Source organism: Hypanus sabinus, chromosome 20 (assembly GCF_030144855.1).
Source record: "Hypanus sabinus isolate sHypSab1 chromosome 20, sHypSab1.hap1, whole genome shotgun sequence".
Lineage (NCBI taxonomy): Eukaryota > Metazoa > Chordata > Chondrichthyes > Myliobatiformes > Dasyatidae > Hypanus > Hypanus sabinus.
In genome coordinates, this window is record NC_082725.1 from 49,595,853 (window position 1) to 49,740,031 (window position 144,179).

The 144,179-nt window shown below is 42.7% G+C and overlaps 1 protein-coding gene across 5 annotated transcripts; it reads right to left on the minus strand.

The window, feature by feature from the left end:
* Nucleotides 1–16,746: 16,746 nt before the first annotated feature.
* On the minus strand, nt 16,747–108,862 carry LOC132378514 (uncharacterized). Of its 5 annotated transcripts, XR_009507082.1 has the most exons (6): nt 83,005–83,112; nt 81,452–81,514; nt 71,927–72,035; nt 55,480–55,570; nt 21,208–21,276; nt 16,747–20,692 (listed from the first exon to the last, which is right to left on the minus strand). XR_009507082.1 is itself a non-coding variant. In XM_059945471.1 (5 exons), the coding sequence occupies exon 5, from the start codon at nt 52,264–52,266 to the stop codon at nt 51,292–51,294; it is 975 nt and encodes a 324-aa protein (XP_059801454.1). In that variant the 5' UTR covers nt 52,267–53,514; nt 55,480–55,570; nt 71,927–72,035; nt 81,452–81,514; nt 83,005–83,112; the 3' UTR covers nt 50,710–51,291. The 5 variants fall into 5 exon arrangements, 2 of the variants coding, with proteins under 2 accessions (XP_059801454.1, XP_059801455.1); XR_009507081.1 differs by having other exon boundaries at nt 16,747–21,276; XM_059945471.1 differs by lacking the exons at nt 16,747–20,692; nt 21,208–21,276 and adding an exon at nt 50,710–53,514.
* Nucleotides 108,863–144,179: the final 35,317 nt, after the last annotated feature.

Genomic DNA, 144,179 nt, shown 5'->3' on the forward strand with positions numbered 1-144,179 from the left:
TTCTCCAAAATCCCAAGACAGCATCAAATGATTAGAAGATTATGGGCTCTGGCATGATGCAACAAGTGTGAATTGTTTAAACCAAGCATCACTTAATGTGGTCACACCACTGACACACAAGTATTACACAGTGTGCTGAGAAAATTCAAGCAGTGGTGAATACCCCAAGGCCAAAGGATGTATCACAGTTGTGGTCCTGTTTAGGATTTGTCAATGACTATAACAGGTTCCTGCCAAACCTGGCTAATGTGCTCCACCCTTTGAACTCATTACTACAGACCAGGAAGAAATGGCCATGGATAAAGTGGTGCGAGGTGACTTTCCAAAAGGCAAAGAAAATGGTGACAGCACACACTGTACTCACACATTGTGATCCACATCATCCAGTGAAGCTTGCCTGTGATGTCTCACATTATGGTCCAGGTGCAGTCATGTCATGTTATAAGCAATAGAAGTGAACTCCCCATAGCTTTTGCATCACGTTCCCTTACCACTACAGAGAATTGACAGAGGGGCCTCAGCTCTGCTTTGAGGTGTAAAACCTTTCAAGCAGTACTTGCCTGGGAGAGGATTTACCCTCATAACTGATCATCAAACACTAGTGTCATTTTCAATCCACAGAAGCATGTCCTACTATCAACAGCAGCACAGATGCAGACATAGGCTCTGTTCCTTGGAGACACAATTACAAGATCGAATTCAAGAGGACAACTAATCATGGAAATGCTGATGGATTGTCCTGTTTACCCTTGGAAAATGAAATAACTGAAAAAATTACAAAAGAGGACATTTCATGGTAGTAGTGGATGCAGCTACAAAGTGGCCAGAAGTTTTCCCAATGGCCTCCACTACAGCCTCACATTTGTTGATATGTTGAGAAGCTTCTTCTCAAAGACTGTTGTTCTCGAACATTTGGTCAATGACAATGGACCACAGTTTGTTGTGGAACAGTTTCAGTCATTCCTGAAAATGAATGGAATACGACATACAGTAGTACATCTGCATTGTACCGCCCAGCTATAAATGGCTTAGCAGAAAGGTTTGTGTAAAATCTAAAGAATGCACCATGAGTTATGTCAGCAGAACTCACTCCACTGTCACTGAATCAGAAGCTCACCAATTTCCTCCTTGTAAATTGCAATGCAGCACCCACCACAACCAACAACTCACCTGCAATGCTGTTCCTGGGTCATCCCTGTGTACACTCTTGGACCTGCTCAAGCCCAATCTCAGAAGGAGCATGCTGGACAATTAGTTGAGACAAATAGAGGGCTCCTCAAAGAAGGAGGTTTGATATTTCACTCTTGGACAAGTAATCCTAGTGAGGGTCCACATCAAAAATGGGTGTTGGAAAGATTAAGGACAGAACTGGACCTTGCACCTACACAGTGGAGATTGCATGTGATGTCATCTGGAGATGAATTTATCATTGGAGGAGAGCAGAGTCAATTATTAAAGAAGAAAGGTGTCTAAAGATGTCAGAACCACTTTCTGCAGTTTCAAGAGCCAACTCCTGCAGCCTCTGAGGAAGAAGCCCCAGAACCTGAGATTGTTTCATAGCCACAAGTCTCTCCTGCCAAACAGAGTGACATTCCACCCCCCCCCCCCCACCTGCCGGGAGTAAGAAATCATCCACAGTGATTAAATCTGCAGGCCTGACTGGGATAATTTCATATATATACTCTGTGGTGGTTGTCCATCGTGTCCAACGATGACAGGAAACCTGTGTGGGAGAGTTTTTAAAGTGAAAAAGCCATTGCACTGGGGCAGTTCCACTCCCTCGACTCAGAAGTCCAGATCCAGTCGGACAAACAAGTGTCACAAAGTGGATGAGTAGGATATTTTCTCTGCCTTGCTCTCCACAGAACATTGTAGTACCATCTTCCTAACCATTGGATCTCACTGTAGATCTCATCTGCCCTGTCTGCCGGAGCTCACTTCACAAGCTGGGACAGCATGTCCTTCCTCACTGGGGTATAAGGCCACCGTCCACCGTCACCTAATTTAGCATGTGACACCGGGGTGTGGCTGCTGTCACACGCAAACAGCTACTTGGAGCCGCAGGTGAGAGCTGAGTATCCGGTGGGGCCCAAAGATGAGTTAACTGCCCCGGAATGGACACGACAAGCCCCTTCACCAGAAGTACTACCCCTTTCTGGACATCCCATACACCCCATATAAGTTTATATATGTATTTATAAGTTGAGATGCATTCTATATTGATTTGAAGTTCATAGCTAAGCAAGGAGAAGTGTTGTGTATTTGATATGTGGGTAATACTGTGTATTGTTTCATTAAGCTTTCTTTGTTGTTTTCATAATTCATTACGGGTTACATGTAAAGGTACGTAAACGGTACACCACCATGTCATATGGACGAACCTAATTAAAGTAAAAACGAAGTAAACACATCTTCCCAGGCTCCTGTGTTTTTCTTTTGATTAGTTTTAGGAGTTACAGAACATAACTGTGTGAATAACCACGGATTTCAATTGAGCAAAAGAATGACTACAGAGGGAATGCATTAGACTATTGCTGTTAAGATCAGTCATGAAACTTTAAGCATTAGATTAATGCCATTAGTGTAAATGAGAAAGGAATTGCCCACAGGGACCATTTGCTGAAATGTTGACTTCTACAGCCCCATCTCTTTAGCACGGAATTGATGACGACATTAATTCTCCAACTACCAGTTTTGAACTTGCTTCCAGAATCTGTTTACACATTTTTTGCTCCAATTTAATCAGAACCATAGCAGCTGTTTTACAACACTCTACAACTGTGTGATTTACAAACAGCCCAGGAATTCCTCAGATGGTGGCAATCCTGTCACGGCTGATGAGAGTTCTGATCTGCATAATGTTGCAGAGACATTATGGAGAGGTGACAGATGACATGATACTGGCATCTGGCCAGGACAGAGACATAAGAATGGTTCTGCTGTGGGAACTGCCCCAAACAGATGGCAGAGAGCATGGCGGCACATAAAAGAGGAATAGGAAGGAAGCTGTTTTTCTTCATTGGAGATAATGCAAGTACAATTTGGGTGGAAGAACAGGAGAGTGGCTTTTTACATGGAAGGTATGAATCTTGGTAGAATAAAAATAATCTTAAAGAACAAATAAAACAGCCACTGAAATTAGCACTGCGGATTAGCAAGGCAACAGAAAAACAAATCAGCATAGAAAGAACATAAGAAGGTAAGAAATAGGAGCAGGAGTAGGCCATCTGGCCTGTTGAGCCTGCTCTACCATTCAATAAGATCATGGCTGATCTGACCATGTACTCATCTTCACCTACCTGCCTTTTCCCCATAACCCTTAGTTCCCCTACTATGCAAAAATCTATCCAACCTTGTCTTAAATATATTTACTGAGGTAGTCTTCACTGCTTCATCGGGCAGAGAATTCCACAGGTTCACCACTCTTTGGGAAAAGCAGTTCAGACAGACAGACAGACAGATAGACAGACATACTTTATTGATCCCAAGGGAAATTGGGTTTCATTACAGCCGCACCAAGAATAGTGAAGAAATATAGCAATATAAAGCCATAAATAATTAAATAACAATAAGTTAATCATGCCAAGTGGAAATAAGTCCAGGACCAGCCTATTGGCTCAGGGTGTCTGACACTCCAAGGGAGGAGTTGTAAAGTTTGATGGCCACAGGCAGGAATAACTTCCTATGACGCTCAGTGTTGCATCTCGGTGGAATGAGTCTCTGCTGAATATACTCCTGTGCCCAACCAGTACATTATGGAGTGGATGGGAGTCATTGTCCAAGATGGCATGCAACTTGGTCAGCATCCTCTTTTCAGACACCACCGTCAGAGAGTGCAGTTCCACCCCCACAACATCACTGGCCTTACGAATGAGTTTGTTGATTCTGTTGGTGTCTGCTACCCTCAGCCTGCTGCTCCAGCACACAACAGCAAACATGATAGCACTGGCCACCACAGACTCGTAGAACATCCTCAGCATCGTCCGCCAGATGTTAAAGGACCTCAGTCTCCTCAGGACATAGAGATGGCTCTGCCCCTTCTTGTAGACAGCCTCAGTGTTCTTTGACCAGTCCAGTTTATTGTCAATTTGTATCCCCAGGTATTTGTAATCCTCCACCATGTCCACACTGACCCCTTGGATGGAAACAGGGGTCACCAGTGCCTTAGCCCTCCTCAGGTCCACCACCAGCTCCTTAGTCTTTTTCACATTAAGCTGCAGATGAGTCTGCTCACACCATGTGACAAAGTCTCCCACCGTAGCCCTGTACTCAGCCTCATCTCCCTTGCTTGAGTTCCTTCTCATCTCTGTCCTAGATTTACTCCCCCGAATCTTGAGGCTATTTTCCCTAGTTCTAGTCTCTCCTACCAGTGGAAACAACTTTCCTGCCTCTATCTTATCTACCCCTTTCATCATTTTACATGTTTCTATAAGATCTCCTCTCTTTCTTCTGAATTCCAGCAAGTACAGTCTTTGGCAACTCAATCTCTCCTCACAGACTAACTCCTTCATCTCTGGAATCAACCTGCTGAATCTCCTCTGCACCCCCTCCAAACCCAAAATATCCTTCCTCAAGCAAGGAGACAAGAATTGCATGCAGTACTCCAGGTGGGGCCTCACCAGTACCCTGTACAGTTGCAGAATAACCTCCCTGCTCTTAAATTCAATCCCTCTAGCAATGAAGGCCAACATTCCATTTGCCTTCTTGATAGCCTGCTGCACCTGCAAACCAACCTACTGTGCTTCATGCATGAGCTCTCCCAAGACTTTCTGCACAGTAGAATGCTGCAATCTTTTACCATTTAAATAATAATAGGATCTTCCATTTTCCTTCCAAAGTGGATGACCTCGCAGTTACCAACATTGTACTCCATCTGCCAGACCCTTGCCCACTCACTTAATCTATCTGTATCCCTCTGCAGACTCTCCACATTCTCTGCACAATTTGCTTTTCCACTCAACTTAGTGTCATCAGCAAACTTCGATACACTACACTCAGTTCCCTCTTCCAGATTGCTAATGTATATCATGAACAGTTGTGGGCCCAACACAGACCCCTGCGGCACACCACTCACCACTGATTGCCAACCAGAGAAACACCCATGTATCCCAACTCTCTGCTTTCTATTAGTTAACCAACCCTCTATCCATGCTAATATATCATCCTGTACTCCACTTGCTGATTGGCTCCTTCTTACTGACATTCTTTCTTCTGATCCCTCATCCCCATCTCATTGAGCTTGTCCTTCAGATGATAGCCACAGGACAAATTCAATGAGGTGCAAATGAGGGAGCAGATGCCTCAACAGAAGCAGGAGATGAATTGTGAGCACCGCTCTGACACAGTGTCCTGAGGGAAGCCATGGATGTAAACTACATGTTGGAGAAGCAGGTGTGTTGCCTTAGTGGCCGACGGAAGCTTGGGGAAGCCAATGAAGTGGGCTGCCTTGGAGAACTGATCCACTACCGTCATGATCACCATGAAGGAGGAAAACCTGTGATGTAGGACCACGGATGTCAAGGGCCTGATAGAGGCCACAGGAGCCCAGGAGTCTGCTAGTTGGAGGAATTGGATGGGCCACATTGAAGGCAGGCTGCAAGGAACTGATGTAGATCTGCAATCATGGTAGGCCACCAGCACCGGAGTTGCAGAAAATACAGAGACTGACGTGAGCCTGAAGGTCCGGAGTGGACTCACTGGAGTACATCAAAGTGCCCAGCTGCTGGCATGTACACGAGGTTGTCAGGTATGTCAGCTGGAGCAGGCTCGTGTTGTAGGGCCTGGCGGATCTGGTTCTGAAGGTGAGGAGCTGAGAGGATGGAATGATAGGCTGAGGGCTGTTCTTCATTTCAACTGGGTTGTGACAGGGTGTCTTTCTTAGTGTTCTTGGAGCGGGTTGGTAGGAGATGGTGAAAATGAATTGCTTGAACAAGAGGGCCCAGTGAACCAGAAGTGGGTTGAGATGGCAGGTATTTTGTTTAGATTTGAGGGACTGGTGGTCTGTTCAAATCAGGAAGGGCTTGGTGTTTCCCTTCAGGCAATGCCTCCATTTCTGCAAGGCCCATTTAATTCCAAGTAACTCCCTGTCTTCCAGTCCTTAACAACGCTGTGCAGAGTTGAACTTGTGGAAGAGGAAGGGTGTGTCTTTCTATCTGCTCCCTGCTGGGTGAGGATGGCCCCAGTCAGATGTGTCCACCTCTACCACCAAAGGTCTGGAGGGTTTAGATGGCGTGGAATGGGAACAATGGTGAAGCATCTCTTGATCTCTTTGAAAGTGTGATCCGCGGCAGCAAACTAGGTTATTACCAAGCTCGGCAACTTGATGAGGGAGGTTAGAGGTGCAGTGGTTTGGCTGTAGTTTCTGAATTTGGCAGTATATGTTGGAGAAGCTCAGGAAGCTCTATAGCTGTTTGATTGTGTGGGGTTGGGGCCACTGAATGATGGTGTGCACTTTATCTGGGTCCATGTTTATTGGGGTGAAGGGACCTAATGCAGAAAGGAAATGGCTGGGATGTGGAACTGGCGTCGTTCAAACTTGCAGTAAATTTGATTATTAAGCAGATGTGGAAGGACTAAATGGACGGAACAGAGGTAGTCATGGGGGTCCTTTGAGAAGATGAGGATGTTGTTAAAGTAGATGGTCACACACTGTAGATCAGAGAATCTCAGTGAAAGCTTGGAAAATGGCTGGAATGTTGAAAAAGTCCAAAAAGCATCAGTAAGTATTCATACAGGCTAGTGGGTGTTATGAAGGCCACCTTACACTGGTGGATGTTTGCTCTCTGTAGATCCAGTTTGGTGAAGGTCTCGGCCCCATGGAGCATTCTGAAAGCATTATCCACCAAAGGTAGAGGGTAATGGTTCTTACCGGTGATTCTGTTGAGTCCACAGTAGTCAATGCAGGGATGAATGCCCCCAATCTTTCTTTTTTGGCAAAGAAGAATCCTGCACTGGCTGGGGACTGGTTTGGGAGAAAGAAGTTGTGCTGTAACACTTCAGTGATGTAGTCATTCATGCTTGGGTGCTAGAAGGAGAGAGGGAAAACAGACAGTTGCTGCCCAGGAGGATGTCGATCATGCAGTGGTGTGGCCTGTGCAGTGGCAGAGTGATGGCTTCACTTTTACTGAATGCGACAGCTAAGTCATGATATTCCTGTAGGAGTTAGGTGAGGTTGAGGGTGGCCTCCTTGGATATATGGGTGAAGGCAGCTGAGGTTGCAGGTAGTGTTACATCAGGTGGTTCCCAACTCAGCCTAAGTTCTGGCTGAGCCAGAAATGGAAGTGGGGGTCTGGCTGATGATCTGGAGGGCCATTCCATACTTGTCATTATGGAGAACCAGAGTGATGAGGCTTTCATCAGCTCCTGGGCAGACAGTTCTTCTTTCAAGTACTTTGAGAGGCTGTGTCAGTAACGGGCTGGCAGCACATCTGCACTCCGCTGAGGGAACTCTGGATTCCGTAGTGTAATTCTGCGCAGAGTGTGAGCCTTGGCGCAGGCGAAGTATCAACTCCGCAGCCTTCCTTCCATTTCCTGCATGGTCAAAAACCTGACACATCTCAATGGTGAAATCCCCATATTTGTTGCAAATGGAGGTTTATCAACCCACGTCAGACCTCACCCAGTCAAGAGAGAGAGATGCGGAAGGCAGACTTGGCTTGGTCTGTAGAATACCGAGATGGCTGGAGCTCAAAGTGAAAGATGCACTGGGCTAGGGTATTGCAGCATTGGATTAGAGATCGATTGAAGCATTCTGGAATGAGAATCCAGGGCTCCAATGGAAGTTTCCTGATCAGTCAAAGTATCAGTCAAGGATATGGCAAGAAGGCAGGTGTATGGGGTTCAGTGGGAACCGGGATCAGCCATGATGGAATGACAGAGCAGACTAGAAGGGCTGAATGGCCTGGTTTGTTCTTATGGTCTAAGATGGAATGATGTGGAGTTGCTGCATTGAGGCATAGCGTTAGATGTGAGTGGCGAACAGACGGTTTCCTGCTGCATCTGGAACACAGGCTCATGTTGACAGCCAGCTTCCTTTAGGGAAGCATCCTCTGCTGGGTCAACGGATGGTTCATTTATCCTGTTAGGAAATGTAGAGAAGGCTTGAACAAAACCAGACGATTTAGCTGTAAATGATAACTTTAATAATAGACCACAAAATAACAAGCCATGAGAGACAACGAAACAAGAGACAACAGAAACAAAACACAAGAGGCAACAAGATAAGCTTCAGAGAGGGAGAATGAATGCTGGAAGCATCTGGTTGAGGCTCCCTGGTTCAATGAGTGAGCAAGGACTGTGGATGAGAACTGGGGTTAAATAGGCTGCAGGTGAGGAGTCTGTTATGACTGGCAGGTGAATCCTCTTAGCTGAGTGGAAAATGGGAGGTGTCAGTGGGAGCCGGCCTGACAGAGAAGGTCTAAGAAGGGTGGAATGTTTGATTATACTGGCTGCTTTACAGAGGCAATTGGGAATATAGACAGCCTGCAGTGGGGAATCTGATTCTTGTGATGTTGTCAGTTCCTCCAGTTGACTCTGTCTTTTTGTGTGTTTCCCACTAGCTGTCAGTCTGTGGTTTTGTATTGTCATGTGCTCCTGTCCACGTTCCTGCTCTACTCCGGCCCTGTATCGCTGAGTACTCTGCCTCTCACCTGTTTCTCATTATTACCTGTGTTGCTGCCACCTGTGTCATTGTGCTCCACCTATTATCTGCCTCTCTGTTTATTGCTCAGTTTATTTCAGTCCTGTGTTTTCACTTGTCTATTGCCAGATTATGCCAATGAATTTTCCCGAGCTTTTCCAGCATTTGTATCTGTACTCTGTCTGAATATTGACTCTGCCTGTTTCCCGATTCTGGTGTTTGGATTTCTCTGGATGTTTTGATGTCTGCCTGAACTTTGATGCCAACTTTGTTTTTCACCTCAGGATTTAGTACTCAAATGTGTGCACAATACTGGGTCTGCGATTGGATCCCTGCCCCAGAGTCCTGACAGTACAATCTGTCCAGAATGGATCCAGCAGACCCTTGTTATCTGAGAACTGCCCTGGAACAACAGAGAGTGATGCTGGGGAGACACCAGAACCAGCTGGACTCTATGTTTGGGGCAGTGGAATTGCTTTCTTCCAATGTAGCCTATCTCGTGGCCCAGACTCAGTCACTCTAGCTGTCCCAGAGTGCCTATCAACATTCTGTGACTGCATCTTCCACCCCACCCTCCACATTCTCGCTCACTCCTCCTGTCCAAGAGCCCTGTCTGCTCCTCCAGAAAAGTACTCAGGTAAGCCCGGTACCTGCCTCTATTTTCTTTCCCAATGCACCCTCGTTTTTGAATTGCAACCAACAACATTTCCGTCTGGTCGAGCCAAGGTGGCCTACGTCATCACCCAACTGTCCGGTCGGGGGAGAGAATGGGGAACAGCCATCTGGAGGTAGGCTCCGCTTTCTACTGCAGTTTTTAGTTATTTTCTGAGGAGATGAGAAAAGTTTTTGATCACTCCAAAAACAAGAGAGAGGCTGCCCGTAAAATGCTGCAGATGCACCAGGGGTGCAGATCTGTGTCAGATTACACCAGAGAGTTCCGGACCCTAGTCATCTCCAGCGGCTGGAACTCGGAGGCACAATACACCACCTTCCTGAACGGCCTTTCTGAAGACATCAAAGATGAGCTGGTCACCATTGATGTTCACCTTCAGCAGTGCCGCAGAAGAGGGGTTCCTGAGAGCCTCTGGGGGCAGTGGGTGAGTTCCAAGCTCCTCGTCAGTCTACATTGCCCTGCTGTTTGCCCCCATCTACAATTCCCATTCCAGAGCCTGAAGCTATGAAGGTTGACTGTACCCGCCTGACGCCAACTAAAAGACAAAGGAGGATCAGCACCCGCTCCGTCTGTACTGTGGCCAAGCAGACCACTTCATCACCACCTGCACAGTTAAAGCCAAGTGCTCACCAGTAGGACAAGGAGTATTGGTGAGTGTGACCCCTGTCTGGCCTCCTTGATGCCACTCACTTTCACACCTGCTTCTCTGGAGCGGGGTGTCCAACGGCGAGCGGTCTCCATCTTGGTTGATTCTGGTGCGGAGGGGTGTTTTATCAGTTCTGGCTTGGTTGCCCAGCGGGGGTTATCCACATCTGCTCTCCTCTCCATTGGTGGCCAACGCCTTGAACAGTCAGAGACTGGCTAATATCACCCATGTCAAGGCCCCGGTGAGTCTCAGTCTAACCGGCAACCACCATGAACAGTTAACCCTTTATGACCCATTCTCCTGGGCCATCTCTGGTTAGTCAGACACAACCCCCACATTGACTGGCTCAGATGCAAGATTGTAAGCTGGAGCCCATTCTGTCACTCCCACTGCCTGTATTCCCTGTCCACACCTGAAACAGAAACCATGACTAAATCCATTCAAGTGTCCCAGGCTGCAGGCATCATCCAGTTGGCTTCCTCCCCCGCTGGTGATATTTCTTTTCTTTGTTGAAAAGAAGGACGGCTCCTTGCATCCGTGCATTGATTACCGGGGACTGAATGAAGTCACTGTTAAGAACCGTTACTCTCTTCCACCCATGACCTCGGCATTTGAACTACTACAAGGAGCCTCAGTTTTCACCAAGCTTGACCTCCATAATGCCGACCATCTTGTCCACATCCGCGAAGGGGACGAGTGGAAGACGGCCTTCAACACCACCTCAGACCATTACGAGTATCTGGTCATGCCATTCGGTCTCACCAATGCCCCCACCGTCTTCCAAGCCCCGGGAAATGGCGTTCTCAGAGACATGCTGAACTATTTTTTTTGTGTATCTCGACGACATTTTGAATTTTTTCTAAGTCCCTTGCCCAACACACAGGTCGCGTCTGCAGATTTCGCCAGTGCCTTTTGGAGAGCCAGCTCTTTGTGAAGGCTGAGAAATGTGCGTTTCATTGCAATGCAGTCTCCTTCCTGGGGTTTGTAATTTCAGGCGGTTCCATTCAGATGGACCAACAGAAGGTAGAATGGCCCCAACCTTTGACTCGTCGGGAGTTGCAACGCTTCTTGGGCTTCGCTAACGTCTATCGCCGCTTCATTGGAAATTACAGTCACTGGCTGCACCACTCACTGCACTTAACTCATCGGCTGTCAGATTCTCCGGGACCCCTGCTGCTGAAAAAGCATTCTCTGATCTGAGGCAATGTTTCACCACTGCCCCCATCCTGATTCAATCCACACCGACTGGCAGTTCATTGTGGAGGTGGATGCGTCTGACGTTGGTTTAGGAGCTGTTCTCTCTCAGCGCTCGGCCAGGGGTAAGTAGATACACCCCTGTGCCACCTTCTCTCACCGCCTCACTCCCATGGAGCGGAATTGCAATATTGGAAACCGGGAGCTGATGGCTGTGAAGCTAGCTCTGGAGGAGTGGAGGCATTGGCAGAGGGAGCAAAGGTGCCACTGTTAGTCTGGACTGATCACAAGGGTCTGGAATATATCCGTATGGCCAAGTGTCTCAACTCCTGTCAGGCTCACTGGTCCCTGTTTTCCTCAAGATTCAATTTTACTCTTCCCTCCCACCCCAGTTCCAAGAATGGAAAACCTGATGTCCTCTCCCGAAGATTTCCTTCCTCTCAAACCCCTGAGGTCCCCAATGTCATCCTCCCTGCTCACTGTCTCGTGGGTGCAGCACAATGGGGCATTGAAACCTCAATAGAGTGAGGCAGCCCATAGTCAATACCCCACTAACCATGTTTATGTTCCCAGCTCTGTCCACTCACAGGTATTGCAGTGGGGTCATTCTTCCCGGTTATCCTGTCACCATGGAACCAAGTGTACTCAGGCCTTCATCAGTCAGTGGTTCTGGTGGCCCTCCATGGGAGATGACATCCAAAACTTTGTCTCGGCCTGCTCGGTCTGTGCTCAAGGCAAGAACTTTAAGCAGTCACCTGCTGGTCTGTTACAACCCCTGTCTATCCCCAAGAAACCCTGGTCCCACATTGCCCTGGATTTTGTCACCGGTCTTTCCCATCAGATTGTAACACCACCATTCTCACAGTAGCTGGTCATCTCTCCAAGTCTGTACACTTCATTCCTTTTCCTAAATTCTCTTCTGCCAAACAAAAAGTCAAATTACTAGTACTGCATCTTTTTTAAATTACATGGTTTACCTATAGATGTTGTGTCAAACAGGGGCTCTCAATTCACATCCAACTTCTGGAGGGCATTCTGTAATCTCCTGGGTGCCTCCATGAGTCTGTCTTCAGGATTCCACCCACAGACCAATGGCCAGACTGAGCGGGCCAACCAACAGCTAGAGACAGTATTGCGGTGTCTGGTCTCCCAGAACCCCTGCATGTGGAGTCAGCAGCTACCCTGGGCTGAGTATGCCATAGACTCTCATCCATCTTCATCCACCGGTCTGTGCCCCTTCGAGTGCCGCCTTGGCTACCAACCTCCACTGTTTCCTGCCCAGGAGGAGGAGGCTGGCGTTCCATCTGCTGAGGGATTCATCCGCCATTGTCAGCGGACGCGGAGACGTACTCGCTCTGCCCTTCTCTGTGCCTCTGCTAGAATCAAGCATCAAGCTGACCGCCATCACTCCAAGGCCCCACGTTACCGCCAGGGACAGTGTGTGTGGCTTTCAACCCAAGATCAAGGTGGATTCCTGCAAGCTCGCCCCTTGCTTCATCGGCCCTTTTCCCATTGCTGAAGTCATTAGCCCTGCTGCTGTCTGTCTCAAGCTCCCCTCACCTCTCCGCCATATTCATCCCACCTTCCATCTGTCCGGCGTCAAGCCTTTTATTAGCCACCACCTGTGTCCTGTCCCCAATCCCCCACGGCTCATTGATGGGTCAGAGGCCTTCACGGTGCGTCGACTGCCGGATGTTCATCGCTGTGGCTTCCAGTACCTTGTGGACTGGGAGGGCTATGTCCTGAGGAGAGGTGCTGGGTCTCCACCCATAATATTCTGGACCCGTTTCTCATCAGGGACTTCCATCATCAGCATCCACCTCTACCTGCCGTATTGCCAGGAGGCGTCCGTGGGGGAGGGATACTGTCAATGCTTCCAGTTGAACTTTGTCTTTTTGTATGTTTCCCCTTAGCTGTCAGTATGTGGTTTTGTATTGCCATGTGCTCCTGTCCCTGCTCCTGCTCTTCTCTGGCCCCCGTATCACTGAGTACTCCGCCTCTCATCTGTTTCTCATTATTACCTGTGTTGCTGCCACTTCTGTCTCATTATGCTCCACCTATCATCTGCCTCTCTGTTTATTACTCAATCCTGTGTTTTCACCTGTTTGTTGCCAGATTGTGCCAGTGAATTTTCCTGATCCTTTCCAGCATTCGTATCTGTACTCTGTCTGAATATCAACTCTGCCTGTTTCCTGATTCTGGTTTTTGGATTTCTCTGAATGTTTTCATCTCTGCCTGAACTTTGACACTGACTTTGTTTGCACCTCGGGGTTTGTTACTCAATTAATATCATTATGTGCAGCGTATTGAGTCTGTGATTGGATCCCTGCTCCAGTGTGCACAGTGCTGGGTCTGTGATTGGACCCCTGCTCCAGTGTGCACAGTGCTGGGTCTGTGAATGGATCCCTGCTCCAGTGTGCACAGTACTGGGTCTGTGATTGGATCCCTGCTCCAGTGTGCACAGTACTGGGTCTGTGATTGGATCCCTGCTCCAGTGTTTTGACAATTGTGCTGAACTGTTTCTACAACTATCTGTAGTTTTTTTGTGAGTGGTCATGTGCAGAGCAGCTGATATACCAGATGGAATGCTTTCTATGTTGACTGGGACGTGCCCATTTCTTCAGCCTTCTGAGAAATTAGAGGCATTGGTGAGCTTCCTTGACTGTGACCTCAACATGGTTGAACCTGGACAGGCTTTTGGTAATGCTCACAGCTCGGAATTTGAAATTCTCAACCCTCTCATCCTCAGCACTATTGATGTGGACAGGCCATATGCATAGGCCTCCTTTCTGAAGTCAATGACCAGCTTTTGGTTATCTTGACATTGAGAGAAATGTTGTCATGACACCATGTGACTAAGTTCTCTTATTTCATTCCTGTAATTCAACTCATCATTATTTGTGATGCGACCCATTACAAAGGTGTCACCGGCAGACGTGTAGATGGAATGAAAGCAGAATCTGACCACACAGTTATGAATGGACAGGGTGTGGACTAGGGAGGCTGAGGATGCACTAATACTTACAATAATTGTGGTGGAGGTGTTGCTGCCTGTTCTTATTAACTGCAGTCTATTGGGCAGAAAGTCAAAGATCCAGTTGCAGAGGCAGACATTAACTCCTAGGGTCTGATGATGTGTTTGCTTGGAATAATAGTATTGAAGGCAGAATTGTAGTTGATACACAATATTCTAATGTAGGTGCCTTTGCTATAGTAAAGGCTGTATGGTAGATGCTCTAGAGATGAGCGTAGGGCCAGGGAGAAGGTGTACAAATACAAATACAAATACTTTATTGTCACCAAACAATTGATACTAGAGCGTACAGTCATCACAGTGATATTTGATTCTGCGCTTTGCACTCCCTGAATTACAAATTGAAGTAAATATAATAAAAATTTAAATTATAAATTCATAATTAGAAAATAGGAAAGGGAAAGTAAGGTAATGCAAGTCAGGTCTGGATATTTGGAAGATACAGCCCAGATCTGCGTCAGGATCCGTTCAGCAGTCTTATCACTGTTGGAAAGAAGCTGTTCCCAAATCTGGCTGTATGAATCTTCATGCTCCTGAACCTTCTCCCGGAGGGAAGTGGGACAAAAAAGTGTGTTGGCTGGGTGGGACTTATCCTTGATTATCCTGGCAGCACTGCTCCGACAGCGTGCGGTGTAAAGTGAGTCCAAGGATGGAAGCTTGGTTTGTGTGATGTGTTGGGCTAGGTTCATGATCTTCTGCAGCATCTTCCGGTCTTGGACAGGACAACTTCCATACCAGGTTGTGATGCACCCTAGAAGAATGCTTTCTACGGTGCACCTATAAAAATTAGTGAGGGTTTTAGGGGACAGGCCAAATTTCTTCAGCTTTCTCAGGAAGTAAAGGCACTGGTGGGCTTTCTTGGCAGTGGACTCTGCTTGGTTAGACCAAGTCAGGTCATTTGTGATATTCACCCCGAGAAACTTAAAGCTTTTGACCTGTTCCACCTGCGCACCACCGATGTAGATGGGGTTGTGTGGTCCACTACTCCTTCTGAAGTCAACAACTAATTCCTTCGTCATGCTGACATTGAGAAATAGGTTATTGTCTTCGCACCATGCCACCAGGTTCTTAATTTCCTCTCTGTACTCAGACTCATCATCACCCAAGATGTGGCCTACAATTGTGGTGTCATCAGCAAACTTATATATTGAGTCCGATGGAAACTTGGCTACACAATCATGGGTGTACAGTGAGTACAGCAGGGGGCTGAGTACGCAGCCTTGTGGGGCACTGGTGCTCAGAGTGATTGCAGAGGAGAGCTTGTCCCCTATTTTTACAGCCTGGGTCCTGTCTGTGAGGAAGTTGAAGATCCAACTGCAGATCTGAGTGCTAAGACCCAGGTTCCGGAGCTTAGAAATCAGTTTATTTGGAATGATGGTATTAAAGGCAGAGCTGTAGTCGATGAAAAGGAGCCTTACATATGTGTCTTTATTCTCCAGGTGTTCTAAGGAGGAATGTAGTGCCAGACAGATGGCATCTGCCATTGACCTGTTGCTCCGGTAGGCGAATTGCAAAGCGCCGAGGTTGACTGGTAGGTTATGGTTGATGTGTGCCATAGCCAAATGCTCGAAGCACTTCATAACAATTGGTGTTAGAGCCACAGGTCGGTAGTCATTCAGGCATGCCACCTTGCTTTTCTTCGGCACCGGGATTATCGTTGCCTTCTTAAAACACAAGGGATCTTAGACTGAAGCTGGGAGCAGTTGAAGATGTCTGCAAACACACCAGCTAGCTCGCTTGCACAGTCCCAGAGAACCCGTCCCGGGACACCATCTGGGCCCATTGGATTTATCTTCAAGTGTCTACTGTAGACTGGTTTTGGTGGTAGGAAAATTGAATTGGGTCAGTGTTGTCTGGACAATTGGAGTTGATTTGATCCTGACCAGCCTCTCTAAACACTTCATGATGTTGGATGTTAGAGCCACTGGGTGGTCGTCATTAAGGCATGTTTTCTTGTTTATCTTGGGTATTGTAATGATAGTGGTTTTCTTAAAGCAGGGGAGAACAACAGACTGAAGCAGGGAGGGATCATAAATTTTCACAAGCACAATGATCACATCAAGATTGAAATAACTACATGGCAATGGTGAAGTTGCTGTGTGTTTTTTTAGAGCTCACCCTGATGTTAGAGGAAAAAGCATATGTCTCAATGACTATGACAGACATGGTGGTAAAGACTGGTCATGTTGTTTCCATCACGTGTGCTGGTATGCTATGTAAACATTCCAGGGAGATGAAGTAAATCTACTTTGCAATCTGTCAGGAAATGGGTTTAGCCTCAGAAGTGGTTCTGTCAGTGACTTTGTCACATGGATTTTTCTTACAGAGGTTGTTGGCAGTTTGATTGAATGCTGAAGACCATTCATAACATTTATGCTAGGCCTTGGGCTGGCAAATGTGATTGCACTGGTGGTTATTGTTGCTCCATTTCCACACAAGCTCTTACTCATCTACTTTATCCAGGACTTAACCATAAGACCATGAGACACAGGAATAGGATTAGGCCATTTGGTCATGACATATTTATTATCCCTCTCAACCTCATTCTGCCCCCTTCCCCTCATTCTGCCCCCTCCCCATTGCCTTTGACACCCTTACCAATCATGAACCTATCAGTCTCCAGCTTAAATATACCCATTGACTTAGCCTCCATAGCAAACTAAGGGCAATTAAATCCACATATTCACCACTGTCTGGCTAAGGAATTTCCTCTTCATCCCTGTTCTATAGGGAACACCCCTGTCTTATGTGGCTGTGCCCTCTGGAATGGGACCCTCCCACAACTGGAAACATCCTCTCAATGCCCACTCTATCTAGGCTATTCAATGTTTGATAGGTTTCAATGAGATTAACCCTCATTCTTCTAAAGCTCAGTAATTGTAGGCCCAGAACCATCAAACTCTGCTCATACATTATCCCTTTTATTCCTGGGATTGTTCTTGTGAACTTCCTCTGAACTCTTTCCACTGCCATCACTTCCTTTCTTAGATAATGTGTGATGAGAGTCCTTGACGATGATGCTTTGGACCCAGATGCTGGAGTATCTGAGGCTAGGATCGAGAAAAGGAATAAAGCTGGATGGAGAACTAAGCACAAAACAAAACGCTAGGCAATGTCCCTGGTTGGGTTTACGATTGAGCCCTGAAGCTCTGTTCAGGTGCTCTTTAAATACTCAATTCTTGACACCCAAAACATGATGGCTTATTAGCTGAATGGTCCTGAACCCTTAAAAGGGCCACACCAGCTATCCATTCTCTGGAGAGTTAAATCTCGTAACAGGACCCCCTCCCCTATGGCCAACTCCTGAGAGCCCTGTCTGTTCAGAGAGATGGTGATGTTAGTCATGGATGAGAACTGGATCCAAAATGTCTCTTTCAGGTGCCCTGCATCTTCCCTTTGTCCAAATCCCTCCCAGTCCATGAGATATTGCTGAATACCCTGAACGGTTTGTGAGTCTGAAAGTCTTCTCACCATGAAGACCTGCTCCCCATCGATTAAACCTGGATGGTGGTGGGGCTAAGAGGCTGATGCGGACTGGTTTTACTTTACACAGGTAGGTGAGATTGATTTTTAAGGTCTTGGGGGCTGCAAGGTGTGAGCTACCAGATTTACTTCCCCCAGGACTCTGAAAGGTCCAGTGAACTTTATAGACTTCACCTGGAGAGACAAATCATGAGTGGACAACCATTCCTGTTGCCCAGGCTGCGAAGCAGGTCCTTGCCTCCTCCTTCAATTCCTTTGGTCTCCGCTGTCTGGGATAGTCCAGCAAAATCTCCTTTGCCCTAGTCCATTTCTACTTGCAGCATTGGGTGAGATCTTCGGCCACAGGAACTCCAACCTTGATCTCCTTTTCAGGAAAGAGTGACAGTGGATATCCAAACTGGCACTTGAATGGTGACATCCCTTGCACCGATCGCTGTAAGCTGTTGTGGGTGACCTCTGTCCACATCAAGTGGTCACACCACTCCTCAGGTCTTTTTGAGGCCAGGCATCTTAGGGTGCATTCCAAATCTTGGTTGGTCTGCTCCGCCCAGCTGTTGGGCTGTGGGAGAAACCCTGGGGAAAGACTTGCTGTTGCCCCAATCAAATTACAGAAAACCCTCTAGAAAAGTGATGAGAATTCTGACGTACTAGACAATGTCCATCAGAAATCCATAGATCTTGAAGATCTGGTCCAGGACAATTTCAGCTGTCTCTGCCAGAGATGGTAGCTTATCAAAAGCAATAAACTTGCAGGCATTTGTAAACCAATCAACAATGACCACGATGACAGTCTTCTCCTTGGATGATGGAAGAAATGTGACAAAGTCCATGGAGATGTGTGCCCAAGGTCTGTTCAGAATGGGTAGTGGGTAGAGGAGCTCTTGAGGTCAGGTACAAGGCTTCTTGTTCTGGATGGACATCTTGCATGCCTGCACGTACTGCCAAACCTCTTTCATCATTCCAGGCTACCAATATCTTTTCTTGATAAACTTGAAGATCCTGGCAATCAACGAATATCCCCATTGGAGCACCTGAGACCGGATGGGACTAGGGACGAAAAGCTGACACGGAGGACCTTTCTTAGGAATCTCCCCTTACACTTGGGCCTTGCGATCTAGAGCATCGATTCCCCAATGAATTCCCCACCTTGGCTCAGAGCAAAATGGTGCCAGGCTGCTTCTCTCATTCAGATTTATCAAGACATCTGGTTTCTGGTTTTTTGACCCTGGTCGATAGTTTAGGATGAAATCAAAGCAGCTGAAAAGCAAAGTCCACCTGGCCTACCATGAGTTCAGTCTATTGTCCTCCTGAATATAAGCCAGGTTTTTGTGGCCTAAGAAAAGGGTTTTTAGCCCCCTCTAGCCAGAGCTGTCATTCCTCCAAAGCTAACTTAACCACAAGAAGCTCCTGATTTCCCCATGTCAGTTTCTCTGTGCTGGGGATAACCACCTGACGAATGCACGTGGGTGCAGTTTACCATCCAAAGGTGAATATTGAGACAACAATACACCCACTCCAATGCCCACCTACATGAAGAAGGGAAGGCCAGAGTTAGAAGAAATTGAATTGGAAACTGAGGTGCAACACTTTGGTAGTCCAGACAAAAGGGCCTGTAAATTTCTTAGTTATTGTAAATTATTGGAAAGATATTTTCAGTATTATTTCAAGAGTTTTAAATATTAATTGTCAACCGCATCCTCTTACTGCAATTTTCGGTTTACCAATGACGGATAATAACCGTTTATCCGCTTCATCTCAACGAATGATTGCATTTGTTACATTAATGGCTAGAAGATCTATTTTATTGAATTGGAAAGAAATTAATCCTCCAACTGTATTTCAGTGGTTTTCTCAAACTATTTCTTGTTTGAGTTTAGAAAAAATTAGAAGTGTGGTTTTTGATCCTTCAGTTAAATTTGAAGGAACTTGGAGACCTTTTATTCAACATTTTCACATGAGTTGAACTGTCTTTTCCTAAACCTTACTTATATTATCCTTAATTAATTGGATGGAGATTCGGAGTTATTGGCACTACTGTATATGTACTTAATATTATTCAATGGCCCATGTTGGTTAGTGTTTTTTTTTGGTTTTTTTTCTCTCTTTTTTTTGGGGTTTTTCTTTTTTTTTCTCTTTTTACTTCTTTGTTCATTAATGTTCTGAGTTTGAGAGGTTATATATTTTTATTATTATATATCTGAATGTCTATTTAAACTATTAATTATGTACTCTCAAACATTTTGTATTCATGTTTCATTTATGTTTGTTTAAAACTAATAAAAAGATTTTAAAATAATTCTTAGTTAGCACTGTCAGCAGAGCTGTCACCAAGCTGAAGTTCCTAATGAACTTCCAGTGAAAATTTGAAAACCCCAGGAATCACTGGATTTTTGAAACTGGATGGTTATGGCCAGTCTCTGACTGCCTGAGTCTTCTTTGGGTCCATCTTGAGGTTGCCATTGGAGATGATGAAACTCAAAAATGAAATGGTTGTCATATGAAATTCAGACTTCTCCAGCTTAACGTAAAGTCCATGGTCCAGAAGCCTCTTTAAAATGTCAGTGACATGCTCTTCAATAGACTTCAAAAAGATTAGGATATCATCCAAGCAGATGAACAGGTACTAATGGAGAGCATTCCAGAGCACATCATTTATAAAAGCATGAAAGACTGCTGGAACATTCAAAAGACCAAAGGGCATAACCAGGTACTCATAGTGCCCTGTCGGTGTATTGACTGTGGTCTTCCACTCATCGCTTTCCTTTATACGGGTCAGATTGTATGTACTCTGCATGTCTAGTTTTGTGAACACTCTTGCCCCTTGGAGCATCTCAAAGGTACATTTATGGAGTAGAAGGGTATAACAATACTTGGCCATTAACACCCTATAATCAATGTATGGCCACAGGCTTCCATTTTTCTTTTGTATGAAGAAGCTGGCACCAGCCGGTGATGTGCAATGTTGAATGAAGCCCATGACAAGAGCCTCCTTTATACACTCCTCAATTGCGCTTCTTTCTGGGCCTAAGAGTACGTAAAATAAATATTTAGATTAAATTACATTTCAATCTCACTGAAAGATAATCTTGGACAATTGGGCAATGAAGGACAACAGATCATATACAAGTTGTCAGGAAATACTACCCCATGGAACTCACTGTAGTTTGCCATTTGCTTTAAATGACTGATGTCAAGCTCCAATTTGTTTCAGGGAAATGGGCAAATGTCTGAAATTAGTAGAAGTAGAAGGATTAACGGTGATTAATGGTGTATCTCCTAGGACTGTTTGCCAGACTCTCCTGGGATCTATTCACATATGTTTATGGGTTGGTGGGTATATTCCATGCGATTTCCCCACAGAGATAGATTATCCAAGATTTCTTCCTTTCTCATTTGCTTCTCTCAAGGGATTGGAAGCCTTGGTGGGATCGTGGAAATGAGTAATGACACTGTACATACAAACACAGAATGGAACTGACTTGAATGAACATTTGGATATTTTTATCCTTTTGCATTTATCTTTTTGCTTCTAGTCATACCTCCTACGTACTCGGAGTCAGAGAGTTTGGGTGCAAGTTGACAACCAATCCTGAGGAGCTTCAAAGTTTCTGCAAGAGAAGTATTATAATGTTAATTAGTTAAAGCAGTGTAGTTTAACTCCACAGAGGAGAGCAAACTTAATGCTATTAATCTAGCCAGAATGTCTGTATGGAACTTTCTTTAAGATCACTTAACCAATTCCTTGTGATTCCGGCTTAAGTGCATTACCAAAATCCACCTTTATTCTCTTAATCCCCAATAATGCACTAATGATGATGTTTTTTCCAGATGGAAGATGATCATGTTTGGGTCTCACAGATATGCATTATAAAGGATTAATCTTTGTGTTTGTTATATGTCTCACCACCACTGTGGCCTTGAACATAGCAGAGCTTCGATATCTACTATGGAAATACAACCATGAGAATGCAGTACTACTGTGAGACCAGCCATGGGAATGTGAAACTTCGTTGAACACTAGGGTGGGACTCGTGAAGAATGGTGGTAAGTGATGACTGGTTCTGATTCAGTGGTTTGAGATGGTGCTATATATTGGGTCACTTATTGCAGCATTTCGTATCAGTAGAGAGAGTACAAAAGTAGAGGAGTCAGGGCTTGTTTGAGGACTCACCGATGGGCTAGTCAGGAACAGTGCCACATATCCAGTGGGAGGTGTGCTACAGAGAGAGGGGCCCACGCACACCTAATAAGTATTTTAATGCTTGCTCTGCTCTGTCCTAATGAACATAGTTTTGTAGGTCTAAGTAGGTAATCAGAGTTTGTGTGTTTTGGCTTATCCTAGAGACATCAGAAAACCTTTTAATGTACCAAAACAAAGTGTCAGCTTTCCAGTTCTTGCATGACCAGCAAGAGGATTTCTATCTATTCTTGTGCATCCCACTTTTCCCACCTGCCATATGTTAAGTATTCTCCTCCATATTAAGGTGAAATTCCTTCTCACCAAACCTTCAGATGACACATGAACAAAGGTGAGCGATCTTGACAATCCTTGCGGAGTTAATTATTTCCTAGTCTATTCATTAATGTCCCATTGAATATTCCAGTTAATTTCCAATATTATCTATAGCAGAATCTGGGATCTAAGTAATTTCCTGTGATCTAACGTTGAGGTGGGATGTAAAAATCTAGCCCTGTAGATCTCAAGCAGATCTTTGCTCATTAACGATCCCTTGATATAATGCAACCTGAATGATCTAGGTGTCATTTACTAATTCTACCATCAGTAGGATTTCAACTAATCTGCGATATTACTGAAATTGCATATTCTTAAGTGCCTGGCCTCTACTGCAATGGGCTGGATCATCCAACCCAGCCCAGACTTTCTGCCTCCATTTCAGTCACTCCTCGGTCTGTGATCTGTTCTTCAGCCCTTCTCCCAAATGCAAGCTGCAGACATACCTGCTTCTGTTGCAGATCTCTCAGATCCAAACTAATCCCCTTTCTGGAGCAAAGCAATGAACCGCAGAGATCCAAGGGATGGGTGTTTAAAAATAAAAATAACAATTACTGTTGTAAAAGACTCCTTGGGGAAGATTTAATGGCATAGTTTTAAATATATATGTAACAAATACAAGTGGTTATATGGGATAAAATGCTTTTATCCTCAGAAAGACATGTCTACTGACCTACAAATTACTGCAATTAATAAAAGTCAGTACTACTCTATTGGAAATTTTATCTGCCATATTGCAGCTGCATTTGTGCCCCACAATCTGCTGGTCCTGAGCCAAGTGGCATGTCTTAGTCTCATCGTTAGTTCTGTTAGAGAGGAGGAACCTCAACCCCAAACACCATTTATCACCTATCCATGGGCGTAATGGCTCCAGCTGAGGCTGCTGTCTACCAATGTATCCATAAAGAAAAGCAAGTAAGGATTTAATTGCAAGATAGATGAAAGTTATGAAACTTGGATTAACTATAACGAGGAAAAAAATACTTTCGGAACAACTTATCTCATGAGATTAAGCTAAAGAGGGAAAGACACGATAGGTTAAATGATGCAGTGTCTGAGGAAAAAGAGGATTCGGTGATCTGAATATTCTGTTCTTATTCCACACCCGCTTCGCTGTAAGTAATTAACAGATTTTGTATGTAGTCATGTACCAATTAAAACAGGGATTGTGACCGTGCATACTGATTTGACGTCAGCACTTTAACAGTCACAGCTGTCAGAGCTGTGTGTTTTATCAGTGCAATACTGTAAGTAAAAATCTCTTCTTTTCACAAAGCTATAAATGCTTGCACTTGGAATGGTGTGGGGTATTGGTTCAGATATCACTTTTCCATGGGGCCAGTGTATCTCAGTTTGATGGATTGGATAATGAAGGCTGTAATTTCCATGTAAGAACTATATGCATCATGTGATCTGACATTGGATATATCAAGGACAGCTTTACTGGGCACAGCTAACCATCAATAAAAGACGTTGGACACATTAAACTGAAGATGCTAGAGTCCTGAGTAACAAGCAAGATGCTGGAGGGACTTATGCAGCATCTGCAGAGTGAAATGAACAGTTTTGATGTGGGTCAAGACTCTTCATCTGAACTGAAAGACAGAGAGAGTATAGCCAGTAAAAAAAAGGTGGAGGGATGGGAAGGAGCAAACAATAAGTGGATCCAGATGAGGAGGCTGATAGGCAGAAGGAGGAAGGGAGAGTGGAGACCATGACAGAAGCTGGAAGGTAACAGGAGCTGAAGGATGTTCATCCAGAAGCTCGACCCTGTTAGTTCACTTTCTGAAGGAGCAATATAACAAAGGGACAATGGGTGTGGTATTGGTAATCAGTTTGGGATATTGCTGCTGCAGAATCAATAAGGCAGGGACGAAGCTTGAGAGAAAAGTGAGCAGATTCTTTGCATAGACTGGTTAATGATGCTAGCTGGTGGACTTAACAGACAGCAATGGAGCAGGAACAGGGTAAGTTTCAATGTTCTGCTGTTAAGGGTCTAAGACACTGTTAAGAGTCTTTTCTGTAATAGTGTGCTGTCTCTTCACATTTGGGCTACCAAGATGCAACACCTCATATTTGACCGGGTTAAGCTCCACCTGCCGTTTTTTCACCCATATCTGTTACTGATCTACATCCTGTTGTATTCTTTGCCAGTCTTGTATGCATCCACAACACCACCAATCTTCATATCATCTGCAAACTTACTTACCCACCCTTCTATAATACATTTTCATCCAGGTCATTGATATACATCAAAAACTGCTGATGTCCCAGTACATATCCTGCAGAACCCTAATAATGAAAAAATCTTCAGCTGGAACATGATCTTTCAACCACTGTCTTCTATAGACCAGCCAGTTCGATATGCAAATGCCCAATTCACCAAGGATCCATGCATTTTAATCTTATGGATGAGCCTCTTATGAAGAACCTTGTCAAACACCTTACTAAAATCCATGTAGTCAACACCCACAGCTTGACCTTCACCCTCATGTGTGTGGCCTCCGACAGTCACGGTCGACCGTGGGTACTGCGCCTCTGGTAGTCATTGATTTGCCGAGCAGCGTCGACTGTGGCTGTGGAGGCTGATCCTGGAACAGCAGGCTCTGCCACAGTTGCTGCATGTGTAGGGTGTTGTGGAATTGTTGTCCGCTGTCCGCTGTGCTCTCCGTTTAGCTCTCCGCTCCTCAAACTGACTCAGGATCACTCTTTCACCTTGCTCTAGGTGTTGCTGAAGAGTATCTCGCCATTTGTTGCGGTATCCTCCCAGAATTCTGTTTTGATTTTTAAGGCTTTCATGCTGTGCTTGCAGAGGTCCTTGAAGCAAAGCTGGGGTCTACCTCTTGCCTGTTGCTGGTTCTCTGTAGAAGATGTCTACCATCCTTCAGTCAACAGACGTGGCCCAGCCAGCGCAGTCTTAAAGGTGAACTTTGTGGGAAGCCCAGTGCGGGAGAGGACCTCAGAGTTTGGGAATTTGTCTCTCCAGGAGGTGCCGAGGATGTGGGGAAGCCTGCGTTAGGTGAAAACTATTGAGTTTCCTCTCCTGCTTGGAGTAGATGGTCCAGGTCTTGCTACCCTACAGGAGGGTGCTGCTAACACATACATTGTTAACACAGCAGTCTTGGTTTTTGTAGCGAGTTTCGGATTCACCCAGACCCATGAGGAGAGTCGAGCAAGGATTGATGCTGCTTTGCCGAAACACTGATTGATTTCAGCATCGACGGAGAGAGTGTTGCTAATGGTCAACCCGAAGTATATGAACTCGTGGACCACTTCTAGATCGTAAATGACTGGTGTCTCCACTACATTCTGGACAAGGACATTTGTTTTCTTTAGACTGATGGTAAGCCCGAAGTCCTCATGGACCCTCGTAACCTCATCAAAATATTCCATCAGGTTAGTAAGGCACGACTTGCCCTGCACAATGCCATGCTGGCTCTCCCTAATTAGGATAATTATTTCCTCTATCTGGAGACATGAAATTTGGAGGAGTTGACCGATATAAGGAAGAACCAGTCTGTGAAATCTGCCATTTGATAAAAGGAGAATTAAAGGTTTAGACACAAACCAAAGCCCACAAAGAGCAGTTTTAATTAAATAAACAAAACAGGCTGTATTTTTGGTTTTTAATCCCACCACTACCTCCTACTCATTCTCCCTCTGTCACCCTCCCCTCGATTGAAGCCCCCACCTATTATGCACACTTTTTCTTTGAAATCGGAAATAAATAGTTCTCTTAGCAGAATCAACATATGAAAAAATTCCATGACACCACTTGAAGGAAAACAGGGTGTTTTTAGAATGTCCTGGCCAACATTCCTCCTTAAACCTACGTAACCAAGAACAGATTAACTGATGAATCATCTCCTTCTTTTGATTACATTTTGCCAATGTGTTTTATAATAATTCATGGCATACAAAGCATGCAGAGATGTTTCTAAGGAAATAAGTGCAATAGGATGCAAAAGCAAAACTTCTTTTTTGTTTCTAGAATAGTTAAGACTTGTATGGACAATGGGATTAATGAAGCAATTTTTTTCAGTTACCATCGGCAATGATAAAGGTTCGTCTGGATTTCTATTTAGTTTAAATGTTCAGTAATTGCAGGAAATGTAGGGGTATTTGTCTGGCCCTGCAATCACTTTGCTCAGTGTGATACAATGAAATGGTGACTTTTAGCCAATGCAGAATCAAAGCTCTTAATCCAATCCTGCAGCAAATATGAGTGAACATAGTTTTTGACTGGATATTCATTTTTTTGCACAATGATGTATGCTGGCACGTAAAGAATGTTTTAGATAAGTATTTGTAATGCTACTGTGACACTGTAATTTCCTTTGGGATCAATAAAATATCTATCTATCTAATTATGTTTTATACGTGATTGTTCTCTGAGCTGGAATAGATACAAGTCAGGAAGGAGGAAAGCAATGGAGGGATTTGACAGCAAAGGTACTTGAGAAGAGAGGAAGCACAAGAGACCAGGATTGGAGGAGCACTGTGATCTAGAGAGCTGAAAGGCAACAAATTTCAGTTACTGAAAGTCTGAAATAAAAATTGAAATTAGTGGAAATACTCAACAGGTCAGGCAGCATCAGTGGAAAGAGAAAATGAGATAATGTTCCAAGTCAAAGAGCAGGACTGACAAGAAGTAAAAAAAATCCCACAAAAGTTGTCTGCCATGCTGAGTATTTCCAGCATTTTCTGTTTTGACTTTCAGAGAAATGAAGGCGTGGTGAAGTCCTTTTAGGTGGTGAGACAACATGTGTACAGTATTTGAAGGCAATGTTCAGAATTTTAAAATTGTCATGTTGAAGGAACTGAAAACCAGAGTTGGTCTGCATGTACAAGGGTAATAAGTGAAATGGAAATGGCATAGAATTCAAACAATTGAGAGAGGGCACAATTATGAACAGTACATCTGATTTTTAAAATTCAGTCTTGCAAATCCTGATTGCCCAGCCTCTCAACAGACTGACAAATAGTTACGCAAGACAGTTTGTCTAAGGCTGTGTTAATATTTGCCACACTGCCTTAAATCATCTCATCACCTTCAAAGCACCCGGAGCTCTCTTTTTAAGTTCCAGCAACTGCTGGAGGCTAAGCTGCAAAGTAGCATGAATTGCACTACAACAGGGAGTAAGGTCCTCATTAAAGCCTATTTCTTTGGCCCAGTACTAGTCTTCTATTATTTGGCTCAGTGCCAGTAGTTGCCTGCTAACCTGTTTGTGTGGCATCTTGGGATATTTAAAGATGCAGCATAAATGAAATTGTTTGTTGCTATTAACATTACAGAGTGAAATCTTTATACGACATAGAGAGGCTCCATCTCACAAGTAACTTTGGCAGGAGATGTTTTTCAAACATTCTTTCCTGGTCGGATGGCAGTGTTGGAAAATGAACAAATGCAATTGTTCCATCTTTATCGAGGCAGTGTCTAAAATATTGCTAATTTGCCATTGTCCAATCTCTGCGATTGATCAGCTACCACGCCCACCACACCTTCATCAAATCCTTTCTCCTCTCAAACCACCTTGAATCTTCTGTCTTTTAGGAATGTGTATCTGGTCCATTGCATGTATCGGTTTCCCATTTTGTGGCCTTCGGGAGGCTGAGCTTACTGAGAAAAGCTGGCTGTTGGATTTACTCATAAGATCACTCCTTAAAGGACTTTGAAGCACAAAGGAGTGATGTACATCCCTAGTGCGAAAACATTCCAAAGACATTTAATTATGCTGAACATCATTTCTCCTTTCACTGTCGAAGATTATTTTGTTCAAGGAGTGAAAGCCTGTAATGTCACCAGTGGAAACTGGCTGGAAGCTACTGAGCTCAACAGTTGGACGGAGCTGAATTATCACCAGCAGGGCGATTGAGTCATTAATTCCAAATGCTTCAACAACCTTGTCACTTCAGCCTTGTATGTTAATTTGGCTCCCTCACTCAATTGAACTCAGGGACTCCTCCATGGCAATACTGTACTCCCCATTATATCACTGTCAATTCTCACCGTTCCAACAAAGCTTCTGGAAAACTCTGAGAAGGAAACCAAATCAAAGAGGAATGTTGAACTGAAGAGCATCACTTGGTACCAGTTTGTTAATGAGACTCTTGTATTAAATTTTTAAAAACTCCTGTGTTAACAAAAAAAAAGAGAAATCTAATTTTAATTGGTTAAAAATTTAACAATCAGGCTGCAGCGAATGTTCAGATATTTACAATGCTTTAAAATGTGGTTCTGGTTTTAAAAGGAACTGCAAAGTACTTTCATTGGTTTAATTGTATGGAACATCTGATTGAAACGGTGCCACTAATATTAACATTATAAGCATGCTTTAAATCAGAAATGAGGCATTTGAAAGCTTGCATAACAAACAGAGGCTGGGATTTCTCAAAATGCTGTACACGTTGGGTGTAAAATCTAAATACCCTATAATGTCAATAATTGATGCTCTTGAGAAGTGGTAATTAAATTAGTTAATTATGCTGGTGAAATTACATGTAATTATGTGACTGCAGGGTATGCTTAGTAAATTACTCCCTCCAATACTCAGTGCATGTTTCTTTGCCAATTTTGCTACTTGATGAATAGGTGGCTTTTGGAACATCTTAATTAAATTAATGTTTGCATCTTCAATTTAGCTCTTGGTTGTAAGAAATTACTTCCGCGCAGCCCTTCTAAAATAAATCTTTTTGGGATGTAGTACCTAAACTAACAGATGATGAAACACTGACAAATGAAGTTGTGCTCATTGCTTCAAAATGAGTCAGTGAATGCTTTGAGGTCTTTTTCCCCCCCAAAGTGCAAGAATGTAGAGGAAGGGTCGTGGTGAAGACAACTGCAATCTTAAAAGCATAAGAACATAAGATATAGAAGCAGAAATAGATCATTTTGCCCATCAAGTCTGCTCTTCTATTTCATCATGGCCAATCCATTTCCCCTCTCAGCTCCAATCTCCTGCCTCCTCCCTGTATCCCTTCATGCTCTGACTAATCAAGAACTTATCAACCTCTGCTTTAAATATACCCAATAACTTGGCCTCCACAGCTGCCTGGGGGGTGCATTCCACTAATTCACCACTCTACTCCTCACCTCCATTCTAAAAGGATGCCCCTCTATTATGAGGCTGTGGTATCTGGTCTTAGATTCCCCTTCTGCAGGAAACATCCTCTCTATCTTCTGGTGAAGTATAAACCACTCACCTAATATAATCACCTCATAACAATGGCATGAAAAAAAATTAAATATATTCCCACTTGTAGCTTTTGACTGTAGCCAAGAAAGTACATATACTGTAATAAACGTTTCCCTGTTAAAATGCACGTCACCAGTTTATATCTGCAGTCACCATTTCCATGCAGTATACACCTTTCTGCTGGTGGTGAGGTGGGATAAATTATGTCTGCTCTGGAGGTTAGACTTCTTCAGGCTTGCTGCCAATGCTTTTCAGGGATTGGCCAGAGAGAGGTGGGCAATGTGCCAATGTTTGCTTCTCTGGCACAGATCTGTATCTGGGGAACGAGCTGAGAGCTGGTACAACTCGCCAAATGAGAGCAGGTGAGTTGGACTGTCACTGCAGTTTAATATTATGCAGCTGAACCCACTGCTTTTACTCTCCACATGTCAGCAATACTTTTGATTTACATCTTGTTACTCAATAAAGATAATTAAAACCGTAAGTAGAAGTTTACCTCTCATCAGAACTTCGAAGCATTATCTTCATGAAAGCTATAAACAACTGTCTTTAGTTTTCAAATGGTAGAACCTTTGGTATGTTGCTGTGAAAAGATTTTGAAATATAATCCAAACAGAAGTTTGGTTCTAAAAATAAGAAACATTTTTTTAATTTGGGATTTTGGTTTGATTCAAATGAAGGAATAAGAGGAAAGATTTAGCAGGAAGTGATGGCTGGTAGTCGATATGATGATAAAATCGTAGAGTTATATCACATGGAAGCAGGCCTTTCAGCCCATCTCATCTATGCTGATCTAGTCCTATCTGCCTATTTGGCCCATATTCCTCTAAACCCTTCCTATCTGTACCCATCCAAAACCCTTTTAAACATTGTAGTTTTATTCCTCCCCATCTACCACTTCCCCTGGCAGCTTGATTTAGATACCCTCGCCATTTGTATGAGAAACTTTTCCCTCATAGCCCCTTTAAACCTTTCCCCCACCCACCTATGCCCTCTAATTTTAGACTTCTCTACCCTGAGAAAAAGAATGTGAATAGATACCCTTTATGATTTTCTAAGTTTCTATAAGGCCACTCCTCAGTCACTTTCATTCCAGAGAAAGCAGTCCAAGCTTATTCAATCTCTTTTTATAGCTTAATCCCCCTAGTCCTGGCAGCAGACTTGTGAATCTTGTCTGCACCCTCTCTGGCTCAATCACATCTTGGAAAAGCAACAAAAGGGAAAGAAACTAGAGAAGCAGATGAAAAGGAGGCAACACTATAAATTTGTATATATAGTATGTAGCGTCTTGTAACTTTCCAGGACACATAAGAACTTTTAAAGGATAATTATGTAAACATGAGGAAATCTGCAGATGCTGGAAGTTCAAACAACACACACAAGATGCTGGTGGAATGCAACAGGCCAGGCAGCAACTATAGGAGGAAGTACCATCGATGTTTCAGCCTTCATCAGGACGAAGTGTCTCGGCCCGAAACGTCAATTGTACTTCCTCCTATAGATGCTGAATAGCCTGCTGCATTCCACCAGCATTTTGTGTGTGTTGCTTAAGGGATAATTAAGTACTTTTATTTATATTTTTTAAATTATCTGCATAAATAGAAACTTCAGTCTGAAAGATCATTCAGTTTGTGTTGGAAGAAAATAAATATTACTCAAAGATGATAAAGATCTGCTTCATACTTTAATGCCTCTAAGAAGATAATTTGGTGAGGAACGTTTTTAGAGTCGAAGAGTCATAGAGAAATACTGTACAGAAACAGGCCGTTCACCCCAACCAGTTCCTGTTGAGCCATTTAAACTGACTGCTCCTATCGACCCTTAGAGTCATAGAAAAGTACAACACAAAAACTTTTATTATGCCTTTGCTTAGATAGAGATTTTGCTTGTGGCAGGCAGCAATCTAATCAACATTCTGTACAAGTTAGCATCCTCGGTGTGTTGTGAAAATATATGCAGTAAAGGGAATTCAAAACATAATTTGCTCTATTTTCCATCCTTGTGATTGACTTTGGAAAAAAATCAACTTTCGAGCTAAACATGCCAAAAAGTACTGGATGTGTGGGAACGGATAACGACTGTGGCTGGTGTCCTCGTTAAGGCATCAGTGATCTCCACATGGATGGCAAACACCATTGGAGGGGTGAAGAGCAGGGGCTATTCAACCAGCGCACAATGCCAAGTCTTTCCATGTTTGCAATCTCAGCCTTCGCAGTTGCCAGTATTTCTAGGTCCAGTCTAAGCACACGGACATGGACTGGTGGGTCAGCTGTGGAAATGTGGAGCTACACCTGTGTTTTGTGACTGTTGTGGGCTTGGTGAGGTCTGGGAATTCACCCAGCAGGTGAGAAATCTCACATTCGGTTTTACATATGCTTGACAGAGTCATTGTGGGGAATTTACTGGGGGAGCAGGGTAATGAGCCAAAGTCCTCGACATCCACAAGTCAGCAGTTCTTAAGATCAACAAATAGTCCTTGGGCACACAGTAGATCTGCACGGAAGAGAGGTCTAGCCACTTTAGCCAGGACGAAATCCCATGCGTAACGTCACCCACTGAAGAAGAGTGTCACCCATCCTGTCCCATAGGTCTGGATCCTGCTGGAGGTTCCATTGCTCTTTGCCTTCTCATCAATAATTGATGCTGGCAGCACACTCACTTGAGCACCAGTGTCACACAGGAAGCACTGCCCTCAAAAGGTGTCCGTACTGAACAGTAGATGACCCTGGCAGCTGGAACCCATGGTGTTCACAGACCTCTGATGTTTCGATGTGTTGGCACTGTTGAAGCTGCAAAGTGGTTGGCACTTCCTAGCATTCGTACCAAAGTAAGCGTAGTGAAAATTCAGGCCTGGCATTATCTGTTTTGCAGCTGCAGGTGTCCTAATATTGGGTCCTTGTTGACCAGGCTTATTGAGTTAGAGAATGGAGTAGGAATGGTGTACTGCCGCCTGAGTGAGCAAAGACTATCAGCCATTTTAGCATGCTCCCTATAGTCCTTCACAGATGCGTTTGTGAGGGCTATGTGAACTTGATTATTAATTTGCTGCGAGAAGAGTTCTTTAAAGATAAAACAAGGATGGTGGTTTCCCAGAAGAGAGGGCATGTGGTCCATTAGCTCTGAAGGCTTGGCATCGCCGAGGGTGGGCAAGGAGAGCAACTGCTTGGCGCCCTTAGACTCTGTTAGCCCAAAAGTCTCTAAATGGTGATCTTTCAGTGATCAGCATTTATCATGTTCTGGCGGGTGTTCTAATGGACTCTCCGCTTTTGCAGCCATGGAATTACTAAGCGATACTACCACATAAAAAAATTTGGAGTCATCGGTGACGATTTCTTACAGTGCAAATTGGGCCCCAGTTGTACAAACCAGGCAACAGCATTTTGCTCCCAAAACGCCAGCTGTTCCAAAGCAACTGTGTTGGCCAACATGTTCACTAACTCTGGAATCATCCTGGAGCATCAGGGTCACCAATGTAGGTTTTTGCAAATAAAACAATGTGAAGCATTTTATGTTTCAGAAAAAAAAACATAACACATTTTATTGAACTCCAAAGCCTGAGCATCAGCACAGTAAAACCCTTTACCTAGTTATGTCATCACATCAGACCCACCTCTTAAAGTGAACCTCAACTCAATATCAGTGGTTGTGAATTATCTACATAACCATCAATTCCATTACCCTACAAGAGCCAAGACATATACTCTGGTGGGGAAGGGAATTTCATTACAAAGGGGAATAAACCTTTCCTCAAATTGGACAGTGACAATTTCAAGTTCTTCTCATTAAAAATGTGCTGGAGATTTGATAATTTTAAAAGTAAGATGAACAGATATGTGTTAGGTGACAATTTTAGGGAACAGAGAGAGAGAGAGAAAGTTGGTTAATGGTGTTCAGATAGCAGTAATCAGGTTGATTGATGAACTATGTTTGCAAAGATGAATAGCTCATTTCACTTTCTAAATTCTAATCTGGTATCCATTTAATTTATCACTTCTAATTTTACCTAGCCTATCACCAAAGGCAGACTATACCATGACATTCTGCGAACAAAATCCTCTTCCCAAACAGAGTACACATTGGGCAGGTAAGAATCTATGACACGGTTGCACTGCTGGTAATTCCCTAGTATTCACAGTGACACACAATAAAGACCTTGCATTTTAACTGATAACCTGGTATAAACATCACCTAGTCTACAGGAGTCCAATGGGTTTATTAATACCTGCATACGGTAGTATACATCTGTTATTCATGTTGCACTATGTGACGACCGGTGGCTCAGTAAACACAGTCTGTACACATGTGCATTTACACACACACACACACACACACACACACTGCCTTGCCATTCTGCTGTCAATGTGCTAAGTGTACGCACTTCAATGTTTTCCCTCTGCCCCTCCCAATATATTCTACTAATGAGGCCTAAAGAGTTGGCTTTATGGTGCCTTTCCTGCCATACACTTAAGAATATTCCATTTATTTAGTAATGGGGATATATATATGTATATACTGTTTGTGTGCTGTACTTAAGGTAAGTATTTTTGTATTATGATTGTAACCACATTGTGGGGTGCATCGTATTCTAATAGCGGGTTTAGACTTGGCTTAACTTTGTGGTATGTCCTAGTGCCTAATAAACAGGGCTCATCACTCTCTGCAACAGAGAGAGATTGAGCTGCCAGGAGTTCTCACTGGACAAATAGTATGGAGCTATTTATTGTGTTTTCTGGTAGATAGCTTTTTGTAACTATTTGCAGATTTCTTTTCACTTTTTCTGCTAACTGTAAGTTTGATTTTTGATGCATTTAATAAACACCCTTGACTATACTACTAAATGACTTCAGACATTATTTTCTTCCTCATAACACACGAACTGAAAATAATAATTGTTTTTCATTCAGTATGTTGTAAAAATTTAAATAATGTGTATAAAATTTCACATCGTTGACAGCACATTTGTCCAGTGACTTCACACACCACATAGTGATGCAGCTAATAGACCCATGGACTTGCAGGGCCCCTTACCCAGGTTCAGTCCCGACCTCAGGGGCAATCTGCATGGAGTTTGCGTCTTCTCACTGTGACAGCGTGAGTATCGTCTGAATGATCTGGTTTCCTGCCACATCCCAAAGGTAGGTAGAAAAATTGCCCCCAGAGTGTATCAGAGTGGTAGAATCTGGGAGCAGTTGATAGGAATTTGGAAATAATAAAAGGTTAAGAGTAATGAAGGGTTATTATGAATAGGTGGTTGATGTTTGACATGAAATTAGTGGGTCAAAGGGTCAATTTCCATCCTCTGTGATTCAATGACTCCCTGCCCATGACACTCACTTCTTTTAACTTGCACTAATATGCAGAAATGCCAAAAGCATGAAATAGCATTCAAAGAATGTTCTGCATTCTAATTCCAAACACCAACATTTTCAATTAGGCATACTCTGGGAATTTTGAGAATTTCTGATATCATATCTAGTGCTTTAAAATGATTTGTTAAATTAAATTGCCCCAGGATTGCAGCCAGCTGACATACCTGGTGTTAAATTCTTGGGATATAAGCCATAAAACCTAAGCACTCTGGAGCAGGATTAGGTCAATCGGTCCATCAAGTCTCCTCTGCCATTTGATCACGGCACTTCCACTTGCTCTCTCAACTCCATTCTCCCTATAACCTTTTACCCCTGACTTATCAAGAATCTATCAACCTCCACGTTAAATACACTCAATGATCTGGCCTCCACAGCCACCTGTGGTAAAAATTCAACAGATTCATCATCTCCTGGCTAAAGAAATTCCTTCTAATTTCAGCTCTAAATGGAAGTTCCTCTATTCTGAGGTTGTGCTTTCTAGTCCTAGACTCTGCCACTATCGGAAATACCCTCTTCACATCCACTCTATCTAGGTCTTTCAAAATTCAATAGGTTTCAATGAGATCCCCCATCATTTTTTAAATTCCAGTAAGTACCTCAGATTTTTAAATTTTCTCCGGTTTAGAAAATAGCTTATGCTTTTATTGCTTCTACCAAAGTGCATGACTATATACTTCCCGACACTGCATTCCATCTGCCCATTCTCCTAATTTGTCAAAGTCCTTCTGCAGCATCCCGGCTTCCTCAACACTACCTGTCCCTCTGCCTATCTTCATATTGTCTTCAAACTTGTCCCCAAAGCCATCAGTTCCATCATCCAAATCATTGACATAAATCATAAAAAGAATCGGTGCCAGCACCGACCCCTGTGGAACACAACTAATTGCCAGCAGCCACTCAGAAAAGGCTCGCTTTTTGCCTTCTGTCCATCAGCTAATGTTCTATCCATGTTAGTATCTTTTCTGTAGTATCCTGCTACCTTGAAAATGCAAGTGCAAAACATCCACAGATTCTCCTTTCTCCATCCTTCCTGTTATCTCCTCAAAAAATTCCAACAGATTTGTCAGGCAAAATTTTCCCATGTTGACATTGGCCTCATATGCCTCCAAGCACCCCGTAACCTCATCCTTAACGATTGATTCCAATACCATCCCAACCACTAGGGTCAGGATAACTGGCTTATAATTCCCTTTCTTCTACCTTTCTCCTTTCTTGAAGAGTGGAGTGACATTTGCAATTTTCCAGTCCTCCATGGCAGAATCTGGTGATTCTTGAAAGAGCATTATGAATCCCCCACAATCTCTTCAGCTCCTTCTTTCGGAACCATCTGGTCCATGTGATTTATCTACTTTCAGCCTTTCCATGTTCCCTAGTAATAGCAACTGCACTTGATTCTGCCTATCACACTCTCGAACTTCAGACATACTGCTTGTGTCTTCCACAGTGATGTACAATACTTATTCAGTTCATCTGCCATTTCCTTGTTCCCCCATTATGACCTCTCCATCATCATTTTCCAGCGGGTCCAATATCTACTCTCACCACCTCTCTTTTACTCTTTATGTATCTGAAAAAACTTTCAGTATCCTCTTTGATATTATCAGCTATGTTATGTTCCTATTTCATCTTTATGCTCCTTATGGCTTTTTTAATTGTCTTCTGTTGGTATTTAGAAGTTTCATAACCCACAATCTTCCCACTAATTTTTGCTTTATTATTCACCCTCTCTTTGGCTTTTATGCTGGCTTTGATTTCACTTGTCAGCCACCGTTATATCACCTTGCTTTTAGAATACTTCTTCTTTGGAACGTATCTATCCGATGCCTTCTGGATTGCTCCGAGAAACTCCAGTCATTGCTGCTCTGCTGTCCTCCCTGCTAGTGGCCAGCTGCTCTCTCATATATGTGGTGATTCATGTAAACTCTGTACATGAGTACTGTGTATGTTGCTTTTGCAGATGTTTCCAAATCCCATCTCACTCTGTCTGGAATATTAGGATCTGTGTGGACTACTGCTACGTCGACTCAGGCCTAGGGGGCCAGCGTCAGGCACAATGACGGACTCTCCACTCCTCCCTCTCCCTCATCAGTGTGTTCAGTTCATCTACATTAGCCGCGCCGCTATCTTCTAGGAGCATGTTGACCGTAGTCTTGGGAGGGCGCCCAGGGTTCATCCTCCCATGCTTGGGCTCCCATGTGATGACTAGGCTGGCAGGTAGCTCAGGGTGGTGTAGACAGTGCCCCGCTAGTTGCAGTCTTCTCGCCTCAATTTTAGTAGTGAGCATTATTAGGTCGTCATAGAGCTCGACGTTCGTCATGTGATTTGTGTGGAGGCTTACTTGAAGAAATTGAACTGTTAAATACTAGTCTCACTTTTGTCTATCATTGTCTTAGGCCTTGAGGTGATCTGTCTCCTCAGAATTGCATTGTGAAAGAACATTATATATAAAAATGTTTGGTTAGGCATCTAATGGTACAGCGTCTAACACTCTCTCACCAGCATATCCTTTTTGCCAGAATGGTCAACATGGACACAGTGGGGCAAATAGCTTGTTTCCATGCTATATGACTCTAATGGAGAAAGTTAAAAGGGACATCAAACAGTCCTGCCGATAATTAGAAAGGCCCTTTGAGAAGGGAGATCTCCCCTTCTCGCCCCCTGCTCTCGGAGGATGGTCCCCACATTCAGGTGGCTCTCTTCCTCTCCCTCGATGCTGTCAGAGGATTTGGGTCTGGGGCAAGGTCTAATTGGTTTGTGGATTGGAGTCTGTAGTTCACATTATGATTTGTTTCTGTTTTCTAGTCACCTCTGCTGTTTTTTTGAGTGATTTTGCATTGGGGTGTCTTACAAATAATGAACACTGAACTGAACTGAATGTGCTTGACCTCATTGTGTTTTGCACTCATTTTTTTGATCCTATTTGCATGATCTGTTGGGGGTTTTTTTGCATGTTGGGTGGAGGTGTGGTTTTGATGTTTTTCTTTGAATGTGTTCCATGGTTTGCTTTCGTGGCTTGTCTGCGGTAATGACTAATCTCACGGATGTATACTGCATGCATATTTTGATAATACATGTACTTTGAATCTTTAAATCTTTGAATAAGGTCCTGAAGGGAAAAGTCAGGGAATTCTTTTAATGAAGATGGTCATTATGACATGAAATGTTTCAATAGAAACAAAGTTTATAACAATTAAAAGAGAAAGTACAATTAGAGTCATTGACAACATATCTCTGAAACAGCCTAACTCATCCATGTTGATCAAGATGTCCATCTAAGCCTGTCCCATTTACTCACATTTGTCAGATATCCCTCTAATTGTTTCCAATCCATTTACCTGTCTAAATCCCTTTTAAATATCATTATTGTAGCTGCCTCAACCATTTCCTCTGGCAGTTCATTCCATATACACATCTCCCTCATGTCATACCCTTAGGTCCTTGTTAAAACTTCCCCCTCTCACCTTAAACCTATGCCCTCTTATTCCATCACTTTTTTGCTGGGAAAAACACGGTATGTATTCACTCTCTCTATGCTTCCCATAATTTTATTCAGCCCCAGATGGTCTCCCCTCTGCATCCAATGCTGCACCTACCCAGCCCTACCTCTCACTATAACAATGTGTGTGTGCATTAACTTTTGTAAAAATATTAGTTGAACATCTGAACAACTCCAAGTGATGCTTTAACTCTTCGTGAGCTTGCAACAGGTGAGGTGTCTGTACAGGTGTGTTATCTGTTTGCTAATGGCACCTGGATTTTTACATTGTAGGTTTGTTAAATGTTTGCTAATGGCGCCTGGATTTTTACATTGTAGGTTTGTTAAATGTTTGCTAATGGCACCTGGATTTTTACATTGTAGGTTTGTTAAATGTTTGCTAATGGCGCCTGGATTTTTACATTGTAGGTTTGTTAAATGTTTGCTAATAGCGACTGGAGTCTTTCTCTCCTCAGGCACTAGTGGCATGAGAACAAAAGACTAAAGAATTTATTTGCCTTTGCATGCCTCTCAATGCTTGTGGATGGAATCTCTATTATTAAGGCACCTTTCGCTTGGTTCTTGGGACTTCACCTTCATCCTAGGCCCTGAATGATCGCGATTCCTTGGTCTTGGGACCAAGAACCAAGGTCCTTCTAGGACCTAATCTAGGTCCTTCATCCTAGGACCTAGACCAAGGAATCGTGATCATTCAGGGCCTAGGATGAACCCAGGGTGATTTCGCGAAACAGAATTTGGAGTTCTCCTGACAGCAGTGACAATCAAGTTCCCAACGTCAGCAACAAACAAGTGGAGACTAAGAATCATGAGCCTATGAACTAAGGAGAAGGTTGATTATAGCTGGAGATTAAGCAGAGAGGAGATCAGAAGGAGGATATGGAAGATAAGGGAATGGAAGAAGGCCGAGGTGTCAGAAAACAACTGGGACCATTTCAGAGAAGATCTTGGGGAGGAGGTGGTGGGATAATTGGCTGACACGATGCTCACAAAAGATTGTGAGACAGAGGGTGGCTGAACAAGCGTCGATGAAAACTATCTCCGGAGAATGGATTCCAGTCATGTGATGGTGCATTGAGAAATCTTGCAGTGATCTCTGAGAAAGTGAAAAGAATGTTAACAGGAACTCACCTTACAAAAGAATGACCTATTTGGGAAGATGTGTCAGAATCCCTGGGTGTAACACATTGGAGCAGTATTAGGCTGTTTGCCCATCGCGTCTGCTCTACCATTCCAGCACAGCTATTTATTATCCTTCTAAACCACATTCTCTTGCCTTCTCCCTGTAACTTCTAATACCCTGACCTATCAAGAACCTATTGACCTCCGATTTAAGTATACACAATGACTTGGCCTCCACAGCTATCTGTAACAATGTATTCCACAGATTCACTACCCTCTGGCTAAAGATATTTCTCCTCATTTCTTTTGTAAATAGGCATCCTTCTATTCTAAGAGCCCTCTGGTCCTAGACTAGACTAGACTAGATTAGAGGAAACATTCACTCCATAACCACTCTGCTGTATCTAGGAATTTTAATATTTGATATGTTACAATAAGATCCCCCCTCCCCTTCTTCTAAACTCCAGCAAGTACAGGCCCGGCTTATCAAACACTCCTTATACATTAACCCTTACATTCCTAGAATTATTCTCATGAATCTCCTCTGGACCCTCCCCAACATCAGCACGTCTTTTTTTTTGATAAGGCACCCAACCGTGCTCACAATACTCCAAGTGTGGTCTGATCAATACCTTATAAATCCTCAGCATCACGTCTTGTTTTTATATTCTATTCCTCACAAAATGAATGCTAACATTACGTTTGCCTTCCTTACCACCGACTTAGACTGCAAGTTAACCTTTAGGGAATCCTGAAAGAGGACTCCTAAATTGCTTTGCATCTCTGATTTTTGAATTTTCTCCCCATTTAGAATATCGCCTACACCTTTATTCATTCTACCAAAATGCATCATCATACACCTCCTTACACTGTTTTCCATCTGCCCCTTCTTCGCCCATTCTCCTAATCTGTCTAAGTCCTTCTGCAGACTTCTTGCTACCTCAGAACTACCTGCTCCTCCATCTATCTTCATAGCATCCACAAACTTGGCCACAAAACCAACAATTCCGTCATCCAAATCATTGTCATTTAACATGAAAAGAAACTGTCCCAACATTGATCCCTGTGGAACACCTCTTGTCACTGGCAGCCAACCAGAAAAGGCCCCGCACTTATTCTCACACTTTGTCTCCTGCCAGTCTGTCAATCTTCTATCCATGCTAATGTTTTTCCAGTTGTATATCATGGGTTCTTGATAATAATTATTTTATTTGGAGACACAGTGAAGACAGGCACTTTTGTTCTTCTGCAGTGACCTATTAACCTACTAGCCAGTCTGTCATTGGACTGTAGGAGAAATCCATAGCCCCAGAAGGAAAGCCAAGTGCACATGGGAATAGCATACAGACTTTCTTACAGAGGATACTAGAATTGAATTCTGAACTCCCATGCTCCAAGTTGGAATAGCGTCACAAAAACCTGCACACTACCATGGCACCTTGTCAAAGGACTTCCGAAAATCTAAGTAAACAAACTGACTCTCCTTTGAATACCCTGCCTGTTATTTCCCCTAAGAATTCCAATGGATTTGTCAGGTAAGATTTCCCCAAACGAAACCATGCTGACTTTGTCCAATTTTATTATGTACCTCCAAGTAATGGACTCCCCAACCATTGAAGTCAAGCTAACGAGACTATAATTTCATTTCTTCTTAGAGAATGGAGTGACATTTAAAATTTCTCAGTTGTCTGGAACCATTCTAGAATCAGGTGATTCTGGAAAGATTACTATGAATATTTCTACAATATTGTCAGCTACCTCTTTCAGAATCCTGGGGTGCAGTCCATCTGGTCCAGGTTATGTATCTACCTTCACACCTTTCAGCTTCCCAAGCACCTTTTCATTAATAATAGCAACTACACTCACTTCTGCCCCTGACACTCTCAGATTTCTGGGATACTGTTGGTGTCTTCCACAATAAAGACTGATACAAAATACTTATGAAGTTCATTCAATATCTCTTTGTCTCCATTACTAACTCTCCAGTGTCATTTTCCAATTGTCCAATATATACCTTCACCGTTCTTTTACTCCTAACATATCTGAAAAAAACTTTTTGTATCCTCTTTTATATTATTGGATAGCTTATCTTCATAGTTCATCTTTCCTCTCCCTATTTCTTTTTAGTTGCCTGCTTCTGGTCCTTAAAACAGACAGACAGACATACTTTATTGATCCCGAGGGAAATTGGGTTTCATTATAGCCACACCAACCAAGAATAGTGAAGAAATATAGCAATATAAGACTGTAAATAATTAAATAATAATAAGTTAATCATGCCAAGTGGAAATAAGTCCAGGACCAGCCTATTGGCTCAGGGTGTCCGACACTCCTAGGGAGGAGCCGTAAAGTTTGATGGCCACAGGTAGGAATGACTTCCTATGACGCTCAGTGTTATATCTCGGTGGAAAGGTCTCGGTGGAAACCTTCCCAATCCTCAAACTTCCCACTAACTTTTGCTACATTATATGCCCTCTCTTTTGTTTATGCTGCCTTTGACGTTGTTGTGAGTCACGATTGCCCCATCCTCCCTTTAGAATAATTCTTTTTAGGGATGTATCTGTCCTGTTGCTCCCAGAAATCTAGCCTCTGCTATTCTGCCATCATACCTGCTAATATCCTCTTCCAATCAACTTTGGCCAGCTCCTCTCTCAGGCCTCTGTATCTCCCTTTACTCCACACTAATACTGATACATCTGACTTTAGTTTCTCCCTCTAAACTGGTAGAGTGAATTCCATCATATTCCAATCACAACTTCCTAAGGGTTCCTTTACCATAAGCTCCCTAATCAAATCTCATTCATTACCTGTTCCAGAATTGCCTTTTCACTAGTGGGCTCAAGTGGAGGCTGCTCTAACTAACTAGCTTGTAGACATTATACAAATGCCCTCTCTTGGGATCTAGTACCAAGCTGATTTTCCCAAACTACCTGCTTATTGAAATTCTCAATGACTATCATTGCATTGCCCTTTTTGACATGCCTTTTCTATCTCCCATTGTGATTTGTGCCCCACATCCTGACTCCTGTTCGGAGGCTGGTATGTACCTCTCCTCAGTCTTTATATTCCTTCAGTTTCTTAACTCTACCCACAAGGATTCTATGTCTTCTGATCCTACATTACCTCTTTCTAATGATTTGATTTTATTTGTTACCAACAGACTCACCCACCCCCTCTGCCTACCTACCCATCCTTTCAATACAATGTGTATTCTTGGATGTTAAGCTCATAACTATGATATTCTTTTAGCCATGAATCAATGATCCCCATATCATACCAGCCAATCTCTAACCATGCTACAAGATCATCTATCTTACTCCACATTCTGTGTGCATTCAGGTATAACATCTTCAGTCCTATATTCATCACTGTTTTTGCATTACCCCCCCCCCCAATGTAACACTTCAATCCAATGCAATAACTGTAATTTTGCCCCATAAGCTGCCTGTCCTTCTTCACAGTCTCACTACACATTGCAGCTATAAGAATGCAAAACATCAACTATGTTTCATTAGGAGTTTGAGGTGATTTGATTTGTCAGGTAAAACACTCAAAAATTTCTACAGATATACCATGGAGAGCATTCTGAAAGGCTGCATTACTGCTTGGTACAGGTTTGAAAGAAGCTGCAGAAAGTTGTATAAGAAGTCAGCTCCGTCATCGATACTAACATCCATAGTATCCAAGACATCTTCAAGGAGCTGTGCCTCAGGAAGGTGTCATCTAATATTAAGAATCCCCTTCACCCAGGACATGTCCTCTTCTCATTGTTACCATCAGGAAGGAGATACAGAAGCCTGAAGGCACACCTTCTGTGATTCAGGAACAGCTTCTTCCTTTCTGTTATCTGATTTCTAAATGGTCATTGAACCCATGAATACTCCCTCACTTCTTTATTATTTCTGTTTTTGCATTACTATTTTTAATTTAACTATTTTTGTAATTCATTTTTTCTATATTTATCATATATTGCATTGTACTGTTGCTGCTAATTTAATAAATTTCACATCGCATGCCATGATGTTAAACTAGATTCTGACTCTGAATCTCAGCTACCAACCACCCCATTCTCAGCACCATCACTCCAGTTCCCATATCCTTAACAACTTAGTTTAAACCCTCACCAACAGCTCTGGCAAAACTGCCTACAGGGATATTAGTCCACCTTGAGTTCACATGTAACTTGTCCTTTCTGTACAGGTCATACCGTCCCCAGAAGAGCTCGCAATGATCGGAAATCTGAAACCCTGCTCCTCAGCCATACCTCAGCCATGCATTCATCTGGTGAATCATTCTATTCTTATTCTCACTGACATTGGAACAGGCAGCAAATCAGAGATTAATATCCTTGAGGTCCTGCTTTTCAGCCTTCTACTTAGCATCTTATATGCTCTCTTCAGGACCTCCTCCCTTCCTTAACAATTTCATTAGTTCGAATATGTACCACAACTTCCAACTGTTCATCCTCCCCATTTAGAATGCTTTGGGGCCAATCTGAGACATCTTTGACCCTGGGAGTTGGAAGGCAACTTACCATCTGGATGTCTCTTTTTTGTCAACAGAATCTCTGGTCTGTAACTATGGTACTCCCTGTAACTACTGTACTTTCCCTCTCTCCCTTCTCCTCCCTTCCCTTCCACAGCATCCCCCAGTTGGTCACCACCCCCCCAATAGTATCTAAAGCGTTACTGAATAGGTCTGTTTGAATTTGGTGCAGGCCAGATTGAAACAAGCCTCTTCAGTTACATAGGCCTTAAATGAAACCAGGCTCAATGTCAAAACCTGTGCCCCCTACAATTCCAGCAAATATCATAGAATGTAAGAAATATCAATTGTGCATTGTGTACTGTTGATGGCACTGAACATGACCAATGGGTCAGTAATGCAGACGGTAAGACAATCAAGAGAGTTGTTGGTATATGGAATGAGCTGCTAGAGGAAGTGTCTGAGATAGGTATGTTAACAACATTTAAAGATACTTGGATGGGGACATGGATAGGCAGGGTTAGTGGAATATATGCCAAATGGGAGCAAATGGGTTACTAGCTTAATGGGAATCTTGTTCAGCATTGACCATTTGGGCCAAAGGGCCTGCATTGATCCTACGTGACTCCAAGGCTCTGTAATAGTATTCTTTAGGGGAACACCTTTAAGTATTGCACGATTCAATGACTGCCCAACAGTTATTCCATTTGTGCAAGTAAGCATACTAAAATAACTAGTGGGGAAAACTATCTTTGCTATCAGCCTTGTCCCATCCTGGTGATACCCACAGCATCAATCCAGACATACCACTGTTTTTCAACATCAGCAGTCCTCTCCCCATGAAACACACAGCAACCGTACTTTCTGCGGGGAGGGGAAAGAAAGCACAATGAAAGACTGTGACTATGGAACAGAAACAAACACCCACCACTCTCCTTAGAAAAGCAATGTTGGAGCTGGTGGAGATTTAATATGATCTTGATTTGTATTTTCAGGCTCAGACAAACATTTCTAATTCCTTGCCATGCAATGTTCTTCTAGTTACAGGAGTCCAGGTGTTTATTGAAAGCTGTTTTCCCAGTTTGGATATTTTGATATTGAGAAGCTCTAGTCAAATTCACCAATATGTAGAGTTAAAGTCTCCTACTTCAGTTTGCTCCAGCATAGTAAAGCAAGTTGGCTTAGAAGGAAAAGAGCCCAGTTTCTGAAAGTTGGGTTAATGGTATTTAGAACAGAAATAATTTCTTTGTAAGTTATCTTTGGTCTATACAAGGGGATTGGGAGTATCTCAGAGAAATCAGTGATACATGTTGAAAACATTTAAATCCCTCCTTCCACATTCAATATGTTGAGTAGCTTTTATTTTCATTTAATTTTTAGCCTCTTGAAATCACATAACATATTTGAATCCAATATGCATCAATATTATGACTTTAGATTTCTGGTGTTGAGTTTAGACGATAGGTAGTAGGCTCTGCAATCTATGTCACCTCTCTGATTCAATAGATCTGAGGGGGGCTGATATGGTCATCGTGGGACATCAGATTCTGTCACAGGTGGGGCAAGTGTTGTTTTTTTTTGTTATGAGTTGTTCAGTAAGTTCTATTCTGAAATTGGTAAAGTAGTACAAACCAAGGTAAAATATACAGATCACTTCATCACATCAATGCATTGAGGTAGTACAAGGGAAACTTGATAACAAAATGCAGGATAAAGTGATGCAGTTATAGAGTGCAGTGACAGCAGTCAGTAAGATGCAAGGCCATAATGAGGTAGATTGTGATGTCATGAGTCCATTACTATCATACAAGAGGACCATTCAATAGGCTTACAAGAGCTGAATAGTAGATGTCCTTGAGCCTGGTGGTACGTACTTTCTTCTTATGGAAAGGGAGAAAAGAGAGAGTTAAATCTCAGTGGCAGGGACTCTGTCAGATCAGATCTTCACTCTGTGTGGGTCACCTGAATGTGATCTTCCTAGGCCTTGCTGGTCTGTTCCCTGTGGGTACAGAAAATGGGTCGATTGTACATTGGCTCCAGAGGGTTAGACATACACATGACCTGCAAGTGGATTTAAAAGTATATTAGCAACTCTTAGAATTATAGAATTTAGTTTTAAGAGTAGAAGCAATGAGTAGATCTACAGAGAGCAGATTGCTATGAATCAACGTGTCTTAGCACCATTTACTTCTCCCATCATTTGCACTTGGTTTTTGTCTCATTCCATCCTGGAGGCCCAAGGTGCTTAATGCCTTTCCCGATCCTTCTGATCCATTTGAAATGTTGTGGATTCCCATGTTTCAGATTCTCGAGGAATCTTCTTGAGAATATCCTTGAAACTCCTGTGGAGCTTTGAATGGAGTACCTGTTTCTGGAATCTGATGTCAGGTGGAGCTGGTTGAGCACAGTTAGAGCCATGATGTTGGTGATGTTGGTCTGGGAGAGGATGCAGACATTAGTCAATCTGTCCCTCAATACAGTGTTTGACTCAGACTAGAAGCTGTGGAATGAATGAGGAGATTCACAGACTGCTGAGAGTTAGATTTGTGTTGTTTGAGCCCAGCAATCTAGAACCCTACAAAAGGTCCAGGTACAATCCATGGAAGGCCATTGTGATAACACAAAGGCAATTTTGTGTGAAGCTAGAGACAGCTGTGGCAGGATTTCTATGCCATTACTTTCTATAAGGAGAAACTTCACAGCATAATTGGCAGTGATGCTTTACTCTTCGATGAACTTGATACTTTTTATGCATGCTTTGAAAGGGAAAGTAAACAAGACTTGTGCAAATCTCCACAGTATCTGGTGACTCTGAGATCTCTGTGTCACAGGTTGATGGCAGAGTATCTGTAAAGATAGTGAACCATCAAAAAGTATCAGATGCTGATGGTATACCTGGCAGGACATTGAAAACCTGAGCCAACAAGCCAGCTGAAATGTTCCAGGACATCTTCAAATTCTCACTCTGGCATTCCGAGATTCACACCTTCTTTCAAATGCCATCAATCATGCTGGTGCTCATGAAGAGCATGGTGAGCTGCCTCAGTGACAGTTGTCCAGTAACACTCATACCTATTGTGATTAAATGCTTTGAGAGGTGTGTCATGGCCAGAATTAACTACTGTCTAAGCAAGGACCTGGACTCACTGCAATTTGCTGACTGTCACAACAGATCTACAACTGATGCAGTTTCGCTAGCTTTCCACTGGACTTTGGACCACCAGGCCAACAGTAATGCCTTCTGTATGCCAGGCTGCTGTTTATTGATTCAGCTCAGCATTCAGCACTATCATCACCTCAGTATTAATCAAAAAGCTTCAAAACTTGGGCTTCTGTACCTCCCCCTGCAACTGGATTCTTGACTTCCTCATCGAGAAATCACAGTCAGTATGGATTTGTGGTAACATCTCCTTCTTGTGGACAACACACACAAAATGCTGGAGGTACTCAACAGGCCAGGCAGCATCTATGGAAAAGAGCACATTCCATGTTTTGGGCTGACACCCTTCGGCAGGACTGGAAAAAAATTGCTGAGATTTAAAAGGTGGAGGGAGGGGAGAGAGAACCACCAGGTGGTAGGTGAAACCTGGAGGGAGAGGGATGAAGTAAAGAGCTAGGAAGTTGATTGGTGAGATGAGGTGAGAGGGGGAAAAGGGGATGGGAAGTGAAGGGGGAGAGGTGTTGTTGAGTGGCAGTACCAGATGTAGGAGAAATCGATGTTCATGCCATCAGATTGGAGGCTAACCAAACAAAATATAAGGTGTTGCTCCTCCAACAAAAGTGAGGCCTCATCACGACAGTGGAGGAGGCCATAGATGGACATATTGGGAAGTGGAATTAAAATGGGTGGGCACTGGGAGATCCTGTTTGTTCTGCTGGATGGAGCGTAGATGCTCGGTGGAGCAGTGTTCCAATCTACGTTGGGTCTCACCGAAATACAGGAGGCCACACCGGGAGCACTGAACATAGTACATGACCCCAACAGACTCACAGGTGAAGTGTTGCCTCACCTGGAAGGACTGTTTAGGCCCCTGGGTGGTAGTGAGGGAGGAGGTATAGAGCAGGTGTAGTACTTGTTCTGCTTGCAAGGGTAAATGCCAGGAGGGATATCAATGGAGAGGGACGAATGGACAAAGGAGTCACATAAGGAGCAATCCCTGTGGAAAGCAGAAAGTGGGGAGGGGGTTTGGAGGGAAGGATGTGCGTGATGGTGGGATCTCGTTGGAGGTGGTGGAAGTTTTGGAGTATTATGTGCTGGACATGAAGGCTGGTGGGGTGGTAGGTGAGAACAAGAGGAACCCTATCCCTGGTAGAGCGATGGGAGGATGGGGTAAGAGCAGACATGCATGAAATGGAAGAGCTGCGGTTGAGGACAGCATTGATGATGGAGGACGAGAAGCCCTTTCTTTGAAAAAGGAGGACATAGTAGCGATGTGTTACACACAGCGCTGAAATAACGACACGCAGTCAGTAAGTCTTTTCGAGACTAGTTTATTCAAACTTCGCGGTACTGGTATTTAAATCCCTAGCGCCCACCCTCTCCAGACAGAAATGACGTCGGAGGTGCATTACCAAAGTCTCCCCCCACGCGCTGGCTATTTGTGAGCCATTTCATCTGCGCAGAAAGTGGGTCGCCTTTCTTCTAGAATTAAAAGTCGCATCCTGAGAGCAGATGCAGTGGACATGGAGGAATTGGGAAAAGGGAATGGCGTTTTTACAAATAGTGGAGTGGGTCGAGGTGTAGTCTGGGTAGCTGTGAGAGTCTGTGGGCTTGTAATAGACATTGGTTAATAAGCTGGCTCCAGGGATAGAAATAGTGAAGTCATAAAGGGAAAGGGAGGTGTTGGAAATGGACCAGGTGAATTTGAGGGCAGGGTGGAAGTTGAAGGCAAAGTGGATAAAGTCAAAGAGTTCATTCCAGGTGCAGGAAGCAGTGCCAATGCAGTCCTCCTTGCTGACAATCAACAGAAACACACCTCTAGGATAAGTGCTTAGCCCACGACTCTGCTGTCATGACTGTGTGGCAAGGCACAGCTCAAACAATGTTCACCGATGACAGCACTGTTGTCGACAGAAATTCATATGGTGACGAGAAGGCATGCAGGAGTGAAATGGACTGGCTGGTGGAGTGGTATCTCAACAATGGCCTTGCACTCAGCATCAGCAAGACCAGGGGAGCCATTGTGGACTTCAGGATGGGCAAGTCAGGAGAACACACACCAGCCCTCATTGAAAAGTCAACAGTGTTAAGGGTGAGCAGTTTCAAGTTCCTGGGCATCAGCATCCCAGCGGATCTATCTTGGCCCGCCATATTGATGCAATCGCGATGAAGTCCTGCAGTGACTATGCTTGATTCAGAGTTTGAGGAGATTTGGTATGTCACCAAAGACTCTAGTGAATTTCCACAGATGTGCTGTGGAGGCATTCTTTCAGGTTGCATCACCACCTGGTATGGATTTGCCAAGGCACAGGATCGTAAGAGACTTCAGAGGGTGTAGTCTCAGCCAGCTCCATCGCGGGCACATGCCTCCCTATCATCAAAGACATTTTCCAGATGTGGTGCCTCAAGAAGGACCCTCACTATCCAGGACATGCCACATCTCATTACCACCATCAGGGAGGAGATAGAGGAGCCTGAAGACTCAGACTCAATGTTTCAGGAACAGTTTTTTCTCTTCTGCCAGTCTTCTCAATGATCCATGAACCCATCAATAATACCTCCCTATTCCTCTTTCACACTAGTCACACTATTTATTTGTTTACTGTTATTTAACATACAGTGATTTGTTTTGCTTGCACTGTACTGGAAGGAAAAAACAATTTCACGACTTATGTCAATGACAATAAACCAGATTCTGATTTTGAAAAGATATCACTAGGTACTTCTCTGGTGCTGTTATTTGCCGATGTCTTTAAAGCGTTCAGGAGAGCAGGATTCACTGCTATTTGTTTGACTACGAATTTGGCGATGAGTGTAGGGTCTTGGTCATTGAACTTCCTTCTTTCTCATTCAGGTGGAAGCTGTGTTGGCCTGTTGGAAGCAGTGGCGGATTTTTACCACTCTCAACTGCTCTTGCTGAAAGGTGCCTCCTGAGATATGGAAAGTGATTCTTGTTTTCTGAGGTCTCCTCTATCAGCCAGTATTCTTTACATATCTTTGCCTCTGATTGTCAAGTTAATGGTGTGCTGAGGGTACTGATTGATAGAGGACCTTCAGGTAAAATGTTAACAGTGACTTGGAGCATAGTCTTTCAGTGTACAACACACAAGCATCATCCTCTAAATCAATAACCAAAGATAGACAGAATACAGAGGAGATTTACTAGAATGTTACCTGGGTTTCAGCACCTAAGTTACAGAGAAAGGTTGAACAAGTTAGGTCTTTATTCTTTGGAGCGTAGAAGGTTGAGGGGGAACTTGATAGAGGTATTTAAAATTATGAGGGGGATAGATAGAGTTGACGCGGATAGACTTTTTCCATTAAGAATAGGAGAGATTCAAAAATGAGGACATGAGTTGAGAGTTAAGGGGCAAAAGTTTAGGGGTAACATGAGGGGGAACTTCTTTACTCAGAGAGTGGTAGCTGTGCGGAATGAGCTTCCAGTAGAAGTTGTAGAGGCAGGTTCAACTTTGTCATTTGAAAAAAAATTGGATAGGTATATGGACAGGAAAGGAATGGAGGGTTATGGACTGAATACAGGTTGGTGGGACTAGGTGAGAGTAAGTGTTCGGCACGGACGAGAAGGGCCGAGATGGCCTGTTTCCATGCTGTAATTGTTATATGGTTATACTGTATTATAATCTTGACTCCTCAATGATGAGAAACAATTTCCTGTTTGCCCACAGATTCACTTGCTTCCATGTTAAGTTCAAGTTTATTGCCATCTGACTGCACATATATAGAACTAAAAGAATCAACATTCCTCTGGACCATTGTGCACTCACACAACACATATCACACACAATACATAAATCAAAGTATTATACTATAAATAAATTAATAATGCACATAGTAATGTGAACTGTAAACAGCTTGCTGTCCCAGTGATGAGACTTCGATAGTGACAGGGTATTCATTAATCTCACAGCCTCAGAAAAGAAGCTGTTACCCAGTCTGGCAGTCCTGAAGCTCTTGTACCTATTCCTAATGGTAGTGGGTCAAAGAGATAGCACGATGGGTGGTAGGGGTCTTCAACAGTGCTTTGTGCCCTTCAACGTCAAATCTCCCTGTAAATGTCACAAATGGGGGGGGGGAGAGGATGGGTGGGGAGACCACGATGATCCTCTTGGTGGTTTTTACTGCTACTACCCTCTGTAGGGGTTTGTGCTCTGATGCCTTGCAGCTTCCGTACCACACAATGATACTACACACACAGACTCTTGATGGCGCTCCTGTAGAACATTGTTAGAATGGGGCACGGGGCCTCTTACAGGCCTCAGTCTCCTCAGAAAATGTAGATGCTCGTGTGTCTTCTTGCTAATGCGGAGATGTTGTGGGTCCAGGTTTGTACACACCAAGGAACTTCGTGCTCGTCACTCTCAGACTGGCTGACTCTTGCCTTCCTGAAGTCCACAATCATCTTTTTTGTCTTGGCCATGTTGCAACTGAAGTTGTTGTTTTTGCCCCATTTGATTAGCCTCTCTACCTCCTCTCTGTATGCCACCTCGTCACTGTTGCTGATGAGGTCAACCACAGTGGTATCACAAATGAATTTGATGATGTGCTTTGAGCAGAATCTGACAGTGAAGTTGTGAGTCAGAACCGTGAACAACGGCGGACTGAGCACACAGCCCTGTGGGGCACCCGTGCTCGGTGTGATGGAGCCTGAGATATTGCTGCCAAGTTGGATTGACAGGGGTCTTCCCATCAAGAAGTCCAAGATCCAATTAAAGAAAGGGGTGTTGAGTTCCAGCAAGGACAGTTTACCCACCAGCCTACTAGAGATGAACATGTTCAGTGCTGAGGTGAAATCGATGACCAACATCCTAGTGTACAAGACATTGTTTTCCAGGTGGGACAGGAATGGAGTGGAACTGTTTGAGTGGTTGGCAAACAGGAAAGGATCCAACGTAGCTGGAAGGTGGGATTTTATACAATCCATTACCAGCTGCTCAAAGCACTTCATGACTGTCAGTGCCTCTAGGCAGTAATTATTTAGGCCAGGTACTGTTGCTTTCTTGGGCACTGAAATGATGGTGGCTGCTTTGAAGCCTGCAAGGACAGTGGGCTGTTGTAGAGAGATATTAGAGATGTCTATTAAGCCCTCTGTTAGCTGGGCTGCACAGTGCCTCAGCACCTGGCCGGGTATGTTATCTGGCCCTGCGGCTATGCATGGGTTTACCCTGCCTACGGTCCTCCTCACCTCAGCTGCTATTTCTTCAGGACGAGAGAGGGACTTTCTCCAAGTCACATCTTTCATTTGGTCAAATCGTGCGTAGAAATCATTCAGCCTATCAGGAAGGGAAGTGTCGCAGTCATTGATAGCAGGACGGACTTGTAATCGGTCATGATTTGCATACCTTGCCACATGCGCCGCATATCCCTGCTATCACAAAGGTATTTGGATTTTCTGTGAGTCCTCATGATCTGCCTTCCAAGTGGCACAGGAGAATGTGGCTCTAACTGACCTTAGAATTGTCCTGTCCCCTGACTGAAGGCAGCATTCTCATCCCCAAGTAGTGCATGAATCTCCCTGTCTGCAACGATTTCTGCTTTGCCCTGGCAATGTAGTGTTAATCATGGTGATACACTTCTGTCGTAGCCACTCACCGACCCTGCATATTCGGGAATGTTGATATGATGATTATAGGTAGCCTCCTCCCTGAATATGTTCCAGCCTGTGTTTCCAAAGCAGTCTTGCAACTCTGAGGTGGCACCTTCTGGTCAGCCTTGATCTCCCTACAGACTGGTTTGACTCGGTATGTATGCAGGGATTAGCAAAGTGGATATGAAGACTGAGTATCCAAGGTGAGGACAATAGGAGGCTCCACAAACATCAGTATAAGCCAGGTCTAATATATCCTCTCCTCTGGCTGTGAAGTTGACATGCTGGTAGAACTCTGGCAGGACTTTTTTTTACGTTTTGGAAACATTGGAGGAGAGGAGTAGTATTTCAAGCAGAGACACATACAAGGGGATCAAGTCCACGATGCAAGCTTACTTGCCATTTTCTATATTAGGATTGGGCTCAGGGCCTTAGGGTAATGCACCATTGAAACAGTCCCTTTGACCCAACTTAGCCATGCCAAACAAGTTGCTCATCTAATCTCATCCAATTTATCATTGTTTGTCCCGTGACCTTTTTTGCTCTCCAAGTGTTTCCTCATGTCGTTATTGTACCTGCCTCAACTTGTATCTGGCAGCTCATTCCATTTATGAACTATCCTCCATGTGGCCAAGTGGCACCTAGAGTCACTTTATATCTTTCCCATCTCACCTGAAGTTTATGCTCTCTAATCTTCGAGTCCCCTTCCCTGGGAAAAATGGTTTTGTGCATTCACCTTTGCTACATGGGCTTGTGGTGGATCATCAACATTGACCAGTGATGAATTGCTGAAGACAATTAAATTTGTAAAGGGTTGTCCGGTTCTCCTCTTGGTTGACAGGTTTTTGTATATCTGAGCTGAGCTTAACCAGTATCACGGAGCAGCAATAGAAAACCACGAGGCTGTGGATATAGGAGTGAATTGGAGGAAAATTCTAAAGAAACCATTAAAAGTGAGAGGGAAATGGGATTAGATGGAGCTGGCACTAGCACAGGCAGTAAAGGCTAAAATGGCCTTGAAGCTGGTTAACAGTAATTTTCAGTATTAAACAGGGTGAAACAATATTGATGGAAAATTATTAAAAATACTGTAAATACAAATATTAAGACTTTACAGTAACCTTGATTAAGTGTACATTTTTTGTATAATTCTTTGACCATTACATTAGTAGTCCTGTTAACTTATTTTGTTCAATTAAAAGAATACTTTTGCTAATGCAATTGATAATGACATTTCATCTTGATGTTTCAAACACTAAACTTCAAGGTCCAGCTGCTGGGAACTGAATTTTCTACAATAACGTTAAGCAATTGGTTAAGCAATTATTAAAACCTATATTGAAATAAAAACCAGTGATCAGTAGACAATAAATTATATATAATTGATATGCCTCTAATTCTGAATGCACTGCTCCTCTTTTTCAAGCTATGGACAAAGGGTTTTTGGTTCAGTAATTGCACTGCGCAATATTTGTAGATATCAAAACTTTGAGTTATTCCGACATTTAAGTTCAACCTTGAGATGCTTCCTTACTTCCTGTAAACACCACCTGTGTTCACAATGTTTTGTCTAATGTTTTACGCAAGGTCAAGTTTAATGAATCACCCAAAGTCACCAGCTTCCACTCCTGTTCATATTTGGCTATTGGAGAAGTGAATGGGGAGTTTGCTTTAGACACAGGTGGGATTTGCCAGAAGAAAACAGAAAGGATGGAAATGTAAAATTTAACAAAAAAAATCATCAATGGAGGAGATAAAGTTCAGATTTAGGAATCTACTTTTGATGTTCAGTCTCAGTTTATATCTTCACTTTTTTTCTTTAAAGGTGTTGGTATATTTGCTGTGATCCTCACAACTTTCTCTGTTGCTGTGCACATTCTAAATAAATGAAAGGTTTGTTAAACAGTGTTGATCTAATTAGTACTCTTGGTGATTTCAGCTAACAACAAAACCTTGATCAGCAGGATTACAAAGGATGCCAAATTATTCGGCAATGATATGCATCCAGGTTACTCAGTAAGAACCGTATAGTTGATAATTTACCAGTTACAATCTCACAAGAGCATTGTCAAAGGTTTTCCTTCTGTACAAAAGGAGATTAACCCTCATCCCACGTTGACTGTTTATATTAAAAGTTGTTTTAATTATAAGTAAAATCTTTGACACTGAAAAAAATTAATTTCAACTAAATTACCATTTAGCAAATGGGAATTTCACACATGCCTGGCAAAGAATCAAATTTGCTGAGTTACGGAGGAAAGGCGGGTGAGGGCCACTCACCCAGGAAGAAGACTATGGGCTGAATGGCCACCGACAGCATGCTAGAATATTGAAATTAAACCTGAGCAGAATGTTAGAGGGGCATGAAAGCAACGGCAGCATCGTGGGAACGAACACTGGAGCTGTTTTAAAGGAACTCTCCACAGCATGAGGCCAGGCTTTGAAACTTGAATGCATGGAATTCAAGGGTCTACAGGTATGCCTAAGAATGTTCTCCACTTGATTTCTACCTTTAATGAGTGGGCTTTTAATGACTGCTTTTAAATATTTGCCTTTGAAAGGCACCCACCAAATCCTGAGCTGATCTCCTTCAAAGATCCCTGCACATTTGGTCTTTGAATTGGCATCCACATTTTACTAAACAGACAAGGAGTTAAGTTAATACATTTCAGGCTGATAAGAGTCGCAGGTGTACAGATAATGTTACATTGAAAATAGTGCTATGGCGACTACTGCACCCTTCATGAATTCAGGATATCCTAGTGTTTTTTACATATTACTTTTCATACTGCAGTCACTCCTATAACTTGAGAATTGCAGTGGACAAATTAGACATGGTACATTCCCACGCAGAGCAAGCTAATTTACCTGATTGCCTAATTTAGATGTTGGCTGAAAGCTGTGTCCGGTCTCGGAAACTGGTGCGGGCTCCTCTGGTCTTGGAAACATTCATTACCACCTGATGGGGGAGAGAAGGGCTGAGTAAAAGATCTCTTTGGAAACATTGTGCAGCCTCCCTTCAATTCTGCATTGGAACCACAATGTTCTCAAACCCCTTGGAGTGCTTCATGGATCCACATCATTTCAACTTAGAAGCTGCTGCCAGAAAACTTCTGACTTTAAATATAGTTTTTCGTAGAAGTAACACATTTCTTGGAATGTTGACCAGGATTTTGTACATCTTTCCCTAGAGTTGAGATTTAATCTACAATCCCCTGACCCAGTAGGTCCCACTGGAACACAGCTGGCATGAAGCCACAAATTGAAAATTTAAAAATATTAAATCAAGATTATACTCACACAGTGGACTAATTTGTTGATATAGTAAATACCAGCATGGGAAGCTGAGGTTCTATTTACATAGCCTGCACTGGTTCTACCCAGACAGAAATGCTTAGTTCCATACTGGTAGTGATAATGACTGCATTCTGAAAGGAGATAGTGAACTGATGCAATGGAAGAGGTTTGAACTTGCTAATGGAATTCTCAGACTCAAAGGTAAACAGAACACAAGTTTACACCAACATGGACAGCTCTCTCCAGGAAGATCTAGCTTGAGCCAGCATAAAAAAAAGTTATGTTAACCATCTCACCATTATCAACTTCAACATCTTGTTGAGGTAATAGTTCCTTTGATGTTGCCTGCTGTATCTTACTTGGCACCTTTCTCACCTTTGAGATGGACGGCCATGAGTTGGCAGTACCATTAGAAAACTTAACTCTGCACTGCCATTTCAAATGTAGCACTGACGTGCGTTGCTTTCTGTTGGATGAGATGTCAAAGTGATACTCTCCCAGCTTAACAAAAAATATCTCACAAACGTGCTTTTTTGCAGAGGCTGCAAGGTAAGGGGGAGATTTTTATGCAAAAGTGAGGATTTTGCAAATTGAGGCATGGATTAACCAGGGTCCAATGCAAGTTATCAAGGTGTATCTGAGATGGAAAAACTGAACACTAGATGTTTTGACCACAGGTCTTATTTAAATAGTCTCAAGTTTACAGAACAGAGAATTAGAGTGCAGTAACATATAGAAACAATAAGCAGGTCGATGAAGGTTCCAACAGTGAAACTGCAGCAGGAGCTGTTCTCTAGATAAGAAACACTCATTGACTCAATCGATCATTTCTTCGCCTGTCTCCCATTCCACTCCTTGTTTTTTTTTCATCCTATGAGTGGCCAATTGAAATCTTCCAATGACTGTTTCTATCGTGTGAATTCAGATTCTTCTCTCTGTCTGGCACGATGTTTATAACATGCCAAATTATTTCGGTATTTCTGCTAAAACTCATGTAAAGCCAACTTGTTCCCTGTGCTCCATGTTCTACCTGGCAAAAGCATGCACTCAATTCTCACCAGCATCTTTCCTTAGAATAGATACTTCACTGTTTAAAACTAAGATATAATTTAAATTCTGCTATCATAAAGTGAGAGCTATTGAACATATAGTACAGCACAGAAACCCACGCACGATGCTAATCCAGACTAAACCCATCTGTCTGCATCTGGTTCCTATATCTCCATTCCTTGCCTGTTCAATTCCTGTTTGTATGTCTTTTAAGATACTTTCAGTATTTCCAGAACACCAAATGAGAATTACTTCTTTTCTTTTTCTCGTGCTCCTACAATTTGAATAGAAGCACTTGGTGAAATCACTCAACCATTCAACTGTAAAGTTGTGGAGAAGGAATTTCAGAGATCAGAGCTTTGGTTGCTGAAAATCCAATCACCAGGGTGCATGAAAGGTTGGTAATGGAAGAATTTTAGGAAGGGCATTTCAACTCAAAAGGCAAGCTGACATTTGAGGAGACTACAATAGTATTCACAGAGGTTGGACTTTACTTCTGATTTGTAGATTCTGCCTAATGTTTTATTGACTTGATCAAATCATTGAAGCTTGAAAGATTGGTCCATATTCTCACGAGGGATTCATCGCACAATAATGAGCAGAACCCAATCTTTGCTGATAGACCAGATAATCTAATGAATTGCTCCAATGGTCACTGCATTATAGCTGATGCTTCTGCCACAAAATTTACAATAATGTGAAAAAGAATGCCTCAGATTACTTACAGCTAATTAAATGTATTATTTCAGTGTATTCACTGAACCATAGACATCTTCAGCTTGAATGGTGGCAACTTGTTTCTGTGTCAGTCAGCAAAGTTCTATCCCTACTTGTCCTTCTTCCAAAGGTTGCAATAAGGCAGGTACTGCAAATGTGATGGATAGTTTTGGTTTCTACCAATCTTTCTGCCACTGAACTCCAAAATCACCAGCCTAAGGGTGGAATCCTGTTTTTTCACCTCCTTCAAAGCTTATATCATTTGCCTTAAATTTGACAGTTCTGCTAAAGTAAACTGACTCTTATACCAGCTTATCCAATCTTTTCACATTATAGCATACCTCATATTAAATCTCCCCTCTATTTCTTCATAGAAAACCTAACCTAACCAACCTTCCACATAGATGAATGTCTCCAGCTTTATAGAGTCTTGGTGTAAAGTAGCAAGGAAAACAATTCTTCAGCCCAACCATGGCAACCACCAAGCTAGGCCAATTATCTTCTTAAATCATCCCTATATCTTCCCCAACACTAATATACTGCATCTTCTTCGTAACATGCTGACCAGATTGTATGAAAAAATCATCATATTGCTGCCTTTGTGTAATGTTCAAAATAAAATGGCCACTTTGCCAGTTGCAAGGTAGCACAAATAACAACGAGGTAATGACCAACTTGTTTTAGTGACCACGGATAGGAAATAATCAGAGTAGTGGGACAAATAATCATCAGTTTGTCTTGAAGTGTGTTGTCTTTTATGTCTCCTGTAAATGAAAAATGGATGCTTAGCAGCACCTAAGTTACAGAGAAAGGTTGAACAAGTTAGGTCTTTATTCTTTGGAGCGTAGAAGGTTGATGGGGGGACTTGATAGAGGTATTTAAAATTATGAGGGGGATAGATAGAGTTGACATTGATAGGCTTTTTCCATTGAGAGTAGGGGAGATTCAAACAAGAGGACATGAGTTGAGAGTTGCGGGCAAAAGTTTAGGGGTAACATGAGGGGGAATTTCTTTACTCAGTGAGTGGTAGATGTGTGGAACGAGCTTCCAGTAGAAGTGGTAGAGGCAGGTTCGATATTGTCACTTAAAGTAAAATTGGATAGGTATATGGACAGGAAAGGAATGGAGGGTTATGGGCTGAGTGCAGGTCGGTGGGACTAGGTGAGAGTAAGTGTTCGGCATGGACTAGAAGGATCGAGAGGGCCTGTTTCCATGTTGTAGTTGTTACATGGTTATATATGGTTACCATAATATCTCATCTAAAAGGAACCTGTCTGACCATACAATAGATCCTAAAAAGTATCTAAAGCATCACCCTGGATTTAGTTACAAGTGCTCAAGTCACTGAAATGTGGTGTGGAACACAAAAACCTTCCGATTCAGGAACAAGGGCATGGCCAAGTCAGCCAAGCTTGGCATGATCCTACAGTTCTGCCCAGCAGTACCTCGAGCAGTTCCAAAACATTAATACAATGGCCCTTTCAATCTCACGTTAGATAGGTCTTCCATTATGTCTGGGGAAAGGTGGCAGGGTTGGACGCAGGGTTCCAGAAAGTGGCAACACCCCCTGACTACACACAAGAGGGAAATGAATGACTGGCTAATTTATCGTTGCATTGACAAAGATATTGAGCAAGCACAGCTGAACTGCTCGTCCTTCTTTAGCTTGTGCTCTGGAATCTTTAACCTGCTTTACTACCTCCCTGAGGAATTTTGCAATAGCATTTTAATCACCCGCTCCTCATGTTCAAACAGATTGTGAAACAGGATATTCTCATGGGGTGAAACATTTACTGCAACAAGCTCCTGGTGAGTTTCATTTTTAAGAAATGTGAAAATATCCTGCTTAACAGAGAAGCTGTTGTAGACTGCCAAGTCATTCCTATTAACACCATGAACGGATGTTTTCCATTCCTTCCTCTAAAACATCTTGCTATTACTACATTTAGTTAACACGTTTAACATTTAAAGTGCCTTGGACATCTACAGATACTTCCACCTTTATCTGAGGATTATTGTGTTTTTTTTCTTGGTTCTTGTAACTGTGTGGGATGAATTCACCCTTTCCAGGGTCTTGGTGGGGAGCCTCACCTATAGAGAGTATGTCTCAGAGATAAGGTGGCAACAGTGTTGTGCTAATTTCATAACTTTCAAGTTTACTGACTGGAGTGTCGGGCAGTGGAATCCATCCTTATCTTTAGAGTGGCTACAAATACCAGCAGGTGGAACAGGTTTTCTTGAATTTAAAAAAAAAGGGATTTCATAATAATGTAATCTCTGGGTCTCCACTCAGACAAGCGCCTGTGATAGATTGCAAAGCTGGTTGTAAGCATTCCTCAGACCCTGCTGTTAATCTCCTACAAAGTTTTTTAGGAGTTTTACCGTTGCTTGGATAGGTACAGCTTCATACCTCTGGAAGCTGAACAAATCGGACAGCACATTTAAAATATACACACACAGAGATGTGTCTATATCACATATGCAAACATGTAGTAAAAGTATACAGTACATTAACATTTTCCCTTTTACAACAAGACATGATTCACAGATTCATATTATTTACAGCCTGCAGGTTTAACCTCACTACAGGTATTCTGATTTGCTTCTGTTCCCACAGGGAAAGGTGCCATTGGAGGTGTATCCATTTCTTGATGGGAAAAGTGTCAATTCTCAAATCAATTTTGTAAATTTAATATCATTGCTGTGGCAGCTTCCATTAGATCAGCTTCTTCAAAATAATCACATTCACAAAATTGTCAGGTATTCACTTATACGTATATCTCTTGAGAAAATTAAGTGATTTTTATGAAGCCTGCTGATTTTATTTTTCCCACAAGGTATCTCTTTGTACCACACACTTCAATTTTCATTCCATCAACCCAGTTCCCTGCATCAGGTCTGCTGGGTTAACACACAAACTCTTTTGTATTGTTTGAATAGTTTTGCTCCATAACTTCAGTCATAATTTGGTTTTGAGTCACCTGCCTCATTTCCCATCTCCTCGCAAGTGTGGTTGAATTAAGCTCAAGCATGTACTGAGTCCTTGAGGCAGTGAGTCAGCAAGAATACAACCATTTCTGAAATGTGTGGTATTGTTCTAAAGTCTTGCAAAATGTTTACTTATCATTAAACCTGAGTGCTCTTGTCGTGCTTGTTTCAATAGGGCTTCTTTGATTATTGACATTGGATGATATGAAGAAATGAGCAGGTTACTACTACTTTGTTTCATGGAACTCTCTAATAGGAAAAATTAAATTTAAAATTATTACTCAGGATGAATTCTTCTGTGAAAAAAGCACCTCACAAGTTGCATTACTTGACTCACCTTGTTGTAGTCTTGATCTATCCATCTTTGGATAGTGAATTATCAATCATCATCTTGCAACGTGCTGAAAAGGTTCCAGTGGCCATTTGCAGCATTATAAACATATCTTCATTGGCTTGGCTCTGTAACCCTGACAGATAGCACAGGTGACTGTGAACTACAAGAGGAAGAAGCTGGAAGTCCAAGAGCCAGTCTTCATTAGAAGATCAGAGGTGAAGAGTATCAGTAACTTTAAATTCCTTACCACTATCATGTCGGGTAATGGCAGCACATGAGTGTCATCACAAAGAAGGCATGGCAGTGCCTTTATTTTCTTAGAGGTTTGCATAGATTCAGCATGTCAGCTAAAGATTTGACAACATTCTGCAGATGCACAGTGGAGAGTATCCTGACTGGTTGCATCTCTGTCAGGTTTTGGAAGCACCAATGCCAAAGAATGAAAAAGTCTACAGAAAGTAATGGTTACACCCCAGTCCATCACAGGGAAATCTCTCCCCACCATTGAGCACACTTACAAAGGGCGCTGCCACAAGAAAGCAGCAACCATCATGATGCACCATCCAGGTCAATTTCTCTTCTCACTAGTATCATTGTGCAGGAGGTACACAAGCCTTAGGAGCCATGCCACCAAGTTCAGGAAGGGGTATTATTGTATAACCATGAGGCTCCTGAACCAACGTAGATAGATAACTTCACTCACCTCAACTCTGAACTGGTTCCATAACCTACAGACTCAATTTCAAGGACTCTACAAATCATGTTCTCAATATTATTTATTTACTTAAACAAATTGTCTTCTTTTGCACGTTGGTTCTTCATTATGCATATATCTCATAAATTTTAATGTATATTTTTATTTCCTGTAAATGTCCAAAAGAAAATGAATATTAAGGATGTATATAGTGACATATACCTACTTTGATAATAGATTTACTTTGACTTTATTTATCTTCTCTTCAAAAACTTTGCCTAATCCTTTTGTTTATTCATCCAGGATGTGGACTTCACAGGCTGATACGATGGTGGTAAGCTGCTTTTTTGAACTGCTGCAGTCCTGGAGGTGTGGGTATAGCTACAATGCTGTTAGACAGGGAGGTCCAGCAATGTATTTCCAAGTCAGAGTGGTGTGCAGATTGGAGGGCAACTTCCAGGTGGTGGTTCTCCCAAACTTTGGTTGCCCTTGTATTTCTAGTTGGTAGAGGGTGTGGGTTTTGAAGGTGCTATCTAGGGAGTTATGGCAATGCACCCCGTAACTGGTACAAACTACCGTTACTGTGTGCCAGTGTTGGAGTGGTAGTTGTGGATGGAGAAGACCATTAGCATTGTTGAAGGTGTGCCAAGATAAGTGGAAAGTCTTCCAGCACACTCCTGACTTGAGCCTTATGGATTGTAGGCAGAATCAGGAAGTGAGATACTCACTCTGACCTTGTCCTTGTTTCCACATTATGTATGTGATTCCGTTTCTGACCAGCGACGGTAGCACCATTGAATGTCAGGTGTTGGTAGCTGGAATTTCTCTTGTTCAATATTAATATTGAACAGAACAAGTGTCTGGCACTTGTGTGGCATGAATGTTGCTTACCATCTATCAGCCCAGGTTTTGTTGTATTCAGGAGTGGACTGCTTCGTTTTCTGGGCGTATGCAAATTGTGCTGAATATTCCTACTTCTGACTTTACGACTGAAGGACATTGGTGTTGTAGCTAAAGATAATTCCTCCCCTGAGGGACTCGTGCAGTGATGTCCTCTGGTTGAGATGGTTGACCTCCAACTCTTACAGTCATCTTCATTTGTGTCAGGTATGATTCCAGACAGTGGAGGCTCTCCCTCCAGTTTGCATTAACCCTAGTTTAGTAGGGCTCCTTGATGCCATACTCAATAAAGTCCTGCTTTGATGTCAAGGGCATTTACTTTCATTTTATTTCTGGAGCTTAGCTCTTTTGTCTATGTTTGATGAAGACTGTAATGAGATCAGGAACTGAGTCACTTTTGTAAAGCACAAAATAAGATGAGAGGCCAGAAAGCAAAACATTCGGCTATTCTGAGCACCTCAGATTCATAATATCAGAATTTTTATTTTGAATTGTGTTCAGATAAGGTGCATAATCTTACAAATTATACACATTATATGTCAAAGATTCAATAGTAACCAACCTGAAGCTAAATAGCTGCTTGATCCAATCTCAGTCTCAAGGTGTCACAGTTTCTGCTTGGGTATTATTACAAAAAACATCACTATTCTTCCAGTGCTTCTCATCAATTACCACCATTTCTCACAGTGCAGTGCTTGCTTTGGACTTATCCTGCTCTTTGCAAGAGGTCAACGTTAAAGCAAGTGGCTGCAGGCTTCCAAGCTTACCCCACAGCTTGTGTCTTTATAGCCACACATAGTTTTTGTTCTTCAGTCCTTGTCACCAATTAGCAAGGTGTACGCATGCGCCTCTGTATCTTACTAAGAACCTGAACGATTCCAAGTGTAAAAGAACACAAAGAGAAATGGGGAGCTGATTTATTCAAATCTCAAAGCTGTTCATTTGCTGTCATCGTTTATACAAATCACACCTTTACACATTCTGTTCATGTAAAACCTCTCAACCCATATTCACAGCCATCAGCTTCACATTTCTTCACTATTCCCATCAACCCAGCCACTAACTGGCCATTTCTGATCATTTCTTTATTTTCAATAATTAAAACCATTAAAATTAGTCACTTCAAAGAGTGCGGCCCTCATCTCTGCTTCCATAATTCAAAGGTCAGAAACTTTAAAGGATTTTGTGGACAACTGGTTTAACTATGAACTATCAAATAAGTCAGATCATGTAAAGGACTACTAGCTCTTCTCTCATCTGCCAGAATTGTTCTCTGGTCTAGAATCATCCTGAATTGCAGAGATAATCCTGGTTTCTTTTTTCTACCATGAATAATCTTAAATCTTCCTCATTCCCTAGTCATTTGTTGTGGACTTTAATACTAGTATTGAGCCTGCTTCATCAACCAGCCCCGATGCTTCCCTCCTTATCTACCCTGATGTTTTCTCCAGCTCAAACCCTGAACTCCATATTTTTCTCATCTATTTCATTTCTTGTCCTCTGCAAACTCATCTGCTCTTGTGGCCCAACATCTGCTCCCACTAAACTATTGATCATTCAGCTTCCCTTCCTTACACCTATGGAAGCTAATATTGTTAATGTTTCTCCCTCTCTTAGTATTACATTATTGACCTTTTCCCTGCACCATTTCGAACTTGAAAGCCATGCCTTTGTCACATTTGCTTGGATCAGCTTACACTAAGCTTCATTAACTTGGGATCATCCCAAACTCTGGTCACTGTATCCCAGCTCTCATCTATCCAATTCATCCATCTCCCTTTTGGTTACAAATCTGTAATGACTCTTGATTTCCCACATTCAAGGACTACAGTGATTCAAAAAGCAACTCACCACCACCTTCTGAAGTGCAGATAGAGAACGGACAATTAAATGATGGCTCAAATGTGAAGTCCGCATCCCTTGAATAAATAATACAAGAAAGTGAAAGCTCAATTTGAAGATTCCATTCTTTGTTTTCAAATCTTTCCATGGTCTCATATCTCCTTATCCATATAGTCTCTTGTTGCACTATAATCCTATTATATACTTGTGTGTTTTTGATTGATGCATTTGAATAGCCTTGCACTTAATTGGAATATTGCTGACAGATGTATCTGTAACTACTCAAGCCATAAATTCTCTCCACCAACCTTTCCACCTTTAACTCTTTCCCTGTTTGACAGTCCTTAAAACTTGTCTTTTGACCAACTATCAAAATAAAAATCAGAATCCAAGTTAACATCGCTGGCCATATGTCAAGAAATTTGTTGTCTTTGCGGCTGCTGTACAATGCAATACATAATAATAGAGAAAACCTGGGAATTGCAGTATATATAATAGTTAAATTAAATAAGTAGTGCAAAAATCAAAATTTAAAGAAGTGGTGAGGTAGTGTTCATAGATTCAATGTCCACTCAGAAATCGAATGGCAGAGGTGAAGAAGCTGTTCCTGAATCACTGAATGTGTGCCTTCAGGCTTCTGTACCTCCTTACTGTTGGTAGTAATGAAAACTATCTCATAAGGGTGACCATCAGTTATTCCTAAAAGATGCCTTGAGATTTTTTTTGGTTAAGTTAAAGGTGCTAGGTAAATGAAAGTTGTTGTGGTTATATTTGCTCTTTTTTAATAGCTCATCTGAAACAGTAAATACCTCAAATACTTCCCTAATTACGAACAGAACACAGTAACTCTATGAATTTAATTAACACCTATAATAAGACAAAACAGAAGACTTATGGAACAAAATTTATTACCGTTTAAAGAGACTTTTTAACAAATACTAGCGAAGAGGTAGGTTTTCAAGTGACTTGAAAACAGAGGTAAATGAATAAGGAGGATGAAATAAGAAGGAATTCCAGAACTGGACCTAAATAGCTGAAGACATGGCAACCAATGGTTGGGCATTAGGCCAAAATTAGAGGAGGCAGAGGAATCAGAGAATTGTAGGACAGATGAAATTAGAGTCAGAGTGGAACAAAGCAACAAGAACTGCCTACAAAGAGATCATAGCTTTGAAACCAAGACCTGTTTTGGCTCCAGTAATTTCAAAATCTGATGCGCGCCTATTCAACATTATGTGCAGCCTCACTCTATTTTGAACTATGGTGTCACCAGTGACCCTCTGTTTATACTATAACGGATCCTGTCATGTATCGCTCGTTACAGATAATCAACGGTGATCTCCTCTAATTACTGAACTGAGCATATTCATTAGTTTGCCAAGTCATCTTGAATGAGAACAACTGGAGGAAAAAAAGAACAGAGTCAATTCTGCTGTACATTCCATGCCTAAAATCAAAGGGAGCATATTGTCTGGTGTCATCACTTTCAAATAGAGTTGGTCAGTCACTAAAATTATTTCAATTATGTTAAATAGGCATCATTTGAATGTAATGAAAAGCATCTTTCTTTTTAATACAAGTGCCTCTGTATAGCAGCAGTCACATGTTTGGTGAACACAGCTTTACACTGGCGATTATACCACAGCATGCATCTTTTTCCAATGAGTCTGACACGCAACCCATCTGTATCAAATTCAATAACAGCTATCAAAGAGGCTGACAGTCTAATTTGTCTAAGCCAAAGTTCTGGTTAGTCTTTCACCCGGTAGCAGGTCACCATGTTGTCATTGCCCATATAACAACAGGAAAACAAAATTGAGAGGAGTTACTGGCACAGGACACGGGCAGTCCTTCTGTGGGAACAAGCTTGTTTAAAAAAGGTGACTGGAAATTGTTTAAACATGGCTGCAGAAAATATGTCTGGTTAGCAAAAAAAAAGGGCTTGTTTATCTCTCCTGACCTCCTCCAGCAACGTCATTAATAAGGGCAGCAAGATTCCTGGGCTGTGCTTACTGGAAATAGATCTGGCATTCACTGCCTCCGCCACCTCCTGCAGGAGTGAGCATTTTCACCTCAGAGTGTAGCAGTCTTGATTTCAAAGTTGAAATGCATCGTCACGTGTCTCATCCAGGAGGCCTAGGAATGACTTGGATTTAGACGACAGGCTTCACTGAAATACCCTAGAGAGCTTTAGTGTTGCCTTCCCTGCATCAGCCCTGAGGTGACTGCTGAAGGGTGAGAGTGAACAGCAGCAGAGGGTGATTAGTACGGGCAGCTGCTGTCAGGAGTGTTGTATTCTCACTGCCCCTGGGTTCGCTTGAGTTAAATAATGAAAACAACTCTTACTAGGGACAGATAATTCTTGCATGCTTTTGTATAAACAATGCATCGCTCGGATGGGTAGCCACCAAAATAAAGCCAATTTTCACATGTTAACATGGGAAGGAAGCGGAAGAACAAAATTCTAGGAATAAACTCTTCCCAGGCTTCCAGAGTTTATTCGTTATACATGCTGGGAAAGCACTCAATCCTTTTTTAACAAAATTCTAGTCAGCTGAACAGATGAGGTGTCAGTGTTGCGAGAAGAGGAAAAGCTTTATTTGTCACACGTATAGTAAATCAAAACATCGAAACACAACTTACTAATCTTAACCAGTACACCTTCGAATTGTGGGAGTGTTGTGCATTTAATATTTCAATAATATTTGAGTAATCTTGTATATATATATATATATTGGTTTATTAAGCATTCTTGTTTGATTATATAATTAATTATGTGTAAAGATACGTGAATTGCAAAGTCATCGTATTACCATGGGATATGCGCATGTCTCGGTTAAAGTAAAGATGAAGCCATACCTGCATTTCGGACTCTGCGTCTTTCTGGAATTAGCTTATAATGTTTTGAAGTTACAAGACATAACATTGGTGACAAGGTTTTTTTTCAAAACAAACCCAACATGACTACTAACCTGTTGCAATGAGACGTTTGAAATAAAATAAAACGTGGCAAGAGTAACATCGAAACAGAACAGTATGTGTCTTGGGAAGGGGAGACATGATTGGCTTTTAAAGGGCCATAAACAGAAGAATTCAGGGTTCATAGACTGTGAGTACAATCATTAAAAAACATCAGAAATGACTGGATTCATCAGAAAGATTGACGAGTTTGATTACACAATGGGTAATGGGCTCATTTTTGCAGAGCTATTGGAACAGTATTTTGAAGCAAATTAAATAACTAATGAGAAGTGAATGCCAATGTTCCTGAGTATACTAGGTTTAAAGATATCTGAACCAGACTTATGGGACACGATGTGTGATGCTCTGGGTGATACTGCACACAGGACTTTGTCTTGGCTAAAGCTGCCACACCTCTGCTTGGTGTAGACTTCCTGTTCAACAAAGGACTGTTCGTAGGCCTGTACCTGTACCCTGTACCCGCAGCAAGCTCCCTATGGCACTCTATCTAGTCTAGTGGATGTACCATCACATGAGAATTCACTCGCCTGTCAGGCAAATTCCCAAACCTCATTAAGCCCACATTTTTCACTACAATCACAAAGCATGGGGTCAGCCACCATATTTCCACAACGAGCTTGCCGGTTTACACCTGTACACATAAGCTAGATCCAGACTAGCTGGCCACCATACAGGCTGAGTTTGCTAACGTGGAGATGCTTGGCATTGTACGCAGTCGAATAGCTCCCGGGCTTCACTGCTCCACAAGGTCCCAAAGCTCGATGGTGGTTGCTGCCTTTACCACTGCATTTCACGGCCACCACCCCCGATCGGTCCCATATAGTCAAGACTTTTCAGCATGTTTAGCTGGAAAGATAATTTTTTTGTAAAGTGGACTTAGTCAAAGGCTACCATCAGGTGCTTCTGTGTGCTGAGGATGTTCCCAAAACTGCTGTAATTTGTCCTATTTGAGTTTCTGTGCATGCTGTTTGGGCTGGAAAATACAGCACAGACTTCCCAGCGATTAATGGACTCTGAGCTAAAAGACTTAGATTTTCTTTTCATTCACCTGGATGACATACTTTGTCACTGGCACATCCAAAACCGAACACATATCTCATCTCCGCACACTTGTCAAGCACATGGGCTGATTATTAACTTCACTAAGTGCCAGTTTGGGTTGCCTACTTTCTCGGCTACCGCATCTCTGCAGAAGGACTTCATTTAAAGTTGCTGCTACTATGGACTTTCTGCTGCCCTGCACTGCACGAGGTTTTAGGTATGGTGAACCTCTATCACCACAACCTGCTGAACTTATGTTCCCCTTGTATAGGGCCCTTAAAGGCAGTACCACTAATCACATGCTTGAGCGGTCAGCAGACATGAGCAACGAATTTGACAACACTAAACAAATTCTTTCAAAGGCAACCCTATCGGCTCCCCAACATACGTACCTACAGCCATCACCACTCCCTCCTCAGACTGTGCTGCGGGTGCTGTGCATGGAGACATGGCTGGTGACATGCGGCAGCCTCCTGCCTTCTTCAGCCGGCAGCTCTGCCCCCTTCAACCCCATCCTAGAGGTAGTACAACACATTTGACAGTGAAGTTCTTGGCCTCCTGTGACCGTCTGCCAGTTTTTGTTTTCTGCTGAAGGATTGGCATTTCAGTATGTCTGTTGACCATCAACCCCTTGTGCACATGATGGCCGATATTTCAGAATTCTCGACTGACATACAGCATATCAAAGGGAAAAACAACGACATAGCTGATTGCTTCTCATGGACTGCTTTCAAAGTCATTGACTACGCCAGCACGGCAACTGACCAGGCTACCGACCCCGAGGTCCAGGCTTAAAGGACAGCAGTCATGAGAATGCAGCTGGCCGACATCAAGTTCAGGGAAGCAAGAGTTTCTCTCCTGTGTGATGTCTCACCGACAGTACCTGTAAACTGGAGGTGTTCTGTTCTTAACTCCATTCACGGCCTCTCACATCCAGGCAGGAGGGCTTCACAGAAACTGGTTGCTTTAAAGTTTATGTGGTACGGTCTAAGGAGGGACGTGTGAGACTGAAGTGTAACCTGTGTTGTGTGTCAGTGGGTGACAATTAACCATAACATCTGGGCACCATTGGCACTTTTGAGGTCCCTGAGTGATGGCTTGACCACATCACTGTGGATCTAGTTGGTCCTCTCCCCACCTACCACAGTTTTACCTTTGCCTGGTGGACTGTACTGGTCGGAGTTTGTTCCTCTGGCACCGATGACAACTGAGGACATGGCTCAGGCATTCGTCAACACCTGGAGCACTCGGCTTAGCACCCCATTTGATATTTCTTCTGAGAGCGGTCCTGAATTCACGTCAGATGTCTGGGCTGCAATGGCCCAGAAGCTCAGTGTTGAACTGCATCAGACCACGGCATATCTCTCGCAGTCCAATGATCAGTGTGAGCGGTTTCACAGTTTCTTAAAGGCTGCTCTGGGGGCCTCCCTGACAGACAATTGTTGGAATGATCATCTCCCGCAGGATCTGCTGGGGCCCAAAACAGCTCCAAAAGAGCACCTTCAGTCCTCTGCAGCTGAGTTGGTGTACAGGCAGCCTCTATGGGCGCCAGGTGATTTTATTCCGCATGGTCGGTCCTCAGCAGCGTTCTGCCCCCTCAGTAAACTCATTTCTTTTATGCCTATTCCTACCTCCCATCATTGTGTACAGAACTCTTGGGTTCCAGTTGACTTATGTTCTACCCAGTTCATTTTTGTCTGCCATGATATGCATCAACTACCCCTTAAGCCCCCTTTTTATGGCCAGTTCCGCATTTTGGAATGGGTCGAAAAGACATGTATTGCAGATAGGAAACCTGAATATATTTCTGTTAATTGCCTTAAAACATTTCACCAAGACCTGGATGGTTTGATTACCATACACCCTGCATCTCAACATGACCTTGGACGAGCCAGAGGCACTTGCTGTCACTCCAAGCTAGGCACATAGGACCCGAGCCGGACAGTATGAGCTCCAGACAGACTCACAATACCAGTTTTGGGTGGTTAGGGCGTCCTGTGTAGGGTGATGTAATGGGTGACAGATGACACATATTATTCATAATAGAAACTATTCTACATAATTCACAAACACTCTCATTGAGTTATTGTGTTCGCTTTAAGAGACAGTGTCTCTTAAACGTCAATGTAAGGTGACTGTTTTTGGTTTTATTGGTAATGGAAGTGAAGGGCTGCAGCTTTTATTAAGCACATAAAAGGACTCTAGTATGCTTTATTCATAAAATCCTGCACATGCTTGTGTACACACACACACATACACACACACAAATGCAGAGAGAACAACATACTTAAAGATACATTATAATCTTTATAATATTTGTTGAGTTAATAAAGGGCTTTACTTTCACTTTTTAACTGCCATTTGGATTGTTCCTGTATAATAATACCTAAACAGGAAGAAAAGTTGAAACATTTGAAAGCTATAAATGAAAAAGACCAACACTTGATGGGGATGCAGCAACAAATTTATCATTGGTTTCATAAACCGCGCTGCACTTTGATTAATTATCATAGAACATAGTTGCTGTTTGTCCTTCTGATTCACTTATTTTAAAAATTAAAGAAAAGATCTGAAGAGACTGGTAACATGCTGAGTGCTGTGACTTTGAATGAGAGACACAGAAACTAGAGATGTGGGTTCAGCAACAAGGACATGCAGAAGTGATACTGCAAGCTAAATGACGTCATGCACATGCCTAGTGGCCTCAGGAGGAACGCAGGGCATGGAATAAGAAGTGTTCTATAATTTTCCAAAGCATGGTACAAATTACATGGAAATACTAATCACATTTTGCAATCATCTTTTAGAAAAAATTCTGTTGTATGATTCAAATTAATGAAGCAATAGACCTTCTATTTTTATCCCAGTTCAGAAAATTCTCATCAGTTCTAAGTTCCTTCTTCCTTCTCAACAATTATAATATCTTCTACTATATTTTATCCTTGGAGCTTAATTGGCTGGAATTATTTATGTATTTATTTAGAGATACAGCATGGAAAAAGCCCTTCTACCCCAACAAGCCACACTGCCTAGCAACCCACCTATTCAGCCTTTGCCTAATCGCAGGACAATTTACAATGCCTAACTGGAGGATACCCATGCACTCACAAGGAAGACGTATAAATTGCACTCTGAACTCCGATGCCCTGATCTTTAATAACATCACTATGCTCCCGTTGCACCCCACACTCCTAAGAATTAAAGCAATTAATTCCTATTCCTTAAACTTACCCAAATTTATTCTGCTTTACTGATGCCAGGGGAGAAATGAACGAGATTTACTGGAATGGTGAAAGGAAAGGGAGGAAAGAGAGGCCGGAATTTTTTTCTGTACAATAGGGATGTTTAACAAAAAAAAAAGTGGATTTGAGGATTATGAGGAGTAATGAGAAACTGTGTGCACTTTTCCAAAACTCGAACAATTCAGTTCAATCCTGGCACATCAGGTGCTATCAGTGCTGGGTTTGTACCTTTTCATGGGGACCATGTGGGCTTCCTCTCTGTAGTTTGGGTTCCTCCGAATGGTAAAATGTGTCAATGGTAGATGAATTGCCCTAGTATGCAGATGAAGGGGAGAATCTGGGAAAACATAGAAAATAATGGCATTAGTCTAGAATGGATCCTTGATGGCTAGCACAGACATGATGGGCAGAAAGGTCCATTTCTATACTGTATGATTCTATGCCTCTCAACACAAAAAAGCATATTTATGATAATTCACAAAAGGGGTTGATGAGGAGATTTTATCTTGGTTGTGGGTTGTCATTGTCATGACCGAGTGAAACACAAGAGGTCCAGCTACGATCTCCGGAAAGTCATCTGACGGGCAAAGTAGGAAATTCAGACCAAACTTGAATCACTGGATTGATTGCTGGACTGCTGTGGCAGGACTTGAATGCTATTACCTCTTACAAAATGAAACCAAGCATAATAGGTGACAACAAGGCTTTGCTCCCGGATAAGCTGAATGCCTTCAATACTCATTTTTCCATCAAAATATGGAGGAGCCCTCACAAACTCCCACAACCTCCAGATGACCCTGTGATTTCATTCTCTGAGGCCAACTTGAGAGCAGCCTTCAGGAGGTGAACCAGCCGAAAGCATCAAGCCCAGATGGTGATCCTGGCCAAGTACTGAAGGCCTGTGCTGCTCAACTACTGTGGTGTTCACCAATATCGCTTCAGCAGTATGAGGTATACACCTGCTTCAACACGTACCACGTACATAAGCTGGATGAACTCAGCAGGTCGGGCAGCATCCATTGAAAGGAGCAGTCAACATTTCCGGCCAAGACCCTTCATCAGGACTGAAGAAGGAGGGGGCAGGGACCCTGTAAAGAAGGTGGGGGGAGGGTGGAAGGTGCCAGGTGAAAAACCAATCAGAGTACAGATCAAGGGATGGGGGAGGGGAGGCAGGGAGGGGATAGGCAGCTTATGTACATGTTGATTTGACCACAGCATCTGCAGTGTACTTTGTGTATACACCTGCTTCAGGCAGGCCTCAGTTATACAGGTGCCTACAAAGAACGTGGTAATCTGCCTCAAAGATTATCATCTGGTAGCACTTAGGTCCACTGTGATGAATAAGTTTGAGAGGTTGGTGTTGAAACCTCTGCCTGAGAAGCGACTTGAATCCACTTTATTTTTCTTTCTGGCACATCAGTTCCATGGCAGATCTCATTTCATTATGAATATTGATTTCTCTTTCTGGGAAAAAAATCCCTCTCCCTTCCCTCTTCTATTCCCCACTCTGGCCTCTTCCTCTCACCTGCCCATCATCACCCCCTCTAGTTCCCCAGCCTCTTCCCTTTCTCCTATGGAGAACACTCTCTCCCACCATCAGATTACTTATTCTCCAGCCCAACCCACCTGGCTTCACCTATCACCTTCTAGCTAGCCCCCTTTCACTCCCATCACCTCCTTATTCTGGCACCTTTCCCCTTCCATTTCAGTCCTGGAGAAGGGTCTTGACCCAAAATGTCCACTGTTAATTCCTTTCCACAGATGCTGCCTGACTTGCTGAGCTCTTCCAGCATATTATGTGTGTTGTTCTTGATTTCCAGCATCTTCAGACTTTCTCATGTGCTGTCCTTGTTTCTGCAGTAGCTCTCCTTTAACTGTAGGCAGCCATTACATTTGTGACTGGTATAGTAATGAAAACCCTGACATATCTTGCTTTCACCTGCATTAAAATCAAAATCCTATATATCAAGTGCAACAAAAATATCAGATTCAGATTCAGATTCAGTTAATTGTCATTTAGAAACCACAAATGCAATGCAATTAAAAAATGAGACAATGTTCCTCCAGAATGATATCACAAATGACAAATAACAGAATGATATGGCAAAACAGACTACACTAGAAAATCCACATAACATTTGGCAATCCCCAATCCAGAGTCTGGAGAGGCTGCTGCGTATTAATATCGCGCTACTGTCTTAGCGCGTTCCCCGGAAAGGAGCTCCAAATCCACCAGACAAAAACAAGACCACAAACTAAAGCTACAAGACCTGCACAAAACCACATAATTACAACATATAGTTACAACAGTGCAAACAATAGCATAATTGATAAAAAAAAACAAACTATGGGCACAGTAAAAATAGTTCAAAGATGTTAAAGGACTATAAGTTCAAAAGAAATCACCACACAGTTTCTACAAGTCCTCAGGGTCCCGACAGACTCGCCATCCCACACTGGCGGCAGAAGGGAATACCCCCGCTATGGACTTCCAAGGCGCCGCCCAACTTGGCCTCACAGACGCAGCACACAATGAAAGCTCCTTTGAAACCAGCCTCGCAGACACAGCACACATCGAAAGCGACCTGACCGCAGTGGACTCCAAGTCCGTCGAACCTCCGAGCCGACGACCATCCCCTCCAGCACAGCTTCTCTGAGCACCATCCTCTGCCAAGCGTATTAAGACGGCCCCGCCAACGGCCATCGACAACGCGACCCCGAGGACTGGGGGCCTGTTCTTCCCAGCAGAGTCCTGGACTTCACAGCAGCAGCAGCAACGAAGAAGATCTTCCTGGAATTTCCCGATGTTCCTCCGTGCTCCCACATCCATTTTCAATCGATTATGATTACACACGGCACCCCACTTCACAAATAACATAATCAGTTCCGGAGTGGCCGCTGCAAGCTGTGTCATGCTACCATCTTGGATCTTGGTCTTTGTGTCTTCAGGGGTAGACTGTATCCTTTTATCTTAACAAAGCTGGACCATCCATAATTCCTTGAAAGGTATCTGCGTGTGACAATGTAGTAGTCACTCCCTGCTTCAGACCGCACGTGCTATCTCAAATGGCTGTGAGCTGAAGTCTTCATTCAACCTCTGAACTCTATGCAAATGAGCTTTTACCTTTCTGTACATAATACACTGAGTGAGTGTGTGGGACTTTAGAATTAATTTCTGCAAGTAATATTATTTTCTACCCACTGCATTAAATTCTTATGTATTTTAGACTGTAAGATGTAGGAATAGAATAAGTCCTTTCGGCCTAAATGGTCCATTTCCCTCTTACCACCACCCTCATGCTTTCCCCCCATAACCTTTCACACGCTGACTAATCAAGAACCTATTAACCTCTGCCTTGCCACTGCCTTATACAGTCTGAGCATTACATCCTTGCTTTTATAATCTAGCACTCTTGAAATGAATGCTAACATTTTATTCACTTTCTTCACCACCGATTCAACCTGCACATGAACCTTTAGGGAATCCTGCATGAGGATTCCCAAATCCCTTTACAGCTCGGAGTATTGAATTTTCTCCCTGTTTAGAAAACAGTCTATACTTATTGTAGCGTTCTCGTTCGGGTGTAACGGAAACGCCAAATTAAATGCTGAGATAAACCGCAGTCAATGAGAACCAGGTCGCAGTATGATTAACCATTTACTGTTCACTCTTCACATTAACATATGGTGAAAACTGTTGATAGAACAATACAAGATTGATACAGTATTTGTTCCTTTCTTCATATCACATTTCCGTTGTAAATACTTGTAAAAGTGACTATAACTACATTACATTAAGGTGCAGTGTACAGGCAGAGTTTACCTATGCCATTGACTACTTTAAATACACTTCAATGCAAACTATCCGCAACTCTTTAACTAACAAAAACATAAACATTATCGACCGTCGTTACTTTTAACAGGATCGGCGTTAACATTTTAATTCAACATATCAATTATCTATTAACTTACAGCGTTGCTCTCACTGTGATTTCTAATGCTTGCAAAACAACTTCTGCTCGGGTCTGCCTCGTGGTGAGCCCCCACCCTCGCGTCGATCTCAAACCGGTATTTTCCCACAAGACGCGGTGAAACCGGATGTGACATCATCGCATGCCAACTATTTTACAGGCAATGAATATACTTTAAACACATAATTCTAACTAGAAAATACTACCAAATGAATTACTAAGCGAAAATATTATAAACTAAATAACTGTCATAAAGACAACACACTCCCCGCCTGACCTTCGTAAGGTCACAATGAACAGAGTACAAAACTTAGTCTCTTAATCAGTCATTAGGTAGAAGTAGAATAACTTATGTAACTGGCCTTTGGTAAATTTTCACATCGCCTTGGTCGGTAGTCTTCAACTCGATCTTCTTGACATGTCCATCCCCACTAGGGTATGTAGCAGTGATTCTGGCCATTGGCCAGCTGTTGCGGGCAATTTGCTTGTCCCTGAGCAGGACTAAGTCTCCAACTTGAAGATTCCTGTGGGGTTCTGTCCACTTTTGTCTGTGTTGCAACAAAGATAGATATTCCTGTCTCCAGCGAGACCAGAATCGATTTGCCAGAGCTTGGACTTGTCTCCATTGCTTTGTGTACAAATCCTTGTCTGAGAAGTCTCCTGGTGGAGGGGGAGCTCCTGCCTTCTGCGTAAGGAGCGTTGATGGCGAAAGTATAAAGGGGTTTTCTGAGTCAGAAGACACAGGTAGGAGTGGTCGTGCGTTTATAATGGCTGTGACCTCTGCCATTAGGGTGCACAGTACCTCGTGGGTCAATCGGTTGCGTTGCTGCATCTCAGGTTTCCTTTTCCGGGTTTTTTGTAAGGACGTGAACCGCTTGACTGCCTGCTCTTTGTTATCTGGTGAGCGCTGGCATGGTTCTCTGAACGGCAATGGGGCGACCCCATTATTTGCTTCATCCCTGAAGACTTTGGTGTCCTTTGTTTTTAAGGAAATGGCATCTTGAGCTGATTGAGCAAGTTTATTACCATGCTCAGTTTGAACGAAAACTGACTGACGCATCGTCTCGTCAGCTACTTTACGCTTGTTAACGTCTTGTTGTGCTTCCTTAATTCACGGGACACTTGTGCAGGGTTGAAAAATTGAATGGCGGCCACTCTCTAGCACATTGGTCTTGAGTGTGTTAACCGTCGGTTTGTGTACGTTACCGAGACACACCTCTCCTATCACCACCCAGCCCAGATCCAGGCATTGCGCGAAGGGGGCGTCGAGTGGTCCATTGACCTGCTGCCTAACCTTGTGTACCCAGATAACATCTCTTCCTAATAGCAGGAGTATTTCTGCTTTAGGATCCAGTTCTGGGATGTGTTTGGCGACGTGGGGGAGATGTGGCTGGTGTAGCACCGCACTTGGCGTTGGGATCTCAGTGCGGTTCTTCATGATTTCATTGCACTCTAAGAGCGGAGGGAGACAGATGACGACTTTACCATCCAGGGACTCGATCTGGACGCCTTCTGCCTTCCTTCCTTGGGTTTCCATGTTGCCTGAGCAAGTTCTAAGGTAGTATGGGAACTGCTCACTCTCAATGTTGAACAATTTAAAGAACTCTGGACTGACTGGTGAGCGATTGCTCTGAACATCCAGAATCACATAGGCTTTGATGGCCTTGTCTTTGGCTCCTTTAGGGTACACCTTAGTGAGGCAGATCTTGGAACAAGAACGGCTTGACTGACCTTGACCGCAAACTCCTGTACAGTTCGTGCTGACAACTGATGTCCCGGAGTGAGCCTCTCCCTCCCCGCCGTCCTGTTGTGGGGGTGAAGGAGCGTTGTCGGTTTTTTCATTCTCGACTTCATCACAGAGTTGCGAGGGTAAATTGTCTTCCTCGTATGGATGTGATGCAATCGTGACTCTCTGAGGTTCCTCATGGCATGGGATGTTATCGAATACGTGTGGAGAGGAAGGACGAGCCTGCCTGTCTATTTGAGATCGAACATAGTCGCTTGTGCATTCCAATCTGGTCCTTTCTGAAGTAGATCTTACTTCGGTCAGATCATGCGTTCCTTCAGCTTCTTCTATGTACTTTGCTTCCGCCTTGGCAGCTTCTCCTTCTCTTTCTAGCTGCAGCACTTGCAACTTTGTCAATATCTTTGCCATTTCCAACTGGATTTCGGCTTCTCTGGCAGCCTGTTCCATTTTCAAATCTGCTTCTTGTCTGGCGTAGCGCAGTCGCACCCTGGCGGCTTCTGCCTTGGCCCTTGCATGGGTGGACTTACTTGATGTCGCTCTACTGCCCTTGTCGCTGGGTGGCATCGACTTGATGCTGGATCGAGATGACATTGCAGCACTTGAAACACCTGATAATGCCACTTTTTCACTGTAACTTTCTCATTCGGGTGTAACGGAAACGCCGAATTAAACGCCGAGATAAACCGCAGTCAATGAAACAAGGTCGCAGTAAGATTAACCATTTACTGTTCACTCTTCACATTAACATATGGTGAAAACTGTTGATAAAACAATACAAGATTGATACAGTATTTGTTCCTTTCTTAATATCACATTTCCGTTGTAAATAGTTGTAAAAGTGACTATAACTACATTACATTAAGGTGCAGTATACAGGCAGAGTTTACCTACGCCATTGACTACTTTAACTACACTTCAATTCAAACTATCCGCAACTCTTTAACTAACAAAAACATAAACATTATCGACCGTCGTTACTTTTAACAGGATCGGCGTTAACATTTTAATTCAACATATCAATTATCTATTAACTTACAGCGTTGCTCTCACTGTGATTTCTAATGCTTGCAAAACAACTTCTGCTCGGGTCTGCCTCGTGGTGAGCCCCCCACCCTCACGTTGATCTCAAACCGGTATTTTCCCACAAGACGTGGTGAAACCGGATGTGACGTCATCGCATGCCATATATTTTACAGGCAATGAATATACTTTAAACACTTCTAATTCTAACTAGAAAATACTAACAAATGAATTACTAAGCGAAAATATTATAAACTAAATAACTGTCATAAAGACAACACACTTATATTCCTTCAACCAACGTGCACTTTTCAACACTGTATTCCATCTGCCACTTCTTTGCCCACTTCCCAAACCTCTCCAAATCCTTCTGCAGCCTTTTTATTTCCTCAACACTACCTGCCCCTCCATCTACTTTTGCATCTTCTGCAAATGTGTCCACAAAGCCTTCAATTTCATTATCTAAATTTTTGAGATATAACGTAAAAAGAAGTCCCAACACATATCTCTGTGGAACACCAATAGTTAACAGCAGCCAATCTGAAAAGGATCCTTTTATTCACAGTCTTTGCCTCCTGCCAATCAATGCTAGAATCTTTCCTGTAATATCCTGGGCTCTTTATTTGTTTGGTGGTCTCATGTGTGGCATCATGTCGAAGGCCTTTTGAAAATCCAAGTGCACAACATCTACCTAATCACCTTTGTCTATCCTACTTATTATTTCTTCAAAGAATTCCAACAGATTTGTCAGGCAAGGTTTTCCATTAAGGAAACCCTGCAGAGTTTGGCCTATTTTATCATGTGCCAGCATGTACCCTGAAAGCACATCCTTAACAATCGACTCCAACAACTTCCCAACCACTCAGGTCAGGCCAACTAGTCTATAATTTCCTTTCTTCTGCTTCCCTCCCTTCTTGAGGAGTGGTGTGACATTTGAAATTTTCCAGTCCTCCGCAACTATGCCAGAGTCTATTGATTCTTGAGAGATCATTGCTAATGCCTCCACAGTCTCTTCAACTACGTATTTTAGAACCTGGATTTTAGCAAGGCCTTTGACAAGGTCCCACTTTGGAGGCTGGTCAAAAAGGGTCAAGGATGAACTCGTAAATTGGATTAGATATTGGCTTTGCAGGGGAGGCCAGGGAGTGGTAGAACATGGTTGCCTCTCTGACTGGAGGCCTGTGACTAATGGTGTGCCCGCAGGAATCGGTGCTGGGTCCGTTGTTATTTGTCATTTAGATCAACGATCTAAATGATAATATGGTTAACTGGATCAGTAAATTTGTGGATGACACCAAGACTGGGGATGTAGTGGACAGCGAGAAAAACTATCAAAGCTGGCAGTGAGATCTGGATGAACTGGAAAAATAGCAGACAGAATTTAATGTGGATAAGTGTGAGGTGTTGCACTTTGGGATGACCAACCAGAGTAGGTCTTATACTATGAGAAATAGTGCACTGAGGAGTTCAGTAGGACAGAGGTATCTGGGAGTATGGATCCATAATTCTTTGAAAGTGGCATCACAGGTAGATATGGTCACAAAGAAAGCTTTTGAGTACAGGAGTTAGGATGTTATGTTGAAATTGTTTAAGATGTTGGTGAGGCCTAACTTGGAGTATTGTGTGCCGTTTTGGTCACCTACAGGAAAAATGTAAATAAGTTTGAAAGAGGGCAGGGAAAATTTACAAGGGTGCTACTGGGACTTGGGGATCTGAGTTATAGGGGAAGGTTGACTAGATTAGGACCTTATGCCCGAGAACATAGAAGGCTGAGGGGAGATTTGATAGAGGTAGATAACATTAAGGGGGGGGGGGTTTGAAACAGTGACTTCAAGCAAGCATTGGGGTTGGATGAAACTACAACTGGAGGTCATGAGTTAAAGGTGAAAGGTGAAATGTTTAAGAAGAACATGAGGGGGAACTTCTTCACTCAGAGGGTGGTGAGCGTGTGGACAAGCTGCCAGTGCAAGTGATGAATATTTTAACACTGAAGGAAGCTTTAGATAGGTACATGGATGGGAGGGATATGGTCCAGCTGCAGGTCGATGGGACTAGGCAGATTAATAGTTTGGCATGGATTAGATGGGCCAAAGGACATGTTTCTGTGCTGTAGGGCTCTATGACTTAAGTGATGTTATCACCATATCTTCTGACTGCATGACTTACTCACATAACAATGTAAAACACTGCAACTTTGACAAATATTGTGCTGCTGTGAAACAATTCACTGTTATGAATACTCATTTAGCTCTTTTATCATTTCCCGGTTCATGGTCCTCCCCTTGCTTTGCAAGGCTCTTCTACTTGGGTGTCAACAAAGCAAGTTTTTTGAAATGTGTAACAAGGTCTGTTTTTTATTATATTCAAGTAATTGATGGGGACTGCTAGTTATTATGTACTTTAATATATACAAGGCCTGGTATTTCCTGCTATCAAACAGCCAATTCAAACTTCATGTTGTTTCACTTTGAATCATCTGCTATCACATACTTAAACTTAATTAATTTGATGTATTCATCAGTTTTCTGTGCTTTACTCTGTCCTTGTACATTTTGTGTTTCTGTTATCTGTTCTCAGCAGCCATTCTGTTTTGATTATAAACAAAGGAAATACAGGTACAAAACAAGAAAAATATCATTAGGTTCAGTTGGCAATGACTGGCTCATATTATCTGCGTGGCGTTGCTGCAGTATGCATTGCATTAAGTGAAAATAATAGTAACTATACTTATCAATGTAATGTGAAAAGACTTAAGTTACTTGCCCAAACCTTGCAGTGAAACAATTTACCACATCATGTAGAGATGGAGAGGGGAAGAGAGACAGAGGAAAAGGAAGAGAGGGAGAGGAAGAGGGAGAGGGAGAAGGAGGAAACAATGACATTGGTAGATAGGTCAAGGAATATCTCACAGCATGATGAACACTTCTCTATACTACTGTAACTTGTTCACAATCACACAGAGGCAGACATTCATGTACACATGCACAATTTTCCTGCCACTATATATACACTTACTCCATCCACATCCAGCAATGTTTTTCCTCTCATATCCCTTTTAGACAGATCATCCCACAACTCCTATAAAAAGATCAAGCACAAGAAATAAACCATTATTGTTTTCATGTCCTTCTTCTCGGAAATCTTGGCGATTCTCTGGTGTTGACCACTTACCTGTTCCCACTTCCTTTGCTTTACTTTTGGCTGGTAAACCTTCAGCTGCTTTTGCCCCAAACTTCAGAAGTTCAAAGCCCTAAAAGCGTTGCCTATAAGTTCATTCCTGTGCATTTTATAATTGTATCATTATCTCTGATTCTGAAATTGAGTTTAATTTTAGAATGCGACTTGCAACTACCACAATGCAACATTCGTCTTGATGTTACTGCAGGCAATCTGGCATTACAATTGTACATGTACTTATGCAATAGCATACAAGAAAGAAGATGTGTATTGGCTCAATCTTTTGAATTATTAAGTGGTTGAACCTCTTTGTCTATCTCTCACTCTGGCTAAACTGAGATAGTCTGATGCATTGGTGCTCTTACGTTTTTGGAAAATGGAGGGAATTGCTGTCAATCACTATCACTTTGAGAAGTTTGAGAACCATTTTGCAAAATAATTTTTTAAATATAAAATCCAAGTACTTAATCTATCATGACAGTGGATTCTTTGAAGTACATTATTCTTAATTATCTGTATTTATTTGTATAATTTTCAAATTATGAATAGAGAAGATTTAAATGCTTTGATTGAGTCTGCTTTCTGAACATGTTAATTTTGCTTTAAGAGACCATGAAAATATTTGCTCATAGCTTCAAGCTAATGATCTGTGTAACTCAATTCACATAAATTGTGGAGCAGAGATGGCACTGTTGATCAGAACCAGAATCAGAATCAGGTTTAACATCACCGGCATACGTCAAGGAATTTGTTAACTTATGGCAACAGCACAATAAGTACATGATAAATAAGTACAGAAAAAAAGCTGAATTACATTAAATAGTTTAGTTAAAATAAGTAGTACACAAAAAAAGTAGTGAGGTAGTGTTCATGGGTTCAATGTCCATTTAGAAATTGGACGGCAGAGGGGAAGAAGCTGTTCTTGATTTGCCAAGTTGCGTATCTTTTTCGCTCAAAGAGGAGTTGTCCATTTATCAGGCCTTTAAGTAATTTGTATGATCTAATGCTACCTGACTGTTTTGTGCATCCCTCTAACCTATGTAACCTATGTGACTGTGGTTTCTATTGCCCCCTGGCCTGTGTCTGGCCAGGCATTCCATCAATTTTCCATTCCAAGTCAGCTCTGGAGAAACTTTGCCCATAAACTGTCTATGAAGTTTGTGTTCTAAGCTTCTCTGGGGCTAGCATTCTCAACCAGGGACATGGCATTTTGTGCCAGAATAAATACATGAAGGGCAGATAATTAAATTGCTAAATTAATCTGCCGTCACTGGTTGTCTACAAAAAGTGAAAGGAATCATTTGTAATAACTTTAAAGCAATGCATCAACATAATTAGGACTGAAAACAGGAACACTACTGATAGGTTCCCTGATATCAGTTCATACTTACAAGTGAATCTGATCAAGTCTCATTCTTTCTGCAGAATGACATGAAAGGCCTTGGAGAAAATGCAAAGGATAGTGAGACAGAATAGTCTGCAATGTGGACAGACCAGGCACAGAACTGATATCTGTTGGGCAATTAGAGTTATACAAGAATAGAAAAAATGTACAGCAATCCTTGCAAAACAGCAGGGTGGGACTAATTGGATTACTCATTCAAAGAGCCAGTGCAGACACCGTTGCTGAACTTATGCTCTGTGTTGTATAATTCTATGATTCTTCATAAGTTGTCTGGGAGTCAAGGCTGGATGACTAATGAATAACCTGTGACCAGCGAAACCAGAAGTCAGACACTGCCAAAAACGGCTATATAAACCTTTTGTGATTCAGGTGAACCTCGCACAGTTGTGGGGGATATTTGGCACATCCATACAGTATTGATGTTGTGATATGTCACAGTTAACCTGCTGCTGTCATGGACACAGCTCATTATTTTCTTGCACCAGGATGACATGACAACCATTGACAAGCAAAATGTGAGCTCTTTGTTTTCAGTGTTCACTTACTCAAACGAACTGGGGCAATCGATTATACGTCAGGACAATATCTACAATGATAATGGTTCCACTCAATGTTATTTAGACAGGAAAAATATCTGCCCTTAAACACAGACTGGTAGCAGACACTGAGCAGCAAAGGATTGACAGAAAGCCGACCAGTAACATTAAAATGCCAACGATGGCATGAGAGGTAAAAAGAGAGAAAGGTTTGAGGGAAGGAATTTTGAACTTGGAGGCAAGGCAAGGTGAAATCATTTGTGGACTAAATGTGGAAGTAATTATTACAGCACAGAAGGTAGTCATCAGTCTTATGGACGATTTGCTGGCTTGAGTAAGAGCAGAGTAGTCAGTCCTCATCCTCGTCCCTGATGTGTAAGCAAATTGTACTGGAGAAGCACTAAGGAATAATGCTGTACAAGATTATAGCAAATGCACTGAAGTCTGAATGTTGCTAGCATGATGACAGTAGCAGTCATGCTGATTGCAAGGGAGAGAGATGGGATTTATGGCTACAGACCATAGTTTCTGATAGTCAGTCTTCTCAGTTACTTGTTGAAGAAATTTTAATCCTTTACACAATTTAACAATTTGATGATTGTGGAGGGGTGGGGGTTTCATTGATAGAGTGCTGGTGGGTTAGAACCAGTACCATTAGCAAACTTATGAAAATATGATAAAGGTAAGAGATTCTGCTGATGCTGAAAATCTTCAGCAACATACACAAAATGCTGGAAGGACTGAGCACAGCAGGCAGTATCTGTGGAAGGGGTGTAAAGAGTTGATGTTTCAGGCTGAGACCCTTCATCAGGACTGAATCCATGTGAAAAATATGCCAGACTTTCTGATGTTGCTCAGAGTAGCATATAAATGAGAAATCAGAGGATCAATGTTATATCATCGGTGGATGCTTGAGGTGATGTTATTGGCACAGAAGGAAAGTAATTCCAAATAATTATTTATCTTTATCTTGACAGATAAAATTGAAGCCAGGTGAATTCTATTCAAATGAATGGTGGAGATGCAACAATTGAGGAAGTTCAAAGTTCACAGTACATTTATTCTCTAAGTTTGTCCTCCACAAAGCACCCACTTGATTGGCACTCACAAAAATACCTTAATGCACTTGGCAAGCACACCATGGCTGAAACCTGTTTCATCAACGACACTGGGTAGCATAATGGTCAGCACAACAGTTTACAGTACAGACAACTCAGGTTCAATTCCCGCCACTGCCTGTAAGGAGCTTGTATGTTTTCCCTGTGACCGCGTGGGCTTCCTCTGGGTTCTCCGATTTCCTCCCACAATCCAAAGACAGGCTCGTTGGTAGGTTAATTGGTCATTATAGCTTCTCCTGTGATTAAGCTCGGATTTAATCTGGGGATTGCTGGGTGACATGGCTTAAAGGGCCAGAAGGGCCTGTTCTGTTCTTTATCTCAATAAACAAATAAATAAATAAATTCTGTGTAGTTATGCATGGAGTCTACTTCTATAGCAGCTCATGAACCCATTGTTTCTATTGCCAAGAAGAACAAAGGCACACTACTGAAATCCAGGAGCTCCTTATGTAACAGCACCATGAGAGAACCTTCAGCTATATTAACATGGGGGTTCAAAAGCTGGCTCACAATCATCGGCTCTTCAAGGCCAATAGACAATAGACAATAGACAGTAGGTGCAGGAGTAGGCAAATCAGCCCTTCTAGCCAGCACCGCCATTCACTGTGATCATGGCTAATCATACACAATCAGTACCCCGTTCCTGCCCGCTCCCCATATCCCTTGACTCCGCTATCTATAAGTGCTCTATCTAACACTCTCTTGAATGCATCCAGAGACTTGGCCTCCACTGCCTTCTGGGGCAGGGCATTCCACATATTCACCACTCTCTGGGTGAAAAAGTTTTTCTGCATCTCTGTTCTAAATGGCCTACCCCTTATTCTTAAACTGTGGCCTCTAGTTCTGGATTCACCCATCAGCGGGAACATGCTTCCTGCCTCCAGTGTGTCCAATCCCTTAATAATCTTACAAGTTTCAATCAGATCCCGTCTCATCCTTCTAAATTCCAGTGTATACAAGCCCAGTCGCTCCAATCTTTCAACATATGACAGTCCCGCCATTCCGGGAATTAACCTTGTGGACCTACGCCGCACTCCCTCAATAACAAGAATGTCCTTCCTGAAATTTGGAGACCAAAACTGCACACAGTACTCCAGGTGGGGTCTCACCAGGGCCCTGTATGGCTGCAGAAGGACCTCTTTACTCCTATATTCAATTCCTTTTGTTATGAAGGCCAGCTTTCTTCACTGCCTGCTGTACCTGCATGTTTGTTTTCATTGACTGATGTACAAGAACACCTAGATCTCGTTGTACTTCCCCTTTTCCTAACTTGACTCCATTTAGATAGTAATCTGCCTTCCTGTTCTTGCCAATACATTTTGGTTTTACTGAGTGACAACCAGACCCCAAAAATAAATTGAAATGGTGGGTTGAAATAAGCTGCAGAGATCTGTAAACTTAGTCAGCTCTACTATGGGCAGTAGCCTCTGTAGTACCCTGGACACCTTCAAGGAGTGAGGACTCAAAAAGGCAGTATCCATCATTATGCCACAAAGATGGTAAATTTCACAACATACGATGTTTATACATGATTCTGATAGTTTGCAGGAAAACAGAGGATAGAAATAGAAAGCAAGATGAACTTGAGGAGGTGCAATGACAGTGAAGGAAAGAAACTGGTGTTTACTCATAGTCCCCCGGATGATCCTGAATGAAAGGTTGGTTTAGATAGAGAAGTGTGAGGCCCTGAATTTGAAAGTGTGAAGCAGTGAGCTCTAGTGTGCAAGTTTGGAAGAGAACTGTGCTGGGAGAATGAGAGTGGTGGAAAACTAGAAAAGCATGTACATGAAGGTGGAACAGCCATAATGGGACCCTCCTGATACTCACGGTACTGAAAATGTTTCCTCCTTCATTACAATTCCAGTCAATGCAATGAGTTTCATCAGGGTGCAAATACCTGACATCAATGTCCCAGCCATCATACTCATATAAATATACCACATTAATAAATGACTGTCAACAAATATAACTCATTACTGGAGCATGTGTTGTCAGTAAGAAACCTGTGTAGACACAGGCCTACTTATAATGACCCAGAAGATCCCCAGTGAGGCAATTATATCCCCTCTCCTCTTATTTCTTTGTAGCCCTCTGAATTAATCCCTCTCATGAGCCCATCATTTTTCTCTTTTTGATTGTTTTCACCACTCACCTACATACAATATCTGATAGGGCAATTACAGCAGTCCATTAACCCACCAGTTGTGTCCAACGTTGGGATGTGAGAGGAAACTGGAACATCCAGCAGAAAGTGACGTGATCAGAGTGAGGATGTGCAAATGCTGCCCGTAGAGCGTTAACCATTGCTCCCTACAGCTGTGAGGCAGCAATGCTAATTCTTGCACCACTGTAAAAGCCATTTGCCCTCACCTCCTGATACTGAGCTCCACTGAACTGAGAGGAACTGAGTACAGTGCCGCAGAGTACAGCGCTGGCTTTTCAGGGGCTTGAGAAATCACAGTCAGCAAGTAGCCTTTTCAACAGTTCAATTGTTACCACCAATTTAAGGAGCCAATAATCAGGTGGGAGAGCCTAAAACAAAGGCATGTCACATCCAACTATGCAAGGCCATCTGTCAGTATTGTAACACATTGGCGAATAAATCCCTGAGCCATATACTAAAACGTCAGGATACAACATCTCTGTACTTTCTGATGAATAGCACCTAGTTTAAAGAACTCCGACCTCCACATAGAATATAGATCACCCTGACACATCCGGTGTCGACAAGATATTTTTCTGAATTGCTCCACTGAATGGAGTTCTTATTATGACTCCTAGCCGGGCTTTTCTGTGATAGCCATGGTCTGTCTCCCAGAACTAACTTTGTTACTACCCTCTTCTCCTTTCCCGCTCTCAACATATGAGGCCACTCCCAGCACGTGTCTTATTGACCAAGACTTGAATGCTCCTTTCGAGAAGGTTAGAAGCTCCTCTGTCCCTTTCTGTTCTGTTTTCTTTCACAGCACGTGTAATGCCCTGGGAAAGGTTTCACTGCTAATGTAATGGTTTCTCTGTAGCAGCAGTGTGTTTAGGTTATGACTAGAGATAATGGGGCTTTGGAATGTGCGCTGTCCCATGATAAGAGGGGTTTTCTTTCTTGTGAGCCTGAGAACAAGGGATTCGCAGGCTTTTGTTTGGTGGAAGATGGAGAGAGAAGATGCTAGATTCGAGGGGTCATAGACCGCAGGACTGTGTAGACGGCAATGGGGTGAGGTGTCAATGCTGCCCAGGGAGGGTGGAACCGATGGGGAATGAACGGACGGGAAAATCATGAGCTCCAACATGCACATTAGACTGTTCCTTAAAATTGAGCCCGTTTCTTTTTATTTTCATTACCAACCCTCTAATCAAATTAAGAATTATAAAGCTAAATCGTTTAATTGCATATGGTGTACTGTTTTTTATTTCTCGGTACTGATTTGTACAGCGTCCACCTAAACGAGATTTCACAGGTTTGACGGGGGCGGCGACTGTCCTCCCCTAGATTAACGCGGCCCGCTGAAGCTGGGGAGTCACACATGTATCAGTGCTGCATGGTTTTGCCATGTGACTGTACCTTTAAGGAGTGACATTCTTTACTAATTGGTGCCACATGTCATCACCTGTGCTGAACTGAGTGTGAGGTCCCATTGGAAGCCCCAGGTGTCCTGCTTCTTCCTGGGTGTGAACTATTCTAAGGTTAATTTTCATTGGATTTTGCCAGTTTTGCGCATTTAAAATTGGTGTTGGATCGTCATCTGGTAAAAGAATCAAAACTGGTGCAGTCCAACTTCTAGGCAATAAATCCCCATGAGATAGTAAGTCAAGACAAGTCAAGTCAAGTCAAGATGGTGGAAGACAAAGTCTAGAAGGATCGAGGAGGCTTCCAGATATATCTAAACTGCAGGTGACCCATTTCTGAATAGGATAACAAATTTTACTCTCTTCATTTGGGTCATTGTTGGTCAGTGGTTTCCTCCATGTATTATCGCCCATGCTCTGAAGCTGTCATTGTGGCAAGAAATTACTCCTTCAGAATAGTTTGCCTCAGAAGTGCTAATTATTCACTGTTTCATGGATTCCTAATCTATTGGTCATATTTTAGACCTACTTTATCAGTTTACAAGTAATTACAATATTGTCTGTATTAGTTTGAAGTAGGAACTTATTACAATATTGCCTGACCCAATATTGACCCTGTCATCAAGATGGCGGCTCATCCAGTCGCAGCAACAACTTGGCTCCAACTAATGGTGTAATTGCTCATCTTTTATGTCTTTCATATGATTACAAGACACTGCTGAATACTAAGAAAACCAAGTACTGCAAAACTACCTCACTAGCAAGTTGTCAGACAGCAGATGAGCTCCTCTGCATGGCCTTATTGCATACCGTGTTGCCTGCTACAGCCATCCAGAGCAGAGACCCTTGGAGGCGGTACACAAGGAAACAAAAGTGAGGAAGGAAAGCTAGTACTCCCGTGAACTAAAGACAAAACCCTTCAGGCCGACTCTCCCGACCAGTCTCCTTTCAAGCAATCAATCACTAGAAAATAAACTAGAAAATAAGATGCATCTGAGGCTGAATCAGTGTGAGACGAAGGATGGCTGCATGCTCATTCTGATAAAAACGTGGCTCCAGGATACCATTCCTAATGCAGCCATTCAGCTGGAAGGTTTCACCTCTTTTCAGGCTGACAGAATTCCCGTGGTCTCTGGCAAGACCCTTAGTGGTGGTGTATGTATTTACGTTAATAAGAACTGGTGTGCGAATGCTTTTGTATTGATGGCTCTTTGGTAGAGTTCTTAATGGTGAAGTGCAGGTCTTTCTGTTTACAGCATTGTGATTGTAGCTGAATACATCCCCCCTTGTGCCAATGCTGGGCAGGGCTGTGTGAGCTCTATCGCACTATCAATGACTTGTAAACCTCACACCCCGATGGTTTCTTTATGTTTGCTGGAGACTTCAACCATGCTAACCTAAAAACAGTCCTGCCTAAATTCTGTCATGATGACTTTGTTGAAGATATGTTAGACCTGGTTTATACCAACATCCCTATTCTCACCTTGGTTTCTCTGACTATTATGTTAATTTTTGCAGAACCTACCACTGATTTCATGTTTGAAGGTCATGGTGTCAGGTTTGACAAACCTTATTGAATTTTTTGAAGAGGTTATGAGGAAAGTTGACGAGGGTAAGGCAGTGGGTGTTGTCTATATGGACTTCAGTAAGGCCTTTGACAAGGTTCCGTAAGGAAGGTTAGTTAGGAAGGTTCAATCGTTAGGTATTAATACTGAAGTAGTAAAATGGGTTCAACAGTGGCTGGATGGGGGATGCCAGAGAGTAGTACTGGATAACTGTTTGTCAGGTTGGAGGCTGATGACTAGTGGTGTGCCTCAGGGATCTGTACTGGGTCCAAAGTTGTTTGTCATATACATTAATGATCTGGATGATGGGGTGGTAAATTGGATGAGTAAGTATGCAGATGATACTAAGGTAGGTGGCGTTGTGGATAAAGAAGTAGGTTTTCAAAGTTTGCAGAGAGATTTAGGCCAGTTGGAAGAGTGGGCTGAATGATGGCAGATGGAATTTAATGCTGATAAGTGTGAAGTGCTACATTTTGGTCGGAATAATCCAAATAGAATATACATGGTAAATGGTAGGACATTGAAGAATACAGTAGAACAGAGTGATCTAGGAATAATGGTGCATAGTTCCCTAAAGGTGGAATCTCATGTGGATAGGGTGGTGAAGAAAGCTTTTGGTATGTTGGCCTTTATAATTCAGAGCATTGAGTATAGGAGTGGGGATGTAATGTTACAGTTGTACAAGGCATTGGTAAGGCCGAATATTGTGTTCAGTTCTGGTCACCGAATTATAGGAAAAATGTCAACAAAATAACGAGAGTACAGAGATTTACTAGAATGTTACCTGGGTTTCAGCACCTAAGTTACAGGGAAAGATTGAACAAGTTAGGTCTTTAATCTTTGGAGTGTAGAAGGTTGAGGGGGGACTTGATAGAGGTAATTAAAATTATGAGGGGGATAGACAGAGTTGATTTGGATAGGCTTTTTCCATTGAGAGTAGGGTTCAAACAAGAGGACATGAGTTGAGAGTTAGGGGGTAAAAGTTTAAGGGTAGCATGAGGGGGAATTTCTTTATTCAGAGAGTGGTAGCTGTGTGGAATGAGCTTTCAGTAGAAGTGGTACAGGCAGGTTCGGTATTGTCATTTAAAGTAAAATTGGATAGGCATATGGACAGGAAAGGAATGGAGGGTTATGGGCTGAGCATGGGTCAGTGGGACTAGGTGAGAGTAAGCGTTCAGCATGGACTAGAAGGGCTGAGACGGCCTTTCTGTGCTGTAAATGTTATATGGTTATATGATTTAAACCAGTTGAAAGGGAGATGAAGACCTGTACAGAAGGAGCAACCTCAGCAACATGTTTTGAAAACACATGTTCAGGGAGGTGACTCCCTACGACCATGACATTAAAATCAGTGAATTGGCAAATCTGTGACTGGCTACATAGAGAAGTGCAGTAAGGATGTCACCATTATAAAATACATCTACGTGAGCTCACATCCCCAGAAGCAATGGCTGAGAGATTGGGATGCTGCCTTCAAATCGGGGGATAACACAACTCTCAGGTCAACAAGAGCTGTACTTCCCACACACTCAGGAAGGCAAAGCAGGACTATTAACAGAGAATATACCAGCATTTCTGTGACAACAGACACATGAAGAGTATTTGGACCGTAAGAAAGACAGGTCAGCTTGGTCTGTCAGCAAGTGTTGCTTCTCTTCCTGGTGGGCTGAATGTCATTTATGCTCAGTTTCATGCATGGAATGATGTGCCGGTGAGGAAGGCCCCCATTCAATCACCTCCACCACCCCCCCTCCGGTCTGGCTGCAGCTGATGTGAGGAAGACCGTAGCCATGGCCCATGTAACGCTATGGGGCCTGATAATACACCTGGCCAAATGCTGAGGGACTGTAACAGAGGTTCTAACAGACATAAAAACACCTCTCTGAACCAGGCCTCCTCAGGCTTCAAGATGCCCAACATCATCCCGGTGCTCAAGTGGGCGACGGTAACCTGCCTCAATGACTACTGTCTAGTGGCACTAGAATAATAGTAAATCCTTTATTGATCTTTCGTTACAGCAGCAACACTTAAAAACACAATCAGCTGTCGGCAGACGTAACTTATAATAAAGCACAGAATAATATATACAGTAATAATTTACCAATGTGTAATAATTTGCAATCCTACACCATATTAATGTACAAAATAATAAAATGGAGGCTATTGTACTATGATGTGTGTTTTCCTGTCACACAGATATGAACTGTTGTATATGCCTATTTATAGGAAAGATTTCCTGTAACGATCCTTGTGACAGCTGAGCTGAATGAGTCTGTTCGAAAGGATGCTCCACTGCTTATTCAATAGTTCATAGAGAGGATATGCCCGATTTCCATAATGCATAACAGTTTGTTTAGTAACCTCCTCTCCGCTACTAACTCAAAAGTATCTGGGTTGTAGCCAAGGGTGGATCCAGCCTTTTTGATGAGTTTAATTAGTTTTTTGCATCACCAGTGCCGAAGCTACTACCCCGACATAAAACTGCAAAGGAGACTGCACTTGCTACAACAGACAAAGTGCTTTGAGCAACTAGTTATGGATTGCGTTAAATCCCATCTCCCTGCTGCATTGGACTTTTTCCAATTTGCATATTGCTCAAATCAGTCACCTGATGATGCCATAATCTCTGCACTCCACTCTGTCATGTCCCATCTGGAAAATGGTGCTTCATATGCCAGCACGCTATTTATTGACTTCAGCTCAACATTTAATATGATCATCCCTCAGAATCTGGTGGCTAAACTGTCCTTGTGTTGGAAAACCTCTCTCTAAAACTGGATTCTGGACTTCTCGACAGAAAGGCCACAGTCAATTGGTGTTGGCAGAAACATCATGTTGAGCACTGGCCCTCCCCAGGGCTTCAGGGTTAGCCCACATGACTGCATTGCTACATCCAGTTCAAACCAAGTCATCAAGTTCGTTGATGACAAATCAGTAGTTGGCCTCAACAGCAATGACGAAAAGATGATATACAGAGAAGAGGGAGAGAGGCTGGTAGAATGTGTGAGTACAACAATGGGTCTCAATGCGACAAAACCAAAGAGAGAGCTGTGGATTTTACGAAGGTGCACGATGACCACACCTCATTGCACATACACGGCTCCTCTGCGGAGAAGGTTTGGAGCACCAAGTTTCTGGGAGTGCACATAGCGGATGATCTCACATGATCCCTCAACACCACCTCTTTGGTCAAGAAAGTACAGGAGTGTCTCCACTTCCTGAGGATATTGAGGAGAGTAAGATTCCACCCTTCCCCCCAATCCCTTTTACCCAATGTTTTCAGGAGCATTATCGAGAGTGTCCTGGCCAGCTGGTATAGGAATTGCAAAGCTTCGGACTGCAAATCAGTGAGGCAACCAGATTAGCCATGATGAAATGGCAGGCTGAAAAGTCCAATTCTGTGCCTATGTCTTATAGCCTAAGTCTGTCCAAAAGATTGTGAGGACTGCTGAGAGGATCACTGGGGTCTCTCTCCCACCCACTGGAGATATTTATCAGGAGCACTACATACACAGGGCCTTTAGCATTGTCAGTGATCTCTCCCATCCGTCCAATAGTTTCCTACCACCAGGCAGGAGGACCATAGCACGAGGACAAGAACTGTTAGGATGGGAAATGGCTTCTTCCCCCAGGCCGTGGGACTACTGAACTCCCTGCCACCACCCAGGTCTCATCATGTATGATGTGCTAGTAGCGTAATACTGTTTACTTTTTAATTTATGCTGTATACGCACCTACTTACTTGTTAATTAATTTGTGGTAATATTACTTTGAGTGTTAAGTGTGTGAGTTATTGTACTGTGTTGTGCACCTTGGTGCAGAGGAATGCTGTTATGTTTAGCTGTATACATGTGTATGGTTGAGTGACCCGTAAAACCATCAATCCTACAACCTCATTAAACATCAGACCAGAAAAATGGTTATTCCCTGGCCCCCAAGACCACAAGTGACTTTAACACACTGTATACTCAGCATCGACGGAGGGAAATGATCAGGACTGGAAAGGAAGGGAGCCGGATAATGGCTTAAGGGGAGAGGGAGGAGCTCAAGCTGGCCGGTGATAGGTGACTTGAGCTGAAGAGGGAACATGGGTAGGTGAAGTGTGGATGAGTAGAAATGGTGTGGAAGGCTGCACAGTTCCACGTTCTCCTGCAAAATTCCATGGCAAGAGACTACAAGACTGGTTCAGACTAGCATCAAAAATAAATTATGGAGTGGGATGTGATGGTTGGAAAAGGCAAAGGACTAAGGAAAATGGAAGCTGATAGGACAGTGGACCATGGAATAGATGAAAAGAGGTGGGAAACTAGAGGGAGGAAGGTGTGGGTGATGGGCAAGACGTGAGAGTGAGAAGGGGAATGAAAATAAGTGAATGGGTGAGAGAGATAAAGGAAAGCAAAGGTTGGGTACAAACGAGTGTGGTCACCAGAAGTAATGGAAATCAACATTAATGATTCAGGTTAGATACTGGCAAGAAAGAATATTGTCCATTACTACTTCTAACTTCATTTTGGCAGTACAGGAGGCCAAGTTGAGGCTAGGTGTAGTAGTGGGCAAAGGTATCAGTTTGGGTCTGGGAAATGAAATGAATATGGCTGGCCATCAGCTGATCCTGGCTGTTATAGTGGACAGAACAAAGGTGCTGAATAAAATGATTTCCCAATCTGCATCACTGATCAGAGGCTGCACTGGGAGCACCAGATACAATAAATAGCACCACTGAATTCACTTGTGAAATGCTGCCTCATCTGGAAGGACAGTTTAGGCCCCTCAGTAGTGGAGAGGGAGGAGGTGTAGGGGCAGGTGTGACACTTGTAAGTATTTGGAGGGGAATTGGTGGGGAGGGACAAGCGACAAGCGAATCACAGTCTGAAAAGTGGAGGGGATGTGCCTCGTGGTGGGGATCCCACCAGAGATGGCAAAAGTTGTGGAAAATGATATATTAAATGCAGAGGCTCGTGGGATGGTTGGTGAGAACAAGGGGAATCTACCCCTGTTACGATGGGCAGGGAGGGCAAAGGGGTTAGGGCAGAAATGGAGGAAATAAGTGCAGGTGAGAGCTGCATCGATAGTAGTGGGGGGAAACCTTGTTTTCTGAAAATAGAGAGCATCTCAGATGCCCTGGAATGAAAGTTTCATCATGAGAACTGATGTAGCAGAGATGGAGGAGCTGAGAGAAAGGACCAGTGTAAACACGAGAGATTCTGCAAATACTGGGAATCCAGAACAATACACACAAAATGCTGGAGGAACTCAGCAGGTCAGGCAGTATCCATGGAAATAAATGAACAGTCAGTGTTTTGGAACCAAGATCCTTCATCATGACTGGAAGGGAAGGGGAAAGATGCCAGAATAAGAAGGTCATGCGAGGAGGAGGAGGACAATCTAGAAGGTGATAGTTGAAGCCAGGTAGGTGGGGAAGGGGAGTTGAAGTAAGAAGATGGGTGGTGACAAGTGGAAAAGGCAACAGGCAGGAGAAGAAGGAATCTGATAGGAGAAGAGAATGGACCATGGAGAAAGAGAAGGCGGAAGGGCACTAGGGGGAGGTCATAGGCAGATGAGAAGAGGTAAGAGGTCAGGGTGGGGAATTGAAGTAGAGTGAAGTGGGAGGGGAAAATGTCTGGAAGTTGGAGAAATTGATGTTTATGCCATCAGGTTGGAGACTACTTAGACAGAATATGAGGTGTTGCTCATCCATCATGGCAGAAGAGGAGGCCACTGTTACTTGGTCTCCCCTGGTTATCCTGACATAACCCAAGGATCGATGGTCTCTGAAGGTACTCCAAGAGTGGGGACTGGTATGCCTGTTTACCTGTCTGGTTCCAGCTCAAGCTCCATTCCATGAACCCCCTCCTGTGTCAACTAAGGATGTGGACTTAACTGGGATTTTGGCTGAATATGCGGATCTCCTTGAGGTTTTCAGTAAAAGGAAGGCCAACACCCTGCCCCACACCAGCAATATGACCATGCCATAGACCTCCTACCCGGCACTAGTCCTCCCCAGGATCAGCTCTTTTCCCTCTCTTGTCCTGAAATGGTGGCCACGGAGGAATGCATCAAGGAGGCATTGGCCATGGAGTTTAATCATCCGTCAACCTCACAAGCAGGAGCGGGCTTCTTTTTTGTGAGCAAGAACGATGGCAAGCTCCATTCCTGCATTGATTATTGGCCCCTGAACAGCACCACTCTGAAGAACTGTTACCCTGTTCCCCTGCCGGCATCTGCATTCGAACATCTCCATGCAGCAACCGTGCTTTCTAAAATTGATCTGCACAATGCTTACAATCTGCTACACATGAAAGAAGGGACTGAGTGGAAGACAGATTACAACACCTCCAATACCCACTCTGAGTACCTGAGTACCAACTGTATTCCAGGCCTTGGTTAACGATGTGCTCAGGGGCATGTTGAACCAGTTTGTGTTTGGGTGTTTAGGTGACATCCGTATCTATTCCCACTCTCATCAGGAGCACGTCCAGCATGTCCGGAGAGTACTCCGATGGCTTCTTGAAAAAAACCTGTATGCCAAGCCCAGAAGTGTGAGTTTCATAAAGGCCAGGTGCCATTTTTGGGCTATATAATTATCCCATCCAGTGTTCAAATGGACACTAATGAAGTTCAGGCCGTTACAGAGAGGCCCAAACCGTCTACAGTCAAACAGGTACGCATTTCATGGAAGAAGTACAGTCAACGTTTTGTGCCGAGACCCTTCGTCAGGACTATCTTCCAGTTAGACATGACGAAGGGTTGACTGTACTTCTCTCTATAGATGCTGCCTGGCCTGCTGCGTTCCACCAGCATTTTGTGTGTGTTGTTGCTTGAATTTCCAGCATCTGCAGATTTCCCCGTGTTTATGGGGTTTCTGAACTTTTATCGCCACTTCATATGGAATTTCAGCTCTATTGAGGCCTCTATAAATGCACTCACCAAGAAGACCAAGGATTTCATTAGACGGATGGTGCTGACCAAACATTTTCAGATCACTGCCCCGCTGCTGCAACACCCAGACCCATGACAACCGTTCACAGTCGAGGTGGATGCATCCGATGTAGGCATTGGAGCTGCCCTCTCTCAGTGCTTGTCTGTAAATAGCCAGCTGCACCCCTGTGCCTTTCCTTCTCGTCGCTTGAATCCGACTGAGAGGAATTACGATATTGGGAACCCGGAACTTCTGGCTGTCAAGGAGGCTCTGGAGGAATGGCAACACTGGCTGGAGGGAGCAGAGCATCCATTCTTGGTCTGGACAGATGACAGGAACCATCCTGCATTCAGGATGCAAAGAGACTCAACTCTTGTCAAGCTCAGTGGGCTCTCTTCCTCACATGGTTCAATGTTACCCTCACCTATTGTTCTGGCAGCAGGAATACAAAGGTTTACCTCTCTCACGGCAGTTCGACGGATGTGAGGACAATGCCAATCCAGAGCCCATTCTTTCTCACTCATGTATTGCTGCTCCAATAGAGGCAGAGGTGAGGGATGCCCAACAGTCTGACCCAGGCCCGGATGGGGGAACCTTGCAACAGGCTGTTTGTCCCTGCTGTGGTACGTTCCAAAGTGTTGGAATGGGGTCATTCCTCCCATCTGGCTGGACATTTGGGAATTCAATGGACCCAGGTTTTTTAAAGAGACAATTTTGCTGGCCATCGATGTCCTAGGATGTCCATGATTTTGTATCTGCCTGTCCCACCTGCGCTCGGAACAAGACATCACGCCAGAGTCCCGTGGGTCTGTTATCTCCATTGCCTTTGCCCCACTGCCCCTGGTACCACCTCTCAGTAGATTTCATCACTGGTCTGCCCCCTTCTAATAGAATCACCACCATTTTGGTCATTGTGGATCGATTTTCCAAGACTGCCCACCTCATTGCCCTCCCCAAGCTCCCATCCCTCATGCCACCCTCATGGTTCAACATGTGCTCAGGCTCCTTGGCTTTCCTCAAGACGTAGTGTCTGATCGTGGACCAAAGTTCACTTCCCACTTCTAAAAAGCTTTCTGCTCTCTTGTAGGAGCCACGGCCAGCCTCTCCTCCACCCCCAATCCAATGGCCAGACTGAGAGCGTGAACCAGGAGTTGGAGACAACCTCTTCCAACCCCACGTCCTGGAGTTCCCAGTTGGTTTGGGCAGAGATCCAGTTGTCCTTCACGGGTATGTCTCAGAGAAGGGATTCCAGCCCCTGCTCTTCCCTGATCGGGAGATGGACGTAGGAGTTCCTGCTGCTGAACAGCCGATCCAGCGCTGCAAGTGCACCTGGAGACGAGCCAGGGCTTCTCTGCTGTGCGTTCCTGGCAGGCCGATCGGCTCCGTCGACAGGTAAGGCCATTCAAGCCAGGGGAGGAGGTCTGGTTGGCATCACGGGACCTTCCCCTGAAAGTCGAGAGCCGCAAATTAACACTGCGCTATTTGGGACGATTTGTAGTGGAAAAAGCTGTCAACAAGGTGTCACATCGATTGCGTCAACCAGCATCACTGAAGATCCACCCAGTATTCCATGTTTCCCAGCTCAAGCCGATTACTACCTCTCCCCTAGGCCCCAGTCATCCCACCTCCCCCTTCTCCCCGCTTGGTAGATGGTTTCCTGGTCTATGCAGTGTGGTGCCCCCTGGCATCTCGCCTGGTACGTGGTAAGGTCCAGTACCTTTTGGAATGGGAAGGGTATGGTCCAGAAGAACGTACTTGGATCCTGACGAAGGACATCTTGGACAAGTCGTTCACTGGGACTTTCAGCGAACACAGGTCTGCGCCTAGGAAAGTGGGCCCTGACACAACCACGGATTCAGCAGCACAGCAGATACGGCAATTGCACTCATGAATATGCACATGTCAGCTAATTATTATTTCACTGTGATGGTATTTAACTCCATTCTTTTCGTCATAGTACTTATTGAGACAGCAACGTTTCGATGCCTGCTTGCATTCAACCTTGCCTGAGAAATTGGACTGTGATTCAGGGAGTACTTCTTCAGATAGTGGAAGGAGTCATTTGACAAGTATATGTGCAAGCACTTAGCCTGTTGTGTCATAACTGGTAGCCTTGACGCTTTTCATGTTCCTCATGACATCACAGACTTCTTTCATAGCAGGAGGTTCCCCATGTCTTCTCTCACAGGTCCCTAGAGGTTCTGTTTAGTAATCTCTCATTCAGCAGTGCTGTCAAGTTCTCTCTCCATTGATCATTGAGATCCTTCTGATCCTTTAGAAAGTTCTTCCTATCCTCTGAGCACAGGGGGTTGAATTTGAGGTAACTTGGACCGTAGACCGCTTTGGTGGAACTGAAGAAGCCTGTCATGTCACTGGAGTCTGCCGCTCACTGGACTTCCAGGGCTTTTTCAGCCCACCGAGGATTCTTTAGCTCCCTCACCCTGTGCTGGTCATTTGCCTTAGCTCTGGAGTAGGCTCTTGCCGATGTCATTTGGCCAGATGCAAAAGGCTTTTCAAGTGGAATATATTGGATTAGTATAGGACCGATGTAAAAATAATTCCCGGTGGGCTTGATGAGCTGACAGGCCTGCCTCTCGGACGTGAATTGTTTTCAGGTTGTCTGCCAGTAGACCCATTATATTCACTTTAATTGAAGGCTGGGGTACGTCCGCAATGATCATTGTTAGGGTGCCCACCTCCACTGGCATTGGCGATGAGGTTGCCATCCATCGACCTGTGATAACTGGAATCAGCAGAGGGAGTTGCACCATAGGCCTAGCCTTGGATGAGGATTTGCAAGCATTCTGAGCATCAACAATCTGGATTTGCAAGATGGAAGCAGCACAGAATGTACCTAATGAAAGCTGTCCCCCAACGGTCTTGATCAATCCTGGTGTGCATCTAATCTTTGCTCCATTTTAGCAGCATGGAAGAATTTACAGTCTATTAGATAGTGAGTTTATTCACATGCCCATATACCTTTTTAGTAGGAACACAAACATATGGGGACAGGATTAGGCCATGTGGCTGCTCAAGCTTGATTCAATTACATCAAAGCTGTGTTGTATCTAAACTCCATCTGCCCTCTTTGTTCTTTTAATCCTTAATGCAGTTACTGAACAGAATCCTATTAATTTCAGTTTTTACATTTTGAATTGACTCAGACAATAGCTTCGTGGGTGAGCAAGCTCTAAATTTCCACACTCCTTTGTATGAAGAACTGCCCGCTGACATTGCACCTGAGCAGCCCACATCTACCACTTCCCTTGTTCCTGGTCCCTCTCTGGAGAAGAGTGTAATTTTATCTACATTGATAATAGTGTATGTAGGACATGCTCCTTCCGCTCGCTATGCAGAACATTGTAATTACTGGAGCTTTTTATAAAATTTGTTCCTGTTTTCAGGTGATCTAATTTTTTCTACTGGGTCAGTGAGTACTCCCTGCAACTCAATCATTTTCCCTTGAGTTGTAGCATAACTACTCATGATTCCTTTGGCATTGAACTTCTGATGATAATTTTTGTATTTCACCTTAAAAACAAGGTTGCCCAATGACACCCAAAGTATTGCTAGTGCAATTTCGAAGGGTTTGAGGTTCGTAAGCAGAGCAACAGTGTGCTCACCCAAAACAGATGTAAGGGTGCTTCAATATGGAAACAAGTTGGTTGTGGGGTTCTTGTTGAATTGGTCAAATAGAACATCGGCAACGTCATTCATATATTACTGGGCAGAGTGATCTGCCAAGTTCAGTTCTTACTGACTGAAAGGAATCATTTCAAACTTGTTCTCCCAAGTGGTAAGATGCAATTTTGCCCAAATACATAGTTTTGTAGGCAATTTTAAAAGCAAATGCAACATCTCAATATGGAAGCAAAATGGACCGCACTTTAAAGCTTTCTTTCTGATTTTAGCTATATGTTTGAGATTTTTTATGAGCTTAACAGATGCATGATATTGATTTGTTTATTCCTTCCTTCCTGATTGCAGGTCTTATTCTGATAGCCGGCAAAATCAATATGACACTTGCCTTTGTCATTCCATCTGTTCTGTTTGCCTTACCTTTAACATTGAAACATGAACAATCTAATTCATGCTATCTTATTGCTTTCGATTTTAAAATAGTAGATGAGTGTCATATAAAAGATAAACTGAAGCTTAAGCTGTCAGTTTTAAGATGTCATTCTTGGCTTAGTGGTAGCATTCTAGTATTTGAGGTAAATGGGATCATATGCAGCATCAAGGTACACTTTATGATAGATAAACAACACACACAAAATGCTGGTGGAACACAGCAGGCCAGGCAGCATCTATATGGAGAAGCACTGTCGATGTTTCGGGCCGAGACCCTTCGTCAGGACTAACTGAAAGGAAAGATAGTAAGAGATTTGAAAGTAGTGAGGGGAGGGGGAAATGTGAAATGATTGGAGAAGACCGGAGGGGGTGGGATGAAGCTAAGAGCTGGAAAGGTGATTGGCAAAAGTGATACAGAGCTGGAGAAGGGAAAGGATCATGGGACGGGAGGTCTCGGGAGAAAGAAAGGGGGAGGGGGGGAAGCACCAGAGGGAGATGGAGAACAGGCAAACAACTAAGTATGTCAGGGGTGGGGTAAGAAGGGGAGGAGGGGCATTAACAGAAGTTAGAGAAGTCAATGTTCATGCCATCAGGTTGGAGGCTACCCAGCCGGTATATTAGGTGTTGTTCTTCCAACCTGAGTTTGGATTCATTTTGACAGTAGAGGAGGCCATGGATAGACATATCAGAATGGGAATGGGATGTGGAATTAAAAAGTGTGGCCACTGGGAGATCCTGCTTTCTCTGGTGGACCGAGCGTAGGTGTTCAGCGAAACGGTCTCCCAGTCTGTGTCGGGTCTCACCAATATATAAAAGGCCACACCGGGAGCACCGGACACAATATACCACACCAGCCGACTCACAGGTGAAGTGTCGCCTCACCTGGAAGGACTGTCTGGGGCCCTGACTGGTGATGAGAGAGGAAGTGTAAGGGCAGGTGTAGCACTTGTTCCACTTGCAAGGATAAGTGCCAGGAGGGAGATCAGTGGGAAGGGATGGGGGGAATGAGTGGACAAGGGAGTTGCGTAGGAAGCGATCCCTGCGGAAAGCAGAAAGAGTGGGGGAGGGAAAGATGTGCTTGGTAGTGGGATCCCGTTGGAGGTGGCTGAAGTTACGGAGAATTATACGTTGAACCTGGAGGCTTGTGGGGTGGTCAGTGAGGACAAGGGGAACCCTATCCTGAGTGGAGTGGCAGGCGGATGGGGTGAGGGCAGATGTGCAGGAAATGGGAGAGATGCGTTTGAGAGCAGAGTTGACGGTGGAAGAAGGGAAGCCCCTTTGTTTAAAAAAGGAAGACATCTCCTTCGTCCAGGAATGAAAAGCCTCATCCTGAGAGCAGATGCAATGGAGATGGAGGAATTGTGAGAAGGGGATAGCAGTTTTGCAAGAGACAGGGTGGGAAGAAGAATAGTCCAGGTAGCTGTGAGAGTCTGGAGGCTTATAGTAGATATCAGTAGATAAGCCGTCCCCAGAGATGCTTTATTGCTTGGGGAAGGTGACTGTTTTTGAGTCTGGTGGCCCTGGTGTGGATGCTATGTAGCCTCCTCCCTGGAAGTGGGACAAACAGTCCATGAGCAAGGTAGGTGGGATCCTTCAAGACATTCCTTTTCCAGCACCTTTCTGTCTACAGTATATGACATTGATGGTGGGTAGGCTGGTTGGGTAGTTTTGTCTGCTGCAGAGCAGTTTCTGCACCAGGCAGTGGTTCAGCTTGAGAGGATGCTCTCTATTGAGCATCTGCAGAATGGCCTGGGTATAAGGCAAAAGTATTAAGGGGAAAAAGTTTAGGGGTAACACGAGGGGGAACTTCTTTACTCAGCGAGTGGTAGCTGTGTGGAACGAGCTTCCAGTAGAGGTGGTAGAGGCAGGTTCAGTTTTGTCATTAAAAAAAAAATTGGACAGTTATATGGACAGGAAAGGAATGGAGGGTTATGGGCTGAGTGCAGGTAGCTGGGACTAGGTGAGTGTAAATGTTTGGCACGGACTAGAAGGGCTGAGATGGCCTGTTTCCGTGCTGTAATTGTTAAATGGTTATAGATGTGCAAAGCCCAGCCCTTTTCAGCCTCCTCAGAAAGTAGAGGCACTGGTCAGCTTTCTTGACTGTAAAGGATGTGTTCTGGAAGCATGAGAGGTTGTGTGCGATGTGCATGTTAGGGTATATCCTGGTGTTAGTGTATATTGCAAATATTAATTTCACCGGCAACTAATCTTTACATTTGAATGTGGATTGTAGATTGAATTTAAAATGCAGATCGGAACAATTAGACCTCAGGTGCCTGCAAATACATGAATGTGGCCTAGAGTCAGTGGAGATTAACATTCATTTTGGGTGTCTGGAGTGTAAGTGCGAAGAAGGAAGTGTGTGAAAACTGCTTGTAATTCAAAGGAAGCATTGTAGATGCATTGTAACCAAAGAATTGTCCTGTTACCATTAACCTTTAGCTCTTAAAATGTCATGTAATATTGGGTTGAGGAGACCTCTTCTTACAAAAATGTCTCAGTATGATGCCTGTTGTTCGTTTTTGCTGAATAAAACACTTCTAAGTCCACTAGCTTCAGTGTCTCTCCAGTGACTTTATTCACAGTGCACTCCCAGGAGCTTAAAACGGCTTGCAGTTTCCACTGCTCAGCGGCTGATGATGTAGAGCAGGGGTCACCAACCATTTTTTTGCCCTGTGGATCGGTTTAATATTGACAATATTCTTGTGGACCGGCCGATGGGGGGAGGGAGTGTTAATCACGGCTGGAATATAGGTGATAAGTCAACTGTAAGTGGCTAATACACTCAATTTTGTTTCTAAAAGGGTTCATCTAATGAATTTAATATTAAGCACACAGCACAAATTTTCCTCGCATGAATATAGTGATAAGTCAATTATAAGTCACTTATAAGTCAATTGCATCATAACATTTTAAATAATGTTTGGATATTAAACACACAGTGCATATTTTCCTCGTATGAACATATAAAATCATTGCAACACACCAATATCGCCAAATCAGTGGGAGCCCTGGACTTGTTTTCCTGCAACAAGACATTGAGGGGTGATGGGAGACAGCGATACTCTAAGAGGGTTTCTTATGTCCAGTCTATTCCTCAATTTAGTTTCCGTTGCATTCATTGCAGAATAGCCTGCTTTGCCAGAGATACGATGTTGGAAATGGAAACAACTTTTTCAGTGCTTTCGTGGCTGTCTCAGGATTTTCAGCCTTGACTTTGATCCAGAATGCCGGCAGAGATGTTATGTCAACCATACTTTTCAGCCCACCGTCATTTGCAAACTTGATGAGTTGACCTTAGTCCCGGGCTGATATGGATTATTCACCAGGGACATTCACAAATGGGTCATGGACCCATTCCTTTGCAGGTATTGGGTCTTTTGCATTTGGGAAGCAACGCTTGAATTTTGTCGACAGCAAAGATAGGTGATCGTGCACCAGCTGTGAGAAGGATGGTGCAGCCTCAGTCTCTCCCAAAATCCCAGCTAATGTTGGGAACATGTCAAATATACCCCTGTCCACTCGCCGTCCCCACAGTTCCAGATTGGCTTTGAAAGCAGATACTTTATCTGACAACTTAAAGACAGTTGTCATTCTCCCCTGAAGTGACAAATTGAGTTCATTGAGCAGGTTGAAGATGTCACACAGATACGTGAGTTTTGCTATCCACTCCTCGTCACTGAAGTGTGCTACCAGTGGTGACATTTTTCCTGAAAGAAATCTCTGTAGCTGCTGTCTTAACTCAAAAACCCTGGCCAGGGCTCTTCCCCTTGATAGCCACCTGACTTCAGTGTGTAAGAGAAGGCGTTTGTGCTCTGCATCCATTTCCTCGCAAAACTGCACAACAGATGTGAGTTAAGGGCTTTTGCTTTGATGTGATTGATAACTTCAACAATGTCACTCAATACACTGTTAAGATCAGGTGACATTTTTTGGCTAGCCAGCATTTCCCTGTGTATGGCACAGTGTGTAGACTGACATTCACTCTTTTGACTCAGGTAGTGAAACCAGACAGCCGTCTGGTCATAGCTGCAGCCCCGTCTGTGCATATTCCAACTCAGAATGACCAGTCCAGTTTGCCTGACGTGTAGTCAGTCAAATACTTGAGTAGTTCTGCCCCAGTTGTGTTAGTTGGTAGCTGCAGTGCACACAACATACCCTCGTGCATATCATCTTGAAATGTATATCGCACATAAACCAGCAGTATTGCCTTGTTGTCGACATCGGTAGACTCGTCAACCTGGATAGCATACCATGGTGACTCTTAAGCCGTTTCAACAGCTGTGTTTCGATGTCCTCCGCTATGTCATCGATTCTCCTTGAAACTGTGTTCGCTGAAAGAGATACCTGTGCCATCTTGTTAGCTGCAGCTTCTCCCAGCAGTTCAGGCTTATGCCCTTGGCAGCAGGCAGAATCAATTCTTCACCAACAGTGAAAGGCTTCTTAGCCACTAAGTACGATGCTCTCAGAGCAGCAGCATTTGTGGAGGTGGTGGCTCTCAGTATTTGCTACTGTCCCACTCGCTCATGTTTTTTCCATTCAAAAAACTCAATGTGTTTGTCTTTAAGTTCAGGGCACTTGGACTCAAGGTACCGAAGCAGTTTTGAGGACTTCTTTGCCTCATTAGACAGCTTGTCTCCACATATCACACACAGGGGGCTTGGAGCATATGAGTCAATGGTTGCATTAAAGCCATATTTTATGTACGATTCGTCATATTTTCTGTTAAAGGAAGCTTCTTTTTTTTTGCAGTCTAGGCCTCAGCTGTCTCTGTGTTATCATCATCGTTTGGTCTCTTATGTCCCTACCACCTCTTCCAAAGAAACTCTCAAGCGACATTTGTTTTTTACTCATTGAGTTGTTGTAGGCTAATAACCTCGCGTGGATAATGACCTCGCATGTGTTCAAGTTCAACAGTGGGCGTGACATGGAATGAGGAAAGGTGCAGCAGACTCATATTGTTTCATATCGCCAATCATATCGTTTCCTCGTGGCCCGGTAACACATGCTTTGGTTGGGGACCACTGAGAGGGAGGGATGAGTGGTGCGAGTTCTCCTCAAGACAATAACCATCTCCTTTGTCTTGTTCCCTGGTCGTAAAGCAAAATTGGAAATTCCTTCCTTATGAAAGAAGAGCAACCTTTATTCTTTATCACTCTTGTTATAAGGACCAAGTTTCATTTATATAGCACCTCAGTGAAATCTACGATTATGGCACCCTCCATTCCAGACAGGAATACAAAATCAGATCTTTATCACACAAATGAGATCAGCAGGTACTGCGTTCTGATGATTGAATATATTGTGTGTGTTGAATTGTGACCCTGAACAAAATCATTCAGCATCTAGTTGGGGTCTTTGGTTGCAGTGAGGAATTCAGGACATCTTCTGTACATATGCTAATGCAGTCGTATGTATGAATACTGTGGAACAGTGTTCCAATGATCATTTTCAACAATCCAACCGTGAGGGAAACACAAGTCACTCTCTCCTCTCTGAGAAAAGGGTTAGCTTATTTTGTGAGGTGGGTGGTTAGGATGGCAGTTTATGGCCAGCACAGGGATTCATGTTAAATATCACTTTGTTCGGAGTTAGGGTCCAGTATCATTTTCAAAATTCTCTACACAGTGCTTTGTAAAGAAAGGCTGCTTAACACAAATTTAGAACAAGTATTTTAGGTTATTAACATATAGAAAACATAAAAAGATTACATTTTCATTCCATTTTCCTGGTTATCAAATTGGAACTTGGAGGTACCCATTTTTGTTGTCATATTTTTCTGCGGTTGAGCCTGACAGTGCCTACAATTTTCACACAACCTTCTCTGATTTCCTTTAATTAACCTATGCACAAACTTCTCGTCTACTAAGCAGAATGCTGTTACCACGGTGCCAAGTTCTCCAATACTGGAAGCTGCCAATCTCAAGTTTACTATCATGGTGTTAATGAACAGCAGCCAATGGCCAGAGTGATATTAAAGCTGAATCTATTCTTCATCTAAACTTCGGAGCAATCTGATGCATAACGCATACTCCAAAATCTCACCAAGCCACAGTGTCTGGAAGGTTTTTTCCAATGTCAAATCTACCCATCTTTTCTCCCATTCTTGTGCTGACTTTATTAGCTCTCTGCTTTCTAAAATGGCAATGAAGTGAAATAATCCTGTGATTTTGTAGTAGCTGTCTGACTTTCAGCGGGGCCACCCAATTAGCAAGCAAGATTTCAGAGACAATCTCTGTCAATAAAATAGTCTTCTCATGCTTCCTCACTGCAGTGTTCTGTGCCTCTACGTTTTCAATATGATTTCTACCTCAAGCATAATTTTTGCCATAAAAATTGCTTCCATTTCTTTCCATGGAGGACACAGATGTTTGACTGTCCCCACTTCCCTCACCCTTTCTCACTCCCTCCTCAACTCTAGGCTAGCTATAATGTTTGTACATGAACATAATTTGGTCCAGCTTCTTGCCAAAATGACAATATTGCAGTACTGAAGAGTTTAATCCTCTTAATACCAAGATTACCACAATACGACAGACTACTGTTGTTGATCTTTTGTTCGTGGATTATTTATCATTACCTACGCTACATACCTGGGAAAATTTTGCCACCAGCTGTGCTTTCAAACCATGTTTACTGGCTAGTTGATGTGGAATTGTTTCCATAGAAATTCATCATTGTTGCTAAGGCTATAGATGCTGCATCTACACCTTCTACTTCACAGAGATACCAACACCAAAATGTAGCTGTTTAAAGCTATCAATGAGTAAAAGATTTCAGGTTACTTGTTCTTGTTCCTTCTCATACATTATGCAGTGACACTAATATGTTAACATAACAAAAGTATCTCTAATAGTTAGTTGGAAAGGCAGGGACAGTTTTGCTCTTTCTGACTGCCGGTGACAGTGTGATTGGTTTATGATTCATTGCCACATTACTGTTCATTCAGTTTCTGCCCCAGTTCCAGCAATCTTGCCAGTGATATTGCTGCATCTGTGCCATTGAAAATCTATTTTTTTTGTGACTCAAAGATCAGTGACAGTCCCCACTGGGATTTCACAAAGCAGGGCCTGAGAATTTAAGTAGGTCTAAAGAGCAGAACTTCCTTTCTCTAAGTGGAGCTCTTGTGTCTCCTAAATGCAGAGGAATTTTTCATTCAGGCAAGTTTGAATTGCAAAAAACACTCAAAATGAGAGCATGTGGATTTCATTTCCTTTTAATCTTTGTTTTCTTTTTCTTGCTGCTTGCTTTAGTTGTATCCTCAGGATGTTAAACTCTTCCTAAAGTTAACTATGAGATGGAACAATTAGAGAAACAAACAAAAAAAATTGAATTGAGCAGAAGGGTTTAATGAGCCTTTCTCATTTCAGCTATGCAGATTGAAAGGCAGGCAAAACATCAAAGGAACTAGTCTCCCTAACCCAATTCAATGACATTGTGAAGGGACTATATTTTCTCAAGCAATATGGACGTGACTCTCAAAATTGGAATCTAATTACTCAGAATTCAGCACAGATTCATCAAGCCACTATCAGAGCTCACCCTAAGTTGCACCCTGAACTAGAAGGAGGATGTTACAAAGGTGTTTTGAACTGAAGTACGTTTTTAAAACTGGGTTACAAACGGATGCTTCAATTTAAAAATGGAACTTTTCTCTTTAATGACTTAATGGAGACCTCAGTGGAGACCTCTATTAATAGGGAGACTGTTTATATTGCAGACTTCAAATTCAAAGTATTTAATCAGTGATTTTAGTGGGAGTGTGGAAGCTACACCTGTTCTGACCATAAAGATTGAAGTCCAGCTGTTCTGCTGATCCACATACATTCTCTAACCCACTGGAGGGTGACGGCACAGAGAACAGGGATAAGAGTTGAGTTTATATGGGCATCCTTAGACTGAACTTCGGCAGTCATTTAAAACACTGCCTGCAGATATTTGACTGCCTGCCAGCTAACAGGAGGAAAAGGTAAAGGCAGTGAAATCAGAGGGTCCTGATTGAGGGCCTTACCCTGAAACTTTGGCTCTTCATTCCTCTCCAAAGTTGCTGCCTGACCTACTGAGTTCCTCCAGCGTTTTGTGTGTGTAAGCTGCTGAATTCATTTTAACTTCCTCTGCCATCTGGGAGGTGTGAGTAGGGAATGAATGCAAATAAAATCTAGAGCACTCTGTTAGTGATCTATCGGAATCAATGAAGGGTTGCTGGATATCTGCCCAACAGTTTGAAATGAATTGCCACATTCCAACTCAAGGTTTCAAATGATAAAAGGGGTGTTGAGTTGAGATTATTTAATTATTTCACATTTTGTCGTAAGTTTGTGATTAAAAATTGTAATTTAAACTATTGCAATAGTATAAACAGGGTACATTGTTTGAGCTCATAAAGTTAACTGTGCCATGTGTAAACATCTGCCATGGCATTGAATACTGCACCACCATAACGTATAATGGATAATGAATTAAAATGGTTGCTGTGGTTCAACTAAAGGTAAGGCTCAAAGGGTCAGGATCATTTTCATTTGATCAGGTGCTGTACTGTGTGAAACTATTAGACTTGGTTGTACTGCTGAACAATGTGTAGCTCATGTAGTCAAATATTGCCACAGATACTGTTGAATACATTGTTCATTCAGAGCCAGAGATGACAGCATGTAGATTCTGACAATAGATGGCATTTAAATATTTGAACATTGCCATAGTTTTAGAATGGAGATAGGTCCACACCTGCATTGGCCTTCGTATAGTCACGATGGGCTGGCCTTTGAATCAGAAGATTGCTCTGTCAAGTAGATTAAGAAAAATGTTGGCCTACAAATGTGTATGCACAGTTTATCCAGCATCAGAACATGTCTAGCTAGTATTGCTTCAAAAAATCTAAAAGGATCACATTAATCACCAGTACAATTGAAAAATGCTAACAGACTCCATTGCATAATGCCATGCCATTTCAGAAAAAAAACATGACTGGAAAGTTGTACTTGTATTTCTAGTAGCTGCCAACACTTAGACAGCCAGCTACCATCCCATAACACCTGTACACTACCACTAGCACTCTTCCAGCTACTGGCAAGTGCTGCTTATTGCAGGTGGAAGCAGCAGTGTATTCTGAGAGCAAAGATTGTGCTCTCAGACTTACCCTTACTGCACAGGGTGAGCACTAAGGGTGCAGAGTAAGCAGTGAGTGTGTAGGGTAGGCAGTGATCGTTGAGTGTGCAGGGTGGACAGTGAGTCTGCAGAATGAGCAACGAGTGTGTAGCATGATCAGTTTTCTTACAAAATAGAAGGAAACCATTTCATGGATTCAGTCATGCTCTCTGTGTTTTCACATTAGTACCATTCTCCTGCTGTAATTCATTCCCCTGTAATCTATTCTCTCGCACATGGCTACCAATTTATTCCTGATTTTCCTGTCACCCTACACCAGGTCGAATATAGTGGCTAATTGACTTACCAACATCTCTTCAAGAAGTCAGAGGACCATGTTTATTATTACGATTATTGTTTTGACTGTTTTTGTTTTATGGTAGCAGTGCAATGCAATACACAAAATATACTATAAATTACAATACAAGCTGGTGATTTTCATGGGTTTATTGTCCATTCAGAAATCTGATGGTAGACAGGAAGAAGCTGTTCCCTGTATCTTCAGGCTCTCTCACCTCCTCTCTAATGGTAGTAATGAGAAGAGGACATGTACTGGGTGGTGGGAGTCGTTAATGATGGATGCTGCCTTTTTGAGCACTTGGGCCCCTGTGGGAAGCCTACACCATCACAAAGGTGAATTTGCAAACTACACCCAGAGAGCACTGCAGGTCAGGGCGGAAATTGACTTGCTGGAGCTGGGGTGGGGGGTGGGGGGGGGAACAGCTCTACCTGCTACATCACTATGCTACCCTGGAGTGAAGAGAAAAGAGAGAAAACCTTGTGATTATATAATACTCTCCATGAGGTGGTTTACATAACATGAGGTAGAATTGAATTGAAGCCATTCCCAACTTTGATCATTCATTTTATCTCACCTGCTTATACTTCCCGCTGGGTCCCCTTCTCCTTCCCTTTCTCCTGTGGCCCACTCTCCTCTCCTATTCTTCTCCAGCCCATGACCTTTACCACCCACCTGGCTTCACCTGTCACCTTCCAGCCAGCCTCTTTCCCCTCCCCCCATCTTTTTTTCAGGCACCATCCCCCCTTCCTTCTCAGTCCTGAAGAAGGGTCTTGGCCTGAAATGTTGACTGTTGATTCTTTTTCATAGATGCTGTCTGACCTGCTGAGCTCCCCCAGCATTTTGTGTGCATTGACTTTAACCAAAAATTTGGAAACCCTTACCATTTGTTTGGCATTTTATTCCCCTCTCTGCTTCTACTTGTGAAGTGTATTATAATTTATATTATAAATACTTGCAAAAATGTATACAAGAGAAGACATTATTCATTGACAGCCAATTTACTGTGGAAATGCACTCCATTATGACATATCCTCTATTTGACCATCATCCTCTCTCCTAAAGCTTGCATTGTGACTTTAATGTGGCATGAGTCAGGGGGATTATGAAGTACACACCATCGAAACCTTGGATATTCCTTACAGAAGGAAGGAGAATAAGTGACATATACAGCGCGGAGACAACTTTGACCCAAGTTGACCAAGCTGCCTATCTGACCTCGACCCAATCTGCCTCCATTTGTCCCATATCCGTCCAAACCTTTCATATCAATGCACACAGCCAGAAAATCTTTTAAACATCGTTATTGCACCCAGCTCTATCACTTCCTAAGTGGTAAAGTTAGAGAGGAAAATTCTGAGCTCCAGCCTTAACAGCCTTAATGAGCTGAATGTACAGCCTCTCATAAAAATGAATGAACTTTGGAGATGTGCAGAAGCCAGAATTAGAACAACTCAAACATCATGGAGGTTTGCAGGGTAGAAGCTGTTTGATAGTCTTCTCTTATTAAAAAAAATAGGTTCTTTTGGTGTTTCTTTGTTTTGTGGCTGTAAGGAGACGAGTCTCAATGTATACATACTTTGATAATAAATTTACTTTGAACTTTGAAGCCGCATGCAGAGAAAGGAAGGAGTGACATCTTGGATTTGATTTTATGACACTTTAAAATTAAGGTGCTGTCCAACCGGTCGTCCTCAAACACAGGTGGCAGCCGAGTTTTAGATGAACTTGTAGATCAAGAGAGGCCAACAAGGACTGTAATGGATTATCAAGACTTTAATAAGGACTTGTGAAGTAGATGAACCAAGGAAAAGCCAGGTCCTCTTAATGATAGAGAGGTAGAAATGATACAGATACATGGCAACCAGAAAGGGAAAGCTGAGTTTTCAGTTTCAGAGCAATTCAGTGGCTGGGAAATGAGGCCAAAGGTAATGCACCACTGATTGGTTGAAGGGAGTTTCCACTCAAGTGGTACTGAATATTAGATTTAGAGGCAACAGAAGAGTTAAGAGGTGCTATTGCAGCTGAGTTGGTTGTTGTCAGTGTATGGGTGGAAATACTATTTACATTGGGGATGGCAGCGTATTAAACAGAAATTGGGATGGTCCGAGGTCCCATTCTTGGACAGCACTGGAATTAAGGGTGTGAGCACACAGTGAAGTCACTGATTCCATGCTCCTGGCTAACTTGAAAAGGAATTGACAGCAATCCCACCCGTTCGACCTTTATACCAGAATACTTTATCCCAACTCAGATATTCCACAACAAGAATATTAATATTCCTTTATTTTATAGAGTAGCACATGCACACATTCATGGGTTCTGCTGGTTAACCGGTGTGCTTAATTCTTACATTTCTCAAGCTTTTATGTGCTTGGCATCTTAAACCATGCTTAATCTCTTAAGTGTTCCTCATTAATCCTGAAACTCTATTTAGGCCTGTGAAAGTATGCACTGCTTTCCTTTGCACTTCTACAGGCAGAATGCCTGATCCCAGCAGGCCACTGCACTGAGCCAATGGAACGGGAACCACAGGCAGCTGTCATCACATTTGCTAACTATTGCAAATAGGTATGCCAATAACAGGACAGCACCTTCACACATCAACTAGGGAAATTATGCCAGGAGGGGAAAATTACCAATAACCCCCATTAATTTAAATAGCCCTCGGTGATTTGAACCCCAAGGGAATGAAATTAAGGCAATCCTTGAATCAGTCACTGCATCTACACAAATTCCCCTTCATATATTTGGATGCAAAAAGTAGCAGTCAGAGCAAAGGCTTAGCACCAAGGCAACAAGCAGCAAATGCCAACACAGAGGCTGTTTGTGTAGTGAAACCAATATGAAAATAAGCCTGCAGGGGTGTAAATTATGTTCACATTCCTGGGGCAATATGAAAATTCTGACTGTGTGGTCTGGGAACAAATGGCTGAATGTATTCCCAAAAGGAAAACAAAACAACTTTGCATTTCCTACTAATGCTGAACCCTTCTGATCAGCAGCAGTACTGAGGTCCACACATTGCTTTCAGTGGGATCCTACCCTCCAGGAGTGCACAGCAATCTCCAGCAATTAATACCTGGGAAATCAAGGAAATTACATATTGTTCCAATCCCCGCTGAAAGATCATGTTGCTGTTGTAGCATCAAAAATCATTATTTGTACTTTAATATTGGAGATTGGAATATATATGGAGATTTAATTGAGTGGAGTGGTTAGAGGCTATCAGACAAAACCACCAGCTAGAAGTATCCCCACCCACCCAGTCTTCTTGGCCTCGTTGTTGTTGAAACAGTCAGCCACGTCTTCGTCAAATCTGGCTTGTCGGCTCAAGGTCGAGCCTGCTGCCCACTTACTGCAGCTCATCCTAAACCCTCTGATTCCAGTTCCAACACTCAGTACACCTGACACCCCAACAACCTACACAAGATCCTGAGCTACGAACACAGGCATTTAAAATCCTTTATCTCAGCTACAAGGTCATACAGAGTCTCAACTGAAAATTCAAAAGCTGAAGATGTTGCAAGTTCCAAATCAGAACAGATAACGTTGGAAAAGCCCCAGCAGGCCAGGCAGCACTGGCAGGGTGTTATCAATCTAACGGATCATCTCTTTTTCGTTTTCCATCTTCCAGTTGAACAGTTCAAAATTTCCAGCAATTTCTGTTTTGATTTCTTAATTCTTAACTCCTTGGCTATTAGCATTGGCTCACACACTTGCCTGCTTTTGTTAATCCTTCCCCTGCTTTGTGATCATACACTGAAGCTAAAACATTCCTATCCCAAACTCCTTCCTCTGTAATTCTCTTCTTATGTGTCTATGTACTTCCTTGGTGTGGGTAATGTGCTGTTAATTCATTTATCAACCTTCCCCCCATTGTCTAATGCTTCCTTGATACAACATGTATTGTTACATTAAAGGTTCTTCATAATTGCAATAACTTGTTACTCTTTAACCCAATTACATTCTTTGTGAACTATTTGTGTAACCTTGTGGGTGAGCCATTGAACATGCTCAGGAGCAGTAGTGCTGCACAGAATGGTTGTTTCTTCCAAAGCAACTCCAGACTAGTAAGCTGCTAAAAAAAACTGCTACAACCCGGAGGGCAGTCAATCACACAACTCTGTGCTTAAGATTCCAGTCTTAAAGAGTACTCATCCTTTTATAGCTGCCACTAAATGCACTGTAGTTTTTATAGCCAAGAAAATTGTGGCGAGTTGTGACTCGGTGGTTGTCAAAACTTTTCAAAATGGAATGAAACTTACAAATGAAGTCAAACCAACAAGTTAGGGATCATTTGGGGCTGAGTAACGTTGAGCAAAATGGTGGAAGAAATCCTCAGTACTGCCAGTTGTTTTTTTTTACCTGGTCATATACAGTATATATAGACCATGAAGACTAAAAACAACTCTGTGAAAAGTTGACGAAGGGTCTCGACCCGAAACATTGACTGCTTCTTTCAACGGATGCTGCCTGACCTGCTGAGTTCATCCAGCTTTTTTGTACGTCTTAACTCTGTGAAAAGGTTATTGAAAAGCACAAGTCAGGAGATGGATACAAGAATATTTCCAAATCAGTGAAGATACCTCAGAGTACAGTTAAGTAAATCATCAGGAAATGGAAAAAATGTGGCACAGCAGTAAATCTGCCTAGAGTAGACCATGGAGGAAGAGGACTAGTGAGGGAGGCCACCAAGAGACCTATGACAACTCTGGGGGAGTTACAAACTTTAGTGGCTGAGATGGGAGAGACTACACATACAACAACTGTTGCGTGGGAGCTTCACCACTGACAAGTTTATGGGAGAGTGGCGAAGAGAAAGCCACTGTTGAAAAAAACTCACATGAAATCTTGGCTAGAGTTTGGTGGGAGACTCTGAGCTGTAAGAAGGTTCTACGGACTTCACTGCAGCACGCCCAGGAAGGCTTGTGAAGGTAGAGGGTAAAATTAATGCAGTAAAATACAGGGAAATCCTGGAGGAAAACCTGATGCTATCTGCAAGAGAACTGCAGCTTGGGAGATTTGCTTTCCAGCAAGACAATGACCCCAAGCAGAAAGCCCAAGATGCACAGGATAATGTCCTGGAGTGGTCAAGTCAGAGTCCAGACCTCAATCCAACTTGAAAAGAACTGTTCACTCTTGATCCCCATGCAATCTGACAGAGCTTGAGCAGTTTTTTAAAGAGAAATGGGGAAAATTGCAGTATACAGATGTGCAAAATATCCAGAGATCTATCCACACAGATTCAAGACTAATTGCTGCCAAATGTGCATCCCTGCAGCGGATAGTGATGTCAGCTGAGAAGATCATCGGGGTCTCTCTTCCTGCCATCACGGACATTTACACCACACGCTGCAGCCGCAAAGCAAACAGAATTAAGAAGGACCCCACGTACCCCTCATACAAACTCTTCTCCCTCCTGCTGTCTGGGAAAGACACTGAAGCATTCGGGCTCTCACGAACAGACTATGTAACGGTTTCTTCCCCCAAGCTATCAGACTCCTCAATTCCCAGAGCCTGGACTGACACCTTACTACCCTATTGTCCCGTTTATTATTTATTGTAATGCCTGCACTGTTTTGTGCACTTTATGCAGTCCTGGGTAGGTCTGAGTTCTAGTATAGTTTTTTTTTTCTCTCTGTGTTGTTTTTTACATAGTTCGATCTAGTTTTTGTACTGTGTCATGTAACACCATGGTCCTGAAAAACATTGTCTCATTTTTACTATGTACTGTACCAGCAGTGATGGTCGAAATTACAATAAAAGTGACTTGATTTGACTTGACTTGATCTACTAAATACTGACTTGAAGTGGATGACACTTATGTAATCCATTATTTTGTGTTTTATATCTGTAATTAATTTAGTTCACCTTGTAGAGATCTGTTTTCACTTTCACATGAAAGAGTCTTTTTCTTATGATCAGTGTCAAAAAAGCCAAATTAAATCCATTGTGATTCAATGTCATTAAACAATAAAAGATGAAAATTTCTAAGGGGGGGGGGTGCTGAATACATTTTTATAGGTACTGTATATTGGAGATGCAGCACAGTAACACGCCCTTCCAACCCAACAAGCCCACACCTTCTAAGTACATCCATATGACCAATTAATCTGCTAACCCTTAAGTGTTTAGAGCATAGGAGGAAACCAGAGCACCCAGAGGAAACCCATGAGGTCATGGGAAGCACGTACAAATTCCATCTTTACAAGGAGATTCTTATCACCCTTGGGGTTTTTAACAAACAGAACAAAGTAGGAGGAATATAAGAGAATTAGATGGCATACTCTATGGTATAATGTTTAAAGGAAACACAGAGATGTGAAATGAATTAGTGATTCCATTTCAGATTTTTAATATTTGAAATAATTATTTTTCCTGCTTTCCTTCAATATCAAACACTGTTTGAATTACTTCTACTTAAATTCACTTTTCTCATTAATTCTTCAGAACTCCTCAGTGTCCCAGAATAAGATCGAAAGCTTTTAACTTTTGTCTTGAACTCTATTGATTTTTTTCTTCTAAAGCATTTTCATTAACTTTCTCTTTCTTTGGTTTTCAATACTTTCACTGAGCCAGACATCCTTACTTTCACTCTTATTTTGTCAGATTTTGCTCCGAGCTATTTTATTATGCTTTTCCATGCACTTGCTATGTTATTCTTGATATTAACCCAGAGAAGCACTAATCTGTGTGAGTGGATCTCTCATGGCATTATTGCTGCTGTGATGTCCAACAGACTTCTGCCAAGGTCAGTGACAGAGGTCACTAGTGATTTATTTTGTATCTTAGTAAAATCTTACACATTCTTATAACAACCCTCGAAGAGGCCCTTTGGCCCATCAGCTCCTTGTCAGCTCCCAGGAAGCAATTCCATTTGTCCATTACCAACCTCTTCATTTCTCTGTACTTTCTTGCAAATACCCAACAACTTCCTTCTGATTGCCTTTACTGTTAATCTACACTAAACGGTTAACTTTCAACACACCTACATCTCTGGGATGCAAGAGGAAACCAACCCAATCAACAGAAGAATGTGCAAACTCCACTGAACTGGTCCTGAAATTAGGACCAAACCCAGGTCAGTCAAGCATTTAGGTAGCAATTAGGAACTGCTGTATATGGAGGCAGTGGGAATAATCATTAAATAGAAACACCAACAAAGATACTTTATTCATAAACCAGAGAGCATCCTTTCAGTTAATTTCTTTCAAGCAGTTTTCCTGTCCATAAACCCTGTTGTACCACATGTTACAGTTAGTCAGGTTACAACCAATCGAGTGACCACTGGTATATCAGCTATGTTGATATCATGGGATAGTCTTGGTTTGGCTGTATTAGTAAAAGGAACCCCGTCTTTTTGTTATGCATGCAAAATACCTAAATTGTTATTTATAGAGGGGCAGGAGAGTTCTCCATGTTCTCCTGGTACAATGTGTTCCTCCACCAATAAATGATCTTGTTATGGCAATGCTATCATTCTTCCTTTGCTACAATAGGGGTTGCAGCTCCAAAGTCAGTTGAATCAATAAGCGTGCAAATTAAGAGCAGGGAAAGGCAATTCAACCTATCAGTAAGACCTCAGGTGATTTGAATGAAAAATCAGTTCAGCATTCCCATTAACTCCCAGTTACTCTTTATCTCCTCTGCCTTATAAAATATTCAAAGACTCTGCTTCCACCACCCTTTGAGGAAGAGTTCCAAAGATTCATGGCCCTCTGAAAGAAAAATATTTTGCCTCATTTTCTGTTTTAAAAAAGGGGTGGTTCCTTATTTTTAAACAGTGACCTCCAGTTCTGGATTCCACCATAAAATTAAACATTCTCTCCACATCCATTCTGTCAAGACCACCCATCCAGCATCTTATAGGTTCTAATTAATATCCCTCTCATTCTCTATCCTCCGGTGGATGCAATCTATCCCCATAACATCACCTAACATATTTCATTAGGTGGAAAATACATCAGAATGCCCTGGAAGGTGCTGTAAAATCCTACGATTCTAAATTTGTTCTTCCTTTCTTTCTTTTTGAAGCAATTTTGGACTCATGACATTTTCACTTACAAGAGAAATGATGGAGATTTCACCAATGTCAGCAAAACTGACAGCAAATCTATCTCCCCTGCTCTAGAGGCACTCCAGCAACACCCTGACCCAATCTCAAAACAAACTGTTGTCACTCTCATTCAATTTGTTGTTTTTATTTTAATCTTTTTCAAACGTTGGTCACTCTCATCAGTCTTTGTCCCATCTGTTTTATTTCTTGTTAAGGCTTTTTCGATTAGTGCAAGATTGCTCAGAAAACTGGAGCACAAAAGACAATGGATGCTGCTTTTCATTCCCCCGTGTCTCACAGGCTGAAACGTAACACTGAATTCCTCTCAAGTTTTCCAGAGAGAACTTCAGCAAGGGATAGCAGCATTAAGCTCAGCACTTCAATCCAATGGCCTTCTTTCTGTGTTCTCTCCGGGTTTATTACTGCATTGGTGAACAAAAATGTTCAGCTCTGTATCGCAGTCGTCGCTCATTTTAATGAGCCCATGCATTCACGCAGAGCCAGAATAAAGTAACACGATGTCTGAGACTTAACAGCTGAAGTCAAAGGAATTTTCCTGCAGTCTTCCATTTGATAAGCAGTCAGCAGCAAGGAGTGCTTTGGCAGAGTTGCTAAAGGAGTGCACAGTGCAAAGTTTCTGGCTGTTAGGCAGTTTGGCAACTTTGGTAGTAGATATTTGCTGGACTTTTCGTCCTCTGACCTTGTGCCTTCATCAGCCCTGCTTTTGGCCATCTTACCTCCACACTCTCACTGTTACTGGCACCGTGTTGTCTAGTCCAGTTTGGAAAGGCAACTGGATAACTCAGAACTGAGTCAGAACAACCATTTCCCTCCATTTGAAGCGTTAAGTCACCAAGGTGTGAAATACTTTGGACTAAGTGCTAGCAAAGTAAGGACAACTCAATATAGATGGCTAGCTAATAGTCAACACGGTGAGCCGAAAAGTCTGTGATGTATGACTTTAACTGTTACAAGAAACTTATTTTAAAGTACACCCTATCCTCGTTATAAGCGGGGGATACGTTCCCCACAGTCGACGCATAATCTGAAACTGCATAATGTGAATATTTAAATGGAGAAAATAGGGATGCTTTCTGGAGGGCTTCCTAAGTATGTTTTATCTGTAATTTATTCACATTTTCATACCAATATGACACAAAAGCAGTACCACAAGGCAACATTCGTATTATATTTCTTCAATTTAAGGTAATATTCAGCGTAATAAATCATAGAAAGTTAATCTGACGCAGTCTTTTCATCCTTACTTATGTAAGTGCTTTTCGGCATACACTTCCAAAAAAGCCCTGTCTCGTCTGCATTAAACACTTGATCTGCTGTGATGCCTAACTCAGTTATCATAACCCACAACTGCACAGGGTAGCATTCAGCAGCTTTGTGGTCAGCACTAGCTTGCTCACCACGCACAGCTAAGTTGTGAAGCCTTTGACGATTAACAAACTTAGAAAACCATCCCCTACTTGCATTAAAGCTAACAATATCACTTGACACTTCCTCACTAGCCTCTGAACAAAGGCAACCATAAATTTCCAAATTTCACACGAAGATGATCGTGTTGTTTTTTCCTGTTTCATGCTCAATATACAAACTCAACATTTTCTCTATTTTTGTCATGCTAGGGTAACGCACTTCGGTAACAACCTTTGAAGACACTTGTGATGAATCAATCACTGCACTTGTTATTTTCTCAGCATTTTTCTTTATGTTTCTGACCGTGGACTCACCCAGGCCCAAGTAGCGTCCCAGAGCTGTATTACCTTCACCTGACGCAGCCCTGTTTATAATTTCCAGCTTTTTTTCAAGTGTTAAAGCGGTTCTCTGCCGCTTGGCTGATGACCCAGGACTTGACATAGGACGCTTTAAGAGCGCAAGATTGCACATCTACACACTGCCAAAACCAATGCGAGACTGGCAGGAGTGAGACTGTGAGGCCTGCGCACGTGACTTGCATTGGCGGAAAAGTGGTGCTTCTCGTCCCAACAGCTTTGCATAACTGTGAGTTTTGGACGCATATAAGGAGAAGTTGGTGGAAATAGGTTTGACATGTAACTGAAGACTCATATAAGGAGGATAGGGTGTATTCTGTTATGTCAGGTTTGTTCACAGCCATGTGCTGGGGATCATTCCCCAATATCTGGAGGCTCCAAGATGAATCAGAAGGTGTAGAAGCCCTATCTCATAAGATCTTACAGGTGGGTCAAATGTTTTCAGTACATACAAAATAAAGAGCTTTCTTTTAATGGCAAGTAATGCCATGCTCTTTGCAGAAACTCGCAGAAAGTTTCGCTATTGTAGGGAATTCAAAACTTGATCTATAAATTTGAGTTCATTGGAATAAGCTATATTCTGTGTTTTATAAATTCCAGCAGTACTGTATTTCAGCAATTGTGTTGCAGGCTTATATAAATTTAAAAAATAACATTCTCAGACCTATAATTTCTGTCATCAGGAGGAAAAAAGTAGTCAGCTGCCTCAAAAAATTCTCCTCCGAGTTATGAACCATTCCAACTTGGATACTTTTCAATTCCATATTTCTTCATTATTGCTGGTTGAAGTCCAGGAGCTCCCAAACCAGCATGCCTTCACTGAATAGAATGGAATGTTCACTGAAGAGGCAATGGTGCTATGTTGGCATGAATCAATACATGACACTTAATCATGCGTGACACTTAATTTAATCCTACTTAAAAAGACTCAACTGGGTTGCCGATCTATGCTGTTTCTCGTGCTGTAGAAAATAATTGGTCAAAACCAAATTGAAATTTTCAAGCAGACATTGAGGCACTTAAGCTCAAATTGACTTGTGCAACACCTCCTCCTTAACTGAAGAAAGGAAAGAAGATAATTCTGCAGTATTGGGAAGGTTGCCTTCGGCATAACCACATTATCTATATTGATGGAGGTGCTTGAGATAGCAATTTTCTTGACTGTATGACTGAGGTAAGGTCCATTCATTCCATTGTCACTGGCAAGCTTGGTCTGTAGTCTTGGTCTTGGTCAATAGTTCCATGAAATAATCAACAGATCAAGACTTCTATCTTTCATCATTCTAGGTAGTGCCTAAAACAAATCTTTCAGAAATGATTTTCCTTGTGTGATGGGCAGTAACTGTCCATTATGCCTCCTTGATTTTTGCCAAGCTCAGCTTTCTGAATACAAGCAGCTGACACATGCAAAAATCAAAGTGTTATGGTCCGGTCCAGGAAGTCTGCGTTCTGGTGCATGGTCCGGTCCGTGTACTCCAGACTCTGGGTCTTCTGGCTGAACCTTGTTTCAGTTGGGCTTAATTATAGTCACCTATTGCTCATCTTGGGGCTGGGAATATATGTGGCCCTGGGTTTGAGTGTAGGTGCTGGTTTATCTCGTCAGTTTCCCATCCTTGCCTCTGTGGGGTAGGTCAGGTTGTCTTTGCTGTTACCCTGCAGTTGGATCTGTCCCTTCCTGTTCTTGCCTCCGTAGAGTAAGCCAGGCCATCTTTGCCATTACCCTAAGGCTAGACTGTTCCCTTCCTTTCCCCTTCTTTCTGTAGCCCTTAGCTGGAGCCCCGCCTGCATCTTTGCCTATTCTCGCCGTCAAGCTCTACCGCTGGAGTAAGACCGGAGCCTTGCTGTGTCCAGATAAAGAGCCATCTTTCATTGTTGGGAACTGTCTCATCGTGTTCTGTTTTCTGTGTCTGAGTCCTGGCCCTATGTTCTGTTCCCAAGGAGGGGTCCCAGCTCTGTGTACCCCGTTCCTGTCTCCCAAGACCAAGGCTCTGTGTTCCAGTCTCCCAAGTCTGAGTCTGTGCTTCATGTCCGCATCCAGCCCAGGAAGTCCCGCATCCTGCCCCCATGTCCAGTCCTGTTGCCTTGCCACGTCTTGTCCTTATCTGGATCCGGAGTCCGAGCCCGAGTCAAGACCCAGATTCCGGTCCCTGTCCGGTCTCTGGCTCAGAGTCCTTGTCCAGGTTCCTAGTTCCTCGTCCAGGTCCTGCTTTTCTAGTCTAGTCCTAGCCCATGCCTTGTATCCTAGTCTCATCCAGGGCCTGTGTCTTGTCCAGCGTCATTTCTTCCCCACTTCCCGTGCTTTCTTGACACACCTAGTCCTGTCCCTAGTACTTCAATGTCTGTGTCTTGCATTTGGGTCTGTTCTCAACGCCCACCTTATGACACAAAGTAAGTTAAACTTGCAACTAATATTCTTTGTTTAGTTTCTTGTCGTAAACGGGAGTCAGTTTTCAGTCCTTAATGTAAATGGAAAGCAGTAATCAGTTTGAAGTTTAAAAAGACAGCTTTACAAAGAAGCACTGTCTATAGAACCACAGAGCTGCTATCCTCAGAGCGTCTGACTTCATTGCTCAAGAGCAACATTATAAGACAATAGGATGTTTAATTGGGTTTGATTTAAAGTGGACTACTCTGGCTAGATTATTTACTTCAGAGAAGCTCGCAGACCAGATTTTTATTATTACTTAGCATTTCATTAGCTGATGCGTTAATAGTTGGAAGATTTGTTTACACAAAGATTTGGCTTCACAGCATAATACCTGAGAATTCTGTCTCCAGAAGCTTTTGGACTACTCGTGCTTAAAGGCACTGTATGTAAAAAAGTTATCGTATATGGGTATGAAGTCACCCAAGTGGCAGGAAAACAATATAGGTTTAGAGAGCAGTGTAGATTTTTAAGGAATGGTCCAGGAACATCAAGAAGAATGACAGAAACATAGAATGAGCAAGAATCTATTCCTCTGCCTTTGATTTCTGTCGTGGAAGCCTGATTAGACTGTAAGTATCTCTATTTAGTTTATCGGAATTGTACCTGTGCTTTGGAATTCCCTTGTGTTTTAACTTCCCAAGTCTGTAACTTGGAAGTCTTTTATAAGGTAGAAATTCTCTGTGAATTTTAAACGTGTTTTAAGAATATTGCTTGGATTTAAACGTGTATCATTGAAAATAAATGAACTGTGCTTAAACTACTTTGTTAACTGGATGTATCTCCTCCTTAGTAGGGAGGAGGGATCCACTACTCAAATAGTGGGCTTCCATTACCTCACATGCCTTGGCACTTCAAATTCCTGTCTAGGTGTTTCATAATTGCGCTGAAAGTATCTTTCTCCACCATGTCTTCAAGCACCACATAACTGAAGTACCTTTTGAGTGAATATATTCCCCTCAGATCCCCTCTAAGCCTTCCACCTTGCACTTGTCTTTGACACTCCTACCATGAGAAAAAAATATCTATCTACTCTCTCTACCACACTTATAATTTTATATAGCTCTTTCAGGACACCCTTCAACCTCCACCGATGTAGTCACATCTGATAACTAAAATGCTCCACTCCAGGCAACATCCTGGTGAATCTCCTCTGTACTCTTCAGTGCCATAACGTGGGTGACCAGAACCGTACACAATACTCCAGGTGTGCTCTAACCATTGTTGTACAAAGTTGTAATATGATGCCCCATTTCTTATACACAATGTCATGGCTGATAATGGCAAGCATACATATGACTATCTACCTAGTTTCAGGGATCTGTATTCCAAGTTCCCTTTCCTCATCACTTCCTGGGGTGCTGCTATTCACTGTAAATGCCTACCTAACCTTGATAACCCTCCCAAAATGCATCATTTCTCATTTGCTAGGTTTAAGTTGCTCTGCCCTACTTTCCAGCTGGCCTACACTCAGGGACCTCTTTATTAGGTACCTCCTGTACCTAATGAAGTGGCCACTGAGTGTGTGCTCATGGTCATCTTTTGCTGTAGCCCATCCACTTCAAGGATGAAAGTGCTGGGAATTCAGAAATGCTCCTGTAATGCATGGTTACATTTGAGATACTGTTGCCTTCCTGTCAGCTTGAACCAGTCTAGACATTCTGTTTTGACCTCTCTATTAGCAGAGCATTGTCTCCCACAACACTGCTACTCACCGAATGTCTTTTGTTTCTTTGCACCATTCCCTGTGTTAAAACGTGAACAGTCACTGGTAGATAAAATCGATGAAATGAGATAGAGCAGGCATCATATTGAGATCCTTTTCAGAGGAAGAAGGCTGCTTGACCCAACACTACACAACATTTTGTATGCTGAAGATCAAGGAACAGCTCAAGACAATTCCATATTTACAATGCATCCACAACACTTCATTTGAACTACACGCAACCTTCACACCTCCCTCTTCGCTCCCACACTAACAGACACACAAATAATGAATTTAAATCAACATTGTGGGACTTCCAATTAACTGTACTTCATGGTTCTTAATAACCTATTGTTCAGAGCTGCATTTTAAGTTTAATCTACAGTCTACATTCCTATTTGGATTGATGACTGAAGTCAGGTGCTGAAATTATTTGCTATATGTGATACCACCAAAGATGCCCTAACACCCTATAAACTCTAAAGACTGTTGTGCATGAAAATCCCAGGAGATCACCATTTTCTATGATACTCAAATCACCCCATTTGGCACCAACAATCATTCCATGGTCAAAGGCACTTCAATCACGTTTCTTCCCCTTTCTGATGTTTGGTCTGAACAACAACTGAAGTTTTGACTGGGTGATTAGATATTTGCATTAATGAGCAGGTGTACAGGTCTACCTAAAAATGTGGCCATTGAGTGTATATCATGCTGTAGCCTTCGACAGCCTTCCGCCTGATCTACAACACCAACTTTCTTGTCATCTGCAAAGCCTACTTATCATACTTCTAGCATTCATATCCAAATTGTTAAACCTTATCACAGCCCCAGAACTGACCTTTGTGGTACACCACTGGTTACTGACTTCCATTCACCCTAAGAAACCCTCCATCATTATTACCAAGAAATTTGGGATTTTATTATCAGCCCACCCAGGATCTAATCTTCAGCACCAAGTTTATGTGAGTGTGTATGTTTGAGGTGTGCATCCAGCACAGAAACAGGTTCTTTGGCCCACTAAATCTGCACTGGCCTTTAAGTACCCATCCATAACAATCCCATTTTGCAATGCCTTGTCATCTTTGTCCTGGTATTGCAATTGCTTGTGCTAAATAATACACCACCACCACCACCCATTTAATCAGGGAAAACATTCTTTCTCAGAACGTTCTGAAGTTCCCTTTCATTCTCTTTCCTGACTTAGAAAACAAATACAGCCTAACCAATTTCTTCACATCATTGAAACACTCTGTCCCAGACAATATGCTGTTGAATGTCCTCTGCACCTCTCCGGTGCAATCATATCCTTCCTATAGTACGGTGACCAGTTCTGTAACAGTACTGTACGCAGACCATGAATACCCTTTTAATCAACTAAATGGGTGTGCTCTCCCTGCTTCCGCTTGTTTCACCCACCATGAGCATTGAACTCATGTGGGTAGCAGCTTTGCTGAGCTGCAGTCAGAACACCACTGCCATGTAATTGAGGTCATGATCTGCCTAATTTGAATATATCCACCAAATGATAATTTTGCACAAGCTAGCACCTTTCCCAATATGGTGCCTGGCATGGCTTGCAATTTGAGTGTGTACAAGCAATTCAAATGCCAAACTGGAAGCAAAATCAGCATTTGCAGAGATGTAACCACAGGTGTTGCTTAGTTAAATATTATTGCAAATCTCTCTGCGAATCTTATATTTTAGTTTGTGCACAACATTTCTCAATGTCAGCAGGTTAAGAATACTTTGGCCATAATATTGGAAAGAAAAGCCAGCCAATGTTTTGGTTTGTTTCTGAGGAAAGGTCACTGACTTGAAAAGTTGCCCACTTTCATTTTCCACAGATGCTGCATGACTGGTTGAGTTTTTCCAACATGTTCTGGTTTTGTTTCAGTCTGGGTGTGAGTTTCAGCCTTTAGTGTTGACCTCATTAATGGGTTTCCACCCTGGCAAACTTCAAAGTTCAAGGTAAATTTATTATCAAACTACAGACTGCATATGTTGCCAAATACAACGCTGAGATTCATTTTCTTGTGGCTGTTCACGGTAACTACAAGAAACATAATAGAATCAATGAAAGACCTCACCCAACAGGACAATCAGTGTGCAAAAGACAACACATTGTGCAAATTGAAAAAGAAAATAATAATAATATATAAATAAGCAATAAATATCGATGAGTTCTACACTGATTCTGGTCAATTTTTTGATGTTTTACAAAATGATTTTTGACCAGACTGGTAATAAAGGAAAACATTGGCACTGAACATTCATATTCGTACCGTCTCTTCATTGCTCTATCATCCATTTCTCAATTTCCTACTGCAATTCAAGAATCTATCTGGAGAAAGAGTTGCTAAATCTGTGGAGCCACGGTGCTGGCTACCTGACACAAACTAGAAGAATGGAAATATGCAGAAAGTTGGGCAACATGCTGGAGAATTGAGAGCCATTAGTATTCTAAGCATGAATCTATCAAGCCCTGGTTTTGTTTTGCAACGTTACCATTCCTTTCTCTACAGAAGGTGACTTGGTGAGTTGTTCCAATATATTCCACCTTTGTTGGTGAATGTAGTGGAGTTAATTCCAAACATTTGGAAGTCAGGTGTTTCATGAGTGGCACTGCCATTCACATGCATAATCACTTTTGTGGCAAATTGAGATGGTCAGCTAACAATGATGAGTCCTTTACAGTTTATGAGGGAAAAATTACTAACTTTCATGACCTCAGGACGCCTCAGGCTCTTTACAGCCATGGTGTAAAGAATGGTCAGTGCTAGAAATATAGCAGGTTGCTACTTATGTCTGTAAAGCCTACTGGGTTTCCCTTTATGTTAGTTGTCCTTCTCTATTCTCATGTTTTCTCTTCTCTACTGAGGCTTTACGTTCAGCCTGCTCCCCACTTGTTTTCTGCCTGGTAGTTTTGTAGCATGAACATGAGCTGCCACTTGCCATGAGCTGCTTAAATTGCCCGAGGATTTGTGAGTGGAAATGAAGATAGAGCAATCATCACCAAACCACCCCCACCTCTGACTACGATCGAAGGAAGGTCACTGATGAAGCAGCCGAGGTTGAGGATACATGGTTATTAAGGTCAACAAAATAATATAACAGAGCAGAAACTGAAGATCTATTTAATCATCTGGTTTCTATTTACTTTTATCCTCCACATCTGTATTTCCTAACAAACTGATATTAATGTCTGGCTAACCTTTTGGAAATCATATCATTATATATAATCAATTGCAATCCAAACATAGAAATGAGATGGCACTTCAATGAAAACAACACCACGTAGATCAGTCTAGTTTTTGTACTGTGTCATGTAACACCATGGTCCTGAAAAAACGTCTCATTTTTACTACGTACTGTACCAGCAGTTATGGTTGAAATGACAATAAAAAGTGACTTAAATAATTCCACACAGTTACTTTTAATGATTATCAATGTTAGTGAGGAAAAAAAAAGTTAAAAGGTTGAGCAACGAAGCAGACATGATTCATATCCCTTTGGAACGAGGTAAGATGGACAAATACCAAATATTGAAGACATGCTGCAATCTGAATGAACAAGCAATCTACTGGAGGAATCCAGTGGGTTGAACAGCTTCAGTCCTGATGCAGGGTTTCAAACTGAAATGTCAACAATTCCTTTCCTCCCACAGATACTGCTCAATCCACTAACTTCCGCCAGCTGAAAGCTGTAAACTCAGCGAACTCCATCATAGGCACTCCTCAGAATCAGGACAGCTTCGAAAGGCAACACCTCAAAAAGGTGGCGTCCATCATTAAGCTCCTCCATCACCCAGGAGCTGCCTTCTTCTCATTGCCACCATCAAGGAGGAGGTACAGGAGCCTGAAGAGACTCATTCAGTGTTTCAGGAACAGCTTCTTCCTTTCCACCATCAGTGTTCAGAATGGACAACGAATCCATGAACACTACCTTTCTATTTCTCTCTTCTCTTTTTGCACTGCTCAGAATATAGAACATAGAAGAATACAGCACAGGAGCAGGCCATTCAGCCCACAATGTTGTGCCAACCCATCTGCAAATTTACAAACCCATCCATCTAAATTTTCATCCAGGTCATTTATATTAATTACAAATAACAGAGGTCCCAGCACAGATCCCTGTGGATCTCCACTAATTACAGACCTCCAGCTTATTGTGTGTGTGTATATATAAAAATATTTCTTTTTGCAATACATAATTAAAGCAATAAATTATATTGTACCGCTGCCCCAAAACAACAAATTTCATGACGTATGCCAATGATATTAAAACTGATTCTGATTTAGATTATTTATTGCATCAGATGTCAAAGTCTGCTTTGCTAAACCTGTCCAACTTGTTACTGCCTCTCTGAGAGCCTGACCAATGGCTGGGAGACCTGCCTTTTGTAGTGAGTTTTTTTAAAGATTTAATTTAGTTGCTCCAGTGACTTATTGGCCCAAAGTTTCATGACTAACTGGATCAAGTGGGCACATGGCAGGGCACAGAGTTGAATTAGAGTTCAGGTATTTAAGGGAACATTAAAAGACATTCTAACGCCTATGTTACAGAGTTGGAGAGGCCACGGTGGGGTGAATTCAGTGCTTCAACAGCAAAATCTACAAGTGCTGGAATACACACAGAAAATGCTAGAAACAGGAGTTCAGGGAATATCTGTGCGCAAAAGCTAAGAGATCAGTGAATAAGATATAATCAACAGAGTAGTAGAGCACAGAAACATACTTATTTGTCCAGGTTGACCAAGATTTGCTAGTTCCATTTACACATATTTGACCAAGAAACCTCTAAACTTTTCCTGTTCATGTAGCTGTCTAAATGTCAGAATCAGATTCAGAGTTAAGTTTAACATCACAGGATTATGTCGTGAAATCTGTTGTTATGCAGCAGCAATATGTTGCCATATATAATAATAAAAATATGAATTACAGTAAGAGCACGTGTGTGTGTGCATATATATGTACACAAACACTCTTACACCCATTAAATTAAAAAAGTAGTGAGGTAGTGTTCATTGGTTCAATCTCCATTCAGAAATCTGATGGCAGAGGGAAAGAAGCGATTCCTGAAATGTCTTTTAACTTTTGCTATTATATCTGCCTGAACTACTTTCTCTGGCATCTCATTCCAGGTTTTCAAAATTCAAGAATGCTTATTGTCATTCCTCAGTACATGAGTGTAAAGAAGAACAAATTGAGTGTTACTCCAGATCCTTTGCAGCGTAAAACAAAACTCAATAATCATAAAGAGCACAATAAAAACAATAATCATAAAGAGCACAATAAAAACAAGATAACTATAGAAGCATTCTTAATGAAACACAATGTACAAGTAAATGCTCTACACAAAGACTGATTGTATATGCAGTGCATAAAGAGACGCTAGGTGATGTGTATGTAGTGAAGATGGGGTGGGTTAATGGGTGGAGTTGTTGATCAACTTGACTGCTTGAGGGAAGTAACAGTTTTTGTGTCCAATGGTCCTGGCATTGAAGCTATGTAGCCTCTTTCCTGATGAGAGTGGGACAAACAAGGTGGGTGGGATGCTTCATGATATTGCGTGCCCTTTTCTGAAATGTTTCTATATAAATGTCCTTGTTAAGACCATAAGATATAGGAGCAGAATTAGCCCATTTGGCCAATTGAGCCTGCTCCACCATTTCATCATGGCTGATCCATTTTCCATCTTAGACCTCATCTCCTGCTTTCTCCCCGGATCCCTTCATGCCCTGCCCAGTCAAGAATCTGTCAATCTCTGCCTTAAATATATGTAAACACTTTGCCTCCACAGCTGCCATGCCAATGAGTTCCACAGGCTCACCATCTCTGGCTAAAGAAATACCTCTTCACCTCCATTCTAAAAGAATGCCGCTCTTTTCTAAGGCTGTCCTCTCTGGTCCTAGAACCTCCCACCATGAGAAGCATCCTTTCTGCATGCACTCTATCAAGGCCTTTCAACATCTGATAGGTTTCAATTAGATCACTCCTCATTCTTCTGAATTCCAGTGAATACAAACCCAGAGCCATCAAACGCTTCTCATATGACAAGCCTTTCAATCCTGAAATCATCTTTGTAAACCTCCTTTGAACCCCCTCCAGTGTCAGCAGATCCCCTCTAAGATAAGGGGCCCAAAACTGCCTCAAAACATTCTAAATGAGGCCTCACCAGTAAAACCTCAATATTACACCCTTGCTTTTATATTCCAGTCTTCTTGAAATGAATGCTAACATCACATTTGCCTTCCTCACGCACAACCTTAGCTTTTAAATTAACCTTTAGGGAATTCTGCACAAGAACTGCCAAGTCCACTTGCAACTCGGCTTTTTTTTTGTATTTTCTCTCCACTTGGAAAACAGTGCATGCTTTTATTTCTTCTACCAAAATGCATGATCATACACTTCCCAAAATGTATTCCATCTGCCACTTCTTAGCCCATTCTCCTAATCTGTCTAAGTCTTCCTTTAACTTCTCTACTTCCTCAAAATTACATGCCCCTCCACCTATCTTTGTATCATCTGCAAACTTTGCAATAAGGTCTTCAATTCCATCATCTAAGTCATTGATATATAATGTCAAAAGAAAGAACCATTCCTAACACAGTCCTCTGAGGAGCATCACTCGTTGCCGGCAGCCAACCAGAAAAGACTCCCTCTATTATCACTCTTTGCTTTCTGCAAATCAGCCAGTGCCTTATCCATGCAAGTATCTTTCCTGTGATACAACGGGCCCTTAATTTGTTAATCAGCCTCGTGTGCGGCAACTTGTCAAAGGCCTTCTGAAAATCTAAGTGGCAACATCAACCAATTCTGCTTTGTCTATCCTGCTTGTTATTTCTTCAAAGAATTCCAACAGATTTGTCAGGCAAGATTTTCCCTTGAAGAAACCATACTGACAATGGCCTATTGCATCATGTGCCTCCTAGTGCCCCAAAGCCACATCCTTAACAATTGACTCCGATATCTTCCCAACCTCTGAGGTCAGACTTATAGGTCTATAATTTTCTTTCTTCTGCCTTTCTCCCTTTTTGAAGAGTGAAGTGGCATTTGTAATTTTCCAGTCTACCAGAACCATTCCAGGATCTAGAGATTGTTGAACAATCTGCAATAATGCCTCCACAATCTCATCAGCTACCTCATTCAGATCTATCTGGTCCAGGTGACATCTACTTTCAGCTTCCCAAGAACTTTCTTCCTACCACTGACAACTTCACACACTTCTAACAGTCTGAAATTTCCACCATACTGCTAGTGCCTTCCACTATGAAAACTGATGCAAAATACTTATTATATTCGTCTGCTATTTCCTTGTCCACCATTACTATCCTTCCAGTATTGTTTTCCAGTGATCTGATACCATTCTCATCTCTCTTTTACTCTTAATGTATTTGAAGGAACTTTTGGCATCCTCTTCAATATTATTAGCTAGCTTATTTTGATATTCCATATTTACCTTCTTAATTACTTTTTTAGATGCCTTCTGTTCATATTGAAAAGTTTCCCAATCCTCTAACTCCTCACTAATTTTACTTTATTATATGCCCTCTCTTTGTGTATTTTTTATTGGTTTTGACTTCTCCTGTTTGCCACTGTTGTGTCATCTTCCCTTTAGGATACTTCTTGTTTTTGGGATGTATATATCCTGTGCCTTCCGAATTGCTTCCAGAAATTCCAGCCATTGCTGCTCTGCCAACATCCTAGCCAGTGTTCTTTTCCAATCAATTTTGGTCAACTCCTCTCTCGTGGCTCTGTAATTCACTTTACTCCATCGTAATAATGATAGGTCTGATGTTAGCTTCTCCTTCTCAAATTTTAGGGTGAACTTGATCATATTATGATCATTTTCCCCTAAGGGTTCTTTTACCTTAATCTAACCAATTATGGTTCATTGTACAACACCCAATCCAGAACAGCTGATCCCCTAGTTGGCTTAACCACGGGTTGCTTTAAAAAGCCATTCTAGAATTCCCTCCTCTACCTCCTCCCATAGATGCTGTCTGGCCTGCTGAGTTCTGCCAGCATTTTGTGTTTTTATTTATTTCCAGCATCTGCAGATTCACTCGTGTTGCCTAGAATTCCCCCTCTTGGGATGCAGCTCCAAGCTGATTTTCCCAATCTATTCCAATCCAAAGCATATTGAAACTCCCCCCATGATTATTGTAACATTATCCTTTTGGTATGCATTTTCTATCTCCTATTGCAAATTGTAGACCACATTCTTATTACTGTTTGGGGGTCTGTATATAATTTTTCAGGGTCTTTTTACCCTTGCAGCTCCTCAGCTCTGCCTACAACTATTCAACACCTTCTGACCCACTGTCACTTCTTTCTGATGGTTTGATTTCATTTTTTTACCAACAGGACCACACCACCCTCTCTACCTACATGCCCGTCCTTTTAATACAATGTTATCCTTGGATGTTAAGTTCCCAGCTATAATCTTCTTCCAGCCACGATTCAGAGATGCCCACAACATCATTCCTGCCAATCCGTAACTGTGCCATGAGTGCATCAACCTTATTTCGTGTACTGTGTACATTCAAATATAGCACCTTCAGTCCTGTATTCACCCTTCTTGATTTTATTCACTTGTTACATTGCAACTCATTTTGTAGACTGCAATTTTGCCTGTCCTGGCTAGGAGTCTCACTACCCACTGCCTCTGTTTGTAAAGCAGCTACCTCATCTTCAGCATTATCCCATCCTCCACATAATTGTGAGTGTGCTGGTAGTGATGTACTGGGTAGCATTAACAACCCGTTTTAGTGCCACCACAGTGTAGCTTCTGTACACACAGTGCTCACAGTGTTAGGATGCGTTAAACTATGCATCTGTAGAAGGTAGTGAGTATTGGTGTGCATAGACTAACTCCCTTTTGCCTCATCAGAAAGTAGAGGCATTGGTAAGCTTGCTTGACAGTGGAGGCTAGGTTCTGGGACCATGAGAAGCTGTGTGAGATGTGTACTCCCAGGAGCTCGAAACTGCTCACAGCTCCCTCAGCTGCGCCACTGATGTGAAGAGGGGTGAATGTGGTACGAGTTCTTCTGAAATTGATAACCAACTCCTTTGTCTCGTTGACATCGAGAAAGAGATTATTAGACTGGCACCAGGCCTCGAGCTGTTTCATCTCCTGATGGTGATGAAGGTGCCTGGTCAGATTACTGCTAAATCTTTCTCTCACCTTAAACCCATGCCCCCCTTTCTCTGAGGAGAAAAATGAAGGATGGAGTGTTAAGGCCATTTATGAAGGAGAGGTATCATGTTGTATAAACACGAGCATTACTGCATGGACAGAGGTGAGGAAAGGAAGGAAATTCTCACAAATGATAAGCTGCTGTGAGGGCTGATATGCTTATGAAGAGAAAAGAAAGACTTGCAATGATACAGACACTGGGTGACATGAATGGGCTTCTGTGCTTACCATTCCTTTCAATTTATCTTCAAGATTCTGGTTGGCATTTTGTGCAGGAGCTCTCTTCGTAGTACAAGCTCCAGGCAGAGGCAAGGCAAGGTGAGGCAAGGGTGCAGACAGAGGCCTGCAGTAGTTTAACACTCTTGATTTGATTGCCTGGTCACAGCAATAGTGACTGCTTTGCTTGTGTTTTGTAGGTGATTGCACTGATTTTGTACTGAATGCCAAATGATATTTTTGAAGCAGAGGATATAGCCTCACCAGCAAACAATTGACGTTACTCCATGACATTCCCAGGAGATTTGTTTGGCTGCCTTAGCTTTCACTCCTGCAGCTTGAATGGTTCCCAAGTTTGCAACAAGATTACTATCATTTCTCCATAACCACCTCCATCTCTGAATTGTCACACAAAAGCCTGCCATAACTACCAGATAATTAAGGGTTCAGTATGAATGAAAATTTGAGTGGAACTAAGTAGAAGTACCAGAAATGTTGGTGAGATTGACCTGATGGTTTACACTCCAGAGTTTGGACAAGATGGCTTTAGGAATAGTGGATGTTCTGAATATCAACTTCCAAAGGCTTCAGCTTTCTGGATTGTGGATTGCAGAGTAGGAAATGTGACCCTATCCCCAATAATGAAGTAGGAAAAGAAGAAATTACTGACCTATTTGTCTATTATCCATGGTAGAGAAAGTGCTGAAGGCTGTAGGGAAGGATGAAATTAGAGAACATCTTGAAAAGAATATGATTTTCAATTTTTAGATTTGTAAAGAGAAAATCAAAATTGATGGAAGTTCTTTGAGCATGTGGCTGGAAGAATAATCAAAGGAGAACCAGTGAGGGTGATGTGCTTTGGATTATCCCCAGGCTTCCAATAGATGTTTGTCAAACAGGTTAAAACACATGAAGTTGTGTGTAATATCAGACAGAAAATGAAGAGCAGAATAAAAAATGGATCTTTCTTAACTATGTAAGATGTAATGAGGGAAATAACACAGGTGTCATTCACAGGAGTACATTCAGCCAGAGACTCATTCCACCGAGATGTAACACTGAGACTCATAGGAAGTCATTCCTACCTGTGGCCATCAAACTTTACAACTCCTCCCTCGGAGTTTTCAACACCCTGAGCCAGTAGGCTGGTCCTGGACTTATTTCCATTGGGCATGATTAACTTATTATTATTTAATTATTTATGGTTTTATATTGCTATATTTCTTCACTATTCTTGGTTGGTGCATCTGTAATGAAACCCAATTTCCCTCGGGATCAATACAGTATGTCTGTCTTTCTGTTTGTCTGTCTGTGTCATGGTCCAGTCCGTGAGGACCGCGTTCCGGTTCACGGTCCAGTCCATGTTCCTTATTCCAGGTTTTCCAGTTTCCCCAGTTTCTGTTGAGGCAGCTGATTCTTGTTTGTGCTGGTTTCATAAATAGCTTCAGAGTTCAGCCTCTGGCTGCTGGATTGTTCCTGTCCAAACCCCCGTCTGTATCCCTTCCCTCCACCTTCCTCCTGGAGCCTAGCCTAGCCTTGCCTGTGTCTGGAGCCTTGCCTTGCCTAGCCTAGCCTAGCCTAGCCTTGCCTTGCCTTGCCTAGCCTTGCCTTGCCTGTGTCTGGAGCCTTGCCTTGCCTGTGTCTGGAGCCTTGCCTTGCCTAGCTTAGCCTAGCCTTGCCTGTGTCTGGAGCCTTGCCTTGCCTAGCCTAGCCTAGCCTAGCCTTGCCTGTGTCTGGAGCCTTGCCTTGCCTAGCTTAGCCTAGCCTTGCCTGTGTCTGGAGCCTTGCCTTGCCTTGCCTAGCCTAGCCTAGCCTTGCCTGTGTCTGGAGCCTTGCCTTGCCTAGCCTAGCCTAGCCTAGCCTTGCCTGTGTCTGGAGCCTTGCCTTGCCTAGCTTAGCCTGGCCTTGCCTGTGTCTGGAGCCTTGCCTTGCCTTGCCTAGCCTAGCCTAGCCTTGCCTTGCCTGTGTCTGGAGCCTTGCCTTGCCTGTGTCTGGAGCCTTGCCTTGCCTTGCCTAGCTTAGCCTAGCCTTGCCTGTGTCTGGAGCCTTGCCTTGCCTAGCTTAGCCTAGCCTTGCCTGTGTCTGGAGCCTTGCCTTGCCTAGCTTAGCCTAGCCTTGCCTGTGTCTGGAGCCTTGCCTTGCCTTGCCTTGCCTAGCTTAGCCTAGCCTTGCCTGTGTCTGGAGCCTTGCCTTGCCTTGCCTAGCTTAGCCTAGCCTTGCCTGTGTCTGGAGCCTTGCCTTGCCTAGCTTAGCCTAGCCTTGCCTTGCCTAGCTTAGCCTAGCCTTGCCTGTGTCTGGAGCCTTGCCTTGCCTTGCCTAGCTTAGCCTAGCCTTGCCTGTGTCTGGAGCCTTGCCTTGCCTTGCCTAGCCTAGCCTAGCCTTGCCTGTGTCTGGAGCCTTGCCTTGCCTAGCCTAGCCTAGCCTAGCCTTGCCTGTGTCTGGAGCCTTGCCTTGCCTAGCTTAGCCTAGCTTTGCCTGTGTCTGGAGCCTTGCCTTGCCTAGCCTAGCCTTGCCTGTGTCTGGAGCCTTGCCTGTGTCTGGAGCCTTGCCTTGCCTAGCCTAGCCTAGCCTAGCCTTGCCTGTGTCTGGAGCCTTGCCTTGCCTAGCCTAGCCTAGCCTAGCCTTGCCTGTGTCTGGAGCCTTGCCTTGCCTAGCCTAGCCTAGCCTAGCCTTGCCTGTGTCTGGAGCCTTGCCTTGCCTTGCCTAGCCTAGCCTAGCCTTGCCTTGCCTGTGTCTGGAGCCTTGCCTTGCCTAGCTTAGCCTAGCCTTGCCTGTGTCTGGAGCCTTGCCTTGCCTTGCCTAGCCTAGCCTAGCCTTGCCTTGCCTGTGTCTGGAGCCTTGCCTTGCCTAGCTTAGCCTAGCCTTGCCTGTGTCTGGAGCCTTGCCTTGCCTAGCCTAGCCTTGCCTGTGTCTGGAGCCTTGCCTTGCCTAGCCTAGCCTTGCCTGTGTCTGGAGCCTTGCCTTGCCTAGCCTAGCCTTGCCTGTGTCTGGAGCCTTGCCTTGCCTAGCCTAGCCTTGCCTGTGTCTGGAGCCTTGCCTTGCCTAGCTTAGCCTAGCCTTGCCTGTGTCTGGAGCCTTGCCTTGCCTAGCCTAGCCTTGCCTTGCCTGTGTCTGGAGCCTTGCCCTGTGTCTGTCTGTGTCCATGCTTTCACTAGGTAGATCCAGCCGTTTTGCCGCTACCTAGTGTTGGGAACTGTCTCATCATGTTCAGCGTTCTGTGTATGAGTCCCGGCCCTACGTCCTGTTCCCAAGGAGGGGTCCAAGGCTCTGTGTTCTGCATTCCTGTCTCTCAAGTCCAAGGCTCTGTATTCCCATGCTCTAGACCGGGGGTCGGCAACCTGCGGCTCCCGAGCCATTTGTGGCTCTTTCACCTCTGTGCTGCGGCTCCCTGTGGCTTTGGGAAATAATTGGTCAGTATTTAATTAAAATGTATTTTATGTTAGTTTGTTAGCTTTTGAAATGTAATTCTAAATTTGAAGATTATGGTGATCTTGTACAATCTAAGTGTGGCGACACATTTCCTGGCACATCCGAAACGGCTCACAATTAGCCAGCATTCCGGCTAAGGGAGATAGCCTACGGGGGTTTGTGAGTACGCGTCTTTTGCAGCATCTGCGTCCATGGGGGCTGGGTTGAGGGAGGCTTAAAAGCAAGGCTGTTTAGTTCGAATAAAGTTATTCGACTGCAGTTTACTGACTGCGTGAGCACACCGCTACAACGTGTTTTTATCGCTATTAATATACGTCACCACTGCCAATACCTGACACCCGCCAGTGCGCGATTTCTTTAATTTTTCGATCCAAGGTAAGCCAACTATGGAGAATTCTAAAAAAAGAAAAGTGACTGAAGAAAACAGAACGTTTAATGATACGTGGACAGATTCATTTGCTTTCACTGTTGACGAGACTGGTTTACCGGTATGCTTAATATGCAATGAGAAACTAGCAAACAACAAAAAGTCAAATGTCGCAAGGCATTTCCAGAATAAACACGCAGCCTTTGCTCAAAAATATCCGGATGGAGATGAGAGAAAAAAAGCCGTTTCGGAACTGATGCGGAAGGTTGATCTGAGCAAAAATCATTTCCAGAAATGGATGAAGTCTGGAAAATCAACGACATACGCCAGTTATATTGCCGCTCAGGAAATAGTCAGGCACGGGAAGCAGTTTACAGATGGTGAATATATAAAAGAATCTTTCATTAAGATTTCAGAACATCTATTCACGGACTTTAAAAACAAGAGTGAAATTGTGCAGAAAATCAGGGATATGCCCCTCTCTGCAAAGACTGTCAAAGACAGAACCATAAAAATGGCAGAAGACATCACAAGACAGCAAATTAAAGACATCAATTCAGCTGTGGCCTACTCGATTGCCTGTGACGAGTCTAAAGACAAAGGTGATATTGAACAAATAGCGTTGTTCTGCCGGTATGTAAACTCTGCCGGGCCACAGGAAGAACTGATTGAGTTGATACCTCTAAAAGACCAAACACGGGGGGAGGACATCTGTGAGGCTGTCTTGAATTGTTTAAGAGCCAAAGGAATAAAGACCACCCATCTGGTGTCAGTAGCTACTGATGGGGCACCGAATATGACGGGAACGCACAAGGGATTTGTGGCTTTACTGCAGAAGTCGCTGGACAGAAAGCTGCTGACTTTTCACTGCATCTTGCACCAAGAGGCACTGTGCGCTCAAACATTTCCTCCGGAATGCACAGAAGTAATGGATGTTGTCATTCAGATTGTCAATAAAATAATGGCAAAAAGTTTAAATCACCGTCAATTCCGTTTGTTACTGGACGAGCTGGAAAGCGCATATTCTGATCTCCTGCTGCACAACAAAGTCCAGTGGCTGTCCAAAGGGGAGGTGCTGAAACGCTTTGTCGCGTGTCTGGAAGAAGTGAAAACTTTCCTGGGCAGCAAAGGGCTCAACTTTCCTGAGCTGGAACAGCCAGAGTGGCTGGAAAAGCTACACTTCATGGTAGACATGACAGCGCACCTGAACACGCTGAACACAGCTCTTCAACGGGGTAAGGACGTACAGCCCTGCACATGTTGGAGGATGTTTTGGCATTCGAGCGCAAGTTGACGTTGCTTGCCAGAGATTTACAGAAAGGCACATTGTCTCACTTCCCCAATTTGAGAGAGTTCAAACAAGGTCACGACATGATAAATTCGGAGTATTTACATTCTGCAATCATCGCAATGCAAACATCGTTTGGGAAACGCTTCTGTGAGTTCAGAGAGGAAAAAAACACATTATCCTTCCCGGTCACTCCCCTAAGCATCGATCCATCCCTACTAAATACGACTGCATTGTCAGGTGTGAGTCAACCTGAACAAGTATGATAAATATTTTAATTGCCTATTATTTTACGTATATTCATATGTTTTCATTGTTCAGTGAAATAGTCCTTTTATTTTTCAGGTTGACAGCTGGCTGACGTTATTTTTGGTTTGCTGCTGGCGGCAAATTTAAGTTTGGCGTTTTTCATAAATACAAGAAGGACTCAAATAGACGTTGAGTATTTTACTTAAAAGTAACCTTCAACCCAACGTCTTTTTTTCGGAGTTCAAAATGTTTTTGTTGCATGCAGAAATGTAATTTCATTTTCTCTGCAGGAGTTCATCAATTTCATAAATGCAACACATTATAGTTTGTTTATACATAGCATAAAGGCAAAACAAAACGTTGTATGCAGTGTTATTTCATTTTAAATGTCAAGCGGGTTTTGCGGCTCCCAGTGTTTTCTTTTCTGTGGGAAACGGGTCCAAGTGGCTCTTTCAGTGGTAAAGGTTGCTGACCCCTGCTCTAGACCAAGGCTCCGAGGTTCCTGTTTCCCAAGACCACACTATGTCTTCACCTAGCTCTGGAGTCTGAGACCATCAAGACCCAGGTTCTGGGTCCTTGCCCAGTCTCTGGCTCTGAGTCCATACCCTAGCTTCAAAGAACCCTGTTCTATAGCCACGTCATGTCTTCGTCTAGTTCTGGGGTCTGAGCCCGAGTCAAGACCCAGGTTCTGGGTCCTTGTCCAGTCTCTGGATCAGAGTCCAAGCCCAGACTCCTAGCTCTCAGTTCCATGTCCTGGTTCCCTATCCTAGTCCACCAAACTATCCAAGAATGCACACTCCACCATGTTTCTCGATACTTTACAATCCCATAGTTATTACTGCTACTCTTAAAAATACTCACCCCCTTAGACTGCTTATTTCACTGGCAACAGAGTGGGTCACAATGTATCATGGATGAGCTCCCAAACATTGTGACTGTGATCAAAGTCACCAGAGAGACACTAAAGCTGGTGATACAGCCTATTTCTTGTGTTTTTATTTGATACAAGAAGCAGGCATTCTCATGGAGACATTCTCAGTAGAGGCTCACAAACCCTGAAGGACATCATATTTTGAAACTCTTGAGATCAAGGTTAAAAGTCAGTGATTCAATGCAACTTCGACAGTTACAATGTCATTATTTACTTCAATACTTTGAGTTGACAAATGGTTCCTCTGAAGTACATATTTACAGTGGAAGCACATTGTAACTGGTAAGACCCTTCTGAAGGTTCAAATACTTTTCTGAAGGTTCAAAAGGCAGAAAATAATAGCATGGATATTCTAAAAACTTCTGACGATGACAGCCAGACACCAAAAATTAATGTTGTCAGGGTTGACTCTGAGTGCACATAAAACGATTGATTGCCTAAACCTGTGATCATGTTTAATATGCTATGTTACATGATCAGTCTGGAACTCAAGTCACAATGGTGCAAATGACTTAGTGCATTTTGCCTGGTTTGATGAAGGCCAATTAACAAAACCCCATTGTCTCACAGTTTGACTCATACATATGCAAACATCTCATGGTCATTATTTTGACAATATATCTCTGGTCTTTTAAATTCAGTTTACTGTTTGCAATTTAAAATAAAAACTGAAGACTAACTGCAAGCTTGCTGAACTTATTTACATTTACAATGAGAACTGAAGCTTGGTTTTTGTTTAATTTGATACGTGCTATATATTTACATAACTCCAGAATATTCCCTAGCAACAATTTCAAGTTTTCTGATGCTATTAAAACTCCAGTATCCACATTTGGAATCTCCTTTCCAAGCAAAAAGATTCACATTCTACAAAGGGAATATAGTTAAGATCCCTGGAGTGGTTCTGGCAATGGGTGGTTTGCCATGTGCTTGATTTGAAAATAATGGCCTGTATTCTCTAAGTTTAGGAGAATGAGAGGAAATCTAATCGGAACTTGTGAAATTCTTATAAGGCTCAAGAATCTCATTGCAATGAGGATATTTCCCTTGGCTGAGGAGGCTAGAAGGCATGGAGGCATGGCATGGATGCCATGGAGGCATCAGAAATCAATAGATATCTTTACATTAAGGGAATTGGAGATTTAGAGGTAATGGACTTAAATGGTATTGATTAGAAGATTAGCAAAGAACTTGCTGAATGGGATGAGTAGGTGCCAAATAGCCTCCTTTTGCTCCTCTGATGTTTATCAGTGGCTAAAACCATTCACAACAGCTGAGGTCAACATGACAGTGGCTCACTTCTATTCGATTAAGGGGGAGAGATGGATGGATCAAAATACAGACTCCTTGTTACCTGCTGAGCCTGTATAAAGCTGCAGCTGCTATCATCGTTTGTGAGATCAGATCTTCAAAGGCAAATGCATCCTCCCCAACAGATCTTCCAACACAAAACTCACTGATTTAACAGTAGCAATTGCCTTTTATCCTGTGGCCATTTGCTGAAGTCCCATCACAGCTGTTGGGTGCTTCTTGATAACATTGTCAGGGAAATTTTCTGGAAGCTTTTTTGATAGCTCACAAAAGGGAGATTTTAAGAAATAGCTATAACCAATGAAACAAAGTCTTATTCGTTGATGTGAATTTTCTTCACAGTCCAGCTGTATAAAACTCAGCAACGTAGATCTGATTCCTGGAAGAGTAAGATTTAGTTTTATGATAAAGAGGTTCTGTCCGACCTTATAACATGCAATTTTTAGATGTCCCTCAGAAATGTCCAGAATCAGCATCACTGCAATAGCACTAAGTTCTTTACAATAGCACTCTTCCCCTTTGAGAGTACTGGGAGCTAGAATATCCAACACTCCTGCAGGAATATCCTCTCAGTCGCCAGAGCCCCAGTACTATTTCATTACATTGAAATGTCCATTGTTGAATGCAGCTCATCCCCCACCAAGCAGACTGAATGATGTTTTCATCAGCCACTTACCTTCAAAAGTGGACCTCATCCAAATCTATATTGCCTCATATACAAATAAATAAAATCAAAGCAATAGTGATACGTGTGGACGCTGAAAAGGCATTTGATTTGATTAATTGGAATTTTCTTTACAGAGTTTTACATAGATTTGGTTTCCAAGGCACAATTATTAAAACTATACAGGCACTATATGACAATCTTACTGCTAGGATTAAAATCGATGGATGTTTATCAAATAGTCTTACCCTAGAAAGGGCCATGAGACAGGGTCGTGCATGGTCACCGCTACTCTTTGCATTATATTTGGAACCATTAGCTCAATACATCAGATGAAATGAAGATATCAGGGGAATTACTATTAAAGGGACAGAGCATAAATTGGCCTGTTATGCAGATGACATTTTGATCTATCTAGGGCAACCAACATACTCTTTACCTAAATTGATGCAATCCTTTGAACAATATGGTCAATTATCAGGATACAAGATCAACATAGATAAAACCCAATTACTATAGCCCACCAAGAGAAATTGAAAGTAGATATCCCTGGGCATAGCACACAGAGTCTTTCAAATATTTGGGCATCATTATGCCAAAAGATTTGGCAAAATTATCAGAATGTAATTATCAGTCTTCATATAAAAATTAAAGATATTGCAAGATGGAACCTGATTCCCTTTTTCAGTCTCAGTTCGAGGATTGAGTCTATTAAAATGAATATACTGCCCAGACTGTTATATCTCTTTCAGACCCTACCAATAGAGATTAATCAAAATCAATTCAACGAATGGAACAAGGTGTTATCCAGGTATATTTGGCAGGGTAAAAGACCCAGAGTTCATCTCAAAACCTTGCAATTAGCAAAGGAAAAGGGGGGATGTGGCATACCTTCTCTCAGAGATTATTATTTTGCAGCACAGTTGAGAGCTGTGATATGTTAGTGCAACCCATCATATGACGCTTAATAGAAAAACATTGAGGAGCAGGTACCTCCCATCCCCATACAAGCAATTTTGGCTGATAACAACCTGCAAAGGTAAGTAAATACTATTGATAACCCTTGGGTGTAATTGACTCTTAAAATATGGAAAACTACTATAAAAGAATATAATCTAGAGAGAGATATTGCAATTCTTAAATGGTGTGCATATGAATCTGATTTTACACCAAATAAATTGGATGCTAGATTTAAGGACTGGACAGCTAAAGGAATAACAGTTCTTTGCAACATAATGAAAGAAGGAACGAGGTTCAGTTTTGAAATGCTTAAAGAGAAACACTTATTAGAAAAACAAGATTTTTATCAGTATTTACAGATGCGACAATGTGTTAATAAGACGCTTAAAAATGTAACCAAGGCAAGTACATGCTTGATAGAGTTATTTAGAAAAGCATATAATTCAGATAACGGTAGTAGAATCATTTCAAGCATCTATAAGAGGTTGTCAAATCTTAAAACACATTCGACTTCATACCTTAAAACAAAATCGGAGAAGGAAGGAGAGATAATTATATCTGAGGAAGAATGGACAACAATATGGAGATTTCAATGGAAGTGTACCAATTCACAGAAATGGAGGGAGTTTGGATGGAACAACTTGATAAGACATTTTATTACACCCTCTCAGAAATCCCATTATGATAGTAACCTCCCTGTTTGCTGGAGAAATTGTGGAAATCAAAATGCAAATCATTATCATAATTTTTGGGACTGCTCTGTTATCAAAAACTATTGGAGGGGGATACACAATGCCTTACAATACAATGTGAAATACCCTTAGAGAGTAAGACTATATATTTTGGATATATACCTCAAGAATGGTTGAAAAGAGATAAATATTTAATGAATATACTGTTGGTGGCTGGTAAAAAGACTCTTACTAGGAAATGGTTATCACAGGAGAGCCCAACTTTAAATGCATGGATAGAAATTAAAATGGACATTTACAAAATGGAGAAGATAACAGCATCTGTTAATCATAAGCTGGAACAATTTGATTCATACTGGGAAAAATGGTTCAACTACATTTTATTCTCACAAATCAATGAAAATGTTGTAAAAAAAGATCACTCCCTACTTGTACATAGTTTTTTCCTTTTGCTTGTTTTTTCTTTCCACTCTTTTCTATAAGTGTATACCTCAGATAAATACTATATGGAGATTTGTGACATATATGATTATATGATATATATGTACAATGTCTGAAATTATCTTATGGAAATGTTTGTTTGATGATGAACTTCAATAAAAAAAACAAATTACAAATCTGTATTGCCATGTTCAGATTGTGTTGTCTGTACCCCTGTAAGCTTA

What these genes read in the sequence shown, in the direction of transcription:
- LOC132378514 (XM_059945472.1), bottom strand. Translation starts at nt 52,266, where the DNA reads ATGAAAGATGTGACTTGGAGAAAGTCCCTCTCTCGTCCTGAAGAAATA.